The sequence below is a fragment of the Bufo gargarizans genome, chromosome 2, assembly GCF_014858855.1.
Source record: "Bufo gargarizans isolate SCDJY-AF-19 chromosome 2, ASM1485885v1, whole genome shotgun sequence".
Lineage (NCBI taxonomy): Eukaryota > Metazoa > Chordata > Amphibia > Anura > Bufonidae > Bufo > Bufo gargarizans.
The window spans coordinates 34,381,606-34,525,784 of NC_058081.1; the positions used below are offsets into that span (position 1 = coordinate 34,381,606).

The window sequence follows — 144,179 nt, forward strand, 5'->3', positions numbered from 1 at the left end:
CAGAAGGGGGATTAGCAGTGATGTTGGCAGCAGCTATACAGTATGTAACATTATGACAGGCAGAAAATGGCAGTGGCATGATTAGGCTACCGATATATATCCACCGTTAGCAATGGAAGATCTATTCATTTCTCTTCAACCGAATATGTCTGTGAAAATCCTAACTGATCCATGCAGGTTCATTATGACAAAAGTGATGTTTTGTATGCTTGTGGAGGACAATTTTGTATGTTTGGGTGTGATGAAGCCACCTTCTGAGCTGAATACCCTCTCTGAGATGACCCTGGAGGCTGGAAAAGACAGTAAAGCAAGAGCAAATTGGGCCAGTTCTGGCCACTGTTCCAATCTGCTGGCCCAGACGTCCATGGGGTCGGGGAACATGGTATGTGCCAGAGAGAGGCCAGAGTCCTGGTAGGACTGAACCTGGGTGTTCAGGCAGTATATCTCAATTTGCTGATTTGCATCAGCCTGGTGCGACACATGAAAAAATTGCTCTATTATATTAATGACCTGCAAGCATACAGTTTGCAATGCTCTCCAGCATGCCCAACGACAAAATTCTTTCCAGCTCTGCTCACCAGTGCGATGATTGATCATCACGGACAATGTCTTCATTAGCGGCCTCGTCCTTCTGTACCACCAACTCCTCCTCCTGCTCTTCTACCGCCTCTAGTGGTAGCTCCTCCTCCTCCTTCACTTCCTCCTCCATGAGAATTTGTCTGTGTGGGTACCCAACAGCTACAAGGCTGCCAATGAGATGCGGAAGCTGTTCTTCTGTCATCCTTTGTTGCATCAGCTTGAGTGTTTTCTGTAACATAAATATGTGGGTGATGACAGTGAATTCTGCAGTTGTCCTTACTGACAAATCTGGTGGCCTACTTGAAGGACCTGAGTATGCGATCTTGACGAGCTGGAGTTGGTGATGAGACAGCCAGTGGGATATTTGCTGCTTAATGCACTTTAGCAAAAGGAATGGCTATGGGGGTGCTCTTGTCCAGCTTTAACACAGCATGCAAATGCTTCACTTTACTGATATGTTAGAGTGATGGGGTGTAGAAGCAATGTCCTGCCCTGTTTCTGTTGGAGACAGGAAAATTTCCATTGAGGAGGAGTCAATAGTACATGGCCTCATTGCTCTGGTGCTGCGTCGCTGCTGTGAAAGACATGTATTGTGCCTGCCTCTAACAGCTGCTTCAGGTGTCCAGGGTGGCGTGCACCTTGCTCTGCAGCAGCAATTGCAAAAAGAAGCCCTCATTCTCTGACATGTGACAGTGCAAGGCAGGAATAACGGTCGCTAGGTATCTTCCATTGCTGCTGGGCGCACACCATCAAGTCCCTAAAGGCAGCGGAATAAACTTAGTGAAAAGGCAGCAACTGCGCTGCTAACAACTTGTCGAGGTTGGAGCTAAGCTTGCATACCATCAGATTGCTGGGCACAGCATACTTGTTTCCTGGCCAAACATTCCATTATGGCTACCTGCACATGACCGTATGCGTTTTGCAGTCTGCAAACTGCGGATCCGCAAAAAAATAAAATAAAAATGGATTACATCTGTATGCCATCCGATTTTTTGCGGATCCATTGTAACAATGCCTGAAAGGGACAAGAATCGGACATGTTCTATTTTTTTTTTGCAGGGCTATGGAATGGACATACTGATGCGGACAGCACACGGTTGAAATGAATAGGTCTGCATACTATCCACAAAAAAAAAAAGAAACGGAAACAAACCACATTTGTGTGCATGTAGCCAATCAGTGACTAATAATGGACTGAAGTAGGAGTCTTAGTGGTAGAAGCAGTAACTGTACTACATGTGGATGTGGCCTGGCTGACCCCAAGAACATCAGGAGGAGGAGGACATGTTCTGATGGCTGGTGGTCAGTTCTATTTTCCCACTGCAGCTGATAATGCCACTTCACATGCTGCAGTATAGCAGGAGTGCCTTTGTTGGTGTTCAAATGTTCCTAGCTTATTTTCATCCTGTAGACCTTGCACACAGCAGGGTTTTTGTCTGCTGACACTGTGAAGACAAAAACTGCCATACAGGAGATACTCCCATAGAGCTATCAGAAGCGGAGCTTGGTCTAGGTCTGCCACATTTGGAGCATGTGGCCACAGTATTAGTGGAGTCACTGGTTTCTGAGCAGACCACAATAGAAGCAGATATCTCCCTGGCAGTTTTTTGGAGATTACCTCTGTATATTAACTACCTTCCTCCTCTGATGTTGCAGTGTCCCAGGGGGTCAGTAGTGTAGTTTTCGGTATGCTGGGCTTTGTAGTGCAGGATAACCCACTAACCTGGGACTCACTGTCGTCTTCAAACGGGTCAGCACTGGAACAGGCAGGTGACGAATGTCGTGACGCCAGTGTCAATTGAACGGTGACACGCCGTGTAATGATATGTGGAATAATGGAGTAACCACGTGATAGCCAACCAAAACTGGAACTTTACTTGTAATTTCAAATTGTCATGCCTGGACATAGTTGGAAGCGCAGTTCCATTGAAGACAGTTGGTTTGCATAAGTTACAGACAGGCCGGTTGTAGCAAGGTGGATTTCAGAGGGTTAAAGACAGGAATTGCAGTACAGGCGGCTTGCACTCTATTCCTGACTGATCCTGAAAATATGGAAATTATTTCCCAAGGTCTGATGCCCTATCTCTGGCGTATCCTTGGGTATGTCCTTATCACGTACCTCCTCTGTTACTTTGAATACCTCTCGCTTTATCAAGTTGCCTCTGTTTCATTCCGTGTCCCGGCTGGTTAAATATGACTTTTCTGCTTGGGCAGCTAAAGACTCAGGAGGGGAACCTTTTCCTTGGATCCGGAACCCGGTTACAGGGCCTACACTACCCTCTCCTAGTCGGCAGGCTCCAGGCCTGCTTTACTCTCACAGGCCCATGGCCTGGCCTGGACTCAGACACAGTATCATCTCTTACTCCTTCTCCCACTGTCTGCCGCTTTCTACTCCCTGACTGGGCCTTATATACACTAGGGTTCCCTAGCTCCCTCTAGTGACTCAGAGCTGGAATAACACCCCTAGCCGGCCTGCACATGCACATTTCACAGTAACAGGGAAGTACATAGCATTACATTAGCAAGATGATTTGATACCAACCTCCCCATAAATAAGGGGGAACGACAGCACACAAGTGACCCTTCTGTAGTGACAGGCGTTACGCTCCAGTACACTACAATGTCACCTCCTCCTCATCAATAAATCTGGCTCCCAGATCCAGTTGAACATACAATCCTCATTATGGTCTTCCTGCTCCCTATACAAAGTACACATTGGCATGGTATTAAAAAGCAGGAAGAGCTCAATTCCATATGCAGTGGTGCAGCTATACCGGGGGCCACAAAGCACTGAGGGAAGGGGGGGCTAAGTTGAATTCTTGTACCAGGGCCCATGAGCCATTAGCTATGCCCCTGACTGTAGAGTGAGCATCTGACAACAGGAGGAAATGTTACCGGACATCATAGTTCTGAGCCAGACCCCCAGTCCTACAACCACATAGCTGAAAATGAGAGAATTTGTATTATGGCAAGAAAAAAGCAGCTAAGTAAAGAAAAACGAGTGGCCATCATTACTTTAAGAAATGATGGTCAGTCAGTCCGAAAAATTGGGAAAACTTTGAAAGTATCCCCAAGTGCAGTCACAAAAACCATCAAGCGCTACAAAGAAACTGGCTCACATGCAGACCGCCCCAGGAAAGAAAGACCAAGAGTCACCTCTGCTGTGGAGGATAAGTTCATCCGAGTCACCAGCCTCAGAAATCGCAGGTTAACAGCAGCTCAGATTAGAGACCAGGTCAATGCCACACAGAGTTCTAGCAGCAGACACATCTCTAGAACAACTGTTAAGAGGAGACTGTGTGAATCAGGTCTTCATGGTAGAATATCTGCTAGGAAACCACTGCTAAGGACAGGCAACAAGCAGAAGAGACTTGTTTGGGCTAAAGAACACAAGGAATGGACATTAGACCAGTGGAAATCTGTGCTTTGGTCAGATGAGTCCAAATTTTAGATCTTTGGTTCCAACCACCGTGTCTTTGTGTGACGCAGAAAAGGTGAACGGATGGACTCTACATGCCTGGTTCCCACCGTGAAGAATGGAGGAGGAGGTGTGATGGTGTGGGGGTGCTTTGCTGGTGACACTGTTGGGGATTTATTCAAAATTGAAGACATACTGAACCAGCATGGCTACCACAGCATCTTGCAGCGGCATGCTATTCCATCCGGTTTGCGTTTAGTTTGACCATCATTTATCTTTCAACAGGACAATGACCCCAAACGTACCTCCAGGCTGTGTAAGGGCTATTTGACCATGAAGGAGAGTGATGGGGTGCTGCGCCAGATGACCTGGCCTCCACAGTCACCAGACCTGAACCCAAACGATATGGTTTGGGGTGAGCTGGACCACAGAGTGAAGGCAAAAGGGCCAACAACTGCTAAGCATCTATGGGAACTCCTTCAAGACTGTTGGAAGACCATTTCAGGTGACTACCTCTTGAAGCTCATCAAGAGAATGCCAAGAGTGTGCAAAGCAGTAATCAAAGAAAAATGTGGCTACTTTGTTTCACACTTTTTTGTTATGTATATAATTCCACATGTGTTAATTCATAGTTTTGATGCCTTCAGTGTGAATCTACAATTTTCATAGTCATGAAAATAAAGAAAACTCTTTGAATGAGAAGGTGTGTCCAAACTTTTGGTCTGTACTGTATGAGAAGAGGTATACATACATAATACAGACAATTGCACTAATCATAAACAAAACGAGTTACAAACTGGTACAGAAGGAGAGAGAGCCCTGCCTGTGAGGGCTTACAATCTACATGGTTTGGGAGAAGGACACTGTAGGTGCGGGTAGATATATCTCAGGAGGCTTTATAGATATTTTCAGCCTGTTACTGACCACATTTTTTGAGTATCCAGGGAGGACAGGACAGGAGGCCGCTGTGTGCTCGTGTCTTCTGTGTAATCTATTGTGATTGTATCTTAATGTCATGTCCATTGCTTTGTCACCTCTATAAGTATTTTTAGAGAGAAGTATCTGCCAGGGTTGTAGGTTGCACCTGGGGTGTTCTTAGGACTGGAGGGAGTGTATATGACACACAACGTAAGTGAGTTCTATAGGAAACAAAGACGTCAGCCTAGGAACGAGATGGAACACGCAGATAGAAATCTTCCATTTCCAAGACACATTTCCTTTATCGATAGCGAGCCATGGCCGAACGGTCACATCAAAAGTACAAAAACCCTCTAAAAAATGTCACCTTTTTATTGTAGATATTGAATTATGTCAGAAGTTAATGTAGGAAGCGCAACGACTTGGATGAATGAAGAGCATGTGACATAACTGATTTTAGTCTTTAGGCTGGGTTCACACCTGAGCGTATTCGATAAGCGCTGTTTACAGGCGTTTTTAAGGCGTATTTTGGGGCGTTTTTGTATTTTGGAAATGCGCGTTGCATGCGCGTTCTTGCTATTGACCACAATGAAAAACAGAGGTGTTACGCGTGACAATACGCCCCAAAGAAGCTCCTGAACTTCTTGGGGAGTAGGGGGTCTTCTACAGCACGTTCGTACTCGCTGTAAAACGCTCAGGTGAGAACCATGCCCATAGGGAAACATTGGTTTTTGCCTGTTGAGCGTTTTACAGCGCGTAGGAACGCGCTGTATAACGCTCAGGTGTGAACCCAGCCTAAGTCTTCTTCAGCTTAGCTGTATGAGACCTTGGATTTTGCAGGACGAGTTATGTTTTTTTTCTAGGAACTATTTTATTTACCGTATTTTATATAAGACGCACCTGCCCATAAGACGCACTTAGGTTTTTTAAGAGGAAAATAAGAAAAAAAATATTTTGAACCAAAAGGTGTGCTTTTTGTGTTTTTTTTTAACTAATAGTGGGCACTGTTATGGGGGATCTGTGGATAGCACTGTTATGGGGAATCTGTGGATGGCACTGTTATGGGGGGGATCTGTGGGTGGCACTGTTATGGGGGGATCTGTGGGTGGCACTGTTATGGGGGGATCTGTGGGTGGCACTGTTATGGGGGGATCTGTGAGTGGCACTGTTATGGGGGGATCTGTGGGTGGCACTGTTATGGGGGGATCAGTGGGTGTCACTGTTATGAGGGGATCTGTGGGTGTCACTGTTATGGGGGGATCTGTGGGTGTCACTGTTATGGGGGGGGATCTGTGGGTGTCACTGTTATGGGGGGATCTGTGGATGGCACTGTTATGGGGGATCTGTGGATGGCACAGTTATGCGGGATCTGTGGATGGCACAGTTATGGGGATCTGTGGGTGTCACTGTTATGGGGGAGATCTGTGGATGGAACTGTTATGGGGGATCTATGGATGGCACTGTTATGGGGGATCTGTGGATGGCACTGTTATGGGGGGGATCTGTGGATGGCACTGTTATGCGGGATCTGTGGATGGCACTGTTATGCGGGATCTGTGGATGGCACTGTTATGCGGGATCTGTGGATGGCACTGTTATGCGGGATCTGTGGATGGCACTGTTATGCGGGATCTGTGGATGGCACTGTTATGCGGGATCTGTGGATGGCACTGTTATGCGGGATCTGTGGATAGCACTGTTATGGGGGGGGGGGTCTGTGAATGGCACTGTTATTGGGGGGGGATCTGTGGATGACACTTATGGGGGGATCTGTGGATGACACTGCTATGGGGGGATCTGTGGATGACACATATATAGCATTGTATGTGTCATCCACAGATTCCCCCCCCCCCACCATAACAGTGTCCCTGTGTAAATATTGACCCCCAATACAGGGGGTGGAGTTCGCGAACTGGTTTTAAAATCGCGGCGGGGCCCGGTGCAGTCACTGTACTATATTACACCGGGCCCAGCACACAGCAGTATACATATTTAAAGTGTAGGCAATCCATATGTAAAGTGTAAAGTGTAGCAATGCTCTGTGGTAGCGCAATCCATGTAGTACTCACTATGACACTCCAGTACTAGCAGGCAGGCCGGTCATTCACTTTGTCACGCACACGCTCCTCCCACTTTATTAATGAAGCAGGCTGAGCATGTGCGTGACGAAGTGAGTGACCGGCCAGCCTGCCTGCTAATATTGGAGTTTCATAGTGAGTACTACGTGGATTGCGCTACCGCAGAGGATTGCTATACTTTACATATGGATAGCCTACACTATACACATGAATACTGCTGTGTGCGGGGCCCGGTGTAATAGAGTACAGTTACTGCACCGGGCCCCACCGCGATTCCAACAGCAGTTGCCGGCCTCCAGCCTCCGGGGAGTACTGATACATCGCAGGCCACGCTGTGCATCATGCGTCCCGCAATGTATCAGTGTTAGCAGAGTAAAAATGGCAGCATTCGCCCCATGAGACTAAGGGTCCATTCACACGTCCGTTTTTTCTTTCCTGATCTGTTCCGTTTTTTGCGGAACAGATCAGGACCAGATCTGGACCCATTCATTTTCAATGGGTCCTGGAAAAATTCGGACAGCACAATGTGTGCTGTCCGTTTCCGTTGTTCCGTTCCGCATGTCCGTTTAAATATAAAACATGTCCTATTCTTTTCCGCAAAATTCGGATCCTGGTACAATACAAAGTCAATGGATCCGCAAAAAACTGAAGACATTCGGATGTCTTTCCGTATGTAATCCGTTTTATGCGGAATCCGTTCCTGGAAACACATAACAAATTTTTTTTTTCAATTTTTTTTCAAAGAAATCCAAACAACTTTATTTGATTATTGAAATTTATACATGTTTCCGTTTTTTGTGGATCCGCAAAAAACGGATGACATACGGATGACATACGGAAACATTTTCAGGAACAACGGATCCGCAAAAAACGGATCGAAAATCGGGATATAGGAAAATATTGACGTGTGAATGTAGCCTTACTGACACTTTCCCACACTTTTGGGGGGGGGGGGGGGGGGAATGCATCTTATGGGGAAAAAACTGTGGTGTAGATATAGTGTAGTAAATAAGTTTTACTATTTTATTTTAAGAGGTAAAGATGATTTATCTTTAAAGCATTCACTGTGTGGTATAATATTCAGATGTTGGCAAATGTATTTTATGCACTTATATAGCGCTACTATATTCCGCAGCGCTTTACAGACATTAGCATCAGGCTGTCCCCAATGCTCATAATCTAAGGTCCCTATCAGGATGTCTTTGGAGTGTGGGAGAACCCGGAAGAAACTAACACAAACACGGGGAGAACATATAAACTCCATGCAGATGTTGTCCTTGGTAAGATTCAAACGTAGGACCCCAGAGCTGCAACGCAACAGTGCTAACCCCTAAGGGTACTATCACACTTGCAGCAGGACGGATCCGACAGGCTGTTCACCCTGTTGGATCCGTCCTTCCGCTATTTCGCCATGCCGCCGCTCCATCCCCATTGACTATAATGGGGACGGGGGCGGAGCTCCGGCGCATAACGGCAGTTACCGGTGAGAGGCCGCCGGACTAAAAAGTCGGACATGCGGGACTTTTAGTCCGGTGGCCTTTCGCTGTGGACTGCCGTGCTGTGCCGGAGCTCCGCCTCCGTCCCCATTATAGTCAATGGGGACGGAGCGGCGGCACGGCAAAATAGCGGAAGGACGGATCCAACAGGGTGAACGGCCTGTCGGATCCCTTCTGCTGCAAGTGTGAAAGTACCCTAAGCCACCGTGCTATATTTTCTCTGCCAGACCCCATTATAGTAAACGGGGTCAGACGGGAAGGCGGTAGTATCTGGCAGTGCCGGATCTGCAGAACAACTTGCCGGAGTTCCCTGCCGCAGATGTGAAACTAGCCTTAGAAATCGGTTCGGAAGTGAAAGCAGCTGTATGCTGTCACACAGTTAATATTTACATTAATGTATGTGGGAATTTATATAGTTTATTCTTTGAACTATTTCCTATGGATATTTCAATGGTGAGTTATATGCTGCCATCTAGTGGCCTTATTTGGTATAGGATACGGTCATCAGTATCTGATTGGTGGAGCTGTTTGAGAAGGCACCGGTGATCCTGTGAGCGCTGAGGCCTTCTCCACACTCACCAAGCACTGCACAGTACATAGTATAGCGGCTGTGCTTGGTATCGCTCTCAGCCCCATTCACTTCAGATGAATGTGTCGTCACTGGAACAGGAAAAGATGAGAGAAAGCCACGGCACTACTGCCCCCCACGATCAGATATTGATATATCGGTGTGAGGTAAAGGCCGCTGTGAGGTAAATATAAATGTGAGGTAAACTTTTGTGGAAGTTAAAGGCCGGTGTGAGATAAAGGCCGGTGTGAGGTAAATAATGTGAGGCGCAGTAAATGTTGGTGTGAGGTAAATAATGTGAGGCGCAGTAAATGTTGGTGTGAGGTAAATAATGTGAGGCGCAGTAAATGTTGGTGTGAGGTAAAGGCCAGTGTGAGGTAAATGTCGGCGTCAGGTAAACGTCGGTGTGAGGTAAAGGCCGGTGTGAGATAAAGGCCGGTGTGAGGTAAATAATGTGAGGCGCAGTAAATGTCGGTGTGAGGTAAATGCCTGTGTGAGGTAAATGTCGGCGTCAGGTAAAGGCCGTTGTGAGGTGTTAATTTCAGTGGAATCCTGCTGTTTATTGAGAGGAACAAAGCAGGACATGGGACTTGTGGGACTTTAACCCTGTAGTACCCACCATGTATGAACCATTAGACCAGGACAATTCCTATGACAGATTACATATTACGTAGTGTGTAAAACCAAACCTCTAAACGGCTGCACACACTTGTTAGGCTGGTCTGCAGTTTTGAGGAGGACCTTTGTAAGTTGGAGAAGGTCAAGCAGCACGGAAAGCCAGAGGAAAATGGTTCAGAAACTTTACATTTCCAGTGTTGTGCAGAAAGGGTTAAACAGGTTTAAAGCTTAGAGACAAAACTGAAGAGTCAGTAGAGAAAGCTATGCAGATAAGCACCTGCCGTCTCCTTATGTGAGAAGGATGATGCAGATGTGGAGAAGGTGTTCATACTGCTGTATATTCTCTGCCAGAACAGACTGATGGATTTCCCACCAGAAGTGGGAAACTAGCCTTAAAAAGAAAAAGCAGTATCTGCCAAGGAGTTACTTGATGCCATGACTCCGGTGATAGAGCAGGTCAGGTGGGATGTGCTAAATAATCGAAAGACCATAATAATGAGGAAAAAATGTAGGGGTTATTAAAACCGGCCCGTCGGCAAAAACCTGTCTGCTCTAATGTACCTCATCTGGTGAAAAAGGGTATGTCTTCTGCCTCCACTGTCTACAGTATGGACAAAACAGTTCTGTCCACGGAGACTTCTCAAGTATGTAAGGTTGGGTGTCTCATACCCACCCATGCCATTACAGGAGCAGAGACATGATTCACTTCTGAGCACACACAGGGGTGTAACTAAAAAAGGCTGAGCCCCACTGCAATTTTTTAAAAATTTCCCCTCCCATGGCTAGTCAAGACACCCCAAACCTCCCCCCACTCATTAGTTATACCTTCTTAGGGCCATTACAGAGTACTGAGAGCATGGCCGGGGAATGAGGCCCAGGCCGTAATGGATGACGGACATCACCTGGGCCTCGCCTAGGTCCACAATGGTCATTATTACCATGTGTACTTGCAGTAGGGGGCCACTTTCATAACCCCAAAACAAGGACATCACACCCCTTAAGGAAGGGTATCACGCCCCTAAAAGAAGGACATCACACTCCTAAAAGAAGGACATCTCACCCGGGACAGTGGGGGACAATCCTCTATATCCCACACTCAGACACATTACACTAGAAATCTACAACAATCTTTGCTTTTCTCACTAGACTCGGCATCCTGTCTCCAAGAAATTACTGCTGGACATTATAGGGAGGAGGTATACGAGGAGAGGACTACAACTCCCAGCATGTCCAGGCTGATAATATGTGATATCATAGGATATTACAGGGAGGAAGTGTGAGAGCAGAGGACTACAACTCCCAGCATGTCCAGGTTGATAATATGTGATATCAGAGGACATTACAGGGAGGAGGCATAAGAGAAGGAAACTACAACTCCCAACATTCCCAGCCTGTTATGTGATATCAGAGGAGTTTACAGGAGGAGATCTGTGGAGACAGCTACCACTCCCAACCATATGTTTAATCTGTAGAGCACATACAGCCATCCACAAGGTGCTCCTCAAGCTTCTGCCATAAGCCATTTAGGAGATATATTGCAGACAAAGAACTTTTCCTTCCCCCACTCTACTTCCATCTTGTCTAAATCCCATGCACCATGACATCACAGGGTCATGTGACACTGGAAGCCTCAATTCCATAGTGATCATGCGCCTCACCATTAACACCATCATGAGGGTCAGTTATATTATATCACTAATCTGTATTACCAAAGCACATCAAACCCTGTTAAAAAAAAGTCTCAACATGCTGGACGTAGTTCTGTCCTCTTATAACCCTCCTCATGTAATGTCAACTGATGCCCCAAAATAACAGTCTGGATATGCTGGGAGCTGTAGTTCTATCCTCATATCCCTCTCCATGTCATGTCCACTGATGCCCCAACATAACAGTCTAGCTCAAAGTTGTAATACTCTCTTCTTGTATTCCTGTCCCTATAATGGTCACTAATGTCCCATAATAGTCTGGACCTGCTGGGAGTTGTAGTATTCTTTAATACCCCTCTCCCTATATGTCCACTGATGACCCATAATAGCCTTACGTGCTTGAGTAATGAGGTCTATCACCATGGCAGTATGTAGCATTGAGGAGGGTTTAGTATTCTGCAGACTCCATTACAGATCCATACGGAAGAAACCCAGCTTTCCTAGGAACCTAAAAGGCAAATCTGCTTTGCTATGGTAGTATTTAGGAATGAGGAGGGGGATTTATCTCAGTAGATTTAGCATTCTGCAGTCATTTACAGTCCTGCATGGTGGTAACCCAGCTTTTCCAGAAACCTGAAAGGTTTACAGAATGAAGGGGCCCCCCCAGAGCGTATAGCTTGGGGGACACATGGTGGCAGGGACAATGAGCTTTATTTTGAGGCAATAAAATGGCTTTTGGTGAATTAAGGTTGTGGTGGTATTTCTCTCCCCCTCTCTCCCCCTTGTTTTGTCTTATTTTAATTCTAGGTTTTTCTGACAGGAATCTGGTTTTGGCTGGTTCCCCTAGTGATCTGCCTAGTAACGGGACGCTCTGATCAGCTGTCAGGATTGGCCAGCTGTTTTCTAAAGCGGGAAATGCTGAACAGCTGATTGGCAGCTGTCAATTTCAGCGGGAATCCAGGTGAATAAAGGTGACAGCGCACAGGTATCCAGCTGTCAGTTCCAGTGGAGCACCCTTCAAGGAGCAGCGCCTGTCAAGACCAGGATGGAAGACTTACTGCGGAGCCTGATCCTGAGAGCGGAGTCATCGGGAGAAGAGTGGCTGAGGTGCTGCCTCGCTCAGCCTGTACCTGGCGGCGGAGAAGCGGCGGCGGATCAGGAGGAGGAAGAAGTGCTGGAGCCATGTGAAGAAGAGGAAGACGTCTTTCAAGTGGCCAGTGGGGAAGCGGAGGTGGCGGCGCCGCGCAGCAAAAGAGCTAAGAGACATGCGCACGCCGACACCCCGCCCCCTGAAGACGTCACCGCTGCCGCATCATCCCCATGCGCCGGGCCGCAAGCGGCGTCTGCCGCTGATGACGTCACGGCCCGGCGTCGTCATTAAAGAGCGCCTGCCGGCAAGGCTCCTAGGAATAGCCGGTGGCGCTCCAACGCAGTGCCAGAAAGTTATGGAGCCGAGTGCCCCACTCTAGCAGGGCATGAAGAAGGCGACAGGGGACAGGCTGGCACAGCACCCATGTTCGGTGTCCAGCCAATATCCAGGGAAGATCCGGATGAAGATCCCTCAGTCCGGTTCTGGGCAGGAGGTCCATTCCAGTGGTGAGCATGTAAACATTGATGTCATCTTTAATAATGAGAAGTTTCTTACAAGTCTTAACTCCTTGTTTGCTGAATTTTTAAAGAGTAAGGTTACATCTTCGGCTGCGGGTGTGTGGTCATCCATGCCAGCGCCGCAGTCGAAGAGCTTGCCAATTTTAGAAAAAGGTTCAGGGGTTCCAGAACTCTGTATAAAAGAGGTTCTCCCCTGTGAAGTATCTCCTCTTGGTTTCCATTTGTCTAATGAGATCAAAGAGAAGATATGGAGCTTTGAATTTGTGGATCTATTATCTTTGCTTCCTTCTAATAGGGAACAGAATGTGGAGAAAAAGGAGGATAAAAGTGAGGATGTAAGAAAGCACCTGCAGCCAAGATCTTTTAACAATTGGTTGCAGGCGTTTTGTATATACGCTGCGGTGCTGGGAGAAAGGCATCCTGGGAAATGCTCCGGCCTTTTCCAGCACCTTGATATCATACTGGAAGCATACAAGAACTTTGGTGGTATTGCATGGTTCCAGTATGATGAGACGTTTAGGCAAAAACTCTGCAATCCATCCGTCCCTAAATTTTGGGGTAAAAGACATAGGCTTGTGGATCAATTTGATGCTGCCACAGAGGTCTGTGCAGCAAAGGCAGACTCCTGCGAATCAATCTCTTAGGAAGGGAGTTTGTTTCGCTTTTAACTAATCCACTTGCAAGTGGCTTGCCAGTTGTCGCTATAAACATGAATGCTCCCTTTGCGGGGGCAATCATCCTTTATTACGTTGCTTTAAGAAGAACCAGTCTTTCTTTCTTGCCACTAAGGAGCAATTATCAAAAAGCATGGACGCCAGTGAGATTAATAGAGCTGGTACCGTGGCTAAGCAAGTACCCAGACAGGGAGAGAGCTAGTTTGCTTTTTAACGTTTTTTTATCTGGTTTTGATATTCCGCAGTTTAAAGGTTCTGGTTGTGTATTTGTTGATAATTTGAAGTCTGTTTATGTTTTTCCCGATGTAGTTAGAGATAAGATTAGTAAAGAATTAGATTATGGTAGGTTGGCGGGTCCATTTCAGCACCCACCTTTTAAAAATTTTAGATTATCCCCTCTCGGTGTAGTCCCAAAGAAGAATCCGGGGGAATTTAGGTTAATACACCACTTATCGTACCCCAAGGATTCTTCTTTGAATGACGAAATTGACAAAGAAGAGGCGGCTGTTTTGTATGCCTCTTTTGATGAAGCGGTTGACTTATTAAGGAGATACGGTAACAGAGCATTGTTAGCTAAGGCAGATATTAAAGCTGCTTTTAGATTACTCCCAGTAAAGCCGTCGGGTTTTAATTCGCTTGGTTTTAGCTTTGAAGGAGAATATTTCTTTGACAAATGCCTACCTATGGGATTTTCTAAGTCATGTGTCTATTTTGAAGCCTTTTCTTCCTTTCTACATTGGGTGATTCAAGAATCTTTTCCTGACGGTGGGGTTTTGCACTATTTAGATGACTTCTTGTTTCTAGGTTTTGCGGATTCAGTGGGTTGCGAGCAGCTATTGCAGGGTTTTTTAAGCATGTGTTTGAAATTTGGCATTCCAATAGCTCAAGAGAAGACTATATACCCGTGTTGTTGTTTAGAATTTCTGGGCATTGAATTGGACAGCGTTAGGATGGAATTTAGTTTGCCTGAAAGGAAGTTAATTGATCTCAAATTGTGTATTTCAAGGTTATTGGCAAAAGATAAGTGTACTTTGAGGGAGCTGCAGTCTCTTTTGGGGTCTTTAAACTTTGCTTGTAGGATCATTCCTATGGGGAGAGTATTTTCAAAGCGTTTATATTTTGCTACAAGAGGTTTGAAGTCCCCTAAGGCTCATTATAGACTATCTAGACCTTTAAAGGACAACTTGTTGTTGTGGTTAGAATTCTTGGAAAATTTTAATGGCATAATTTGTTTTCAGGAAGAGTTTGTTGATTCAGATGCATTACAATTGTTTACAGATGCAGCGGGTAGTGTAGGTTTTGGGGCCTTTTGGAATAATAAGTGGAGCGCTGGGGCATGGCCTGAGTCCTGGTTTGTAAATAAGTTCGTATCTAATCTAGTTTTATTGGAATTATTCCCAGTAGTTGTAGCTATTGTTATATGGGGCTCATATTTTAGTAACAGGAGGATGCGTTTGTTCACGGATAATCAAGGGGTTGTTTTTGCAGTGAATATGTTATCCTCGAAGTGTGAGAGAACGGTGCTTTTACTGAGACATTTGGTATTATGCTGTATGAAGTTTAATATTTGGTTGAAGGCTAGATACATTCCAGGTAAAAAGAATGACATTGCAGATGCATTATCTCGATTTCAGTGGAAAAGATTCCGGGAGCTCGCGCCAGAAGCAGACTTGGAAGGAGTTCCGTGCCCGGAGCATCTGTGGGATCTAGTTCTGATCTAATAATTAAAAGTCTCCAAAGGTCCCTGGCACCTAGAACATGGGATGCTTATTCATCCGCATGGCATAGGTGGCTTTCTTTTAATCAGAGGGAAGGTGGGGCTATGAATATCAACACTGAGAATGTAGGTTTAGCTTTCATCTCATCTATGTTAGAGGATGATTGCTCCTTTTCTCACATTTCAAAGACAGTTGCGGGAGTTTCTTTTTCCAAAAGTTGTACGGTCAGCCATGCTTAGCAAATTCTTTTATTATTAAGCAGGTCTTGAAGGGTGTAAAGAGGAGCAATCAAAAGAAGGATAAGCGATGTCCAGTATCTATAAGCCTTCTATTGAAACTAGTCAATGTGCTAAGTTCAGTTACAAAGAATCTGTTTGAAGCATCATTATTTAAAACTGCGTTCACTCTTGCCTTTTTTGGAGCTTTTAGGATAGGCGAGTTAGTGGCTGATTCAAGGAGAGCGGATCCGAGTCTGCTCTTTTCTGATGTATCCTTGGGTTAAGAAAATGTTAGAATTAGAATTAGTAAGTCAAAAACTAAATCAAATGGGCCGTGGTCAGATAATCACATTAAATAAATGGTTCAATTCTCCACTTTGTCCTGTCAGTGCAGTGTTTTCATGGTTGGAAGTACGGCCAAAAGTTAATGGGGCTTTCTTAATCCATGAAGACCACAGTCCATTGACAAAATTTCAGTTTAATTCAATTTTTAAGAAATGTGTGAAGGCAATCAAGATGGATCATTGCATTTATCCTCGCATTCATTCCGTATTGGGGCTGCCACTGAGGCTGCAAATTTTGGCCTTGAAGATGCAGTCATAAAAAGAATTGGCAGATGGGCTTCTAATAGATTTAAATTATATGTTAGACCACAGTTATTATCATTCTAAAAATATCTTGTTTTGCAGGTTCCCGTATGGTTATTTGGTTAGTGGGACATTCTTTTATTTATTGGGCTCGGAAGAGAGCTTTGAAGAGGCAATATACTGAAAATCTCTCTTTTGATATTAAAGAATGTTTAGTTTTATGGTTTGGTGTACGGGGCTTACAGTGGAATGAATTACTTACTGTAATGCAAAAGTTATGTTCAAAGTGGCCTTTGCCTAACATTATTGTCTTTCACTTAGGTGGCAATGATGTTGGGAGGGTCAAGACATTAGAGCTGTTATCAAGAATGAAGCAGGATTTAGCCTTAATAAAAGGCATATTTCCCGATACATTCTTGATTTTCTCCGAAATTGTTCAAAGGATGGTTTGGGCTGGTACTGAACAATGGAAATTAGAAAAAATAAGAATAAGAGTTAATAGAGCTTTAAGTAAATTCATGCCATCAATTGGGGGTCGGAGCTACCGTCACATTGATTTGGAAGGTTTCGTCCCAGGGCTGTTCAGATCTGATAATGTACACCTATCAGTTTCAATCTAGGGCTGCAAAGCAGTATAAAATTTGGTCTGTGTTGCTTGTTTGGGGGGGGGGGGGGGGGGGCATGCCTGTTAGGCATTGGCTTGTGGGGTGATCGGTCACCCAGCTCGTGCTGGGTGGACTTAATGGTCCATAAGTTTATGAGATTTAAGTATTTATTCAATTATTTATATTTTATGGTTGGATTATTTATTGATATTTATTAATTCAGTATTTTGGTTGATTGGTATGATAACTTGGTAAAACCCCAAATAAAGCAACACGGCCTATTTATTCCACACTGATTTGTCTCTTGTTTTAATTATATATATTAGTTAAGTTTATATGGTTTCAAGAAATGTGTCCTCTGCCACCCATGTATGGGTCCAAAGTGAAGGACTGGTGCAAAGAACTGCCAGTAAGTGCAATCACTCCTACGGCTGTTACACAGCCCGATGGGGCATATAGTTATTGGGAGGGTAGCATGTTTGCTAGTGGAGGAGACCGCTGCTATAACATACAATGATCTCCTCCATAGCATGGGGAGGAGCGATCGCTATGTAATTGCTCGTCCCGATGCCGTCTTGTGGTTTGCCGGCAGCAGTTCATTATTCGACACCACGATCTGCTGCCTTCAAACGAAGATTTTTTTAACATGTCAAAAGATTTGGATTGCCCAACGATAGAGCATTTGTTTTTCATCACGCAATCAGCGGCAGTATTACACTGCCAAATGATCGCTAATCATTGTTCATGCGAATGCTCGTGAGCTTATATATGCCGAAAAATCAGGCAGTGTAATACAGGCTTTATCAAACAACAAGCCTTAGGGATGTATTACACCAACAGATTATATGACCAGTGAGTGATTGGTCAGATGGCCGTTTACACACACAGATCTTTTGTTATACACACCAACTATTCGTCTGATTGGACAGATATCGGTCCAATAATGTGTGGAAAGGGTACACCGCCTCGGACGCCATCATATGTTTACCATGGACTAGCTACTTGTTGGAGTAGCTGCACCTCAGTATAGGGATTTTAGTACAATGTGTACGTCTGAGCCAGCCATCTCACTGCTGGTTACACAATGTTCGACTTTAGATGTATTGTGGGTTTATCCTGGGACGACTGAACTGAATACTATTATTGCCTGTGTTACGTACTTGCTGAACTACCTCAGGAAAGGGACTGTTGGCCTCATTATTGCCTTGCATCCATCACCTTCACTGCCCCACCATTGCATGGCCTGCTTCACGAGGGAGCAGAATCTAGCGCCCCAAAACCTCACATCAAGGGCACCTCACCTAACATCGGACAGATACCCCAATACCAAGGTTTGTCCAGAGGGAAGAAAAGATGTGCCCTGCATTCACTGCACGCCATCATAGCCACTACCACTCCTCCCATCCTCGTTTCCCTTCACTATCAGTACGCCCAGAGACCATCTTGTTGTTGTGTTAATTGTCAGCTGGTAGAAAATGCTGACAGATAACATTCTCTTAGTCTGTAAATTGTAAGTTATGTGTGTAGTCACAGGGTGGAGTCAATGGAGGGGGTTGAGACACGGGAACACACAGACAATGTAAAGCACGAGGGCTCTCAGTCTTCTTCTTGCCACCCCTTGACGAACAGCTCTTACTTCAGGTACAGGTTGTATTATATGTCTGATTTCCGTGTATGTGTATAGGTATAATATCTCAGGAGATTTTATATGTGTACATCTAGATATTTGTAGCCTGTAGTTATGTGTTTATGGATATGTACATTTATGTATGATATATATGCACACGTCTCTGTATGTACCAGTGGCGGATCCAGAGCCTGGTCTCGGGAGGGGCACTTTCAGATTATTTTCTGTCCGCCGCCACAAAGCAATGGTGCTTATAGAACAGACTACACAGTGTAGGCTATATGTGTATAACAAACATATTTCACATGAAAACTTACAATTACTTGACTTGGCCCTTGGGAATCTCGGACGCCACTTCGGCCGGGGGCTCGGCGGAGCTGATGTGTTCTATCCTATTGAAAAAGATTTCATAATAAGGATTTGGAGAAGGGGCAGAGGAATAGCAGAGCAGGGAGAGGATGGTGCTGCTACTAGGGGGTCATACCACGGGAGAGTAATAAAGCCCACCATAATGTCCCCCCCAGTAGAAATAAATCTCCTTATAATGTGACAGTGCAAAAAATACCCCCTTGTAATGCCCCCAGTTGAGCTAATGTCCCCATAGTGCCCCCATAATGTGCCAGTACAAAATACCGCTATATAGTGCCCCTAGTAAATGCCCCCATAGTGCTCCACACCCTCCTTCCTCCTAGTGCAACCCATAATGTACCAGTATAAAATGCTCCAGTAGAAGCCCTCAGTGTCCCCCATAATTTGCAAGTATAAAATACCCCTTCTTAATGACCCCATAGTACTCCTCTCCCCCCTTCCCCATAGTACCCACCATAATGTGTCCCAGTATAAAATTGTACTGTACAGAGCACCCATATAAAATACCCCTTCTTTTTGGCCTCAGTAGATGCCCCTATAGTGCCCCCAATCATGTGCCAGTATTAACAGCCCCCCCGTGCCAGTAATAGCAGCCCCTCCGTGCCAGTAATAGCAGCCCCCCTGTGCCAGTAATAACAGCCCCCCTGTGCCAGTAATAACAGCCCCCAGTAATAACAGCCCCTCTGTGCCAGTAATAACAGCCCCTTGTAATAACAGCCCTCCTTTGCCAGTAATAACAGCCCCCAGTAATAACAGCCCCCAGTAATAACAGTCCCCGTCAGTAAAAGTATTGTATATAATAAAAAACAAACAAAAAAAACACATACTTACCTCCATGTCAGCGATGCGATGCAGGCCTCTTCCGGCCTCTGTCCCACGCTGTATGGCTCAGGCGGCGCAATGACGTCATCGCGCCGCCTCCGCCGGCCTCTGATAGGCTGCCGGCCTAGTGCCTGCAGCCTATCAGAGGAAGGGAAAGGGACACACCTCTCCCTCCCCTGCCGCAGCATAGCCATCTTTATCGCTGTACTGAGGACGGAGATACATATGACTGGAGATGAGCGCTTATGACTGCCCCGTTGCCCCCCCCTGGATCCGTCACTGGTATGTACATGTACTAATGGTCAGATGCTGGAGGTGAGTTGGTTAGACGTGTATATCCAGTAGATAGTTAGATATTCTAAGGGATTGTTTACTTTTAGGGGGTCGACTCGCCATCACAGATTATTTCACCAGACAAGGGTAGAATGTCCAAACTCGTGTTTTATTCCGGACGTTTCAGCAAAACAGGTTATGAAGTCGCAGCTTCAACTTATCACGTGTGACATCCATACAAATCAACAAACCCTTGCCCGGCTATGCTCTAACTAAACACAAAGGCTTATCCTTGACTCACCTAGAGAGCCCTGTTCACACATGGAACATAAATGCAGCTTTCCTCAGCCATTCAGTCCAGCAACCTCCAGGCTGTGACACTTCAATACCATTTGGGGGATTGTGCCCCAGTAGTACTGCCGACTCTGGCCTCGTGATCCTTGTTTCACAGGCGTCACCGTGTCCGCCAAAGTTCAGGCTATCGCCTAGCCTCGTAGCCCCTCAGCCCACCCGGCTGAGACCACTCACACAGAGCCTCACCAGGACTCTGCTTCACAAGACACTCCAGAGTGAGACACACCCAAGATCCAGTAGCAGGATTAAATAGGATCCCTGGACATGAGCATGACTCAAGTTCTGGACTGGGACCTGGGGAAACAACACCTCAATGTTCACATTGCCACTATATATATATATATATATTAGGGTTGTTGCGGGTATCGAAATTTCGATACCCAATCGATACTTTTGTCCCGGTATCGATACGATACCGGGATTTCCGTTTTTTTCGATACTGGGCTGCGCTTCTGCGCAGTCTAGTATCTCTGAACATGAGCGCGCTGCTATCGGCGCGCTCATGTTCTCTCAGCAGCACGGGGAGAAGGAAGCTGTCCTCCCTCCCCCCTGTGCTGCTGCCGCTGCCACCAATGAGAAGAGAGGGGCGGAGGAGGGGCGGCAATGAGAAGAGAGGGGCGGCAATGAGAAGAGAGGGGCGGAGGAGGGGCGGCACCACGGAGGAGGGGCGGCAATGAGAAGAGAGGGGCGGAGGAGGGGCGGCAATGAGAAGAGAGGGGCGGCAATGAGAAGAGAGGGGCGGAGGAGGGGCGGCACCACGGAGGAAAGGCGGCAATGAGAAGAGAGGGGCGGAGGAGGGGCGGGCGCACTGCGCCACCAATGATAGGATTATTTACACACAGAGCGGCGCCCAGCGATGTCTCTGCACTCACCATTAGTCCTGGGCGCCGCTCCGTTCGCCCGCAGTGCCCCATTACTGTCTCCTCTCCTGCTCCACATGCTGCTGATTACTATCGGAGCGATGGGAGGAGACATCAGCTTCACTAGTGGGCGTTCCTTTTCCCTGCGCTGCGATTGGACAGCGCTACAGCCAGGGAGAAGGAACACCCACTAGTGAAGCTGATGTCTCCTCCCATCGCTCCGATAGTAATCAGCAGCATGTGGAGCAGGACAGGAGACAGTAATGGAGCACTGCAGGCGAACGGAGCGGCGCCCAGGACTAATGGTGAGTGCTGAGACATCGGTGGGCGCCGCTCTGTGTGGCCTGATAGTGAAAGTCTGGAGTCCCATATAGTAGTCAGTCTTTAACACATACAGGAGGCGGGTGCTGGCAGCAGAATCGCATTGCCGGCACCCTGCCCCTGACAGGGAGCTGCGATCAGCGGCAGTTAACTGCCGCTGATCTGCCAGTACCCGCCTCTTGTATAAAGGGGTAATTATCATTGGTGGTGCAGTGTGCCCCCCAACCCATTAAAATCATTGGTGGCACAGTGCGCCGGCCCATCTCAACCCCCCAGTATTAAAATCATTGGTGGCAGTGGCCACAGGGACCTCTCCCCTCCCCCTCATTGGTGGTGCAGTGGCAGCTTCTGATCGGAGCCCCAGCAGTGTAATGCTGGGGCTCCGATCGGTTACCATGGCAGCCAGGACGCTACAGAAGCCCTGGTTGCCATGGTAACATCCCTGATGCTGTGTGCACAAAGCACAGAGCAGCAGGGACAGTGTGAAGTCCTATTCACCCTGATAGAGATCTATCAGGCTGAATAGGAAAAGGGATGAAAGATCCCAGGTTCTAGCCCCTAAGGGGGGGAAATAGTTATTAAATAAAAAGTGTAAAAAAAAAATAAAAAAATATGAAGTATAAATCACCCCCTTTTCCCAATTTCACATATAAAATATATAAATAATAAACATATTACGTCGCCACGTCAGAAAAGTCCAAACTATTAAAATATAAAAAAAAATCTAGGTGGTGAATGCCGGAACAGAAAAAATAAAATAAAAACTGCACGATTCGCCATTTTTAAAAATGAGGAATGCACGTGGCTTTTTTTGTTTATTTTTTTTGCATGGTATCGAATGGTATCGAGTATCGCAATACTTTTTCATGGTATCGAAACCGAATCAAAAATTTGGTATCGCAACAACTCTAATATATATATATATATATATATATATTATTTATTTATTTATTAAGAAGGTACAAGGAATCATCGTGGATGATAGGTACATGTCACCAAGGTTCCTGGCCTCGGTGGAGTAAGAGCCGTTTTTTTATGTGTCGGCAGCAGTTGCTGTTTTACACCTTGTTACTTAGCATGGTTGTAATAGCTGATCCGGGACGGCTCTTACTGGGAGTAGTCAAAGTGCTGGGTCCCCGCGTTCCAGGCCAGGTTTTGCAAGGCATAAAAAACATCCAGCACTGCCAGGTGGAGAGGATTACCTTAGTCTGACAGTGGAGCTCAGGAGGTCTGTGTGCTGGGATCTGTGCTAATCTGGAGAGCAGATACCCGTGTGTCAAGGGAACAGGCAGCCTAAAGCATATATTTGAACTTTCTGAGGCAGAACTGCCACCAAGGTGACTTTTGTTTTATTAACTTGCCTTTGGGTATTAAGTAACAAAACAAAAAGTGATGTTTTGTTTTTGGCATCATGTGTGAATAAACACTGAAGTTTTAATTACAAACTTGTATTTTGCCTCTGTACTGCGCCAACTTATCCTAACCACCAGAGAGAATCCACATAATTGGTGGAGGATGCGTGCATGAGCAGTGAGGCTGGCGTGAACACCAAAATATTTTAGTCAGAATTTTTGGGCATGGTGGCATGTCATACAACAAACCAGCGGTATTACAACCCGTGGAGGTTGTTGTGAAGGCCCTCATGGAGGCTAATCTGCAGCAGCGAGAGACAAACCTGCAACAACGGGAGGCTAACAAGCAGCAGCAAGAGACTAACCACTTGCTGCTACAACACGTGATGGCTTTGCAGTGCAGGAGTAACCCAGAGCGTCCACGATGCCCGGAAGGCAGTCCGTACGGCGATTCCTAAGATGAAACCCACAGACGATATCGAAACCTATCTGGCGATGTACGAGAAAGTGGCCACAAGGTAGAAGCTAGCCCGAGACCAGTGGGCTGAGGTAGTTGCTCCTTTCCTGGCATCCGATTCCCAGTGGGTGCATTTCAACTTGCCGGATCAAGCGGCCGACTGCCAAAAAGTGAAGGGTGAGATTTTGGCAAGACTGGGGGTGAATGTATTGGTCCGAGCCCAGCGGGTACATCAGTGAAGGTTTAAGCTGGCTGAGCCTGCGAGACCCCAGTATTATGACTTACTCCACCTTTTGCAAAAGTGGCTACAGCCTGAGGTGCTGAGTCCCATGGCTATGCTGGATAGACTATTGGCTGATATGTTCTGGAGGGCTTTGCCACCTCCTCTCCAGCAATGGATCAACCAGGTCTCTCCAGGTAATGCCCTTGAGATGGTCGACCTGGTGGAACGCTATGAGGCTACCTGGACTCTACAGGTAGGTTCTTTTGGGAGGGGGAAGTCAAATCCTGTAAATCTCTAGGATCCGGCTCCGATAGTCTGCTGGCGGTGTCGGGAGCCTGGCCATGTACGAGCTGACTGTCCACATCAGGTGGAACCCATGGACACAAACTATGGCTTCCGTCAGTCGTTATATGCCAGGAAGCTGTGTGCAGCAGGTACCCCAGAAACTCTAAATCACGTGTTGCTGTTGGAAGTGGGAGACACTCCAGCAGAGGCCCTGCAGTACTCAGGGAGTTTGGTGTCCCTAGTAAGGGCTCCCCTGGTACGGTCCGCTGAGTATACTGGCCGGAAAGTCGGGGTCATGTGCATTCGTGGGACTTAAAAGACTATACCACCGCCTTAGTGTCTCTAAGCACGGGGCTGGCAGGTGGACTCACGAAGTGGCAGTTGCCACAAACTTACACACAAAAACTTATAATTTATAATAAAATAATTTGGCCTGCTACAAAAGTGACTAATACTCTTGAGACAGGAGTAACCTCAGCAGAGTGGCCCTGCTCGGGGGGAAGCCAGAACCCTGGGAACCCGAGGCCGAAGAGCCAGCTGTAGGGGTGACCGCCGCTTTAGTGGAAGAGGTGGAGACAACCCCACTGAGTGTAATGGTGGGAGACGTGGAGTACTTGCCGCCAGGGCCTGAGCTGGCAGACCTCAATGTCTCCGGGGATAAATTTGGTACTGCACAACACACTATCCCGAGCCTGGGAAAATGTATTAATAGTAGATGGTGAACCACAACAAGCTGGGGCAGAGTCGGTGTTGATCACGAATATTCGAATTGCAAATTTTTCTTGCGAATATAGCTACTTTGAAAATTCTCGAATATTTTGAATATATAAGTGATCTAGATTTGTAATTGCGAATATTCAAGATTTTTTTATTGCTAATTTTCTGAATGCAAATTTTTATTGCAAATTTTTCAATTGCCGAGTAAAAACATGCTTTCTCCCTGCTTCTTGCTTGAGGGCCAATGACTCATTGCTTGAGGGCCAATGACTTTAAATGGGAAAAATTATGAATATTCTAAAAAATGAATATATAGCACTATATCGAATATATTCGTTGCTGCTTGATTTTATGGCACACTTTCTGTAAATTCAGTCCAATAAAGGATTCACTAGAGATGCTGCCGCTACCTCTCTTCATTCACTAGGCAAGTAATTTCTGGGAATGGTAGGCTGTTACATGAGGTTTGTACCCCAATCGGCCCTGTGCGAGTCCCCAGTTTTGGTGACACCCGACTTCATAAGGGAGTTTATAGTACAGACCGATTCTTCCAAAGTGGGCCTCGGTGCTGTACTGTCTCAGGAGGTAAACGGGGAGGAACATCCCGTTGTCTTCCTCAGCCGTAAGCTCACCCCAGCCGATACCTGGTATAGTATAGTGGAGAGAGAGTGCCTGGTTATCAAGTCTCTCCATAATTATTTGTTGGGGAGAACATTCCGTCTGGTGACCGACCACTTCCCTCTCAAGTGGATGAGCCAGGCCAAAGAGAGAAATGCTTGAGTCACCAGGTAGTTCCTGTCCTTACAAAACTTTAAGTTCTCCGTGAGATGCAAACTTGTATTTTACCTCTGTACTGCGCCCGCTTATCCTAACCACCAGAGCGAATCCCCACTAGAGATATATACTGTGTGTATATATATATATATATATATATATATACACACACACACAAACATATACACACACACACACACACTATTGACTGTTTAGTATCCACTACAAGAGAATTTTACCTAGCACATTCATGGTCACAGGTGCATATCCATAAAGCAAGCATACAGAGAACTAATAAATGCATGGCTGCACAACATTTCACATGCAAACAATAGAACAAAAAAATTGGGGATCATTCTAAATTAAAGTAGTATTATACCTAGTGATGAGCGGCAGGGGCAATATTTGAATTCCCGATATTTCGAGAATATTTGGGCGAATGTTCGCCATATATTTGAAAATTTCTGAATTTGTGATCTCCAGGCATTATTTTCTTGATTGCAAAAATTCGCATAAACATTTTCGCATAAAAATTTAACTGGTATTTTAAAAAAATCAAATATTCGCTGTTGAGGAAGGGTTGAGACTAGGGATGAGCGAACTCGAACTGTATAGTTCGGGTTCGTACCGAATTTTGGGGTGTCCGTGACACGGACCCGAACCCGGACATTTTCGTAAAAGTCCGGGTTCGGGTTCGGTGTTCGTCGCTTTCTTGGCGCTTTTGTGACGCTTTCTTGGCGCTTTTTGAAAGGCTGCAAAGCAGCCAATCAACAAGCGTCATACTACTTGCCCCAAGAGGCCGTCACAGCCATGCCTACTATTGGCATGGCTGTGATTGGCCAGAGCACCATGTGACCCAGCCTCTATTTAAGCTGGAGTCACATAGCGCCGCCCGTCACTCTGCTCTGATTAGCGTAGGGAGAGGTTGCAGCTGCGACAGTAGGGCGAGATTAGGCAGATTAACTCCTCCAAAGGACTTGATTAACTGATCGATCTGCAGCTGTGGATCATTGAGCTGCTGATCCTCAATTGCTCACTGTTTTTAGGCTGCCCAGACCGTTTGTCAGTCACATTTTTATGGGGTGATCGGCGGCCATTTTGTGTCTTGTGCGGTGCTGCGACCAAGTGCATCCAAGCTGCGACCAAGTGCATTTAACCCTCAATGGTGTGGTTGTTTTTTGGCTAAAGCCTACATCAGGGTGAAGCTGTCACACCAAGTGCATTTAACCAGCAATAGTCTGTTCATTTTTTGGCCATATACTAAATCAGGGGCAAGCTGCGCCTGTCACCAAGTGCATTTAACCCTCAATGGTGTGGTTGTTTTTTGGCTAAAGCCTACATCAGGGTGAAGCTGTCACACCAAGTGCATTTAACCAGCAATAGTCTGTTCATTTTTTGGCCATATACTAAATCAGGGGCAAGCTGCGCCTGTCACCAAGTGCATTTAACCCTCAATGGTGTGGTTGTTTTTTGGCTAAAGCCTACATCAGGGTGAAGCTGTCACACCAAGTGCATTAAACCAGCAATAGTCTGTTCATTTTTTGGCCATATACTAAATCAGGGGCAAGCTGCGCCTGTCACCAAGTGCATTTAACCCTCAATGGTGTGGTTGTTTTTTGGCTAAAGCCTACATCAGGGTGAAGCTGTCACACCAAGTGCATTTAACCAGCAATAGTCTGTTCATTTTTTGGCCATATACTACATCAGGGGCAAGCTGCGCCTGTCACCAAGTGCATTTAACCCTCAATGGTGTGGTTGTTTTTTGGCTAAAGCCTACATCAGGGTGAAGCTGTCACACCAAGTGCATTTAACCAGCAATAGTCTGTTCATTTTTTGGCCATATACTACATCAGGGGCAAGCTGCGCCTGTCACCAAGTGCATTTAACCCTCAATGGTGTGGTTGTTTTTTGGCTAAAGCCTACATCAGGGTGAAGCTGTCACACCAAGTGCATTTAACCAGCAATAGTCTGTTCATTTTTTGGCCATATACTACATCAGGGGCAAGCTGCGCCTGTCACCAAGTGCATTTAACCCTCAATGGTGTGGTTGTTTTTTGGCTAAAGCCTACATCAGGGTGAAGCTGTCACACCAAGTGCATTTAACCAGCAATAGTCTGTTCATTTTTTGGCCATATACTACATCAGGGGCAAGCTGCGCCTGTCACCAAGTGCATTTAACCCTCAATGGTGTGGTTGTTTTTTGGCTAAAGCCTACATCAGGGTGAAGCTGTCACACCAAGTGCATTTAACCAGCAATAGTCTGTTTATTTTTTGGCCATATACTACATCAGGGGCAAGCTGCGCCCGTCACCAAGTGCATTTAACCCTCAGTAGTGTGGTTGGTCAAGCTGTGACACCAAGTGCATTTAACCAGCAATAGTCTGTTCATTTTTTGGCCATATACTACATCAGGGGCAAGCTGCGCCCGTCACCAAGTGCATTTAACCAGCAATAGTGTGGTTATTTTTTGGCCATATCCCAGTCTAATTCTGTCACTAAATCCATACCGGTCACCCAGCGCCTAAATACTAGGCCTCAAATTTATATCCCGCTAAATCTCTCGTTACCGCTGTCCTGTTGTGGCTGGGAAAGTTATTTAGTGTCCGTCAAAGCACATTTTTTGTTCTGGGTTGAAGTACAATTCCCAATTTAGCAATTTCATAATTTAGTGGTTCCTGCTATATCAGAGCTATTTGAAATCTATCCCTAAAAGGGTAGATCATATTGAAGGTGCACATAGGGTCATTCAGAATAACTTCACACACACCCGCTACTGTGCATTTCCAAGTCTAATTCTGTCACTAAACCCATACCTGTCACCCAGCGCCTAAATACTAGGCCTCAAATTTATATCCCGCTAAATCTCTCGTTACCGCTGTCCTGTTGTGGCTGGGAAAGTTATTTAGTGTCCGTCAAAGCACATTTTTTGTTCTGGGTTGAAATACAATTCCCAATTTAGCAATTTCATAATTTAGTGGTTTCTGCTATATCAGAGCTATTTGAAATCTATCCCTAAAAGGGTATATAATATTCAAGGTGCACATAGGGTCATTCAGAATAACTTCACACACACACGCTACTGTGCATATCCCAGTCTAATTCTGTCACTAAATCCATACCTGTCACCCAGCGCCTAAATACTAGGCCTCAAATTTATATCCCGCTAAATCTCTCGTTACCGCTGTACTGTTGTTGCTGGGCAAGATATTTAGTGTCCGTCAAAGCACATTTTTTGTTCTGGGTTGAAATACAATTCCCAATTTAGCAATTTCATAATTTAGTGGTTCCTGCTATATCAGAGCTATTTGAAATCTATCCCAAAAAGGGTATATAATATTCAAGGTGCACATAGGGTCATTCAGAATAACTTCACACACACGCTTCTGTGCATTTCCAAGTCTAATTCTGTCACTAAATCCATACCGGTCACCCAGCGCCTAAATACTAGGCCTCAAATTTATATCCCGCTAAATCTCTCGTTACCGCTGTCCTGTTGTAGCTGGGAAAGTTATTTAGTGTCCGTCAAAGCACATTTTTTGTTCTGGGTTGAAGTACAATTCCCAATTTAGCAATTTCATAATTTAGTGGTTCCTGCTATATCAGAGCTATTTGAAATCTATCCCAAAAGGGTATATAATATTCAAGGTGCACATAGGGTCATTCAGAATAACTTCACACACACGCTTCTGTGCATTTCCAAGTCTAATTCTGTAACTAAATCCATACCGGTCACCCAGCGCCTAAATACTAGGCCTCAAATTTATATCCCGCTAAATCTCTCGTTACCGCTGTCCTGTTGTAGCTGGGAAAGTTATTTAGTGTCCGTCAAAGCACATTTTTTGTTCTGGGTTGAAGTACAATTCCCAATTTAGCAATTTCATAATTTAGTGGTTCCTGCTATATCAGAGCTATTTGAAATCTATCCCAAAAAGGGTATATAATATTCAAGGTGCACATAGGGTCATTCAGAATAACTTCACACACACGCTTCTGTGCATTTCCAAGTCTAATTCTGTCACTAAATCCATACCGGTCACCCAGCGCCTAAATACTAGGCCTCAAATTTATATCCCGCTAAATCTCTCGTTACCGCTGTCCTGTTGTAGCTGGGAAAGTTATTTAGTGTCCGTCAAAGCACATTTTTTGTTCTGGGTTGAAGTACAATTCCCAATTTAGCAATTTCATAATTTAGTGGTTCCTGCTATATCAGAGCTATTTGAAATCTATCCCTAAAAGGGTATATAATATTCAAGGTGCACATAGGGTCATTCAGAATAACTTCACACACACGCTTCTGTGCATTTCCAAGTCTAATTCTGTCACTAAATCCATACCGGTCACCCAGCGCCTAAATACTAGGCCTCAAATTTATATCCCGCTAAATCTCTCGTTACCGCTGTCCTGTTGTAGCTGGGAAAGTTATTTAGTGTCCGTCAAAGCACATTTTTTGTTCTGGGTTGAAGTACAATTCCCAATTTAGCAATTTCATAATTTAGTGGTTCCTGCTATATCAGAGCTATTTGAAATCTATCCCAAAAAGGGTATATAATATTCAAGGTGCACATAGGGTCATTCAGAATAACTTCACACACACGCTTCTGTGCATTTCCAAGTCTAATTCTGTCACTAAACCCATACCGGTCACCCAGCGCCTAAATACTAGGCCTCAAATTTATATCCCGCTAAATCTCTCGTTACCGCTGTCCTGTTGTAGCTGGGAAAGTTATTTAGTGTCCGTCAAAGCACATTTTTTGTTCTGGGTTGAAGTACAATTCCCAATTTAGCAATTTCATAATTTAGTGGTTCCTGCTATATCAGAGCTATTTGAAATCTATCCCTAAAAGGGTATATAATATTCAAGGTGCACATAGGGTCATTCAGAATAACTTCACACACACGCTACTGTGCATTTCCAAGTCTAATTCTGTCACTAAATCCATACCGGTCACCCAGCGCCTAAATACTAGGCCTCAAATTTATATCCCGCTAAATCTCTCGTTACCGCTGTCCTGTTGTAGCTGGGAAAGTTATTTAGTGTCCGTCAAAGCACATTTTTTGTTCTGGGTTGAAGTACAATTCCCAATTTAGCAATTTCATAATTTAGTGGTTCCTGCTATATCAGAGCTATTTGAAATCTATCCCAAAAGGGTATATAATATTCAAGGTGCACATAGGGTCATTCAGAATAACTTCACACACACGCTTCTGTGCATTTCCAAGTCTAATTCTGTCACTAAATCCATACCGGTCACCCAGCGCCTAAATACTAGGCCTCAAATTTATATCCCGCTGAATTTGAATACAATACATTGGGCCAAATAATATATTTGTTGTTGTGGTGAACCATAACAATGAGAAAAACATCTAGTAAGGGACGCGGACGTGGACATGGTCGTGGTGGTGTTAGTGGACCCTCTGGTGCTGGGAGAGGACGTGGCCGTTCTGCCACATCCACACGTCCTAGTGTACCAACTACCTCAGGTCCCAGTAGCCGCCAGAATTTACAGCGATATATGGTGGGGCCCAATGCCGTTCTAAGGATGGTAAGGCCTGAGCAGGTACAGGCATTAGTCAATTGGGTGGCCGACAGTGGATCCAGCACGTTCACATTATCTCCCACCCAGTCTTCTGCAGAAAGCGCACAGATGGCGCCTGAAAAACCAACCCCATCAGTCTGTCACATCACCCCCATGCATACCAGGGAAACTGTCTCAGCCTCAAGTTATGCAGCAGTCTCTTATGCTGTTTGAAGACTCCGCTGGCAGGGTTTCCCAAGGGCATCCACCTAGCCCTTCCCCAGCGGTGAAAGACATAGAATGCACTGACGCACAACCACTTATGTTTCCTGATGATGAGGACATGGGAATACCACCTCAGCATGTCTCTGATGATGACGAAACACAGGTGCCAACTGCTGCGTCTTTCTGCAGTGTGCAGACTGAACAGGAGGTCAGGGATCAAGACTGGGTGGAAGACGATGCAGGGGACGATGAGGTCCTAGACCCCACATGGAATGAAGGTCGTGCCACTGACTTTCACAGTTCGGAGGAAGAGGCAGTGGTGAGACCGAGCCAACAGCGTAGCAAAAGAGGGAGCAGTGGGCAAAAGCAGAACACCCGCCGCCAAGAGACTCCGCCTGCTACTGACCGCCGCCATCTGGGACCGAGCACCCCAAAGGCAGCTTCAAGGAGTTCCCTGGCATGGCACTTCTTCAAACAATGTGCTGACGACAAGACCCGAGTGGTTTGCACGCTGTGCCATCAGAGCCTGAAGCGAGGCATTAACGTTCTGAACCTGAGCACAACCTGCATGACCAGGCACCTGCATGCAAAGCATGAACTGCAGTGGAGTAAACACCTTAAAACCAAGGAAGTCACTCAGGCTCCCCCTGCTACCTCTTCTGCTGCTGCCGCCTCGGCCTATTCTGCTGCTGCCGCCTCGGCCTCTTCCTCCGCCTCTGGAGGAACGTTGGCACCTGCCGCCCAGCAAACAGGGGATGTACCACCAACACCACCACCACCACCTCCGTCACCAAGCGTCTCAACCATGTCACACGCCAGCGTTCAGCTCTCCATCTCACAAACATTTGATAGAAAGCGTAAATTCCCACCTAGCCACCCTCGATCCCTGGCCCTGAATGCCAGCATTTCTAAACTACTGGCCTATGAAATGCTGTCATTTAGGCTGGTGGACACAGACAGCTTCAAACAGCTCATGTCGCTTGCTGTCCCACAGTATGTTGTTCCCAGCCGGCACTACTTCTCCAAGAGAGCCGTGCCTTCCCTGCACAACCAAGTATCCGATAAAATCAAGTGTGCACTGCGCAACGCCATCTGTAGCAAGGTCCACCTAACCACAGATACGTGGACCAGTAAGCACGGCCAGGGACGCTATATCTCCCTAACTGCACACTGGGTAAATGTAGTGGCAGCTGGGCCCCAGGCGGAGAGCTGTTTGGCGCACGTCCTTCCGCCGCCAAGGATCGCAGGGCAACATTCTTTGCCTCCTGTTGCCACCTCCTCCTTCTCGGCTTCCTCCTCCTCTTCTTCCACCTGCTCATCCAGTCAGCCACACACCTTCACCACCAACTTCAGCACAGCCCGGGGTAAACGTCAGCAGGCCATTCTGAAACTCATATGTTTGGGGGACAGGCCCCACACCGCACAGGAGTTGTGGCGGGGTATTGAACAACAGACCGACGAGTGGTTGCTGCCGGTGAGCCTCAAGCCCGGCCTGGTGGTGTGTGATAATGGGCGAAATCTCGTTGCAGCTCTGGGACTAGCCAATTTGACGCACATCCCTTGCTTGGCGCATGTGCTGAATTTGGTGGTGCAGAAGTTCATTCACAACTACCCCGACATGTCAGAGCTGCTGCATAAAGTGCGGGCCGTCTGTTCGCGCTTCCGGCGTTCACATCCTGCTGCTGCTCGCCTGTCTGCGCTACAGCGTAACTTCGGCCTTCCCGCTCACCGCCTCATATGCGACGTGCCCACCAGGTGGAACTCCACCTTGCACATGCTGGACAGACTGTGCGAGCAGCAGCAGGCCATAGTGGAGTTTCAGCTGCAGCACGCACGGGTCAGTCGCACTACAGAACAGCACCACTTCACCACCAATGACTGGGCCTCCATGCGAGACCTGTGTGCCCTGTTGCGCTGTTTCGAGTACTCCACCAACATGGCCAGTGGCGATGACACCGTTATCAGCGTTACAATACCACTTCTATGTCTCCTTGAGAAAACACTTAGGGCGATGATGGAAGAGGAGGTGGCCCAGGAGGAGGAGGAGGAGGAGGAGGAAGAGGGGTCATTTTTAGCACTTTCAGGCCAGTCTCTTCGAAGTGACTCAGAGGGAGGTTTTTGGCAACAGCAGAGGCCAGGTACAAATGTGGCCAGCCAGGGCCCACTACTGGAGGACGAGGAGGACGAGGATGAGGAGGAGGTGGAGGAGGATGAGGATGAAGCATGGTCACAGCGGGGTGGCACCCAACGCAGCTCGGGTCCATCACTGGTGCGTGGCTGGGGGGAAAGGCAGGACGATGACGATACGCCTCCCACAGAGGACAGCTTGTCCTTACCCCTGGGCAGCCTGGCACACATGAGCGACTACATGCTGCAGTGCCTGCGCAACGACAGCAGAGTTGCCCACATTTTAACCTGTGCGGACTACTGGGTTGCCACCCTGCTGGATCCACGCTACAAAGACAATGTGCCCACCTTACTTCCTGCACTGGAGCGTGATAGGAAGATGCGCGAGTACAAGCGCACGTTGGTAGACGCGCTACTGAGAGCATTCCCAAATGTCACAGGGGAACAAGTGGAAGCCCAAGGCCAAGGCAGAGGAGGAGCAAGAGGTCGCCAAGGCAGCTGTGTCACGGCCAGCTCCTCTGAGGGCAGGGTTAGCATGGCAGAGATGTGGAAAACTTTTGTCAACACGCCACAGCTAACTGCACCACCACCTGATACGCAACGTGTTAGCAGGAGGCAACATTTCACTAACATGGTGGAACAGTACGTGTGCACACCCCTCCACGTACTGACTGATGGTTCGGCCCCATTCAACTTCTGGGTCTCTAAATTGTCCACGTGGCCAGAGCTAGCCTTTTATGCCTTGGAGGTGCTGGCCTGCCCGGCAGCCAGCGTTTTGTCTGAACGTGTATTCAGCACGGCAGGGGGCGTCATTACAGACAAACGCAGCCGCCTGTCTACAGCCAATGTGGACAAGCTGACGTTCATAAAAATGAACCAGGCATGGATCCCACAGGACCTGTCCGTCCCTTGTCCAGATTAGACATTAACTACCTCCCCATAACCATATATTATTGGACTCCAGGGCACTTCCTCATTCAATCCTATTTTTATTTTCATTTTACCATTATATTGCGAGGCTACCCAAAGTTGAATGAACCTCTCCTCTGTCTGGGTGCCAGGGCCTAAATATATGCCAATGGACTGTTGCAGTGGTGGCTGACGTGAAGCCTCATTCTCTGCTATGACATGCAGACTGATTCTCTGCTGACATGAAGCCAGATTGTCTGTTACGGGACCTCTCTCCTCTGCCTGTGTGCTAGGCCTAAATATATGCCAATGGACTGTTGCAGTGGTGGCTGACGTGAAGCCTGATTCTCTGCTATGACATGCAGACTGATTCTCTGCTGACATGAAGCCAGATCCTCTGTTACGGGACCTCTCTCCTCTGCCTGGGTGCTGGGCCTAAATTTATGAAAATGGACTGTTGCAGTGGTGGGTGACGTGAAGCCTGATTCTCTGCTATGACATGCAGACTGATTCTCTGCTGACATGAAGCCAGATCCTCTGTTACGGGACCTCTCTCCTCTGCCTGGGTGCTGGGCCTAAATTTATGAAAATGGACTGTTGCAGTGGTGGGTGACGTGAAGCCTCATTCTCTGCTATGACATGCAGACTGATTCTCTGCTGACATGAAGCCAGATTGTCTGTTACGGGACCTCTCTCCTCTGCCTGGGTGCTGGGCCTGAATTTATGACAATGGACTGTTGCAGTGGTGGCTGACGTGAAGCCTGATTCTCTGCTATGACATGCAGACTAATTCTCTGCTGACATGAAGCCAGATTGTCTGTTACGGGACCTCTCTCCTCTGCCTGGGTGCTGGGCCTAAATTTATGACAATGGACTGTTGCAGTGGTGGCTGACGTGAAGCCTGATTCTCTGCTATGACATGCAGACTGATTCTCTGCTGACATGAAGCCAGATCCTCTGTTACGGGACCTCTCTCCTCTGCCTGGGTGCTGGGCCTAAATTTATGAAAATGGACTCTTACAGTGGTGGGTGACGTGAAGCCTGATTCTCTGCTATGACATGAAGACTGATTCTCTGCTGACATGAAGCCAGATCCTCTGTTACGGGACCTCTCTCCTCTGCCTGGGTGCTGGGCCTAAATATCTGACAATGGACTGTTGCATTGGTGGCTGACGTGAAGCCTGATTCTCTGCTATGATATGAAGACTGATTCTCTGCTGACATGAAGCCAGATTGTCTGTTACGGGACCTCTCTCCTCTGCCTGTGTGCTAGGCCTAAATATATGCCAATGGACTGTTGCAGTGGTGGCTGACGTGAAGCCTCATTCTCTGCTATGACATGCAGACTGATTCTCTGCTGACATGAAGCCAGATTGTCTGTTACGGGACCTCTCTCCTCTGCCTGTGTGCTAGGCCTAAATATATGCCAATGGACTGTTGCAGTGGTGGCTGACGTGAAGCCTGATTCTCTGCTATGACATGCAGACTGATTCTCTGCTGACATGAAGCCAGATCCTCTGTTACGGGACCTCTCTCCTCTGCCTGGGTGCTGGGCCTAAATTTATGAAAATGGACTGTTGCAGTGGTGGCTGACGTGAAGCCTGATTCTCTGCTATGACATGCAGACTGATTCTCTGCTGACATGAAGCCAGATCCTCTGTTACGGGACCTCTCTCCTCTGCCTGGGTGCTGGGCCTAAATTTATGAAAATGGACTCTTACAGTGGTGGGTGACGTGAAGCCTGATTCTCTGCTATGACATGAAGACTGATTCTCTGCTGACATGAAGCCAGATCCTCTGTTACGGGACCTCTCTCCTCTGCCTGGGTGCTGGGCCTAAATATATGACAATGGACTGTTGCAGTGGTGGCTGACGTGAAGCCTGATTCTCTGCTATGACATGCAGACTGATTCTCTGCTGACATGAAGCCAGATTGTCTGTTACGGGACCTCTCTCCTCTGCCTGTGTGCTAGGCCTAAATATATGCCAATGGACTTGTTGCAGTGGTGGCTGACGTGAAGCCTGATTCTCTGCTATGACATGCAGACTGATTCTCTGCTGACATGAAGCCAGATCCTCTGTTACGGGACCTCTCTCCTCTGCCTGTGTGCTAGGCCTAAATATATGCCAATGGACTGTTGCAGTGGTGGCTGACGTGAAGCCTGATTCTCTGCTATGACATGCAGACTGATTCTCTGCTGACATGAAGCCAGATCCTCTGTTACGGGACCTCTCTCCTCTGCCTGGGTGCTGGGCCTAAATTTATGAAAATGGACTGTTGCAGTGGTGGGTGACGTGAAGCCTGATTCTCTGCTATGACATGCAGACTGATTCTCTGCTGACATGAAGCCAGATCCTCTGTTACGGGACCTCTCTCCTCTGCCTGGGTGCTGGGCCTAAATTTATGAAAATGGACTGTTGCAGTGGTGGGTGACGTGAAGCCTCATTCTCTGCTATGACATGCAGACTGATTCTCTGCTGACATGAAGCCAGATTGTCTGTTACGGGACCTCTCTCCTCTGCCTGGGTGCTGGGCCTAAATTTATGACAATGGACTGTTGCAGTGGTGGCTGACGTGAAGCCTGATTCTCTGCTATGACATGCAGACTAATTCTCTGCTGACATGAAGCCAGATTGTCTGTTACGGGACCTCTCTCCTCTGCCTGGGTGCTGGGCCTAAATTTATGACAATGGACTCTTACAGTGGTGGGTGACGTGAAGCCTGATTCTCTGCTATGACATGCAGACTGATTCTCTGCTGACATGAAGCCAGATTGTCTGTTACGGGACCTCTCTCCTCTGCCTGGGTGCTGGGCCTGAATTTATGACAATGGACTGTTGCAGTGGTGGCTGACGTGAAGCCTGATTCTCTGCTATGACATGCAGACTAATTCTCTGCTGACATGAAGCCAGATTGTCTGTTACGGGACCTCTCTCCTCTGCCTGGGTGCTGGGCCTAAATTTATGACAATGGACTGTTGCAGTGGTGGCTGACGTGAAGCCTGATTCTCTGCTATGACATGCAGACTGATTCTCTGCTGACATGAAGCCAGATCCTCTGTTACGGGACCTCTCTCCTCTGCCTGGGTGCTGGGCCTAAATTTATGAAAATGGACTCTTACAGTGGTGGGTGACGTGAAGCCTGATTCTCTGCTATGACATGAAGACTGATTCTCTGCTGACATGAAGCCAGATCCTCTGTTACGGGACCTCTCTCCTCTGCCTGGGTGCTGGGCCTAAATATCTGACAATGGACTGTTGCATTGGTGGCTGACGTGAAGCCTGATTCTCTGCTATGATATGAAGACTGATTCTCTGCTGACATGAAGCCAGATTGTCTGTTACGGGACCTCTCTCCTCTGCCTGTGTGCTAGGCCTAAATATATGCCAATGGATTGTTGCAGTGGTGGCTGACGTGAAGCCTCATTCTCTGCTATGACATGCAGACTGATTCTCTGCTGACATGAAGCCAGATTGTCTGTTACGGGACCTCTCTCCTCTGCCTGTGTGCTAGGCCTAAATATATGCCAATGGATTGTTGCAGTGGTGGGTGACGTGAAGCCTGATTCTCTGCTATGACATGCAGACTGATTCTCTGGTGACATGAAGCCAGATCCTCTGTTACGGGACCTCTCTCCTCTGCCTGGGTGCTGGGCCTAAATTTATGAAAATGGACTGTTGCAGTGGTGGGTGACGTGAAGCCTGATTCTCTGCTATGACATGCAGACTGATTCTCTGCTGACATGAAGCCAGATCCTCTGTTACGGGACCTCTCTCCTCTGCCTGGGTGCTGGGCCTAAATTTATGAAAATGGACTCTTACAGTGGTGGGTGACGTGAAGCCTGATTCTCTGCTATGACATGAAGACTGATTCTCTGCTGACATGAAGCCAGATTGTCTGTTACGGGACCTCTCTCCTCTGCCTGGGTGCCGGGGCCTAAATATCTGAGAATGGACTGTTCCAGTGGTGGGTGACGGGAAGCCAGATTCTCTGCTATGGAACCTCTCTCCAATTGATTTTGGTTAATTTTTATTTATTTAATTTTTATTTTAATTCATTTCCCTATCCACATTTGTTTGCAGGGGATTTACCTACATGTTGCTGCCTTTTGCAGCCCTCTAGCCCTTTCCTGGGCTGTTTTACAGCCGTTTTAGTGCCGAAAAGTTCGGGTCCCCATTGACTTCAATGGGGTTCGGGTTCGGGACGAAGTTCGGATCGGGTTCGGATCCCGAACCCGAACATTTCCGGGATGTTCGGCCGAACTTCTCGAACCCGAACATCCAGGTGTTCGCTCAACTCTAGTTGAGACGTATGCATATATATCCATGCATGCCTGCAAACACATGCGGGCATGTATGGTATATATGCATACATTAACCAACTGGATTATGTGCGCAGATGTGCCCAGCATATGCGCACGTCTGCCCATGGTGATCCCCAGGGGCTCATGGTGGCCCCTGTGGGAAATATGTGACCCCTTATAATATATGTAGGGGCTTGTGCCCCCTTATCTGTGCCCCCTTATATATATGACTGCGTCCCCTTCTATAATTCCCCTTAGAAGATATGATTAATGTATACATGTGTATGGATGTGCCCCAAGCATCTATACACATGTATATTATATGCATATTCCCCCCTCCTACACCTGAAACCAGGTGCATCGGTGTGAATGTGCCCCAAGCATTCACACCAATGCAATCTGGCTAATTGCATCAGAATGACTGGACAAGGGTCCGGTCATCCTGATGGATACAAGAGCCCAGATTCAACAGAATCTGAGCCCTTTGTTGTAATTATCTCCAGCGTTGCTGGAGATAATTACGCATGATAGAAGAAGGGGAGAAGCCTCCCCTCCTCCTATTATGTGCATTCCGACAGTGCGATTACTATCGCACTGTCCGGAATGCTAGGTGCAGCAGGCAGGATATCACTGCGCCGGCCCACGTGGATGATGGGGGCGCGGGAGTGCGGGCGGCCGGGTTTAAATATCAGGCAGAAAAATATGGAAAATTTCAGCCCGCACAACCCTTAGCAGGTGCAGATTGCTGTGGCGAAATAAAGATATAAATGTAAAAACACAAAATGCAATCGCACACTGCAACCAGCTGTCTGCCCTACCTTTATGCTGGATGTTGAATAAGGCATTGGTGTACATTTTGGCCAAAGCGTAATAAGCCACTCACCGCGTCAAGGTCGCCTTCATGAGTGGTCCCTAACACTAGTTCCTACCCTTTATGGGCCATGACAGCCACATAAAGTCCAGGGAGCGCATGTGCAGCATGCACGCTAAGTACACTCTGCTTTTAACCCTGTCCGGTGCCATTACAGCTTTCATCGGATCCAGGGATGCAAGTACTCACATGCATGCTGAGCCCACTTTATACTTCTCCTGGAGCCTAATAGCTACTGGTAGGTGCTGTATAAGCAGACTCAGTTTTATACTGACTTTAAAACCAGCCTCCAGGGGGAAGATTAACTGGACAGGTGTGCTTGACTGCTTGGAGATCGCCACGCCTCCAATACGTACTACAAGGAGAAAAATATGGAAAATTTCAGCCCGCACAACCCTTAGCAGGTGCAGATTGCTGTGGCGAAATAAAGATATAAATGTAAAAACACAAAATGCAATCGCACACTGCAACCAGCTGTCTGCCCTACCTTTATGCTGGATGTTGAATAAGGCATTGGTGTACATTTTGGCCAAAGCGTAATAAGCCACTCACCGCGTCAAGGTCGCCTTCATGAGTGGTCCCTAACACTAGTTCCTACCCTTTATGGGCCATGACAGCCACATAAAGTCCAGGGAGCGCAGGTGCAGCATGCACGCTAAGTACACTCTGCTTTTAACCCTGTCCGGTGCCATTACAGCTTTCATCGGATCCAGGGATGCAAGTACTCACATGCATGCTGAGCCCACTTTATACTTCTCCTGGAGCCTAATAGCTACTGGTAGGTGCTGTATAAGCAGACTCAGTTTTATACTGACTTTAAAACCAGCCTCCAGGGGGAAGATTAACTGGACAGGTGTGCTTGACTGCTTGGAGATCGCCACGCCTCCAATACGTACTACAAGGAGAAAAATATGGAAAATTTCAGCCCGCACAACCCTTAGCAGGTGCAGATTGCTGTGGCGAAATAAAGATATAAATGTAAAAACACAAAATGCAATCGCACACTGCAACCAGCTGTCTGCCCTACCTTTATGCTGGATGTTGAATAAGGCATTGGTGTACATTTTGGCCAAAGCGTAATAAGCCACTCACCGCGTCAAGGTCGCCTTCATGAGTGGTCCCTAACACTAGTTCCTACCCTTTATGGGCCATGACAGCCACATAAAGTCCAGGGAGCGCAGGTGCAGCATGCACGCTAAGTACACTCTGCTTTTAACCCTGTCCGGTGCCATTACAGCTTTCATCGGATCCAGGGATGCAAGTACTCACATGCATGCTGAGCCCACTTTATACTTCTCCTGGAGCCTAATAGCTACTGGTAGGTGCTGTATAAGCAGACTCAGTTTTATACTGACTTTAAAACCAGCCTCCAGGGGCAAGATTAACTGGACAGGTGTGCTTGACTGCTTGGAGATCGCCACGCCTCCAATACGTACTACAAGGAGAAAAATATGGAAAATTTCAGCCCGCACAACCCTTAGCAGGTGCAGATTGCTGTGGCGAAATAAAGATATAAATGTAAAAACACAAAATGCAATCGCACACTGCAACCAGCTGTCTGCCCTACCGATGAAAGCTGTAATGGCACCGGACAGGGTTAAAAGCAGAGTGTACTTAGCGTGCATGCTGCACCTGCGCTCCCTGGACTTTATGTGGCTGTCATGGCCCATAAAGGGTAGGAACTAGTGTTAGGGACCACTCATGAAGGCGACCTTGACGCGGTGAGTGGCTTATTACGCTTTGGCCAAAATGTACACCAATGCCTTATTCAACATCCAGCATAAAGGTAGGGCAGACAGCTGGTTGCAGTGTGCGATTGCATTTTGTGTTTTTACATTTATATCTTTATTTCGCCACAGCAATCTGCACCTGCTAAGGGTTGTGCGGGCTGAAATTTTCCATATTTTTCTCCTTGTAGTACGTATTGGAGGCGTGGCGATCTCCAAGCAGTCAAGCACACCTGTCCAGTTAATCTTCCCCCTGGAGGCTGGTTTTAAAGTCAGTATAAAACTGAGTCTGCTTATACAGCACCTACCAGTAGCTATTAGGCTCCAGGAGAAGTATAAAGTGGGCTCAGCATGCATGTGAGTACTTGCATCCCTGGATCCGATGAAAGCTGTAATGGCACCGGACAGGGTTAAAAGCAGAGTGTACTTAGCGTGCATGCTGCACCTGCGCTCCCTGGACTTTATGTGGCTGTCATGGCCCATAAAGGGTAGGAACTAGTGTTAGGGACCACTCATGAAGGCGACCTTGACGCGGTGAGTGGCTTATTACGCTTTGGCCAAAATGTACACCAATGCCTTATTCAACATCCAGCATAAAGGTAGGGCAGACAGCTGGTTGCAGTGTGCGATTGCATTTTGTGTTTTTAAATATCAGGCAGCCTGGCACTCAAGTTGCAGCACGCCACACCTGCAGGGTATAGCGACAGTGAGGTCACGGTATGGGCAATCGAGGGTTACTCACTTTTTGGAGGACCCTGGGCAGGCATGCGACAGTGAATGAGAGGCAGACACTAGTTCCTCTGGGGCACACTCTGGGTGTAGAGACCTGGCCTGATGTTGGGCGAGGTGCCCTGGTTGTTGCAGGTGTTTAGAGTGCCTGAGGCAAGGTCCCTTTAAGGATTCGTGACGCCAGTGCCTTTGACGGTGGCACACCGGTTGGTAGTTGGAATGATGGAGGTACACAGGTAGAATAGTGAACCAAACGTTACTTTTACTGAACAGTCCAACTTTGTACAGCAGGTAGTCGTACAGTCTTTCATACACACTTCCACAAGGAGGCTTATTCACAGAATGGCAGGCAATATTTATGCAAGATACGCAGAGGGTAAACTTCACAAGCACTCAGCAGCAGGTTGTACCTTTCCTCAGAATCAATGTACACTGTCCTTTCTAGAACTCCTGCTCTGGCTTTATCTCCCAAGGCCCGGATGCCTAAAGGGTGGCTTAAATCCTTGGTGACTATTTTCCTCAGGTATTAGATTCTTACTTTCCTTTCTATTTGCATCTGCCCATCAGGGTTACTTATCTTTCCCTGGATCTTTCTCACTTGCCTGTGGATTGACTGTGGGTTTCTCCCAGGAGGTTCTGTCCTGCAACTGGGGTGTCTCTACTGAGCTAATCCTAGCCTCAGGAGCTTCAGGTGGACGAAGTAACTCCTCTAGTCCCCTAGAATGAACTAACTCTTCCCTGTCTGGGCCGTCCTATATATAACTAGGGCTCTCCAGCTCCCTCTAACGTCTGGGAGGCTAAACTACACCCTGACAGGCCTGACACCCAGCTGATACAGGGAAAAACATGCACATGACATTCAATGCAATGAAACACATTAACCTGTGCAGTGCCCACCTTTACCTAGTAGGACACTACAAAGTTAGTTAGGGTCTGGGCCCCCACATGGAGGAGAGCGCGTCCTGCGCTCAGAGCAGAGAGGACCGGACCCCCCCACCTAGAAGGAGCGCATCCTGCGCTCAAGGAGGATCGGGACCCCCCCAGGCAGGAATAGGAGCCCCGACACCTACTCCTCTCAGAAGTGGCACCTCCAGGAAGGAAGAGGACGCAGGCAGAAAGGAGCTGAACTGCGCTCTGACACACAGGCTGTACGGAGCAATCGCCCCCCCCCCCCCCTCTGGAATGCAGGCTGGCTAAGTATCACTTCCTGGTTAACCCCTGTCCTGCTGCCCTCTGCACAGAACCCCTAAGTCCCCTGGTTAACCCCTGAATCGCCCCCTTCCTGCATCCCCTGATTAACCCTCTGATAACCCCTGGTTCCCCTGCTGTGTCCCTGATACCCCTGGTTTACCAACCCCTGGTTCCCCTGCTGGGTCACTGATACCCCTGGTTTACCCCTGAATCGCCCCCTTCCTGCATCCCCTGGTTAACCCCTGCTCTGCTGCTCTGCAACCAATCTGTATTTCATGGCCTGCAGGTATTAACCCCTGCAGAGCCATTGTTGTGTTTAACCCTCTTGTAACCCCGTAGGGACAGTGAGTAGACAGACGGGTGGGTTATTGTTAATATACTTGTATGTGTGTATTGTATAGTTAGTTTGTGGGTGGAATTTGGGAACGTGTAGTGTAGTTATTGTATATGTGTAGTGCTGTGTATTGTTAGTGTATTGCGTGCTTAGTGTGTTAAATAAATACCGTTATATTTGTACCCTTTGTGTAGCGTGTACTTGTTAGCGGTAGCGAGTTAGTAAGGCTCATGTAGCTAGCATTAGTGATTAGTGTAAAGCATAGCGAAAGTATTGTGTAATTGTTATATAAAGGCATAAATAGGCGAAGTCATCACTAGACGGCTCCTCCTATTTATGAATATTAATTATCGATATTCGCATAATATTGGTAATTAATATTCCCCCTTTACATTCGCGATTACGAATATATTTTGTGATATTCTAAATATTTGCGAATTCTCGAAGTGCCGATATTCGCGATTAAAATTCGCAATTCGAATATTCGTGATCAACACTAATTATACCTACTATAAATGAAAAAATAGAAGCTCTTTGTGCACATTTCTGATCAAAGGTGTGTCGGGCCCATCTACCAGGCATCAAGGTGGCTTCCGCAGATTGGTACCTAACACTAACAGAACTGCCTCTCTTGGACTTGCCTACATTATTCAGGGCAGTGTAGGAACTAGCAACATTTATACTCTGCTCAAATGTGCGCGAAGAGCTTATATTTTTTCATTTATAGTAGGCATAAAACCACTTTAATTTTGAATGATCCCCATTTCTCACTTCTATTGTTTGCATGTGAAATTTTGTGCAGCCATGCTTTTATTAGTTCTCTGTTAAGTATCCAGAGAGGGCAGTAAAGTATACCGTATTTTTCACCCTATAAGACGCACCTGCACATAAGACGCACCTAGGTTTTAGAAGAGGACAATAAAAAAATATATATATGTGACGAAACCAACCTCGCCACGGTGTTTTGGAGGGGGCTGGTTGCCAGCCTCCTGCCTCAGGATTATGGCCCATACTAACTTTAAAGAAGACAGACCGGCCGCACAGCTTAAATCTGTCTGTAGAATTGTATTTTATGTTATTATGCGTTCGGTTAAATTGTATGTTATGTGAGGGCACCCAGATAGCTAATAGTATTGTATTCGTGTATTCTGAGTGCCATTCACCTAATGATATGCACTCAGACTTGAGCTATCTGGGGATATGTTAAATGTCTGTGTTTGCTGTGGGGGTGTGACATTGTGTGTTTGGGTGGTGATTCCTGTCCTGTTGTCTCCACGTGTGTATTGGTGTTTTCCCTTTGTCCTGAGACATAATTGGATTGCTCCTCGGGTGTCGCCAGGCAGAGAGGAGGAAACCATGATGCATTGTGGGGATGTGTTGTGTCTGTGTATCCTGAATTTCTGCATATCTGTTCGGTGTGTCGCAGTCTCCATTCTGGTCCCCTGGGGGCGTGTCCACCAGATGGGGACCTGCATAAATACGGGCGAGTAGCCCTCAATAAAGTGTTCCTGTTTTATCCTTCATCATGTTGAGACTGGTGTTTGGATAACTGATCAAACTGGGGGATTGCTATACGCTGAAGATTTGCTATACTCCCCTGGCATAACTACTAGCTCTTGTAAGAGCTGTTCCTGCTCTCTGGCTGTAGGAGAGGTTCACCCACTGGAGCCTGGAGCCTTGTCGTAGGTCCAGCGTGGGTGGAGGACGGTGAGACCCCAACCAAGCTGCGGCGGTTCGTGGGGTCTGCAGGGCGTACGGTGTCAAGTGGAGTGCTTGGAGTCCTCGGAAAGCACTAGGAGCATCTATCGACGGAGGTACCCGGTCGGGGTGCTAGGAGATCCGTTACAATATATATTTTTTTTTATTAGAGCACAGCCCCAATCAGACCCCCAATTAAGACCTCAATAAGACTTCAGATCAGACACCCAATAAGACCTCAGCTCAGACCCCAATGTGAATGACCCCCAATCAGACCTCAGATAAGAGCCCCAATATAAATAAGACCCCCCCATTAAGACCTCAGATAAGACCTCCAGACCTCAGATGAGACTACTATGCCTCAGATCAGCACCCATGTCTAAGATCAGCCCCATGCATTAGATTAAAGGGTAGAGCCGGTCACCACTTACTCAGTGCACGCTGCACGGAAGAAGGATAAATCTCCACAATCAATGGATTAATGAATCCCAGCAGTTGTGTCTTTGCCATATAAATTTATTCCAGATATGTCCTACAACCAGGACGCGTTTTGGCAAACATGCCTTCATCAACATGCCTCAGATCAACCCGCATGCCATAGAGCAAAAAAAATAAATATAAAATCGACTTACATCTCCTGCTCCTGTCGGCTCCCAGGATCCAGCTCTCTTCTTCTTCCTGCCACGGCTGGTCACAGAGCGTCCTCACGCTGTTCAAAGTCACAGCACAGCCGACGGCAGAGGACCAGGAAGCGGTGAGTACAGAGCCTGGGAAGTGCTGCATTCACCACTTCCCATTCCTCTGGTACCAATGAGAGCTTCCATAATGGAATCACTCATTAGTATTCACTCCATAAGATGAAGGGACATTTTGTAGTGTCCCACTAGGTAAAGGTGGGCACTACACAAGGGTTAATATGTCTATTGCATTAATGTGATGTTTAATGTGCATTTCCCTGTATTATCTGGGTGTCAGGCCTGTCAGGGTGTAGTTTAGCCTCCCAGACGTTAGAGGGAGCTAGAGAACCCTAGGTGTCTATATAGGTAGGCCCAGACAGGGGAGAGTTAGTTTTATGCCAGGGGACTAGAAGTGCAACCTAGTCAGCCTGAAGCTCCTGAGGCTAAGCTTAGCTCAGTAGAGTCACCCCACAAGAAGAATCTACCTCCTGGGAGAAACCTGCAGCCACCTTCAAACCCAGCAGAGACAGGACACTCAGCTCAGAGAGGTAAGCTGAGAGGCAGATGTACTTTAATATAAAGCAAGGGTCAATACTGGAGGAAGATTTATATACCAAGGATTCAAGACAGCAATTAGGCATCCGGGCCTTGGGATCCAGCCAGCTAGAATAGCTGAGGGGATAGTGCAGCATAGTACTGCAAAGCATTAACTGTTTAGCCTCCAAGTATCTTGCAAGACTTATGCCTGCCATATTGTGAAGTGACCCTGCTGTGCATTTGTGCTATAAGGGATTGCATTATCATCTACTGTAACTGTCTGTACAAAGTTGGACTGTTCTTCCAAAGTAAAGCAACGTTTGGTTTGCCATCTGTGTACTCTATTACTACTCCTACAAATCGGTGTGCCACCGTTACAGGCACTGGCGTCACGATCCTTAAAGGGACCTTGCCTCAGGCACTCAAAATACCTGCAACATCCAGGGCACCTCACACACCATCAGGCCTGGTCCCTATTTACAGAGTGTGCCCCAGAGGAACTTGTGTCTACCTCTCCTTCACTGCTGCATGGCTGCCCAGGGTTCTCCTCCAAAAAGTGAATAACTCTCGATTGCCCATAACCGTGACCTCACTATCGCAATACCGTGCGGGTCTGGTGTGCTGCATAAATTGGCTTCACGAACAGGATACGATCATTCCTGCACCATTGCGAATATAAAAACTGTGTGCCATTATTTGCCTAAAAAGTGACTAAGCCCTATTGTTTTATTGAAAATTGCTGGGCCAAAGAGAACTGTAATAATTTGGGGTGTGAAGATTATATTGCATGGAATGTTTGCCATTTAGTGAATAGACAGTGCTTTGCTCAAAGATGGCCGCTTAACCTGACTGGATTACAAGTGCGCCTCGTTGTACCCGTTTGACGCGAAAAAGGACAAGGTGAAGTTACCGCCCAGCCGGCAAGGAGGAAAAACACCGCCCTGTCTGGAAAAAGGTACCACCTACCTGAATCCCGAAGCTGCAAGAGGCCGCGCCTACCTGCTGATGCTGTGCGTAGGACTCCCAGCGGATGTAGCCACGCATCTCGCGAGACTTGGAGTGAGCACCGCCGGAGTAAGTACTAACCTTACCCTTTACTGGCCCTTCCGATTGCTATACCGGAACTGTTCCCGACCCCTGCCAGGGTACCGGAGAGGGTCCCCCACTAGCAGCAAGAGACTCGACCGAAAAAATACCTGACATTTTAGCTCAAGTCCGCTCCGCTTTCATTTAAAGGGATATACCCATCTAATAGCGCTATGTCCGCACCCGAAGAAACAGGGCAGGTGGCCCCAGTCGTGCCTTCTGAAGTGCTCGCAACCGACAATAGGGCACCTGCCGCCGTGGCAGCATTGAGCCTGCTGCCACTAACCATGCCGTATTATTTTGGGGCCCCCTGGTTCCCACGATATTCAGGGGAAGCCCATAAGTTAAAGGACTTCAGAGACCAGATACTGGCCTTGTTCCGACTCTACCCTATATCTGCTGAACAACAAATTGAGATCCTCCTAGCTCAGTTAGAAGGGGCCGCCCGCAGGGAAGTCATGTCATGGCCCCGTTCTGAAAAGAGTAGCCTGGAGCAGATTTTTGATCGCCTCAGCACCACATTTGAGGCCAGAACGGTGTCCGAAGTTAAAATGCGATTCTTAAGCAGAAAGCAGCAGCCTGGGGAGTCGCTCCGCGATTTTGCTCTGTCCTTGCAAGAGACCCTGAGGGCTGTGGTCCAGGTGGATCCCAAAGAGTCTGAGGACCAGGACAGGACTCTTAGAGAACAGTTCATTGCGGGTATAAGTACTGAGCATTTAAAGGGCCAGCTGCGGATGTTGTCAGCTCAGCACCCCATTGTACATTTTTGGACTTTAAATAATTTGCCATCATTATACTAGGCCAGAACCCTGCTGCAGGGCCAGCAGCCTCCCCTGAACCTCAGGCTTGTCAGCCAAAGACCGTCAATGTGGGGCCCGCTGGAGTCAGTCAGGCCACTCAGGCTCCAGTCACAGATGTAGTGGCAGCACTCATGGAGCAAGTGAACCATCTCACTCTAAGCTTAGAGAAAGTATGCAAGAAAATAGAGGAATGGGAGAGACCATTGTTACTGGAAGATGAAGGCCCTTTTCCTCCAAGACTCCCACCTGCATATAGGGATGTACATCCAAAATAACCTGATGGGCGACCGAGTTACTGGTCTAGAAGTAGAAAGCAGCCTGTCTGCCACTATTGTAAGAAATATGGACATACTGAATCAATGTGCTGGCAGAGGACCGCCCCTCGGGAGGTAGAACAGTAGGTCCAAAGGATCCAAGCTGGATGCCCAAATATGTAGGATCCCGTCCAAAAATTAAAATATGTATCAACGGGATACCCTTTGAAGCCCTGCTGGATACTGGGTCACAGGTCACCACCATTCAACGACCTGCCTTTGACAAGTTCTGGGATCCAAGTCTCCTCACCCAGCCACCAGAGTCCTGGCTAGATATCATTACCGGCAACGGTAAGCCAGTGAAAGTCCATGGGTATTGGGAACCTACTCTTCAGGTGGGAGAAGCCACCTTACCACAGCAAGGCGTGATTGTGGTACAAGCAGGAGATAAAGGAGGACACCCTGTGATCCTAGAGGACTAATGCATTGAATCAAACTATATCTTCAGCCTCGCCTGCTTCCAGAAGGGTCATTCAAAAGACTATCAGTGTGCTGTGTGCTCAACAAAGGTTCGCCAACAAAAGAGGAGAAATCGGTACTGTCCGGATCCGGGATAACCGGACGGTAATTCTGCCTCCAAATTCCCAGATCATTCTGTGGTGCTGTGCTGTGTTAGGGGTTCAGGGCCAGGACTATCAAGCCCTAGTGGAACCTATTCAAATTGAGAATCATCTCTTCGTACGGACAGCCAAGAGTCTGGTGACCGTGTCTCAAGGTAAAGTGCCTGTCCGTTTAATTAACTTTGGTGATCACCCCGTTACTCTTTTTAAACACTGCCCCATTGCTCAGCTTTTGCAGGTATCCTTCCAGGATGTGATCCGTCTGCCTGCCACGGAGGCGTTCCAGACCACACAAAGCAGCACCACCGCTAGGACCCCCACAACATCCTGGTGGGAAGAACTTCATGTGGGGAACGAATCTACCCCAAAGGAGCAAATAGAGGGAGTTCTAAATCTAGTGAAAGAGCATCACAAGGCCTTCAGCAAACACTCCACGGACTATGGAGAGGTCAGTGTAATCCAACACACCATCCTTACTGGCTCTCATCCTCCTATTAAGGAGAGACACAGACCCATAGCACCTACTACCTATCAGTCTGTGAAAGAGATGATACAAGAGATGAAAGACTCTAATATAATCCGGGACAGTCATAGCCCCTGGGCTGCGCCCCTAGTTCTTGTCCGGAAAAAGATGGCATCATAAGGTTCTGTGTGGATTACAGAAAAATCAATCAAATCACCCACAAAGATGCATATCCATTGCCACGCATTGAGGAGTCCTTGACTGCCCTGGGGTCATCAGCCTATTTCTCTACCTTGGACTTAACTAGTGGGTACTGGCAAGTACCCATGGCCCCAGAAGATCGAGAAAAGACTGCTTTCACTACACCTATGGGCCTGTTTGAATTCAATTATATGCCGTTTGGACTGTGTAACGCTCCAGGGACGTTCCAGTGGCTGATGGAGCGTTGTTTAGGCCATAGAAATTTTGAGACTGTACTACTATACCTGGATGACGTCATTATTTACTCCAAGACGTATATGGACCATTTAAAATACCTGGCTGAAGTGTTTCAAGTTCTTACTAAATATGGCCTCAAAATCAAGCCATCCAAGTGCCACCTGCTGAAACCAGCGGTGAAATACCTAGGGAACGTTGTTAGTGCCAAAGGAGTACAGCCTGATCCTGATAAACTTGCTGCTGTCCGTAATTGGCCGACTCCCACCACCGTGAAAGAGGTGAGAAGCTTTCTCAGTTTTGCAGGGTATTACAGGCGTTTAATCCCGCATTTCGCACAAATTGCGGATCTAATCCAGGAACTCCTGAGAGGGCATCCAAAGAGGAGCCTAAAAACTCCTATTCCTGTTGAATAGAACGAAGAACAGGAAATTGCCTTTTAGCTCCTAAAGAAGAAGTTGACTGAACCCCCTGTTCTGGATTACCCAGATTATCAGAAGCCGTTCCACCTCTACACAGATGCCAGTAAAAGAGGCCTGGGGGCTGTGTTGGCTCAAGTGCAAGATAACAAAGAGAGGGTAATTGCCTACGCCAGCAGATCCCTGAAGGGAGCTTAGAAGAACGACCAGAACTACAGTTCCTTCAAGCTGGATTTCCTTGCCTTAGTGTGGGCTGTGACCAAAAAGTTTAAAGACTATCTCGCTGCCACACCATTTGTTGCCTTCACGGACAATAACCCCCTGGTGCATCTGAATACAGCAAAATTAGGAGCTCTGGAGCAAAGATGGGCCTCCCACCTTGCCAACTATGACTTCACTGTGAAATACCGGGCAGGCCGCTCCAACGATAACGCTGATGCCCTATCGCGGCTTCCCACTACAGAAGCCCCAGATGAACCAAAGGATGCCTGGGAAGAAGTGGAAATGCCAGCGTTCTACAATAAATTTGCCCAGCAGGATAACATCCGCACTGAAAATCTCTCTGCTGCTGATCCTCCCTCATCAGATATTCCTGAGTCCAGAGGCGATCAAGAAAGGCGGATTAAGCTCCAGTCCGAAAGTAGAGTCCTCGGTGAACTGCTCGACTTCCTTACCAGTGGGAAAACCCCTGAGAGAATCCGCAGGAAGAGTGCAGACCCAGAACTAGACTGTGGAGACATCGCCACCAACTATTCCTTCAAAGAGGCCTGTTGCTCAGAAGGAGTCTGGATCCAGTGTCCTGTGATAGGATATATCAAATCCTCATACCCTGTCGAGATGCCAGTCTGGTGTTAGAAATGTATCACAACCAGTCCGGACACTTCGGCGTGCAGAAGACTGAGGCCACTATTCGCTGAAGATTCTATTGGATTGGGATGAGAGAAGATATTGAAAAATGGTGCCGAGAATGCACTGCCTGTGCTGTGGGGCGAACTGAACGCCATGACCAGAGGGCAGCTCTCCACCCTATCGTAAGTAAAACTCCTTTAGAACTTGTTGCTATTGATCATGTGAAGTTGGAGCCGAGTCGCTCAGGGTATACTTATGCCATGAATATTATTGATCACTTCACTAAGTTTGTCATAGCAGTGCCTGTGAAAGACCTGACAGCTAAGACTACAGCAGAGGCGTTCTGGAAGCATTTCCTTCTGCCCTACGGCTGCCCAGAGAGAATCCTCACTGACCAAGCGTCTGCGTTTGAGTCACAGCTGTTCCAAGAGATGTGCCTGCTGCATAATTGCCAGAAAGTCCGGACCACTGCCTACCATCCGCAAGGTAACGGACTCTGTGAAAATATGAATCAAACTCTCATTGAAATGCTGAGAGCAGTACCCCCTGAGACAAGGGGTGATTGGCCTACTCTGTTGCCACAACTCATGTATACCTATAACAACACCATTCATTGTTCCACCGGTTATACACCTTTCTATTTGATGTTTGGCAGACAAGGGATGTTGCCTGCGGATCACTCCCTAGATGTGCATGTGCCGGATGTCATTAACCCACTACCAAAGACTGATTGGGTAGTGGAACACCAAAGACGTCTCCTCAATGCCAAAGAGATCATTCAGGAACGCATGGAGAATGCTCGGGAACGACAACAAAGAGACTGTGACCAGGCTGCCCATGCGGAACCCCTAGCTCTAGGAGACAAGGTGTGGTTGAAGAGCAACCACCGAACCAGCAAATTGGACAGTAAATGGGAAAGGATTCCCTATGTCATTTCTGCCATTCCTAATGCTGAAGCTCATATTTACCAAATCTCCAGAGAAGGTAAAGGCTCTCAAGTTGTACATAGAAGTCGTTTAAAGCCTTGTATAGAAGGAGAACCTGCAGCAGAGGACATTGTGCCGGAGCTTCCTGAGCCTGAACTGCCAGCTTCACCTGTTGATCCTATGCAGGCTGTTGAGAACTTAATCCATGATAAAGATCCGCTTCATTGGTTCCTCACGCCCTGGTTAAACTTGGTGGTACCAGCTCCAGTTCCTGCTAGTTCTCAACTCCGGGACAACCTGTCCCAAAGAGCATCTGAATCAGCTCTAGAGTCTGTGAGCTCCTCTGACTCTCCTGAGCCAAGGCAGGAAGAATCTCTGCCAGTAAGGAGGTCCACACGGTCTACAAAGGGGCATCCACCTGTGAGATTCGGAGACTACATTATGGGCCCAGGTAGCCCCTCACGGGAAACCCCTGTTTAACCCTTTACAAGCCTGGGTACGGACCCATATTTGTTCTTTGAGCCTCCAAGGACTTATACTTGTTTTGCATTTTCCTATGGACTACTACTGTTTTATTATGGACAATTTGCACTTAAAATATTATTATGGACTATCCTGGTATTATTGATACGCTGCACCAGGTCAGCACCCCAGTTCCCTTACCTTATCCTGAGAGAAGAGAACGACGCCCCTTTTCACTGCACTTTTCAGTGAAACTGTTTGTTATATTTATATTGCTAATGTGGTGATTGCTGTGTATGCCTGATCTCCATTTTGTCTTTCAGGCTGCAGTTTCCAGCTAGGCGGACCCCTTTATGTTGTGCCGAGGATGAGCAACGTCATAGCGTGGGGTATGTAGTGTCCCACTAGTTAAAGGTGGGCACTACACAAGGGTTAATATGTCTATTGCATTCATGTGATGTTTAATATGCATTTCCCTGTATTATCTGGGTGTCAGGCATGTCAGGGTGTAGTTTAGCCTCCCAGATGTTAGAGGGAGCTAGAGAACCCTAGGTATATATAGGTAGGCCCAGACAGGGGAGAGTTAGTTTTATGCCAGGGGACTAGAAGTGCAACCTACTCAGCCTGAGGCTCCTGAGGCTAAGCTTAGCTCAGTAGAGTCACCCCAGAAGAAGAATCTACCTCCTGGGAGAAACCTGCAGCCACCTTCAAACCCAGCAGAGACAGGACACCCAGCTCAGAGAAGTAAGCTAAGAGGCAGAGGTACTTTAATATAAAGCAAGGATCAATACTGGAGGAAGGTTTATATACCAAGGATTCAAGCCAGCAATTAGGCATCCGGGCCTTGGGATCCAGCCAGCTAGAATAGCTGAGGGGATAGTGCAGCATAGTACTGCGAAGCATTAACTGTTTACCCTCCAAGTATCTTGCAAGATTTATGCCTGCCATATTGTCAAGTGAACCTGCTGTGCATTTGTGCTATAAGGGATTGCATCATATCAACTGTAACTGTCTGTACAAAGTTGGACTGTTCTTCCAAAGTAAAGCAACGTTTGGTTTGCCATCTGTGTACTCTATTACTACTCCTACAAATCGGTGTGCCACCGTTACAGGCACTGGCGTCACGATCCTTAAAGGGACCTTGCCTCAGGCACTCAAAATACCTGCAACATCCAGGGCACCTCACACACCATCAGGCCTGGTCCCTATTTACAGAGTGTGCCCCAGAGGAACTTGTGTCTACCTCTCCTTCACTGCCGCATGCCTGCCCAGGGTTCTCCTCCAAAAAGTGAATAACCCTCGATAACCGTGACCTCACTATCGCAATACCCTGCGGGTCTGGCGTGCTGCAATTTCCCCTCCACTTTGGAGGGGAAGGGGGAGTTCGGTAAAAAATACAGTATATAAGTATCTGTGAGGGTTGTCCCCTGGGGTTTATGAAGAACTGGAGGGGTTATGTTATACAAACAATAAGGGGGTTATATAGGAAACAAACAGCCTAGGAACGGAACAACGAGACGGAACACCTAGATTGAAATCTCCCATTTTCCAAGACAAATTTCCTTTATTAGCAGAAAAACTGCAACTGTTTCTAAAAAGAAAAAGGTGGAAGGTGACGTGATGATGTAGGGAGGAGCTACTTCACGCCTCCCCCCTCTCCTCCTACCTCGCTATGGTGGATTACGGCCTCCGCATGAAAACGGTACTGCTCTGGATAATGGTGGTGCTGCCGTGCTGCTTGTTAAGTTGGTGCTCTCTGGACCTAGGAGGCTGCGGACCCCCACTGGCTCCCATAGGCTCTCTTTGTCCTCTTCACTTACCATAGACAGGACTGGAAGGCTGGCGGTCTGACTCTTTCGTCTATATCTGCCTCCTCCTTACTCAACGCTTCCTCCTGCTTTTCCGGTTTTATGAATAAGCTATCTCACACATCCACTTCACTCCTAATAGCATCGGAAGGTTTCACTGCCTGAGTTTGTATCTGTTTGCATCTCCCTTAATGCCATCTCCTGGTTTTTGGCTTTATGAAAAGTCATCAATGTGTCTCCTTGACCCCTCGGCCGTTTATTGGACATATCTATGTGAATAAGTGCTCACAGCCTGTGCCGTTTGTGATACTCTTTATTCTGACATCGAATAAGCATTGGAACTAATTTGGATGAACTGTTGCTGAATCTTCTTAACCTACTTGGAAATAATTGGAAACTATTGGAACGGTTTATAATGAGGCAATTTTATTTTATTTTTTTGCTTTCTTTGGCTTGTTTTTTGTTTTTTTCTTCCTCCCCCCTTGCTCCTCACTTCATTTTGGAGTATTGCAATATAACTGAACCAGAAAAAAAGAAGGGAGAGGAGGAGGGGAGAGAGAGGGAAGGTGGAATGGAAAGAAAAAGGGAAAAGGGAAAGGGTTAGTTAAAAAAAAAAAAAAATATGAAAAAAAGAGAGGAGTAGAAAAAAAGAAATATACACATAAAGAGAGAAAGGGAAAAGGAGGAAGGAGATGGCCCCTAACAAAAATAGATGTTCAGAGGAACATGAGTCTTAAAAAATTGACACTAGAAGTGCCAAAAATAGATCAGTTTTTAAAGTCCCAAAATGTAATTACAAGAGAAGGACAAAAAGCGATGACTGATATAAATGGTAGAAAAATGCTGGATCCAGAGTGGGTGAACTAATTGAGGAGGATATTCAGAATGACAAGGTGAGGAGGGAAGAGTTAAATGACTCATCTATTGTGGAGCCTGCCCCACTAAAATAAATCCTGGCCGCGGTAAAAAAATAAAATAAAAGAAAGGGGGATTTAATACAGAACATCTCAACGCAGCTTGGGGTAATCCAGACAGATGTGGTCCTGATAAGGGATGACCACTGGCGTACCACCCATAGCGGCAGACCACGCAGTTGCTATGGGGCCTGGGAGTTTGAGGGGCCCGGGCAGGCTGATTGACACCACCCCCTTTCCAATCGAAGTAAGTCTCCCTTCCTCCTTGGCCCTGCAGCCAGCCACCAAATCCTCTCCTGTGCTGTGCTCCGCTGCTTCCCCTGCCTAGTATCGCTACAGCAGCAGAGCGCTGTGTGAGAGAGAGGGCCCAGCATGGTGCTTCACTGCTCTGACCTCCTGACCACTGACCTGGAGAGCCCAGGCCTGCAAGGTAGAGCAAACTCCATGAGCTGTTGGGATTCTCAAATCCCACAGGGACACAAGCAGCAGACTGCACACTCTATATGACCGTTTTCTAATCACTGATACGCAGAGTTGCAGAGGGGGAGGGGGATACACTAGGGTGCTGACGGCTGATTAAAGAGGAACTTTCACCAGGATACAAGTATTGAAATAGTTATATTCGGCCAGAGATGATGATGGCGAGTGAGCATGGGAGCGCCTGACGTGTGATGCTAGGCTCCGCCCCCTGACCCCCCTGCACGCCGGCCGCCCGGATCGATCGTTCGCTGTGCTGTTTGGGATGCCGCTTGAGTTGCCGATGCTCGGGTCCTGACCTCTGCCTGCCACCGCCGGGAGCTGCCTGATGGAAACGCTGCTGTTTGGGTGGTGAGTCGCCGACGGAGTTGGTGGTGAGGATCAGAGAGGACTTACATTAGAGGAGGCGGTGAGCCAACAGAGCTGGAGCGGCTGGGACTGTAACTGTGAACAGGGGTTGAAAGATGGAGATTGCAGCACTTGTTTAAGATTTGCAGGGCTGTTTGCCTCCTCTCCCCTTGGAGTGAGCCCACTGCTTTTTTTAATGTTTGCAATGATGCCCCCCACTGTATAACAGACAGTGTCAGAGATATCCTAAAAAGGGGTGAAGAAAGAAAGAAAGAAGGACGGAGAAGAGAGAGAGTGGGGGGATAAAGACAGGTGGAAGGGGAGAAAAAAAAAAGGAAAGAAAGGAGCGAATATAGAGGGTTGGAAGCTGGAGTGTGGAGAGTGGAGGATGGAGGTTGTTATGTAAAATTGTGGGTTGAGTGCCCTTATTATTGTTGGAAGAAAGAAAGTAACAAGCGAGGGAAGAGGGAGATAAAGTCGGAAGTAAAAACAAAAAAAAAAAAAGGGGGGAGTGAAGATATTTAGTCGGTTGTCGACCAAAGTGTACAGCAGCCGTTTTACTTATACTACCACTGCTACTTCTATCGGGACTTCGAACCTAAGCCTCTGAAGAAGTTCTTCTTTAGAACTAACCTCTTTTCTAACACCTCCAAACTCTCCCGGACTAACCAGGGACTAATACACTCCTATGCAGCTCACCCCCGTATTTAAAGCATAAAGCGGACATTTGTTTCGCCGAATATCCGTGACTAGAGTTGAGCGAACACCTGGATGTTCGGGTTCGAGAAGTTCGGCCGAACTTCCCGGAAATGTTCGGGTTCGGGATCCGAACCCGAACCGAACTTCGTCCCGAACCCGAACCCCATTGAAGTCAATGGGGACCCGAACTTTTCGGTACTAAAAAGGCTGTAAAACAGCCCAGGAAAGGGCTAGAGGGCTGCAAAAGGCAGCAACATGTAGGTAAATCCCCTGCAAACAAATGTGGATAGGGAAATGAATTAAAATAAAAATTAAATAAATAAAAATTAACCAAAATCAATTGGAGAGAGGTCCCATAGCAGAGAATCTGGCTTCACGTCACCCACCACTGGAACAGTCCATTCTCAGATATTTAGGCCCCGGCACCCAGGCAGAGGAGAGAGGTCCCGTAACAGAGAATCTGTCTTCATGTCAGCAGAGAATCAGTCTTCATGTCATAGCAGAGAATCAGGCTTCATGTCAGCCACCAATGCAACAGTCCATTGTCAGATATTTAGGCCCAGCACCCAGGCAGAGGAGAGAGGTCCCGTAACAGACAATCAGGCTTCACGTCAGCCACCAGTGCAACAGTCCATTGGCATATATTTAGGCCCAGCACCCAGGCAGAGGAGAGAGGTCCCGTAACAGAGAATCTGGCTTCATGTCAGCAGAGAATCAGTCTTCATGTCATAGCAGAGAATCAGGCTTCACGTCAGCCACCACTGCAACAGTCCATTTTCATAAATTTAGGCCCAGCACCCAGGCAGAGGAGAGAGGTCCCGTAACAGACAATCTGGCTTCATGTCAGCAGAGAATCAGTCTTCATGTCATAGCAGAGAATCAGGCTTCATGTCAGCCACCAATGCAACAGTCCATTGTCAGATATTTAGGCCCAGCACCCAGGCAGAGGAGAGAGGTCCCGTAACAGACAATCAGGCTTCACGTCAGCCACCAGTGCAACAGTCCATTGGCATATATTTAGGCCCAGCACCCAGGCAGAGGAGAGAGGTCCCGTAACAGAGAATCTGGCTTCATGTCAGCAGAGAATCAGTCTGCATGTCATAGCAGAGAATCAGGCTTCACGTCAGCCACCACTGCAACAGTCCATTTTCATAAATTTAGGCCCAGCACCCAGGCAGAGGAGAGAGGTCCCGTAACAGACAATCTGGCTTCATGTCAGCAGAGAATCAGTCTGCATGTCATAGCAGAGAATCAGGCTTCACGTCAGCCACCAATGCAACAGTCCATTGTCAGATATTTAGGCCCAGCACCCAGGCAGAGGAGAGAGGTCCCGTAACAGACAATCAGGCTTCACGTCAGCCACCAGTGCAACAGTCCATTGGCATATATTTAGGCCCAGCACCCAGGCAGAGGAGAGAGGTCCCGTAACAGAGAATCTGGCTTCATGTCAGCAGAGAATCAGTCTGCATGTCATAGCAGAGAATCAGGCTTCACGTCAGCCACCAATGCAACAGTCCATTGTCAGATATTTAGGCCCAACACCCAGGTAGAGGAGATAGGTCCCGTAACAGACAATCTGGCTTCATGTCAGCAGAGAATCCGTCTTCATGTCATAGCAGAGAATCAGGCTTCACGTCAGCCACCACTGCAACAGTCCATTGTCATAAATTTAGGCCCAGCACCCAGGCAGAGCAGAGAGGTCCCGTAACAGACAATCTGGCTTAATGTCAGCAGAGAATCAATCTGCATGTCATAGCAGAGAATCAGGCTTCACGTCAGCCACCAATGCAACAGTCCATTGTCAGATATTTAGGCCCAGCACCCAGGCAGAGGAGAGAGGTCCCGTAACAGACAATCTGGCTTCATGTCAGCAGAGAATCAGTCTTCATGTCATAGCAGAGAATCAGGCTTCACGTCAGCCACCAATGCAACAGTCCATTGTCAGATATTTAGGCCCAGCACCCAGGCAGAGGAGAGAGGTCCCGTAACAGACAATCTGGCTTCATGTCAGCAGAGAATCAGTCTTCATGTCATAGCAGAGAATCAGGCTTCACGTCAGCCACCACTGCAACAGTCCATTGTCATAAATTTAGGCCCAGCACCCAGGCAGAGGAGAGAGGTCCCGTAACAGACAATCTGGCTTCATGTCAGCAGAGAATCAGTCTTCATATCATAGCAGAGAATCAGGCTTCACGTCAGCCACCAATGCAACAGTCCATTGTCAGATATTTAGGCCCAGCACCCAGGCAGAGGAGAGAGGTCCCGTAACAGACAATCAGGCTTCACGTCAGCCACCAGTGCAACAGTCCATTGGCATATATTTAGGCCCAGCACCCAGGCAGAGGAGAGAGGTCCCGTAACAGAGAATCTGGCTTCATGTCAGCAGAGAATTAGTCTGCATGTCATAGCAGAGAATCAGGCTTCACGTCACCCAACATTGGAACAGTCCATTGGCATATATTTAGGCCCCAACACCCAGACAGAGGAGAGGTTCATTCAAATTTGGGTAGCCTCGCAATATAATGGTAAAATGAAAATAAAAATAGGATTGAATGAGGAAGTGCCCTGAAGTACAATAATATATGGTTAAGGAGAGGTAGTTAATGTCTAATCTGGACAAGGGACGGACAGGTCCTGTGGGATCCATGCCTGGTTCATTTTTATGAACGTCAGCTTGTCCACATTGGCTATAGACAGGCGGCTGCGTTTGTCTGTAATGACACCCCCTGCCGTGCTGAATACACGTTCAGACAAAACGCTGGCCGCCGGGCAGGCCAGCACCTCCAAGGCATAAAAGGCTAGCTCTGGCCACGTGGACAATTTAGAGACCCAGTAGTTGAATGGGGCCGAACCATCAGTCAGTACGTGGAGGGGTGTGCACACGTACTGTTCCACCATGTTAGTGAAATGTTGCCTCCTGCTAACACGTTGCGTATCAGGTGGTGCTGCAGTTAGCTGTGGCGTGTTGACAAAACTTTTCCACATCTCTGCCATGCTAACCCTGCCCTCAGAGGAGCTGGCCGTGACACAGCTGCCTTGGCGACCTCTTGCTCCTCCTCTGCCTTGGCCTTGGGCTTCCACTTGTTCCCCTGTGACATTTGGGAATTCTCTCAGTAGCGCGTCTACCAACGTGCGCTTGTACTCGCGCATCTTCCTATCACGCTCCAGTGCAGGAAGTAAGGTGGGCACATTGTCTTTGTAGCGTGGATCCAGCAGGGTGGCAACCCAGTAGTCCGCACACGTTAAACTGTGGGCAACTCTGCTGTCGTTGCGCAGGCACTGCAGCATGTAGTCGCTTATGTGTGCCAGGCTGCCCAGGGGTAAGGACAAGCTGTCCTCTGTGGGAGGCGTATCATCATCATCCTGCCTTTCCCCCCAGCCACGCACCAGTGATGGACCCGAGCTGCGTTGGGTGCCACCCCGCTGTGACCATGCTTCATCCTCATCCTCCTCCACCTCCTCCTCATCCTCGTCCTCCTCGTCCTCCAGTAGTGGGCCCTGGCTGGCCACATTTGTACCTGGCCTCTGCTGTTGCCAAAAACCTCCCTCTGAGTCACTTCGAAGAGACTGGCCTGAAAGTGCTAAAAATGACCCCTCTTCCTCCTCCTCCTCCTCCTGGGCCACCTCCTCTTCCATCATCGCCCTAAGTGTTTTCTCAAGGAGACATAGAAGTGGTATTGTAACGCTGATAACGGTGTCATCGCCACTGGCCATGTTGGTGGAGTACTCGAAACAGCGCAACAGGGCACACAGGTCTCGCATGGAGGCCCAGTCATTGGTGGTGAAGTGGTGCTGTTCTGTAGTGCGACTGACCCGTGCGTGCTGCAGCTGAAACTCCACTATGGCCTGCTGCTGCTCGCACAGTCTGTCCAGCATGTGCAAGGTGGAGTTCCACCTGGTGGGCATGTCGCATATGAGGCGGTGAGCGGGAAGGCCGAAGTTACGCTGTAGCGCAGACAGGCGAGCGGCAGCAGGATGTGAACGCCGAAAGCGCGAACAGACGGCCCGCACTTTATGCAGCAGCTCTGACATGTCGGGGTAGTTGTGAATGAACTTCTGCACCACCAAATTCAGCACATGCGCCAAGCAAGGGATGTGCGTCAAACTGGCTAGTCCCAGAGCTGCAACGAGATTTCGCCCATTATCACACACCACCAGGCCGGGCTTGAGGCTCACCGGCAGCAACCACTCGTCGGTCTGTTGTTCTATACCCCGCCACAACTCCTGTGCGGTGTGGGGCCTGTCCCCCAAACATATGAGTTTCAGAATGGCCTGCTGACGTTTACCCCGGGCTGTGCTGAAGTTGGTGGTGAAGGTGTGTGGCTGACTAGATGAGCAGGTGGAAGAAGAGGAGGAGGAAGTCGAGTAGGAGGAGGTGGCAACAGGAGGAAAAGAATGTTGCCCTGTGATCCTTGGCGGCGAAAGGACGTGCGCCAAACAGCTCTCCGCCTGGGGCCCAGCTGCCACTACATTTACCCAGTGTGCAGTTAGGGAGATATAGCGTCCCTGGCCGTGCTTACTGGTCCACGTATCTGTGGTTAGGTAGACCTTGCCACATATGGCGTTGCGCAGTGCACACTTGATTTTATCGGATACTTGGTTGTGCAGGGAAGGCATGGCTCTCTTGGAGAAGTAGTGCCGGCTGGGAACAACATACTGTGGGACAGCAAGCGACATGAGCTGTTTGAAGCTGTCTGTGTCCACCAGCCTAAATGACAGCATTTCATAGGCCAGTAGTTTAGAAATGCTGGCATTCAGGGCCAGGGATCGAGGGTGGCTAGGTGGGAATTTACGCTTTCTCTCAAATGTTTGTGAGATGGAGAGCTGAACGCTGCCGTGTGACATGGTTGAGATGCTTGGTGACGGAGGTGGTGGTGGTGTTGGTGGTACATCCCCTGTTTGCTGGGCGGCAGGTTCCAACGTTCCTCCAGAGGCGGAGGAAGAGGCCGAGGCGGCAGCAGCAGAAGAGGCCGAGGCGGCAGCAGCAGAAGAGGTAGCAGGGGGAGCCTGAGTGACTTCCTTGGTTTTAATTGTTTACTCCACTGCAGTTCATGCTTTGCATGCAGGTGCCTGGTCATGCAGGTTGTGCTAAGGTTCAGAACGTTAATGCCTCGCTTCAGGCTCTGATGGCACAGCGTGCAAACCACTCGGGTCTTGTCGTCAGCACATTGTTTGAAGAAGTGCCATGCCAGGGAACTCCTTGAAGCTGCCTTTGGGGTGCTCGGTTCAAGATGGCGGCGGTCAGTAGCAGGCGGAGTCTCTTGGCGGCGGGTGTTCTGCTTTTGCCCACTGCTTCCTCTTTTGCTACGCTGTTGGCTCGGTCTCACCACTGCCTCTTCCTCCGAACTGTGAAAGTCAGTGGCACGACCTTCATTCCATGTGGGGTCTAGGACCTCATCGTCCCCTGCATCGTCTTCCACCCAGTCTTGATCCCTGACCTCCTGTTCAGTCTGCACACTGCAGAAAGACGCAGCAGTTGGCACCTGTGTTTCGTCATCATCAGAGACATGCTGAGGTGGTATTCCCATGTCCTCATCATCAGGAAACATAAGTGGTTGTGCGTCAGTGCATTCTATGTCTTTCACCACTGGGGAAGGGCTAGGTGGATGCCCTTGGGAAACCCTGCCAGCGGAGTCTTCAAACAGCATAAGAGACTGCTGCATAACTTGAGGCTGAGACAGTTTCCCTGGTATGCATGGGGGTGATGTGACAGACTGATGGGGTTGGTTTTCAGGCGCCATCTGTGCGCTTTCTGCAGAAGACTGGGTGGGAGATAATGTGAACGTGCTGGATCCACTGTCGGCCACCCAATTGACTAATGCCTGTACCTGCTCAGGCCTTACCATCCTTAGAACGGCATTGGGCCCCACCATATATCGCTGTAAATTCTGGCGGCTACTGGGACCTGAGGTAGTTGGTACACTAGGACGTGTGGATGTGGCAGAACGGCCACGTCCTCTCCCAGCACCAGAGGGTCCACTAACACCACCACGACCATGTCCACGTCCGCGTCCCTTAATAGATGTTTTCCTCATTGTTATCGTTCACCACAACAACAAAAATATTATTTGGCCCAATGTATTGTATTCAAATTCAGCGGGATATAAATTTGAGGCCTAGTATTTAGGCGCTGGGTGACCGGTATAGATTTACTGACAGAATTAGACTTGGAAATGCACAGTAGCGTGTGTGTGTGAAGTTATTCTGAATGACCCTATGTGCACCTTGAATATTATATACCCTTTTAGGGATAGATTTCAAATAGCTCTGATATAGCAGAAACCACTAAATTATGAAATTGCTAAATTGGGAATTGTATTTCAACCCAGAACAAAAAATGTGCTTTGACGGACACTAAATATCTTGCCCAGCCAGAACAGTACAGCGGTAATGACAGATTTAGCGGGATATAAATTTGAGGCCTAGTATTTAGGCGCTGGGTGACCGGTATGGATTTACTGACAGAATTAGACTGGGATATGGCCAAAAAATAACCACACTATTGCTGGTTAAATGCACTTGGTGTGACAGCTTGACCAACCACACTACTGAGGGTTAAATGCACTTGGTGACAGGCGCAGCTTGCCCCTGATGTAGTATATGGCCAAAAAATGAACAGACTATTGCTGGTTAAATGCACTTGGTGTGACAGCTTGACCAACCACACTACTGAGGGTTAAATGCACTTGGTGACGGGCGCAGCTTGCCCCTGATGTAGTATATGGCCAAAAAATGAACAGACTATTGCTGGTTAAATGCACTTGGTGTGACAGCTTGACCAACCACACTACTGAGGGTTAAATGCACTTGGTGACAGGCGCAGCTTGCCCCTGATGTAGTATATGGCCAAAAAATGAACAGACTATTGCTGGTTAAATGCACTTGGTGTGACAGCTTGACCAACCACACTACTGAGGGTTAAATGCACTTGGTGACGGGCGCAGCTTGCCCCTGATGTAGTATATGGCCAAAAAATGAACAGACTATTGCTGGTTAAATGCACTTGGTGTGACAGCTTGACCAACCACACTACTGAGGGTTAAATGCACTTGGTGACGGGTGCAGCTTGCCCCTGATGTAGTGTATGGCCAAAAAATGAACAGACTATTGCTGGTTAAATGCACTTGGTGTGACAGCTTGACCAACCACACTACTGAGGGTTAAATGCACTTGGTGACGGGCGCAGCTTGCCCCTGATGTAGTATATGGCCAAAAAATAAACAGACTATTGCTGGTTAAATGCACTTGGTGTGACAGCTTCACCCTGATGTAGGCTTTAGCCAAAAAACAACCACACCATTGAGGGTTAAATGCACTTGGTGACAGGCGCAGCTTGCCCCTGATGTAGTATATGGCCAAAAAATAAACAGACTATTGCTGGTTAAATGCACTTGGTGTGACAGCTTCACCCTGGTGTAGGCTTTAGCCAAAAAACAACCACATCATTGAGGGTTAAATGCACTTGGTCGCAGCTTGTGCTGGCGCACCACAAGACACAAAATGGCCGCCGATCACCCCAGAAAAAAGTGACTGACAAACGGTCTGGGCAGCCTAAAAACAGTGAGCAATTGAGGATCAGCAGCTCAATGATCCACAGCTGCAGATCGATCAATAATCAAGTCCTTTGGAGGAGTTAATCTGCCTAATCTTGCCCTACTGTCGCAGCCGCAACCTCTCCCTACGCTAATCAGAGCAGAGCAGAGTGACGGGCGGCGCTATGTGACTCCAGCTTAAATAGAGGCTGGGTCACATGGTGCTCTGGCCAATCACAGCCATGCCAATAGTAGGCATGGCTGTGACGGCCTCTTGGGGCAAGTAGTATGACGCTTGTTGATTGGCTGCTTTGCAGCCTTTCAAAAAGCGCCAAGAAAGCGTCACAAAAGCGCCAAGAAAGCGACGAACACCGAACCCGGACTTTTACGAAAATGTCCGGGTTCGGGTCCGTGTCACGGACACCCCAAAATTCGGTACGAACCCGAACTATACAGTTCGAGTTCGCTCATCCCTATCTGTGACGTTTTTATTCCCTTTTCTTTTGTGGAATGGTGGACACTGTCTTTTCTGATTTACTTTGTGTGATATCTCTGGATACTAGGAAAACATCTATAACCTGGTCACTGGATTATTATTTTTTTTCTTCTTCTGTTTTTTTCTTCCCTTGTAATATTAACAGTTTTTGTCACTAACAAATCTTCTCCTTTTTTCGATTAAGCTGAAACGTACGGCTATGTCTAACTGATCGATTGTTATAATATTTCAGTGTATTGTAAATTTTAGTGGTACTATATTTTTACAGACTTAATGTTTTATATGATAATCATATTTTTGTAACGCGGAAGGAGAGAGCGGGAAAGCGAAAAAGGGAAAAACTGAGAAGAGTGAGCTTAAAGGGAACCTGTCACCAGTTTTATGGTGTCCTAACTAAGGGCAACATAAATAAGTGACTGATTTGCTTTGCAAAATGCTGGGTCACTTTCTTTTATTGACCCAATCAATCTGCCAACATCTTGTATTGAAAAGCTCCAGCTGATAATGATGAGTCATGAATATTCATGAGCTCCTGACTCTCCCTGCCCACCTGCTGCTGAATGACAGTTTGTTTCCAAATGAATCAGCAGCAGGTGGGCAGGGGAGTAGTGGCTATAGCTCTGAATTAAATATACGCTGGACTCAATGACATCACGCTGGACTCAAATCAGCTCATTAGCTTTGTTTGCATATTATGAGGTAACCATCTGTCACACCAGTAAGTGAATACATCTAAGGCACTTTTTAGTAGTTAATGATTGTATATAATTAGTTAGATTATAATCAAATATCCACATGACAGGTTCCCTTTAAAATGCCACCTAAGAAAAAGGAGGAACAGCAGGGCCCTACTGGTGGCAGTGGTAGGAGATAAGTAACAGGGTAAGAGAGTGGGTCCAAACAACAGGGATTAAATAAATTTTTGGTTCCGAACTCGCCAGGTTCCAGTTCTTCACAGAAAGAAAAAATTATAGATGTAGAGCCCCAGGGTTTGACAAATGAGAACGGGTCTACGGGTTGAGTGTGAGTGCGGGGACCCCTGGCGTTATCTACAGAGATAGATACAGGAATGGTAAAGGACATATTTTGCACTGTCTCGAGGATGGAAAATGTAATGGGTAATATAGTGACACAGATCGGGGCAGTGCAAACTGATGTCAGTGTAATACGGGATGAGATGGAGAAAATAAGGCAACGATTGCATGAGATGGAAAAAAGGATTCCCGCTTTGGAACACTCTGTCCAGAATTTAGAGAAGGAGGTTGTACTTCTAAAACAGATGAATGGCAAGATGGAACAAAAATTAATAAATCAAGAAGATAGATCAAGAAGAGCCAATATAAGATGTGTAGGGATCCCTGAACGGGCAGAGGGGGATAATTGTATTGAATTTATGGAGGGATGGATAAAAAAGAATTGTAAGCAGGGCATTCTCTCCCCATTGTTCGCTACTGAAAGAGCACACAGGGTCCCCACAAAAAAGCGGGTCCCAGGGGATTATCCCAGACAGATAGTGGTGAAATGTTTACTTGCTAATGGCCGTGATATAATACTATCTGATGCTAGAACCTGCAAAATATACCAGATACATGGGGAAAAGATAAGACTTTTCCAGATTATTAAGCGAATACCAATGCCCGTAGAAAAGAGGTTATAACTGTTAAAAAGAGACTAAGGGAGGCAGGCTTAAAGTATAGTTTACTTTTTCCGACAAAATTAAGGGTGGAATATAAAGGAAGGACTGTTTTTTTCAAACGCCGGCAGAGGTTAGCAAGTGGGCGGACGGGATGAGCCTTTGAGGTGGGGAGTGGTGGAGGGGATAGGGAGCCAATATGCCAAATTATGGAGTCGCCACGGCTGCTGGCTAGCAGAGGGGGGGGGGGGGGGTTATTTAGGGTGGGGGGATACTTTTGGGAAGAGGGAGAGGGGACGTGGTTTTGTGCTTGTTTTTTTTTGTTTGTCTTCCCTTTCTGCTAGATGGTTAGGATTCTTTCGTTGAACGTGAGAGGTTTACGAGAGAGGGTAAAGAGATATGCTATCCTTGAGTGGATGAAGAGGTTCTTGCCAGCCATCGTCTGCCTCCAAGAGATACATCTAGATAAGGAATCTTTAAGGTGGTTGGAGAAGAGATGGATAGTGGAAATAAAAATCTAATGGCCCAAAATAGGATTAAGATAATGTATTTGCCCATGGCTCTATCAGATCATAGTGCTGTGGTAGTGGAACTGGATTTGAATAGAAATAATATTTTGCCACTGTTTAAGTTTAACTCTCACTGGCTATCGTTGATTCCAGATAAAGAGAGTATAATGGAGGAATTAAAAATCTTTTCCAGGAGAATAATAATTCTGCTAGCAGATTGATTGTTTGGGATACCGCCAAGGCATACTTAAGAGGACTACTGGTTAAATGGGTGAACTACTGGAAGAAAAGTACTAAAGAAAGAGGTAACGCACTGGAAAAAAAAAATTAGAAGAAGCAAGAATAGTATGTATAATGTACCCTACTGAATATAATAGGAAAGTATGGGAGGAAGAACAGGAAAAGTTAAAAATACATCAGCTAGATAGAAGTAGGAAAGAACTGCTCTTTCAAGGAATCCAGTTGGCCTCAGAGGGAGAAAAGGTCGGTAAAATTTTAGCAAATATAGTAAAAAATCAAAGAGGGAAATCCTGGATAGGGGCGATCAGAGATAAAATGGATGAAACAATTAGTTCCCCTGAAGGAATTAAAAAAGTCTTTGTGGAATATTTCCAGGAACTTTATAAGTCTAGGTTACAATACTCGAAACAAGATTTGGATCTATACTTAGACCAGATTGCTTTCAGAGAGATATCTCAGGCCCAAAATGAATATTTAGAAAAACAAATATCGACGGTAGAAATAAACAAGGTTTTGGGTAAGGTGAAACCTGAAAAAACACCAGGGTGCGATGGCCCTTTGAAATATACAAAACTTTCTCCCAGGTGCTAATACCAGAATTAAAAATAACATTGTGTGAGGCTAAAAAAATAGGGGATTTACCAGATTCTATGAAAGAGGCAATTATCACATTAATTCCAAAAAAGGGTAAAGAACAACTAGACCCCGGGTCATATAGACCAAAATCCTTGTTAAATACGGACGTTAAAATTTTGGCAAAGGTCTTGGCAGATAGACTTTCTAAGGTGATCAAAGTTATAATCCACGAAGATCAGACTGGTTTTATACCTGGTAGAACGATATATTCAAATATAAGAAGGTTGTTCCTTAATATTGAGGCTAACAGAATAGAAACAGGTGAGAAAGCTATACTTTCATTGGATGCTCAAAAGGCATTTAATTGTATTGAATGGGAGTATTTGTGGGCAGTTCTGAAAAGGGTCGGTATAGGGGGAGGGATTTATAAGATGGGTTCAACTTATATATTCCAACCCGAGGGCTAGAGTGATGGTGGATGGGAGCTTGTCCCTGCCTCTTGCCCTTTATCGGGGCACTAGGCAGGGATGCCCTCTCTCCCCATTACTATTTGCTATTGTGATTGAGCCCTTGGCAAGTATAATAAGTAATGTTCTGTCCCCACATGAAGGCGAATAAAGGTGTAACTGATAATGACTTTGTGACTGTCCTACCTTTGTATCCAAGCAGTGGGGCAGACCGGACCGGCAGATGCTCAGGTTAGATGGATCCAGATGTAGACATGAGGATGCAATCCAACGTAGGTTTATTTGATCCAGAGCAGCGACATACGGTGATGCAATACAGTGATGCAGTAACAGAGTAGATGCTGTCATGTGGCTGTCTTTCCTGAGGCTAACTGCTGGTCAAAAAGTGATGCCTTCACAAGCCATCGTGTGTGTCACCAGTCACAAAGGAATGCAGCACTGAAAAATGGCTACAGGAAGTGACAAGGACCAAGGCTGCTAAAACCACGCCCAGCAGAGAAAAACTTTATAGACAAGAACAAGGCGTGCAGCATACAAATTCCGGGCAGCAGATGGCAGCAGAGAACAATACATAGAAACAACAAAGGTAAAGAAGATATAATAATACAGTGCATTAATTAAATTTGAAAGAAACAGCACACTCCCCGTCTGAAATTCACTTTGGGGATTTCATTATGACGAATATCCATAAAATATAAACAACCTGTAAAAAAAAACATGTTAGAATGCAAAACATAGATTAATCCTGTTTTCCAACTTCGAATGGAGAAGATCTGCGAAGCTAGATACAGTCCTGTTCACCCAGCAGGGACATTCTCGATGGGTAATATTAAGATGAGTTCATTGATTGGTCTTGAAAACATTTTAAGCTCGCCTTTCCTGAAGATCTTCAACTCCACCTTCCGGACCTTGCCATCCTTGCTAGGGAAAACCTTTGAAATTAGTCCGATAGGCCAGTCAATCCTTTCAGTTTGTTGTTCTTTCATCAATACAAGGTCTCCTTCCTTCAAGTCTGGTTTGTGGTGTTGCCATTTTCTTCTTCCTTAAAGAACACTGAGGTACTCCTTTCGCCACCTGTTCCAGAAGTAATCTGCTAGGTATTGTACACGTTTCCAGTGTTTTTGATAGATGTTAGCATGAGTGAATTCTCCACTAGGTGTTAGCGTACTCTCAGTTTTTTAGGTAAGTAGAATAGCCGGAGTCAGTATGGCTGGTGTTTCAGGATCCATAGACACTGGCACAAGGGGTCTTGAATTGATAATGGCCGAAACTTCAGCGAGAAGGGTGTCTAGAGTCTCGTGTGTGAGTCTAGACGAGTTTACTTCCATCAACATAGAATTTAAGATGTTGCGTGAGATGCCGATCATTCTCTCCCAGTAGCCCCCCATGTGGGAACTATGAGGAGGGTTGAAAATCCAGGTGCAACCTTTTTCTGCCAACTGATCTTCAATGGACTTGGTGTCGATGTTAAGTTCTCTACAGGCTCCGATGAAGTTGATTCCCTGGTCAGACCTCAATTGTTTTACTGATCCTCTGATTGCGAAGAACCGTCTTAAGGCATTAATAAGGCTGGATGTGTCCATAGATTCAATCACCTCTATGTGAACTGCTCGCACGCTCATGCAAGTAAATAGTACAGCACAACGCTTACTGTTTGCGTGACCGCCGCGGGTCCTGCGTGCGGACACCATCCATGGCCCAAAGACATCTAGGCCAACAAAGGTGAAAGGCGGCTCTGTACATAGTCTATCCGCAGGCAAGTCGGCCATTTGTTGGTGTAGTTGTTTTCCTCTTGCTTTGCAGCAGTGCACACATTGATGCAATACTTGGGCCGCACGTTTTTTCCTACCTATGATCCAAAGGCCTGCAGACCGTAATTTGCCCTCAGTAATTTGTCTGCCTTGGTGTTCGGCCCTTTCGTGGTAATGGCGGATTAGCAAGACGGTGATATGATGTTTGCTTGGAATGATGAGAGGATTTTGTTCTGAAATTCCCAGGTGGGCTTGATTCAAACAACCACCAACTCTAAGCAAGCCAAAACTGTTGATAAGTTGGTAAGGCTGATTAGTCAGCCTGCATTTGTGGGAGGGGTGGAGGCTCTTCATATACAAGCCACACCCTCACTCACAGGTGTGTGTTTTCAGGTGCCATTAGCACACTAGCTTCTCTGGTGGTAGGATTCTTTCTTTGCAGCATGGAGCTTGTTATTTTGCTCTCTGCTACCATAGCATGCACGCGCCATACTACGTAAGTAGGTTGGGCCGGGCCGTCTCTCCAGGCCGGTCGAATCCGACTTTGCTAGCGAACGGGAGGCTTCGCCTCAGAATCTGCTACCTCAGGTTTGCTCGTTTGGGCCTAAATACTCCCATTTGCTTTTCATTTTTGTTTGTTGGTAATAAGAGTTGGTTCCTATAAATCTTACAAGTTTCACTTTGCTTCGTTCGTCTCGTATGAAAAGTTTCTTTACAGCAATCCGGCTGAAGTAAGAGTTACCCGGGCTGCACGTGACGTCATGTTTTGAGATCGGATGCAGTGTTTATTGTTTAGGCCTCTTGCTGTAGCTGTTCCTTGCCATGTGTCTCCCCGCCCGCTACCACCATCTTTAGACTTCATGTATTTCACTTTTGTAAGCCGTGTATCGGGGTGGGCTCCCCAGGATACAGCAAAGTCACAGACATGGAAGCGACACTGACACCAGCTTTATATGCAAGAATATAAACTTTACTTTGGAAACAGTATTAACACAAGTACGAACAGTATAAATAATACCCCAGGCCCACAGTCGCTGTCCCTGTCCGAGGGACAGGCCTAGCCTGCTGGCGTACACAGCAGAGCCTACAAGTCGTACTGTGCCGCTATAGAAGACACACCTAACCGGTGGCAGACGCAGCAGAGCCTGCAAGTCAAGTACTGCGCTGCAGTCCAGTACAGTAAGGCCTAACAAAGCTATAACCCTATCTAACTAGCGCATACAAGGCCTAGGCTAGTCTCTCGTTACTTTAGGCACCAAACAGTGAAGTACAATTGGTAATCAGGTGTACTGACCTGCGTCCGTTCTGGGCCCTAGGATGCCGCTTACCCGGGATGGCCACCAAGCCCTCAGCAACCGTGCGGCCTTGCTTGATGCTAAGGTTTTCTGTCCATACACTGGAACTGGTCTTCCTGGGACAACCTCTCTTTCAAAGCGCTGGATCCTGACAGGGGACAGCAAATGCTCTCCTTTCTTTGAGTGTCCATTCCCTGCCGGACATCTGCAAGCCAGGATGGAATCAGATCCAGTCCCTCACAGCACAATCCTTCAACCATGTCAGATCAACACTTACTGGTTCACCCAGAGGCATGCTGACTGTGCTGCAAAACAGCGGCCTCTAGTGCCCGGAATGCCAAATGACAGCTCCAGTACAATTTAAACATAAATATACAGGCAGAGCTTCTCCACAATCTCATACTTTCATGCTCCGCTGTTATCCTGAGCAGCATTTACACTTTCGGCTTTTATTTAATGTCTTATGCTGCATCCGCACGTCTTCACTGTACTGCACTTTTCTACTCTTGGTTCGTATTCACTCAGATTGGTCTCACATTCAAGCTGCGCTCACCTGTTGGCTGTTACATCTCATTCCGTCCCCAGCCGACAGCCGGATCCGTATTACATGCCTGTTATTACATGTTGTATACTCGGCTTACAGCCATAGCTGCTACTGTTACTCTGTTTTCATGCTCTGGACGCACCACCCTGGTGATCCCACCTTGCTCCACTCGCAACTAGAGCTGCGTTTATACCAATTTTTATGCTCTGCTTATACCCAAAGTTGTGTTCACACTTCTACTGCTACACCAGGTTGTATACCCCACTCACCAAAGCCGCTTTCCATGTCTGCGGTCACATCAAGTTAATATTCCGTTCACATCCAAAGCTGCGTCCGCATGTCTGCTTTTCACATCTTGTCCTATACTCCTTTCACTACTACAGCTGCGTCCACATGTCTGCTTTTGCATCACGTCAATACTCTGCTCACTTTCAGGTTGCATTTATACGTCTGCTTTATACCATGCTTTTCATGCGCTACCCATACTCAGAGCTTCGCCTATACCAAGTTTTTCGGTACCACTCACATCCAAAGCTGCATTCACCCATTTGTTGTTACATCATGTGTTGTACTCTGCTCCCACTCAAAGCTGCAATCTCTCCTGTTTATTGCTACATCATGGTTTTGCTCAATCTCACCGGGGCAGTCTGCACCCACCGCTCTGGTACCTCTCTCCTGACAAACATAACTGCGTTCTTTTCAGGCTTACGTTCCTTTCCTCGGTGGTCTGTCACATTCCATAGGCCTAGTTTCTGTTTAATCCTGGTTCATAATCACTCAGACTGATCTCCTTTTACTTCTGGTTTGTATTCACTCAGATTGGTCTCCTGCCCCAGTTCACCAAACAGCTCCTCAGCGGAGGTCAGTGGGTCGATAGGAGTACGTTTCCTGCTATGTTTCACAAGCTGTTCATTTGTTTGTCACGATATGAGACTTCTCTTACCGAACTTGAAATTCCTCAGGCATTTCATGTTTACGTTTATGGTTCGCGGTGGTTAGTGTTTTTTGTACGCACGTGCTTCGGATTACTAATGTCTATATTTTTAACGCCTGTCGGCAGTCATGTTCCTTAGGCCACCTTCTAGCCAATCCAATCATTCAAGTCGCTTCATATGCCATCAGGTCCGGCTTACGTTTTAATTACTTATCGTCACCGCAACGTCATCCCTCTGGCTTCGGGGGCCCTATGACCTATCCGGTCTCATGGCTCCAGGGGCCCCTTGACCGCTTTTCATGTTTTGTTTGTTAAGGGTACGACATGGTTGTAGGCTGGTTAGTGTCCCAGGTTTCTGTTGGAGGTTATGCGAGTCCATGTCTTTGTCTTTCTAGGTTATCGAGTCCTGGTTGCTTACTAAACCCGTTGGGTTAAGGCCCAATCTTTTCCCCAGCCATCCTTAATTCTAAGGTTCGCATCCCGGCGGCTGCCCGGCCCCATGGGCCCCTGGTGGTTGCTTCAGCCCCATGGCTTCAGGGGTCTGACCAATGGTTGTCTGTCCACCTGTGCAGCTATGCTTTTGAATGACTCATATCTTTACCTGCTTGCCAGCTTATGTTATTAATTTTAGTTAATGTCCGTTATTATCTCCATTTTCTGTCACGTTTCCATTCCTCTTTTCAGGTCATGCAGTTGAACTATTGGGGTCACCTTCCACGTCGGTCAGGTCTCGTTCCTAACGATATTTCGCCTTGCATGTTATTCAGGCCACGTCGTTTATCTTGGGTATCGCCTGCCACATCGGTCAGGCTCATGGTTTAATTCACGTGCACCTTATTCATGTCACTTTTCATAGTTATAATTCTAGAAGAAAAAAAAACTCGGCCCCATGGCTTCGGGGGCCCGATGACTGCTTCGGCCCCATGGCTTCGGGGGCCCGACGACTGCTTCGGCCCCATGTCTTCGGGGGCCCGACGACTGCTTCGGCCCCATGGCTTCGGGGGCCCGACGACTGCTTCGGCCCCATGGCTTCGGGGGCCCGACGACTGTTTTCAAACCTGCTGGGTTGATTGCCTGGTTGGTTGTCCATCTGTGCATCTAGGCTGATTTGGCCCCTATGTATCGCACACATACCTGCTTCCCTAGTTTCCTAATAATCCATGTTGATCGCTCCATGTTGATCCATGGCTTCGGGGGCCCGACGATCTGCTTCGGCCCCATGGCTTCGGGGGCCGACGACCTGCTTCGGCCCCATGGCTTCGGGGGCCCGACGACTGTTTTCAAACCTGCTGGGCTGATTGCCTGGTTGGTTGTCCATCTGTGCATCTAGGCTGATTTGGCCCCTATGTATCGCACACATACCTGCTTCCCTAGTTTCCTAATAATCCATGTTGATCGCTCCATGTTGATCCATGGCCTCGGGGGCCCGACGATCTGCTTCGGCCCCATGGCTTCGGGGGCCCGACGACCTGCTTCGGCCCCATGGCTTCGGGGGGCCGACGACCTGCTTCGGCCCCATGGCTTCGGGGGCCCGACGACCTGCTTCGGCCCCATGGCTTCGGGGGCCCGATGACCTGCTTCGGCCCCATGGCTTCGGGGGCCCGACGACCTGCTTCGGCCCCATGGCTTCGGGGGCCCGACGACCTGCTTCGGCCCCATGGCTTCGGGGGCCCGACGACCTGCTTCGGCCCCATGGCTTCGGGGGCCCGACGACCTGCTTCGGCCCCATGGCTTCGGGGGCCCGACGACCTGCTTCGGCCCCATGGCTTCGGGGGCCCGACGACCTGCTTCGGCCCCATGGCTTCGGGGGCCCGACGACCTGCTTCGGCCCCATGGCTTCGGGGGCCCGACGACCTGCTTCGGCCCCATGGCTTCGGGGGCCCGACGACTGTTCTCAGTCCTGCTGGGCAGATTGCCTGGTTGGTTGTCCATCTGTGCATCTAGGCTGGCCCCTATGTATCGCATACATACCCGCTTCCCTAATTTCCTAATAATCCATGTTGATCGCTCCATGTTGATCCATGGCTTCGGGGGCCCGACGACTGCTTCGGCCCCATGTCTTCGGGGGCCCGACGACTGCTTCGGCCCCATGGCTTCGGGGGCCCGACGACTGCTTCGGCCCCATGGCTTCGGGGGCCCGACGACTGTTTTCAAACCTGCTGGGTTGATTGCCTGGTTGGTTGTCCATCTGTGCATCTAGGCTGATTTGGCCCCTATGTATCGCACACATACCTGCTTCCCTAGTTTCCTAATAATCCATGTTGATCGCTCCATGTTGATCCATGGCTTCGGGGGCCCGACGATCTGCTTCGGCCCCATGGCTTCGGGGGCCGACGACCTGCTTCGGCCCCATGGCTTCGGGGGCCCGACGACTGTTTTCAAACCTGCTGGGCTGATTGCCTGGTTGGTTGTCCATCTGTGCATCTAGGCTGATTTGGCCCCTATGTATCGCACACATACCTGCTTCCCTAGTTTCCTAATAATCCATGTTGATCGCTCCATGTTGATCCATGGCCTCGGGGGCCCGACGATCTGCTTCGGCCCCATGGCTTCGGGGGCCGACGACCTGCTTCGGCCCCATGGCTTCGGGGGCCCGACGACCTGCTTCGGCCCCATGGCTTCGGGGGCCCGACGACCTGCTTCGGCCCCATGGCTTCGGGGGCCCGACGACCTGCTTCGGCCCCATGGCTTCGGGGGCCCAACGACCTGCTTCGGCCCCATGGCTTCGGGGGCCCGACGACCTGCTTCGGCCCCATGGCTTCGGGGGCCCGACGACCTGCTTCGGCCCCATGGCTTCGGGGGCCCGACGACCTGCTTCGGCCCCATGGCTTCGGGGGCCCGACGACCTGCTTCGGCCCCATGGCTTCGGGGGCCCGACGACCTGCTTCGGCCCCATGGCTTCGTGGGCCCGACGACCTGCTTCGGCCCCATGGCTTCGGGGGCCCGACGACTGTTCTCAGTCCTGCTGGCAGATTGCCTGGTTGGTTGTCCATCTGTGCATCTAGGCTGGCCCCTATGTATCGCATACATACCCGCTTCCCTAATTTCCTAATAATCCATGTTGATCGCTCCATGTTGATCCATGGCTTCGGGGGCCCGACGACTGCTTCGGCCCCATGGCTTCGGGGCCCGACGACTGCTTCGGCCCCATGGCTTCGGGGGCCCGACGACTGCTTCGGCCCCATGGCTTCGAGGGCCCGACAACTGCTTCGGCCCCATGGCTTCGGGGGCCCGACGACTGCTTCGGCCCCATGGCTTCAGGGGCGACGACTGCTTCGGCCCCATGGCTTCGGAAGCCCGACGACTGTTTTCAAACCTGCTGGGCTGATTGCCTGGTTGGTTGTCCATCTGTGCATCTAGGCTGATTTGGCCCCTATGTATCGCATACATACCTGCTTCCCTAATTTCCTAATAATCCATGTTGATCGCTCATTTTATGTTTTGACCGCAAACGTGTCCGGTTCGCCCTACAACATTATTGTCATGTCTTACGCAGATATTTAGTCTTTCTTTAATTGTTCATGCTTTCGTTCAGGTCCTGCCAGAGGAAGAACAAGTAGGGCAATTCTCTCTAGCATTTCAGTCTCTGATTGTAGTCGATCATATCTTGTCAACCAGGTCCCCGCACAAAGTCTTTGCCTTTTTACCACGGCCTACCCACGATCATGGCTTAGGGCACACAACAAGCCATTTAGTCAGGTCAGCTAAGACACGCCTAGCTGGGTTAGGTTGTTCCCGTTGTTTTCTCCCTAGGGTTCTTCGGATACCTCTTGGCCGTAGCCATGACCACAACTGGATTTAAGTTGGCAAGAGGACTTTTTAAAGGAATCTGCTGTTTGTTGTACAAGCACTTCCATTCTATGTTGAAATTTTCCTGCTGGACGTGACGTATTATGAGGTACTCACTATGAGAGATGTTCTCAGCAGAGAAGGGTTTATGACAGGCGTGACAACCATGACAATCTTTATCTTGGTGAGTATTATGATAACATCTTGCAATGTGCACTAACCTTGCAATAGTTCTGACGAGTCTCATCCAGCTGGAGAAACGTTCAAAGCGCTGACAACCGAAGCTGGCGGTTTGCTTTGTTCCAGTGACTAACGCACTAACTTCAGCGTGGATTTCTGGATCATTACCCGGATCCTGGATGCTGAAAACTTCCTGTACACATTCGTCCGCTTCTCCAAGCAGAAACTCTGGACCTGTAAGCCAAGTAGAGTTAGTAAAGGAACCTATAGACATAGGCCTAGTGGCGTGATCTGCTGGATTAAGTTCGGATGGTACGTAGTGCCATTGTTCAGGTTTGGAGGACCTCCTGATTCTCTCTTACTAACGTACACATAAAATCGCTTGGTCCGATTGTGGATGTAACCTAAAACAACCTTACTGTCGGTGTAATACTGGACTTCAGCTATGTCGACACCCAGTTCTTGTTGTATAAAATCCACAATCTCCACTGCCAACACAGCCCCACAAAGTTCCAGTCTGGGAATAGTATGATTGGGCTTGGGGGCTAATTTAGCCTTACCAAAGACAAATTCAAAGTGATTTTGGTTGTTGGGTTCTCCTTCACCTTCAGATAGGCAACCGGTGCGATGGCCTCTGTGGAGGCGTCCGAGAACACGTGGAGTTCTTTCTTTATGCTAGAGGAAAGTGAGGTTTTAACATAGCATCTCAGGATGTGGATCTCATCCGAAGCACACAAGGATCGCTTCCAGGCTTCCCATTTTTGCTCTTTCTCGGAGGGAAGTGGGGTATCCCAATCCTTGACTGTTTCAGAAAACTGTCTCAGTAGAGATTTACCTTGTATGGTGATGGGCGCTACAAATCCCAGCGGATAAAATAGGCTGTTTACCACTGATAGGACGCCTCATTTTGTAAATGGCTTGTCTGCACAACTTATCTGAAAACCGAAGGAGTCAGCCGAGAGATCTCATCTGAGGCCCAAGCTCCTCTGCACAGGTGGACTGTCCAGTCCCAAGTTAATGTCCTTGAATCCTGGTGCATGAGCGCCTGATTTGAAGGCCCTTATAACGGCCAGGCTGTTTGAAGCAATTTTGTGTAGTCTAAGTGTAGCTTGGTACAACATACTTTGAGTCCTTTTGAGCAGATCAATAGCCGCTTCTTCAGTCGGTAGTGATTTGAGTCCATCGTCTACGTAGAAGTCCTTTTCTACAAAGTCTCTGGCGTCTTTACCGTACTCGGATTCTCCCTCTAATGCAGTGCCCCGAAGGCCGTAAGTTGCCACGGCAGGTGAAAGGCTGTTTCCAAATACGTGTACCCTCATTCGATATTCTGCCATCTCTGCGTTGGTGTCATTATTCTTGTACCACAGAAACCTGAGGAAATTCCGGTGGTCCTCTCTGACTACAAAACAGTGGAACATCTGTTCAATGTCGGCGATGATGGCAACTAGCTCTTTTCTGAACCTCATCAGCACTCCAACTAGGTTATTCGTCAGATTAGGACCTGTGAGAAGGACATCATTAAGAGATACACCTCGATGTTTGGCGCTTGAGTCGAAAACAACCCTAATTTGATTAGGTTTCCGTGGGTGATACACTCCAAATGAAGGCAAGTACCAGCACTCGTCGTTCTTCCCTAAGGATGGAGCTGGTTCTGCATGGTTGTTGCAGAATATTTTGTCGATAAAGGATACAATGTGTTCTCTCATCTCAGGCTTACTGTTCATGGTATGCTGAAGAGAGTTAAATCTAGACAGAGCGTGTTCCCTATTGTTCGGGAGTCTCACCCTGGTAGCTCGGAAGGGTAATGGAGAAACCCAGTGATTGGCTTCGTCTTTAAGGAACTAATTGTCCATTATCTTGATAAATTCTCTGTCCTCTACTGACAAAGCTACTTTATCATTGTCCTTGCTTGTGCGAAAGACTAATCTTCCCAAGTTGTCAGCAAAGAAGGGAGGAATGTCGTCAGGTGGTTGTATGAGGTCTGGAGGTTTCTCTTTCACCTCATAGTGATGAGGGCAAGGCTTAATGCAAGTTGTGCGTCCAGCTCCACTCACGTACTTTTGAAAGAGCGGATTCTTGGTTGATCCAAGCATACATTTCCTATGACTACCCATCCCAAGTCCAGTCTCTGGGCGTATGGTGCATAGTCGGGACCATTACACTGTTGACGCACCTTGTGTACCCTTAGATTGTCTCTGCCAAGCAGGATTAGAATCTCGGCGTTGTTGTCCATAGGTGGGATAGCGTTGGCTAGGTGCCTTTAGGTGTGGTTGGTGAAATGCAGCTTCCGGGGTAGGAATTTTATCCCTATGGTTGGGTATTTGATCGCATTCGATCAGCGTCGGTAGAGGTATCTCAGTATTCCCACTGACGGAACAAGCAATGAATCCTTGTGCCCTCCTGCCGCTAGTCTCTATGCGACCCGAGCAGGTGTTTAAGATGTAGGGTTCTGAGGGTCCCTTTATTCCAAAGGCTTCAAAGAATTTAGGTCCTGCTAGGGAGCGGTTGCTTTGGTCGTCAATGATGGCATACATTTTTACTGCCTTTTCTGGTAGCCCCTCCGGGTAGACCTCGATTAGGCATATGCGGGCACAACATTTCTCATTTTGGCCCTCCCCACATACATCCAAGCATGAGCAGGAAACAGCAGTGGCTGTGTTAGCGTGGTTCTGGGGCTCCCCGCCATGACTTTGAGCAGGACTGGTAGTGACAGCAGCCGGTGAATCCCTTGTGAGTGGAGTTGGGTGCATAGCTGAGGCGTGTCTTTCACTATGACACTCCTCACACTTGATAATGGATTTATAGTCCTTAGCCATGTGCTCCAATGAAGCGCAGCACCTGAAACATACCCCAAGTTTGGTGAGGACTTTCTTGCGCTCCTGTATGGTTTTGGATCTAAATCCTCTGCATTTGTTCAGTGAGTGTGTTTTTTTATGAATGGGACATTCACGATTGAAGGCCTTGTCTCCTGATGAGGTAGTATACTGTATACCAGTGGGTACTGCAGATGATGGTAGGTTAGTCTTCCTAACATTCACGCTGCTCTTAAAGTCTCTGTGTTTATGCACAATACTTTCATACCTTGATGATGGTGTCACTGAAGCTGTAGTATTGAACTCCAGGAAGTCGAGGCTGGGGTCGTTCCTCATCTGGGACTGTTCGTCGATGAACCTACAGAAATGAATAAATGGGGGAAAAGTTACGTAATGCACTCTTTTGAACCTTGAGACTGATGCCGCCCACTTCTCTTGCAGTATGGTAACTTCACGACAATTGGGTTCACCCCATGGGCTGTATCCAGGTAGCACAGCCCGGACAGACGAGGGTCACTTTTGGCGAGCTCCAGCTCCATGAGCAAATCACTTAAATCCTGAAGCTTATGGACATCCTTGAGACTAATCTTGGGGACATTCTGCAGTCTCCTGAATAGTGCCTTCTCTATTGCTTCTGCACTGCCAAAGGTGCGTTCGAGTCTCTGCCAGGCTGCAGCTAGACCCGCTTCTGCTTGTCCCACATAGACAGTTCTAAGGCTCTTGATGCGATTTGTGGAGCCTGGGCCCAGCCAGTTGATCAAGAGGTCGAGCTTCTGCTCTGCGGTTAGGTTAAGGTTGGCGATGGCAGCTTTGAAGGTTGCCTTCCAGGCTCTGTAGCTCTCCGCACGGTCATTAAATTTTGAGAGACTGGTGTTAATTAGCTCTCTGCTCACCATAAACCTGGCAAACTCAGACATATCTGATTTCTCACTGTTTGTTGCCATGACAACTTGTGATGCCCCTGGGGCGTGTAAGGGTGAGATGCTTCTGGGTAGAATGATGTTGTTGCAGGGTTGAGCTGTGGTCTAGCCTCTGTAGATTTTGATGACTGCTGCTTGAGCTGTGGAGGTAGGCCAGGAAACACCTGGTAGCCATCTTGCTGTAATAACTGCCCTTGAGAGGGCGCGTCTGGGCGACTGTTATTGGATCGCTCGGGTGCTGTGGGTGGCACTGCGGGTAGAGCTGACTTGGAGGTTTCAGTGTTGTTGGCTTGGACAGTACTGCACACTGGGGGTGGTGCAGATAACTGTTTCAGTACATAGTCGCTGGTGCGATCAACTGGATCGTCTATCTCCTCTGGTGGTAAACAGACTGAATCAAGGCCTTGGCTCAATGCTTGCTCAAGTAGTCTAACTTTTGCTAATGCGATTTCCTCTTCCCTCTCTGATTCAAGGATCTTTATTCGAGCCTCTGCTTCTGCCCTCTTGGCTTCTGCCTCCGCTTCTGCCCTCTTGGCTTCTGCCTCAGTTTCTGCCCTCTTGGCCGCCGCAATCTGTGCTTATGCCTTCGCAAGGACTTCTTTTTCGGTGAAGGAACGCCTTACTTTGGATTGCTCTGCATTTATACGGGGCTCTAGTAATCTGTTGCTCAGGGCAGAGGTTCTAGAGCATGATGATCTGTAGGACCACGAGGAATGTTTTGATGAATGCGATCTGTGTGATCTAGTTTCTTGCAAATGAGAGATGCGGAGTTCCACTTTATCTTTAGCATCCAGCACCTTGGCGTCTCTTTGTCTGTCTATTGATTCTGCCTTGCATAATTCTGACGGGGCTTCTTCAATATTAGTGTCTTTTAGAAAGGTTATATACCTTGTGGACAGTCTCTTGTATCTTTCATGGGCTGCGTTCAGCCGCCCAACGGCAACTTGTAAACTGGTGGCATCGCTTGAGGAGGACTTAAGTCCTGATATGAGTGAGGAAACTCGTTACCATAGCTCTTCCAGGTTGTCACATAGCTCATCTTTCCTGGTGTGATAGTTTTCTGTGATCTTTATAGTTAGTTTGAAAGAGCGCCTTGGTTGCGCGACTTAGTACACTGGAAGTGTGGGTTCTACCTCCTGCTCTTCGTAAGGATCAGTATCAGGTTGCATTTGCTTTATTTCATCACTGGGGAACTGTACAAGGTCCTTTTCGGCCATTTTGATTTAAGATGCGCTGTCTCTTTAAGAAAATGAACTTTTGAATTGGGGGCTGAAAATTGCAGTGCGAATCAGATGAGGCACCCTGATGAGGTTCCCAAAGTGTTTTGAATGAATTGCGGGGTTTTAGTTTGAGGGAGGCCCCGCGTGCGTGAACAGTTATTATATCATGCGAGCAACGGTTAATATAGGATGTAGAAAATGGCTTTGCAAGTAGTGGAGGACTTCCAGGCAAGAGTATATCTACTGCGGACACGCCGTGCTTCCCCTTAGGCTTATGGGACGTGCACTGTTGCCGGGCAGATTTGCTGCGAGTGGGCTTGTTGCAAGGGAGGTTCCTGAGTGTGGCACTGGGCTCTGAGGGAATCTGTAGCCGGGCATTGGACTTTGAGACGGGTATTGACTGGGGTAAAATGCTTTAAAGCAGTTTATGACTGTTCTGTCCCCACATGAAGGCGAATAAAGGTGTAACTGATAATGACTTTGTGACTGTCCTACCTTTGTATGCAAGCAGTGGGGCAGACCGGACCGGCAGATGCTCAGGTTAGATGGATCCAGATGTAGACATGAGGATGCAATCAAACGTAGGTTTATTTGATCCAGTGCAGCGACATACGGTGATGCAATACAGGGATGCAGTAACAGAGTAGATGCTGTCATGTGGATATCTTTCCTGAGGCTAACTGCTGGTCAAAAACTGATGCCTTCACAAGCCAAGGTGTGTGTTACCAGTCACAAAGGAATGCAGCACTGAAAAATGGCTACAGGAAGTGACAAGGACCAAGGCTGCTAAAACCACGCCCAGCAGAGAAAAACTTTATAGACAAGAACAAGGCGTGCAGCATACAAATTCCGGCCAGCAGATGGCAGCAGAGAACAATACATAGGAACAACATAGTGAAAGAAGATATAATAATACAGTGCATTACCGTATTTTTCGCCGTATAAGACGCACTTTTTCCCCCCCAAAAGTGGGGGGGAAATAGCAGTGCGTCTTATACGGCGAATGTAGCCGATTTTGCCTAGTTTTCAATGATACACCCGCCGCGATGCCGTGTGGCGGGTGTATCAGCTGTGAGGGAGGAGGGGCTGGGGGGGGCATCTGCATTTATAATGACAGCGGGGCCCGTGCAGTGACTGTATTCTACTACACGGGCCCCGCTCACTGTATAATCATATCCCTAATAGTTAATTGTTGTGTGCATGTAAAAGCATAATGAGCGATAATGATGAGCGCTATTACTTACAATTAGAAGCGCTCGCCGTTCGGAGCAGAGAGGAGGGAGGAGGCAGGAGGCAGGCCGGGAGGACGGGCGCTGGCAGTGTGAGTCATACGGCGCCTGCGCCGCCTGCTTTATGAATGAAGCAGGCGGCGCAGGCGCATGACGGATGACTCACACTGCCAGCGCCCGTCCTCCCGGCCTGCCTCCTGCCTCCTCCCTCCTCTCTGCTCCGAACGGCGAGCGCTTCTAATTGTAAGTAATAGCGCTCATCATTATCGCTCATTATGCTTTTACATGCACACAACAATTAACTATTAGGGATATGATTATACAGTGAGCGGGGCCCGTGTAGTAGAATACAGTCACTGCACGGGCCCCGCTGTCATTATAAATGCAGATGCGACCCCCACCCCCATTATAAAAGCAAATGCGACCCCCACACTTATGGAGGGGATCTGTGGATGACACATAGCATAAGATGCTATATATGTGTCATCCACAGATCCCCCCATAACTGTCATACACAGATCCTCATAACAGTGCCATCCAGAGAGGATCCCCCATAAGTGTCACCCACAGATCCCCCATAACAGTGCGTCATCCACAGATCCCCCATAACAGTCCGTCACCCACAGATCCCCCATAACAGTGCGTCACCCACAGATCCCCCAGAACAGTGCGTCACCCACAGATCCCCCAGAACAGTGCGTCACCCACAGATCCCCCAGAACAGTGCGTCACCCACAGATCCCCCAGAACAGTGCGTCACCCACAGATCCCCCATAACAACAGATCCCCCATAACAGTGTGTCATCCACAGATCCTCCATAACAGTGCATCACCCACAGACCACAATTAGTTCAAAATATTTTTTTTCTTATTTTCCTCCCCAAAAACCTAGGTGCGTCTTATACGCCGGTGCGTCTTATACGGCGAAAAATACGGTAATTAAATTTAAAAAGAAACAGCACAAGTAAGGATAAGGAGTTTAAAGGCTTTCAATATGCTGAAGGAGACAAAAAATTATTAATGTACGCAGACGATATTTTATTTTTTATGCACAATACTGGGGATCAGTTTAATAGAGTAATAGATATAATAGACAATATATTTTTTTCTGGTTTAAATATTAATTGGGGGAAATCCCATATGATGATATTAGGAGATGTTCAACCACAGGGAGATTTAAGGGTGCATGTGCTTGAAAAACACGAAAGTTTCAAATTTTTAGGTATTCAAATCTCCGGAAGCATAGAAGATTATGAAAAGCTGAATGTACTCCCTGTAATAAAAGAACTTAGAACTAAAATGCATATTTGGAAAAGACTACCGTTATCAATTCAGGGTTGGGTAAATCTAACAAAAATGGTTTTCCTCCCAAAAATACTCTATGTTCTACAAAATGCCCCACTGAGACAGTTTATTAAGGTAGACGGAGCCTCTAGATGCTGAAAAGACGCCCAAATAGCACCTAGAGGCTCATTTGCATAAATATAAAAGTGCTTTTTTAAACAAAACGGCGGAATATAATACTTAGCTTGTATGGTACATCAGACACTAGCGGATCGCTAGTGTCTGAAAATGAAATGTGTGCAAAGCAAGTGGTAGAAACCCTTTAAAGAGAATGGGCGTGAGAGCTACAGATAAGTGTCCAAAATGCAGGGGAGAGAAAGCAGACCTAATAGACTGTTTTTGGAGATGCCCTAGATTGTTTAGATGTTGGAAAGAAATAGCAGAGATAGTATTAGTACTTTTGGAGGTTCAAGTGTTTGAAGATCCAGTGGTTTGTATATTAGGGGTAACTGGACATCTGAAGTTAAATAAAGAGACACGATTGGTTTTGGATCAAGTACTTTTCCAAGCTAGACTCCATATATTAAGGATATGGGTAAAGGAAGACAGTGGGACAGTGACGAGAAGAAGTTGTCAATTTGATTAAAATAGAACAGGTTACTGAGTGTTATATAAAAAAATCGGAAAAACTTGATGAAATACAGAAAAAATGTCTATATTAGGACTGGAAGTTACTCTTGTTTTGTTTTTTTCTCTTCCCGTCCCTCTCCCTTATCATGGTGGGTGGGTATTGGGGGTAAAGGGAGAAGGAGAAAAAAAAGTTACTATAGTATTTATTAATTTGTAATATGGATTTTCCTATTGTTGAATTGTTGTGATCCGCGTATAAATGTATATGTTTTTATAAAATTGAAATAAAAAGAATTAAACACACAAAAAATAAATAGTTATATTACCTTACAGTGCGGCCCCCAGTGATGTCTTTCCGCTTTTTTTATTTTTGAAAGGTCCCCAGTGATGTTGTCTGCTGTGGTCCCCGTTTGTTTTGGCGCCTCATATGCTAATGAGGTGATTCGGTTCAACTAGACGGGGACTTGAATTTGTCCTGGGCGCGGTTCTCTTCTCTCTGGCTGCAACACCCCAGAGTTGTGTTACTACACGCCTCTACCCCGCTACTGCCCTGCTTTTACATTGTCATCAGATATAATTTGTATTATGTCTTCACAAATATGTATCTAAAACTGTGTGAAATGTAATTTTTCCCTTGTAATTTTACAGGTCCACCAGCAGGTGGCAGCATCATTGGTAGAGATAGTTCTCATGTTATTGCTATTCAGAGTGGAACGATCCTGTTCTATTCTGCCCCCCTGCTAAATCGAAGTGGAGGATTCCATATCTTCCTGCAGCAAGGGAGGAAAAAAACATGTTAGATCCAGTTTCTAGTTTCCCCTGCAGAGGGAAGACAGCAAGGACCAAGTCTCGTTCTGAGACTTGATCAAATTCCCAGTCTGAGCCCTGCAGCTCAACTGGATAAAAAGAAGCAGAAAGTTGCAGACAACCTCCAGTTCCAGGAAGAAAGCATCCCCTGAGAATATAACTGTGAGTCAAGTCCAGAGACCTAGGAAAAGCCATTCCTCCTCAGCTAGTCTGTCCCCACAAAGCAGAAGGTACAGTTCAAAGCAGAAGAATTTATTCCTGCCAATGATTTCCAAAACCTGCTCGGACCAAAGACCAAAGCTGCATACTATTTGGATACAAGTAATCTTCAGTAAAGAAAAGTTTGAACTTCATCTAAAGGTCTGGACATAATTTCTGCTGTAAAATTCCTCTATTACTCCTACTATCACTACACTCAAATTTGTTGCAAGTGATCCAGGAGCTAGGAGTCCAGCCGTACCCAGGTAGGAGACACAATTACCACCACCTACAGAGACATTATAAGCCATTACACCACTGTGGCATTCCTAACCTGGGACGTGCATCCCAGGTTAGGAATGCCCTGTGATAGTACCCTGCGCACGTTGCAATTAGCATCACAAACAAAATACAGACTTTTATCCACCTGACCCAGCCACTGCATTAAAGTGGCGTCAGCGTACCCATTTCCTGGTCACTGCATAAAGTGGCGTCACTAGAACAGGATCGAACTGTGTGCCAACAGGATCGGATTGTGTGCCTATCTCTGCTAGAACAGGATTTACCTTTTGTGCCTATATTTCTGGCTATAGTAATCACCAATCCCCTAAAAAATTGAATTTTATTGCATGTACTTATTGCTTAAGAGGAGTTAATCGGCCAGATATCTTCACCCAGCAGAGGGGAAGGGACCAGACAGCCCGCCTCCACAGAGAAAGCATTCCTACAGCAGCAGGAACAAAAGTGCTGAATACAAGTTCCCAGGAGGACAAGAAGTGAAGCAGCAGCCATCTTGAAAAAGGTAAAATAGTATTTTCTGCATTGGATGTTAAAGAAGCACCTGCCCGTGGATCTGAGCGAGTACAACTATGCAAATAACCTTGCTAAAGACTGTTAAGAGTTATAATCTGTCTGCCAGAGCACCATACTTCTCAAAATTGAGCAGTTGCAGCGACTCTTAACCCCTTAACACTTTCAGGACCTTGGACGAGTATACTCGTCCTGGAGCAAGGGTACTTAGCGCACCAGGACGAGTATACTCGTCTTGGCATTAAACTGTCACCATGTCTGCAGACATGGTGACAGTGCTGAGTGCCGGCTGTTACACACAGCCAGGCACTCAGGCTCAATGCCGAGGGGGGTCCTGTGACCCCCCATATCGGCAATCGCTGCAAACCGCAGGTCAATTCAGACCTGCGGTTTGCAGCACTTTATGTAGTTTCTGATCCCTGCACCCCTGAATTCATTTATGTGGCGGGGTGCAGGGGGGCGGTTTGTGGTCGGTGCGGCAGTTGCGGTGCGGTAGTTGCGGGAGGCGGGCGGTGCGGCAGGCAGGATCACGATCCCCCGCCCGCCTCCCGCTAAATTTTCATTGGTGTCCAGTGGTATACCAGAGTGTCAGCACATTGCTGACACTCTAGTATAAACGGCTGACATCGCTGCGATGTCAGCCGTAAAGCCGTTTCACCATTTCCATACCGTGGTATGGAAAGGGTTAAGTCAGGGAGCTCCCCCCCTCTGCCATCGGGGGGCTGCTGTGCCTTTACAGCCCCCAGATGGATGGGGGGACAGAGGGAGGGAGCTCCCCTCCTTCCCCTTCCCCGTCTGCTTAGTTGTGGCAGACGGGGAAGGCTCCCATGGCAACAGGACACCTTCTCACTCAGGCGTCCTGCTGTCCATGGTGCTGAACAGATCTATGCTAAAAGCATAGATCTGTTCAGTGTAAGTAAAATACAGTACAGTACAATATATATTGTACTGTACTGTATTATACAGAGATCAGACCCACTGGATCTTCAAGAACCAAGTGGGTCTGGGTCCCAAAGATGTAAAAAAAAAAGTGAAAAAAAGTAAAGATAATAAAATCACATTTATCACTGAATAAAAATTAAAAAAATACACTACACATATTAGGTATCGCCGCAGGGTTATTCCACATCCCGGATACGACAGTGTCACACTGTCTTGGAGTTGACTTGCCTGAAAGCAGAGAGCCACACCGGAACAGCACTCCTGTCCGCCCGGAATGCACAGGTGGATCAGTGACTGACCCCGCACCAACTGGAGATCGGCAAAGTGGTGTGTGACAATGCAAGCAATTTGTTGGTGGAATTGAATTTGGGCAAGTTGTCACATGTGCCGTGCACGGCACATGTGTTGAATCTTATTGTACAACGCTTTGTGTCTAAGTACCCAGGCTTACAGGACGTCCTCCAGCAGGCCAGGAAGGTGTGTGGCCATTTCAGGCGTTCCTACACGGCCATGGCACACTTTTCAGACATTCAGCGCCGAAACAACATGCCAGTGAGGCGCTTGATTTGCGACAGCCCGACACGTTGGAATTCAACACTCCTAATGTTCGACCGCCTGCTCCAACAAGAAAAATCTGTCAACGAGTATTTGTATGACCGGGGTGCTAGGACAGACTCTGCGGAGCTGGGAATTTTTTTGCCACGTTACTGGACGCTCATGCGCAATGCCTGTAGGCTCATGCGTTCTTTTGAGAAGGTGACAAACCTAGTCAGTCGCACCGAAGGCACCATCAGCGACCTCATCCCATTTGTTTTCTTCCTGGAGCGTGCCCTGCGAAGAGTGCTAGATCAAGCTGTAGATGAGCGTGAAGAGGAAGAGTTGTGGTCACCATCACCACCAGAAACAGCCTTGTCATCATCGCTTGCCGGACCTGTGGCACTGCTGCAAGAGGAGTATGAGGAAGAGGAGTCAGAGGAGGAATGTGGTTTTGAGGAGGAGGAAGACCAACCACAGCAGGCATCCCAGGGTGCTCGTTGTTGTCACCTATCTGGGACCCGTGGTGTTGTACGTGGCTGGGGAAAAGAACAGAGCGCCAATGACATCAGTGAGGGCGAGGAATGGGAAATGAGTAGCTCGGCATCCAACCTTGTGCAAATGGGGTCTTTCATGCTGTCATGTCTGTTGAGGGACTCTCGTATAAAAAGGATGAAGGAGAACGACCTGTACTGGATGGCCACGCTACTAGACCCCCGGTATAAGCAGAAAGTGGCAGAAATGTTACCAAATTACCAAAAGTCAGAAAGAATGCAGCAGTTCAAAACCAAACTAAAAAATAAGCTTTACACAGCTTATACGGGGGATGTCACAGCACAACGGGAATCTAACTGGGGAAGAGGTGAAAGTAATCCTCCTCCTCCTACCACGACCATGGCGGCAAGGATAGGACGCTTTACAGAATAAAATAAAATAACATATACGAGGGCTAATAATTTAGCAGGCAAAATAGACCCGACTGTGAAAGTAGAGAAGGACAACCCTCAACAACTAAAAAGTAATTGGTTGACAGTAAATGGTTTCTTTAGGTGTGGCAGATGCGCTAACTGTAGGATCACTAGTTTCCCCCAAAAAACGACAAGAGTAGGATCCACAGTAAACTCCTTCAGCTTGGAAATACAAGAATGCCTGACCTGCGATTCCACCGATGTCATATATTTGCTACAATGTGGGTGCAGGAAGCAATATATTGGCAGAACAAAAAGAACGCTCAAAAAGAGGGTAGCGGAACATGTGGCAAATATTAAGAAAGGCTTAGAAACACACTCCCTATCCAAACACTTCAAAATCCAACATAACTGTGACCCAACTGGCCTTACATATACAGCCATTGAAAGAGTCAAGAAAGCATGGAGAGGGGGAAACCATATTGCACACATGTCAAGACAGGAATCTCGCAGAATTTTGGCCTTAACGCCAAGAGGGAGGTGTTCGGGTTTCTGTGATTACTGGGGGGGTTGTCCGGTGGGGATGGGACATCGCAGTCTGGCCGATTATCGACACTGTGATCTCCCCTCCCTGCTGGACGGCCCCGCTTAGCTACTACAATAACCACAGTTACAACATACAATCCACTAGTGGGTTCTGATGAATATGGTCCCAAGTAGCAAGAAAAACGACCATCAAAGGAAAACCGCACAGTAAACGCAATTCACATTGATGCGTTTTTGATACGGTTTCCTTCTGAACAATGATCTGACCGTGCAGTCTTCTCTATAAACTGTTTTTATTAAGTATACATGGGGTGTAGTATTATGATTTTAATTGTTATTAAAGTATTTTTAAATGTGAAGTGTGATACAAATAAATAGCAACCCAATCCATCCCACAGATTAGGAGGAGCATAGAAAAGTGGGATTGTGGGTAACAAATTCCGTTTATAAGGAGTGAGAATCCACTCACTCGGTTGGCCACTGAGGAAGGGGTGTAAGACCCTGAAACGCGTCTGGCAAAAATAGAGTGAGCGTGGATTCACAGTACAAACAAGAAAGCCTGATATCTAAAGGATTTGAATGCCCGAGATTCCTTTTCGGCATAGAACCGAAGTACAAGTCGCACAACAGTGACGTCAGTCCAGCGTCCAGCTAACATCCCAGACAACCAGGTCACGTGGGACGCCACGCTCGGCCGGATACACCACGCGAGACGCTGCGAGTGTACGGCCGCCTGGAGAGCCAGCGCTGCGGACAAGCAGCCAAGAAGTGGAAGACTGGGCTCACACTGGGATACTACAAGCTGCAAGAGACTGTAAGTAACCGGACTGTCAGTCCCACCATGAAGTCAGCACTAACGACTCACTTTGAACGTTCAGACTACCGGATATAGGTATTGGGTAATTTGATACCATTACTACTCCATCAGGATTTGGCCACAGTGCCATTGCTATATCATTATCATATCAGAACTGGCATAATATCATCACTGCTCTATCAGAATTGGCCATAGTGCCATTACTTTATTAAGACTCTGATTGGGACATTTGGCCATAGTGCCACTACTATTCTACCATTGAATTCTGATTGGGACATTGTTTGCACCATTTACAATAGTACATTGAATTGGGACATCGCTGTGACATTGACCTACGATTAGAGACCATTGTATAGGAGTGTCACACGCGACGTTCCATATATGTGTGATGTATGGTTTTATGTATGTTTTATATTAATTTTAGGGGTATGTTCTTAAAGTATTAAATATGGTTATATCATCCATCTAGTGGTCCCATTTGAGTGTGCCCCCTCACATATACATATACTATAGTCTCTCATTCCAGGTCCTGAGGGTAGGACGGAGGGTGAGCACCTATCCATACGAAGTAGGGGTGAGCTGCTGTATCCTTTTTACTTTCGCTTTACAGATGTGTTGTTGATGGAGGACATGCAGAGCTTTTTCAGTCCTACACATCGCCACAGCCCTTCGGAATCCAGCCTTAGAGAACGACTCGACCGACAGGTAGCAGACTACCTCGCCTTAACTGCAGATATCGACACTCTGAGGAGCGATGAACCCCTTGACTACTGGATGTGCAGGCTTGACCTGTGGCCTGAACTATCCCAGTTTGCGATAGAACTTCTGGCCTGCCCCGCTTCAAGTGTCCTGTCAGAAAGGACCTTCAGTGCAGCAGGAGGCATTGTCACTGTCAAAAAAGTGTTGATTACCTCACCTTCATTAAGATGAATGAGGCACGGATCCCGAAGGGACTGACAGTGGGGGATACGTTTGACTAACAAAAGGCCTGAGTACATGCCTTGGCCTCAAAATGGTCCCCACGCTGCTGTATTTAATGTCTGCATACCGGATGACTTTCGTGAATTCTCCGCCACCAACTAGGGTTCAAGCCGCAATGTTTTAGTTACCTTTCTGCCTTGAAAACATCAATTTATCCGGCCGCTGCTACAACAGCGGCTGCAACAATAACATTATTTTTCAGGTATGTGTACATGCCTAATTTTTCTGGCCTCTAGTGCTGCACTGTGGCTGCAAAAAAAAAAAAAAAAGGCACATACAAGTGTCAATTCCCCTTAGTGATCGTTACCTTGTTGTGGTGAAGGGGCTTGTGTATAACAATGAAGCGATCATTACCTCTATGAGTGTGTTGGCAATGTTGCCACACCCCAGATGATAAGGCCGTTGCTTCATTATGATCAGACTAAAAGCGATCGGCTGGATAATTTTTCATAGAAAAAACATAAATTTTCTTTTCTTTTTTTTTATTTGTATGGGTTTTTATTACATAAAATAAAAAAAATCATAATAAAGTCTCTTAATAGTTTATTAGAAATAATGCAGACAATTAAAAAAATCCCCATCAATTCCAATACAAAGCAAGTACAGAGCTCAGAACTAAATTATTTCATGATGTCGTAATGGTTTGTTAATTCAACAATGGTTATTCAATTCGGCACACGTCCCCGGATAGAGGACGTAACAGGGATTAAACTGATAGGAATAGTACTAGTTAAGACACCACTCATATAGGGTGTCACAGCACATTGCTCCGTGCACGCGCAGTGCCCCAACTTGGGAGTAAGAGGACCGACCAAGCTGCTTTTTCCATCTCCCGGTTCCTAAAATCAATTCAGTTTGGTGTATCAGAGTTTGGTCTGTCACTGTGAAGGCAGTCGAAGGTACCCGGCCGCAAAAGGCAATCCCTGATATGGGACGTAACAGCGATTAAACTGATGAGAAGAGAACTACAGAAAATAGCACTCATATCGGGTGTGACAGTAAATTGCACGACACAGACGCAGTGACCGTGGCGTGGATTCAAACAAAGGGGAGGGAGCCAGCGTTTTTTTTAACCATCTCCCCGTTCGAAAAATCAATTTAATAAATGGATCCCAGATTGGGGACCATACAGGGATTAAACTGATGAGAATAGTACTACAGAAAATACCACTCATATCGGGTGTGACAGTAAATTGCACGGCGCAGACGCAGTGACCAAGGCATGGATTCAAATAAAGGGGAGGGAGTCAGAATTTTTTTAACCATCTCCCCGTTCGAAAAATCAATTCAATTCACCTTTCAGGGAACCTTGGTGTTGTACATGGCTGGGTGGTGGAAGAAACCTTCAATGACATCAACGGGACATGGCTAGCTTGGTATCCAACCTTGTGCAAATGGGGAGTTTGTGGTTGTGCAAATGGACTGTTTGTGGTGCGTTAAAAAGGGAGTTTGGTCTGTCACTGTGAAGTGGGCGTAACCGTTACACTACCTGATCGATACAACATCATACCTTTTAAAGCACGGTATTCCAAACAATTTAGGATTGTTAGGTGATTTATGCCCTTTATGGATTAAAATCCAACTCTGCGTCAACTATGTAATTTTCCATGAGAGTTTTGCCATGGATCCCCCTCCGGCATGCCACAGTCCAGGTGTTAGTCCCCTTGAAACAACTTTTCCATCACTACTGTGGCTAGAAAGAGTCCCTGTCGGTTTTAAAATTCGCCTGCCTATTGAAGTTAATGGCGGTTCGCCCGTTCGCGAACATTTGCAGAAATTTGAGTTCGCCATTCGCGAACGGAAAATTTTATGTTCGTGACATCTCTATTTTCGCGTTGGGCAAGCTATGTAATGGTATAAAGTGAGCCATCTTACTGAAGTGGTCCACTACCACCAAAATCACAGTTTTCCCAGAGGAACTCAGCAAATTGGTAATAAAGTCCATGGACAAATGCATCCAAGGACAAGACGGGATGGACAAAGGAAGAAGGGATCCTGAAGGCCTAGTGTGAGCCACCTTCGCCCGTGCACAGGTCTCACAAGCTTCCTCATAACCCTCCACACCCTTGCGCAACCCTGGTCACCAGAATCTCCGGAAAAAAAGATCTATGGTGGATTTGCTTCCAGGATGTCCCGCAAGGACCGTATCATGATGTTTCTTGAACACCTTGTATCACAGTTCAGCAGGAACAAACAACATGCCTGGAGGACAGGAATCAGGAGCCTCCTGGGCCCCCAACACCTTCATCTTTAACTCGGTGTACAGAGCAGAAACCACCACCCCATCAGCCAAAATCAGAGCGGGATCCTCCGAATCACTCCCCCCAGGAAAACTTTGTGACAACGCATCTGCCTTGACGTTTTTAACCCCAGGGCGATAGGTGATCACAAAATTGAACCGAGTAAAAAACAGTGACCACCTAGCCTGTCTAGGATTCAGGCGCTTAGCAGACTGCAGGTAAGCCAAATTCTTGTGGTCATTATATACCGTAATAGGATGAGTAGCCCCTTCCAACCAGTGACGCCATTCTTCAAAGGCCAATTTAATGGCCAGTAATTCTCCATCTCCTACATCATAATTTCTTTCAGCGGCGGAGAGATTTTGGAGAAAAAAGCACACGGATGCCATTTGCTAGGGGAGGGACCCTGCGACAAAATTTCTCCGACCCCCACTTCTGATGCATCAACCACAACGATGAATGGTTAAGACACATCAGGTTGCATCAGAATGGGAGCAGACGCAAAACATTTCTTAATAGCAGAAAAGGCCTGTAATGCCTCATCCGACCAGACAGAGAGGTTGGCGCCTTTTTTAGTCATATCTGTCAAAGGTTTTACAATGGTGGAATAATTCAAGATGAATTTTCTGTAGTAATTGGTAAAACCCAAAAACTGCATCAGAGCTTTCTGATTCTCAGGCCGTTCCCATTCCAGTACCGCCCGGACCTTTTCAGGGTCCATATGAAAACCAGAGTCAGAAAGCAGGTATCCCCAATACGGTAGCTCCTGGACAGCAAATATACATTTTTCCAATTTTGCATACAATTTATTCTCCCGAAGGATCAACAACACCTGTCTCACATGATCCTGATGGGTCTCCAAATCGGGTGAGTAAAATAGTATGTCATCAAAATAAATAACAACAAACCTTCCCACTAAATGATGGAAAATATAATTGACAAATCACTGAAAGACCGCTGGCACATTAGTTAAACAAAAGGGCAAGACAAGATTCTCTAAATGACCTTCGGGTGTATTAAAGGCCATTTTCCACTCATCTCCTTCCTTTATTCTGATCAAATTATAGGCTCCTCTTAAATCCAACTTGGAGAACACCTTGGCTCTGACAATTTGATCAAATAGATCAGAAATCAAAGGAAGGGGATATGGATCACAGACCGTAATAAGATTCAATTCCCGGAAATCCAAACACGGTCTAAGTGATTCGTCTTTCTTTTTACGAAAAAGAAGCCGGCGGCCACAGGGGATTTAGATGGCCTAATATGTCCCTTTGCCAAACTCTAGGCAATATACTTCCGCATAGCCTCTCTTTTGGGTGGGTAAAGTTTGTATAGCTGAGATTTTGGCAGTTTATCTCCAGGGATGAGATTGACCGGACAATCATATTCTTGATTGGGGGGCAGCTCCTGAGCTCCAACCTCCAAGAATACGTCCGCAAAATCTGAGAGAAACTGAGATAGGACTGTAGTTGACACCTCTGAGATAGAAGCACAGAGACAGTTGTCCATACAAAATTCACTCCAGCTACTGATTTTTTTTGTTTGCCAGTCAATAGTAGGGTTATGCTTTACCAACCATGGAAAACCTAGAACCATCGGAGCAGGCAAGCCCCTCATAACAAAACAAGAAATGGACTCAACATGTGAATCACCCATCCTTAACTGAATGTCATGAACAATATGAGTAAAACTCTTTTGTGAGAGGGAGGAGGAATAAATTGCAAACATTGGTATTACCTTTTCTAATGTTCTCGTTCTAAAACCAAACTTTTGGAGAAAATGAAAGTCAATAAGGTTTACCCCCGCACCACTGTCAACAAATACCTCAAAATAAAAATGTCCTGAGTCTAGTGCCACCATGGCAGGCAGGAGAAAACGGGTATTGTAGGGAGAATGCATATTAGCTTGCTCAGGCTCCCCATTTACACTACCAAGAGTCAGGGAGGTTTTTTCTTTCTCTTTATGTGAATACCTCAGTAGTTTTTCATTACCGTTTTGAGGTTTAACAAAAGGACACTCATAAACAAAATTACCTTTTTTTACCACAGTAGTAACATTGCTTATTCAGCTTCCTAAAGTTCCTATCACCTGAGCGAAAGGAAACCTGGCCCAACTGCATAGGCTCCTCTCCTGCCCCAGATTCAAAAGTCATATCACCCCGGGGACTAGGTGGGACGGATCCACTTACAGACAGGACCCCAATGAATCAGGATTCTCATGAAAAGCAAGGGCATCTTTCAACCTCTCAGATAGCCCCTGACAAAACTGACTCCGGAGTGTAGGATCATTCCACCTCGAGTCAGTTGCCCATCTTCTAAATTCTGCACAATAAGACTCTGCAGTATGTTCTCCCTGTAACAAACTGCGTAGCTTAGATTCAGCCATAGAGACGCGGTCTGGGTCATCATAATTCAAGCCCAAGGCACTAAAAAATTAATCCACTGACCGGAGGGATGGTGAACCGGTCGGCAGAGAAAAAGCCCAGGACTGTGCGTCCCCTTTGAGCAGAGATATAATGATCCCCACTCTTTGATTCTCGTCACCAGATAAAGGATCAGATTTCGGCTGCAGACGAAACTACAACCTGCAGGACTCCCTGAACCGAATAAAGTCATCACCACCCCCTGAGAACCTATCAGGGAGAGCAACTTTAGGCTCTAAGCAGACCTGTTTTCCTCCAACGGCGCCAGACGCCAGAGCATTCTGACACCGTGCAACAGAACTGCGGAGGTCAGCAACAGAACTGCAGAGTAATCGATCAGCCAAAGCATCCATAGCCTCCATTAAATAACAAACAGCAGGGATATGACAGTTTTATTGGGGGGTATAATGTCTCAGAAGGCACTGTTAAAGGGGCGGGCACTGTGGAGGTCAATGTTAAAGGGGCGGGCACTGTGGAGGTCATTGTTAAACGGGCAAGCACTGTGGAGGTCATTGTTAAAAGGGCAGGTACTGTAGAGGTCACTGTTATGGGGGAAACTGTCAATATCTTTTTACGACACACGGAAACATAAAATGAAATAGATTAAATATACCCGTGCGAAGCCGGGTCCTTCTGCTGGTATATATTTTATATATATATATATATATATATGTATACACACACAGACCTGTTCACCTCACAGCAGCTTACCATAGACTTTAAACCCCCCATAGACATATGCTTGAAATTCTGAAGGGGGGTTCAGTCCCTGCCCCTCATTACCTTATTACTATTTCTAATAGGGCAATGAGGGTCAGGGACTGGATTTGAAGTATATGTCTATGTATTATTATTAGTGTTCAGCGAACTTGTGTTTTGAAGTTCGGCTTACAAGGTTCGGGTTATCTAAAAATTCCGTTATGGATTCCGCTACCAGAGACCATAAGTTATGGTCTCTGGTAGCAGAATCCATAACAGAATTCTTAGATAACCCGAATCTTGTACACCGAACTTGAAAACACAAGTTCGCTCATCCCTAATTATTATGTGTGTGTATTAAATATATATATATATATATTTATTTTTATATATTTTTTTATATACATGCAGAGGCCCTGACAACCTCTGCATGTATTTTGTATGGGGGGAGGGGCCCAATTCTGAGTTTTGCTATGGGACCCCATGATTTCTATGTACGCCCCCGGGGATGACGTTACAAAGATTCGGGACAGAGTTATAACTATAGGAAAAACAGTAGCGGCCTTGGAGAACGAAGTCAAAGCAACCGAATCTGAAATTTCCACATGAAGAATGGAGGTTAACACTCTTAAAAAGAAGGCGGTGGATCTGGAGGACAGATCTACGAGATATAATTTGAGAATTTTGGGTCTACCTAAAGGCTCTGAAGAAAAAAATCCTGCCGAAATGGATCCGCTTCCGTTCCGCAAATTGCGGAACGGGTGCGGACCCATTCTTTCTCTATGGGGCAGGAATGGATGCGGACAGCACACAGTGTGCATTCCGCATCCGCATTTCCGGAGCACGCCCCCGATCTTCTGGTCCGCGTCTCCGAAAAAAATAGAACATGAATAGGCAGTTCTATGGGGGTGCCGGCTGGGTGTATTCCGAATCTGCAATTTTCGGATCCGTAATACACAACGGACGTGTGAATAGACCCTAAGGCCTCCTGCACACAACGTTTTTTTTTTTTTACCGTTTCCGTTCCTTTTTTTGCATTCCGCATATGGACCGTATACGGAACCATTCATTTCAATGGAACCGCAAAAAAAATTGAAGGTACTTCGAAGGTATGCCTTTCGTTTCCGTATTTCCATTCCAACATGGAACATGTCCTATTTTTGCCCGCAAATCACGTTCCGTGGCTCCATTCAAGTCAATGGGGCTGTAAAAAAATGGAACGGTTACGGAATGCATCCATATGTCTTCCGTATCTGTTCCGTTTTTGCGGACAGAGGGGATAGGAGATGCATCTCAAGGAAGGGGGGATGGGGGGAGTTTGGGGTAAAAATGAGAAATGTTATAATGTTGAAGATAAAAAGTTCAGAAAATAATTTAGTAATTTTCTCTGTGAATAAAATTTATAAAAATAAATAAAAATTGCATAGTCCACGGGCAGAAATAAAAAGTGCAATTGCACAGTTCTGCACCCTGCTACTTCTGCACTCTGCTACTATCTCTAATGGGCTAATAAAATGTAATCTCATGTATTTTGTTCAGGTCCTATACACTGTGCATTTCTAATGTTTCTAACTGTTTTGTTCAAATGTAATGTACCTGGTTCACCAGCAGGTGGCAGCAAACACGGCAGAGCTACAGTTAGGTAGAATGGAGCTTTCCATTCCATTCTAACCCCCACCCCGGGGAGAAGTGGGCAAGTCCTACTTCCTGCAGGAAGGATGAGTCCCAGTATCTAGTCACTTTTAGTTTACCCCTTGCTTGGGGAAGGTTTGCAGGGCACATCTCTGCTGGATATGCCCAAGCCAACCAGAGTACACTTAGCTTTGCTGGCCATGGAGGCCAAAGCGAGAAGCCTCAAGAGCCAGGAGGAAAGTTCCCTGGCCTAATCTAGAGACAGACCATACAAAGAGAAGTGCAGCATACAAGAAGAAGCAAAGTCATACAGTCAGCCTGTCAGTACAGTAGAGCCAGAGAGAAACCGATGTAGTGCTGACGAGTTTGCCTGCCAGTTTCATGCTAAAGCCTGCTGGGAACAAGACAAGGTTTGAGGACTGTTTCTGAGGAACGTTTATTCAAGTAAAGCTGCTACTCAACTACATACAAGGTCTGGACTCAATGTTTCTTTAAAATCCCTCAATTATTCCCCCTATTTATTGCTTTTGAACCAAAGCCTGGTGCCCAGCCGTATCCAAGTAGGAGTACCGTGACACACATTAAGAGACATTTTAGGCGGCACTATATCACTCAGCAATTCCTACACCTGGGACGTTATATAGAGGGCCCTAGGGAGAGGCACCTGTTGCATAGGCAGCAGAATATATGCTTCTGGAAATATATTTGGTATGCAGCGATCCCTGGCAAGAGGATAGGTGTTGTAGTAGTCCTCATGGTGGCTATGTTCCTCCCCTGCCCTCCATGGGGCCGATGCACAGTGAACCAAGGGCACACCCTTTGTTCCCCTTGAAGCACACCCTGGTGAGAGGTCCGCTGCCTGTTGGTGGTTGGGTTTCCTATATATCAGTACTTTCTTTCGGCCAGAGGGATGTAAATTCTCTCTCTCTTTCTCTCTTAAAACTTGTGGCACTACAATGCCCAGCTGTTTTGACATACAAGCAACTTGCCTCTAGGTTATACATGGGAACCATTGTCTTCTAATCCAGACAAGGTTTTTGGGTTAGGGTTAAGGGCTACAAAGCGATTTTGGCCCACCACACACTGATCAAAAGGTAGCAGCAACTACATCGCAACTCGTAAAAATGAACAAGGTAGTGACATGTGGGAAACTTTCTGGTAAAAATTAGAACCCATTTGCTTTCACTGGGTTGAAAGTAGCATTGTTTTCCTGCGATCTGTGGTTGAACTACGTGTCATAGGCGAAAGCCACTGTATAGTCTTAATGCATGCTTGTGTGCGTAAATGCCTGCATGTGTATAAATAGGCATGTAAAAGCGTGCCTGCACATCTATAAATGCAGCGACCGGGCTGCAGGGGCAATATGTGAGCGTTGGTGGGCTGATGGGGGTAGTAGTGACTTTACTAATGTCTAGCGGCGCTCAGTGGGCCGGCATGCAGTGAATAGAAGGACAGCACCAGTTCCTTCGGGGCACGCTCTGTTGTCCAGGGACTCCTGCCAGATGGTGGTTGAGGTGCCGTTAATAGAATGGGTTTTTAGGTGCCTGGGAGGCAGGGTCCCTAGTGTTTGTGACGTCAGCATCCTAAGGTGCAAAGGAAGGTGGTAGAAAAGATGAGGAGTCAATGGTTGTAAACAACTGAACTGTAACTTGATCAATTGTCTCAGGGTACTCAGTACAGTTCATTTGTAATTAGCAAAACTAATAATTCAAATATCAGCTGAGCTGTAATCCTTGTAACAGGCTTGGCAGAAATAGCTTGCAGAGTTTCCTTTCTAACAGGTGGGAGAGATTCCTTCTTATATCGGCCTACACTATGTCCACACTCTAGCAGCCAGGTACTGGATATAATAAATTCTTACTTGTAATTAGCAATCCACAGGGCGCTCTCCCTAACGGCAGGAAATATCCTCTGCTCCATTACTTGTACTGGATGCTTTCATAAACTCTGGTCCACAATGTCCATAGAGGCCTGTGGTAATAGATAGTGTTGAGCGCAAATATTCGAATAGCGAATATTAATCGCGAATATCGCTACTTCGTGAATATTTTGAATATAGTGCTATATATTCGCTATATCGAATATTCATAATTTTTTTACATCTGAATACATGATTCCTCCCTGCTTCTTTATTGTGGGTCAATGAGTCATTGGCCCACAAGCAACTTAAGCAGGAAGGAATAATGTTTTAACCGCCTCCGGACCGCCTAACGCAGGATCGCGGTCTGGAGGCGGCAGCGCTGCGCAGAGTCACGCATTGGCGCATCATCTCGCGAGACGCGAGATGACGTGCTTAGCCGGCCCGCGCTTGCGCAATGCAGGCCGGCATTTCTTCAAGGGGGGTCGCGTCATCAGCTTGGCAGCCAATGATCGTGGCTGGCAAGCTGATGATTTTTAAAAAATCCAATCAAAGGCCAGATAACAGATCATATTAGTAAATATGATCTGTTATATGGCTGCCCTGCTCCTCTGCTGGTCCTTTAGGTCGGTTGGATCCAGCAGAGGAGCAGGCTTCACAGTGAGTACACCAAACACCACACACTAGCCCCAGATCACGCCCTGCACACCAATTAACCATTTGATCACCCCTTTGATCGCCCCTGTCAATCACTAGTGAAAGGAAAAAAGTGATCAGTGCAAACTGTCACTTTTTTTTTCACTGGTATTGACCGTTAGGTTTTAGGATAGTTTAGGCCCCTTGGTTAGGTAGTTTAGGGACCGGTTAGCGCCCAGCCCACCGCACCGCAGTCCCTTATTCGCTAATTAGCGTATCGCTAATCAGCATTTGTACTTTTATAGTATCTGTAAGTGATCAAAACTGATCACAGTCAGATCTATAATAGTATTAGTGTCACTTTAGTTCGCCCTCCACCCAAAATGCAGTGTTTGCCCGATCAGGCCTGATCGGTCGCCCACACGTGGGTTCACCCACACCCGCCCCACCGCAGTGACAAAAAATATTTTTTTTTTGATCACTGCACATTCACTTTACACGCGCTGCAGCGATAAAAAATCATGTTTTTATATTTTTTATCAACCGCAGCGGCCTCCGGTACTCCGCTAGCCTCCCCTTTGTAAGACAGGCTTGCTTTTTTTCTTGGGTAGTCTCAGGGAATACCCCTAAATTTAGTTGCCCAAATGTCAAACAGGGGGTATTCTTCTGAAGAGGCCTACAGGCTTCTGACCCAGTCGGATGAGGAATGGGAACCCTCATCTGATGAATCTAGCGGGTCAGAATATGAACCTGTAGAAAGCAGTGGCACTCTGACCCAAAGTTCGGACAAGGAGGTTGAGGTCCCTGATAGCACCAGGCGTACCCGGCCCCATGTCGCTAGATCACAGGTTGCGCAGGATCCGCTTCAAGGGCAGCAGAGTGGGGATGGCGCTGTCGGATTACGTGGTGAGGCATACACCAGCAGCGCAGCCCTCCCTGGACCTAGTACCAGCACTGCCGTACAACCTGGTGAAGTGGCGAGCACCAGAAGGGCAGTTGAAGCTGGTACGGTGGCACGTGCATTAGTTACCCCGTCGCAGCCACCGCAAAGATGGGCCCGTAGACCCCCTAGAATCCCTGAGGTGCTGGCAAACCCTGATTGGCAGTCCCCAACTTCAGCCGCACCTGTAGTTCCCCCTTTCACCGCCCAGTCTGGAGTTCGGGTTGAGACAGCTCAGATCGGTTCGGCCCTGGGATTTTTTGAGCTGTTCTTGACTGCGGAGCTCTTGGACATAGTCGTGGCCGAAACAAACCGGTATGCCACACAATTTATAACCGCCAACCCGGGAAGCTATTATGCCCAGGCTTTCCGGTGGAAACCAGTCCAAGTTTCCGAAATTAAAACTTTTCTGGGCCTTCTCCTCAACATGGGTCTAACCAAAAAGCATGAATTGCGGTCATATTGGTCCACGAACCCAATTCATCACATGCCCATGTTCTCTGCTGCTAGGTCCAGGGCACGTTTTGAGGTCATCCTGCGTTTCCTGCACTTTAGCGACAACACCACCTCCCGTCCCAGAGGCCACCCAGCTTTTGACCGGCTCCACAAAATTCGGCCCCTCATAGACCATTTCAACCAGAAATTTGCAGATTTGTATACCCCAGAGCAAAACATCTGCGTAGACTAGTCCCTAATACATTTTACCGGGCGCCTTGGCTTCAAACAATACATCCCAAGCAAGCGCGCCCGGTATGGGGTCAAATTGTATAAGCTCTGTGAAAGGGCCACAGGCTATACCCACAAATTTCGTGTCTATGAGGGAAAAGATCAGACCCTGGAGCCGGTCGGTTGCCCTGACTACCTGGGGAGCAGTGGGAAGACAGTCTGGGACTTGGTATCACCCTTATTCGGCAAGGGGTACCATCTTTATGTGGACAATTTCTACACAAGTGTGCCCCTATTCAGGCATTTGTTTCTAGAACAGATTGGCTGCTGTGGCACTGCGCGAACTAGTCGCGCGGGCTTCCCCCAGCGGCTCATTACCACCCGTCTTGCAAGGGGGGAGAGGGCTGCCTTGTGTAACGAAGAACTGCTCGCAGTGAAATGGAGAGACAAGCGTGACGTTTACATGCTCTCCTCCATTCACGCAGACACGACAATACAAATTGAGCGAGCAACCCATGTCATTGAAAAGCCCCTCTCAGTCCACGACTATAACCTTCACATGGGAGGGGTGGACTTCAATGACCAGATGTTGTCTCCGTATTTAGTTTCCCGCAGAACCAGACGCTGGTATAAGAAGGTGTCTGTATATTTGATTCAATTGGCTCTGTATAATAGTTTTGTTCTCTACAGTAAGGCTGGGAGAACAGGATCCTTCCTCAAATTTCAGGAAGAGATCATCGAGAACCTCCTGTACCCAGGAGGTTCCGTGGCCCCATCCACCAGTGTAGTTAGCCGTCTACACGAGCGACATTTCCCCAGTGTTGTTGCCGGTACCTCAACCCAACCGTCACCCCGAAAAAGATGTTGTGTCTGTAGCAGGAGTGGAATAAGGCGTGACACCCGCTATTTCTGTCCTGACTGCCCTGACCACCCTGCCCTATTCTTTGGAGAGTGTTTCCTGGAAGTACCACACACAGGTACACCTAGCATAGGGATCACATCTGACCAGGACAGGCACACAGGGCTATTAGGGCCCATTCACACAGAGCTGCTGCAAACGTCTCTTTTCACCTGGGACAAAGTGCATAACGCACTTCGCCACATCTTTGGGCGATTTGCGCTTTGCACATTGTCCCATGGGGAAGGAGAGGTTTGTCCTATAAAGGTAAAAAAAATATATAAAATCACCAGTAAGCAAAAAGGTTAATGTTCAGTTCAAAAAGTTAAAGTTTATATGTTCTGTTCCAAAGTTAATCAAATTATTGCGTTGCGGCCTGGTTATTTCTTTCTTTTTTTTTTACCTTCCAGGTGGACCAACCGATCGACTAGCTGCAGCACTGATGTGCATTCTGACTGAAGCATTGCGCTGCTGTCAGATTACACACAAGTCGGCGTATGCGGCGCTGCAAGACGAGATTTCTCCTCTGCAGTAAAAGATACGTTTGCCGAGGCATATGAGCTGAGGAGGAGGCAGTGTTCCTATGCTTTGGCAAACACTTTGTAAATAAAAAATAAATAAAATCCCGGCAATGATTTATTCATCCACATCGATTGATGTGAATGGAGAAATCTGGTTTGCCAGGGCATACGAGCTAAGTGGGTATGGATGTTGGGCGGAGCTCCTATTTCCTGGCAGACGCCTTTCCCCTCCTTTTTTTTGGGGGGGGGGCAGAGATTTTTTCATCCACATTGATCGATGCGAATGAAGAAATCTGTGCCGTTCATTTTTTTCTTTCAGCCCAGAGGCTGAACGGAAAAATAAAATCTCATTACCTGTATGCTCAATATAAGGAGAATAGCAGAAACTCCTAATGCTGGCCATACATGTAATGATTGCGGAGACCCTCAAATGCCAGGGCAGTACAAACACCCCACAACTGACCCCATTTTGGAAAGAAGACACCCCAAGGTATTCGCTGAGGGGCATATTGAGTCCATAAAAGAATTAAATTTTTGTCCCAAGTTAGCGGAAAATGAGACTTTGTGAGAAAAAAAATAAAAAAATCAATTTCCGCTAACTTATGCCCCAAATTTTTTTTCTATGAACTCGCCAGGCCCCTCATTGAATACCTTGGCGTGTCTTCTTTCCAAAGTGGGGTCACATGTGGGGTATTTATACTGCCCTGGCTTTTTAGGGGCCCTAAAGCGTGGGAAGAAGTCTGGGATCCAAATGTCAAAAAATGCCCTCCTAAAAGGAATTTGGGCACCTTTGCGCATCTAGGCTGCAAAAAAGTGTCACACATGTGGTATCGCCGTACTCAGGAGAAGTTGGGGAATGTGTTTTGGGGTGTCATTTTACATATACCCATGCTGGGTGATATAAATATCTTGGTCAAATGCCAACTTTGTATAAAAAAATGGGAAAAGTTGTCTTTTGCCAAGATATTTCTCTCACCCAGCATGGGTATATGTAAAATGACACCCCAAAACACATTCCCCAACTTATCCTGAGTACGGCGATACCAGATGTGTGACACTTTATTGCAGCCCAGGTGGGAAAAGGGGCACACACTCCAAAGAGCACCTTTCGGATTTCACCGGTCATTTTCTACAGATTTTGATTGCAAACTACTTCTCACGCATATGGGCCCCTAAAATGCCAGGGCAGCATAACTACCCCACAAGTGACCCCATTTTAGAAAGAAGACACCCCAAGGTATTCCGTGAGGGGCATGGCGAGTTCCTAGAATTTTTTATTTTTTGTCACAAGTTAGCGGAAAATGATGATTTTTTTTTTTCTTACAAAGTCTCATATTCCACTAACTTGAGACAAAAAATAAAAAATTCTAGGAACTCGCCATGCCCCTCACGGAATACCTTGGGGTGTCTTCTTTCCAAAATGGGGTCACTTGTGGGGTAGTTATACTGCCCTGGCATTTTAGGGGTCCATATGTGTGAGAAGTAGTTTGGAATCAAAATGTGTAAAAAATGGCCTGCGAAATCCGATAGGTGCTCTTTGGAATGTGTGCCCCTTTGCCCACCTTGGCTGCAAAAAAGTGTCACACATGTGGTATCGCCATACTCAGGAGAAGTTGGGGAATGTGTTTTGGGGTGTCATTTTACATATACCCATGCTGGGTGAGATAAATATCTTGGTCAAATGCCAACTTTGTATAAAAAAATGGGAAAAGTTGTCTTTTGCCAAGATATTTCTCTTACCCAGCATGGGTATATGTAAAATGACACCCCAAAACACATTCCCCAACTTCTCCTGAGTACGGTGATACCAGATGTGTGACACTTTTTTGCAGCCTAGGTGGGCAAAGGGACCCACATTCCAAAGTGCACCTTTCGGATTTCACCGGTCATTTTTTACAGATTTCGATTTCAAACTACTTCTCACGCATATGGGCCCCTAAAATGCCAACGCAGTATAACTACCCCACAAGTGACCCCATTTTGGAAAGAAGACACCCCATGGTATTTTGTGATGGGCATAGTGAGTTCATGGAAGTTTTTATTTTTTGTCACAAGTTAGTGGAATATGAGACTTTGTAAGAAAAAAATAAAAATAAATCATAATTTTCCGCTAACTTGTGACAAAAAATAAAAAGTTCTATGAACTCACTATGCCCATCAGCGAATACCTTAGGGTGTTATTTTGAATATTTGCCTTTTTTCCCCCAATTTCCCCCCAATAGCATTCTGAATACAGAATGCTTAGTACAATAGCGCTGGAGCGGTTAAAAAAAATAATAATAATAATTAAACTCACCTTAATCCACTTGATCGCGCAGCCAGCTTCTCTTTTGTCTCCTTTTTTGCTGTGTTTAGAAAAAATACCTGTGGTGACGTCACTCCGGTCATCACATGGTCCGTCACATGATCTTTTACCATGGTGATGAATCATGTGATGACCGGAGTGACGTCACCACAGGTCCTTTTCCTGCACATAGCAAAAAAGAAGACAGAAGAGAAGCCGGGCTGCGTGATCAAGTGGATTAAGGTGAATTTAATTATTTTTTATTTTTTTAACCCCTCCAGCGCTATTGTACTATGAATTCTGTATTCAGAATGCTATTATTTTCCCTTATAACCATGTTATAAGGGAAAATAATATAATCTACAGAATCCCAAGCCCGAACTTCTGTGAAGAAGTTCGGGTTGGGTACCAAACATGCAGATTTATCTCACGCGTGTGCAAAACGCATTACAATGTTTTGCACTCGTGCTGAAAAATCGCACATGTTCCTGCAACACACCCGCACCTTTTCCCGTCTGAAAGAGGCCTAAGAGATGTAGTTTGTAAACCTTCATTTATTTTATGAAAAACGCATCAAAGCGCATGCGATTCATGCCAAAAAAACTGAACGCAATCGCAGACAAAACTGACTGAACTTCCTTGCAAAATGGTGCAAGTTTCACTGAACGCAGCCTGAACGCACCTGGAGCCAATCTGTATCGTTCATGTGAAAGAGGCCTAAGCCCCATGGCACTGCTCAGCGCCAACGCACAGCACCACAGCCACACCCTGTACTCACCTTTCCATATGGTCTCAGGAACTACAAACCGGGACCTAGAAGGAGTTTATTAACCCTTTTGTAGTCTCCTGCTAATTAAAAGCAACTGGGGCAAATAGAATGAGCGCTGATACCATAGGAAAGAGACAGGGGCACATTTACTAAAGTGCCGCCGCCGCCGCCTGTTTTCAGGAGTAAAAAGCCTGTCTTATTTTTTAAGTCTCATTTACTGTTTTTGCGCCTATTGCGCCTATTTATGTAGGTGCGCCTTATTTTTCTACACCACCCCAGGGCTGGCTTGCGTGTACTATGTAGACTAGTTTAGCTAATGTGAATCTGTCTTACAAGGAAACGACCACTAGAGGTCAGACTTAAACCAAAAAAGACAAACCAGGTTTATGAAAGGATAATAAATGAGCCGCAAATTGAAGACAGACTTTGCCAATACTCGAAAAACTAAGATAAAATTGTAAAAAAAGAGAAAAAAGCATGGATCGCACATCCCCCATGCTGTGCTTTGATCTAAAATTGCTTCCCAGGATAAGGGCTTGGTCACACGGCGCATACGGCGGTTCCGCAATACACAGGGCACCAGCTGCGTGCATTCCGCATCACAGATGCGGACCCATTCACTTGGAAAAAATACATTCCTATGGGGAAAAAAATGCTGGATCCGGCATTCAGGCAAGTCTTCCTTTTTTTTTTTTTTTTAAAGCTGTGGTTTTATCTTTTGCCTGATCAGTCAAAACGACTAAACTGAAGACATCCTGATGCATCCTGAACGGATTACTCTCCATTCAGAATGCATGGGGATAAAACTGATGGTTGCAGACCTGGTGGGTTGTAAGGGCCCAGGCTTCATTCTAGGATCATGTTACACAAGACCTGCTGGAGTCTCTGCTACCTCACATGGATCGGCTCAGCTCAGTCATTTTTTATTTATTTTTTTACTCTCCAACCTGCAAAATAAAAATCTCGTTGTGATTGGTGAAAGGATTTGTACCAAGATTAAAACGTATCCCCAGTATAAGGGATAAATATCGGATTATGGATCTGACTGCTGGGAACCCTATCAATCTCAAGAATGATGGTAGACTTTGCCTGATTCAACTTCTTCTCTTCTCCTTTCAGCTGAGACTCTGGTCTATATCGCGCAGTGACACCATGTCGGTTCCGACTTCAATTCCAAAAATTGATATTTCGCCTGCAACGGCAGAAGACTATGAAGAACTGATGTCTATCTCTAGTGGGTTATTCAACGGTACGGACTATGTGCCTCTGAAGTACCATACATGGCTGAAGGAACCCCAGAGAAGAATGTTCGTGGCCAGGTGTGAAGGGAAAGTGGTGAGTAGAAAAGAGTAAATTATTGATGACTGATGGTCACATTTATGAAGAATAATAATAGGGAGAGGGAAATAAGTCACTGCTAGACACCTCTGGTAGAGTCTTATCTCCTGCAGGACCATAGGATCAGACATGTTCAAATCCAGCATGTCCAATCATTTTTTTAGCCCCTGTGGGTGGGGTCGCTCCATTTCATGCATTATCACTTGGCCAGTGATGCGGACAGGCTCCTCCCCCTCTTGTTTGATGGACAGTCCCTGAGATTTTATAGCTGGTAGCGGTGACACAGGAGACGCCAGGTCTACTGCACAGAGTGGCCCCACCCACAGTGCACCAAAAACCTAATTTGCTTAAAATTAAATTATTTTTCAGACTTAGGGGACCAGATTTAAACAAGAAAAGGATGGCTATACTTTGGGGAACCTACCCTATATAGCAGTATGCCTTCTTTGAAACTGAGTTTGGAGTTGCCTGAATTTCTTAAGGCCAATTATGCTAAAAGTGATTTTCTGTGAAAAGTACGTTTAAATGAGTTTTCAACATTTTCTTACTTTTGATCGGTGGGGGTTCTACCCCAGGGACCCCCGCCGATCGGCTGTTTGAGAAGGCAGAGGCTCTCCTGTGGCTTTCTCTGTTTTTCCTAGGCCAGTGACGACACATTCATTGCAGCTCAGTCTCATGGAAGTAAATGGGGTTGAGCGCAATACCAAGCTCAGCCACTATACAATGTGCGGCGCTGTGACTGTTTTAACCCTTGGGACACCTGAGATTTTTGTGTTTTCATTTTTCTTGCCTATCTTTCTGGATCCAGAACTTTTATTTGTGTTCACATCCATATAAGGGCAGAGGTGGTGATGCCCATGATTAGTGTTGAGCAAACTTGCGTTTTGCAAGTTCCAGTTATCTAAGCATTGTGTTACCACGGACTATGATGAAATTCTATGACTGCATGCACTACGGAAGTTTATAAGAGGCATTCTGTGTTGCATTCTGTCATAATGGAAGTCTAGGCCGGCCATAGACTTCTATTATGACTGAATGACTCTTATAGGCTTCCGTGGTGCATGCCGTCATAGAATTCCATTATGGTCAGTGGTAACGGAATCCATTACGGAATTCTTGGATAACCCGAACTTGCAAGTCTGCCCAACACTTAAAAAAATTAAAAAACAAATATATATATATATATATATATATATTAGATTTCTATACACCAATATGGTGTATAGTATTACATAAATTACTGATTTCCTATATTTGACTGCTGGACTGTAAAGGATCTCCTGACACCCCAACCGCGTACCTCCGTCGATGGATGCTCCCAGTGCCTCCCGAGGACTCCAAGCACTCCACTCGACACCGATACCACCACAGGAACCAGGAACAGCTCTAAAAAGAGCTAGAAGTAATAGCCAGGGGAGTATACACGTATAGCAATCCCCACACACATGAGATGAGGCTCTGTTTTGAATGTAAAACAGCAACACTTTATTGAACACACAGCATTGACCTATATACATGACATACTGAGGACATGACATAGCAGCTAATCCTGCACAGTTTAAACACAAAACTAACCCTATTCAACAAACACACTGGCATTGTCTGAGACGCAATTAACTAACACACTGGCATTGTCTTTAACGCAATCAACAAAATACAATTACCAAAACACATTGGGCTCTGCCTGTAATACAATTACCAAGCATAATGGGCTAACTTAATCACTCACAGACAGAAACCACACATTTTTTCCCAAAACACAGAAAACACCTCAAAACCCAACATATCCCCATAATGTATACATCCATGGATAGCTCTGATCTGGGTGAACAGCATATCCAAAAATCACCCACATCCGAGCAGGGGTTTCCGAATTCCATGGAAGTTACATTTGGCCGGCCTGCAAGCATGGATTTCCTGCCTAAAACAGTTCTACAGATTTAAGCTGTCTTCTCCTTCAAAGTTAGTATGGGCCATAATCCTGAGGCAAGAGGCTAGCAAACAGGCCCCTACAAAACCCAGTGGTGAGGTTGGTTTCGCCACATGGACGATATAGGAACTGCACTTCTAATATGCTGGGTCTCAGAGAGACCCAACGTATTACAATTAATTACCAGCATCACCAATCATCGCACTGGCATCCAGGTTTAACCCAGAAGTGTGCTTCTGGGTTATTCAGCCTTCAGATGCCATGATCTTGGCATCTAAAGGCTGTAATGACTACGATTGGCATTGACTGTCGCGGTCATTAGCAGCGGGCACTGGCATAGCTATAGGGGTCACTGCGGTCACCTTGCCAGTGGTGCAGTACTTTTTAAGATGCAGTGCATCTTATAAAGTGAATATTAGTGAGCGCTTCCATAATGGAAGCGCTCAGTAGTCTGCAGGAGGAGGAGGGGGAGAGAAGCGCTGTACAGTACTTACCCCTCCTCCTGCTTGCTCTTCTCAGGGCCCGTGCTGCTGTGCCCTGGCTGCCTGCAACGTCAGGACGTACAGAGCACTCTGCAGGAGGTCAGGTGACTGCAGTGCCATCCCTGAGAAGAGAAGACAACCAGGACAAGGAGAGTGGTGGCAGGAGAGGTAAGTTACTTTATTATTTTACAGTCTGATCTGAGGTCTTACTGGGGGGATCTGGAGGTCTAATGGGGGTCTGGGGGCATCTGAAGTGGTCTGTCTGATTGGGGGTCTGGAGAGGTCTAAGGGGGGGGGTCTGATTGGGGGTCTTACATGGATGTCTAATGGGGGTCTGATCTGAAGTTGGGGTCCACAGCACACTCAGCTGTGCGACCCTAGACCCCCCAGGCGTGCTGCAGCTTGGGCTCGTTTTTGGCTAGGTCCGGTGGCTGGACTCCGGTCAGTGCAGCTGAGATGAGGACGTTTTGGGGCATAATGCAGCATGTCCCCCGCCCCCCCCCCCAAGGTGATCCTGCCTTTGACCGCCTGTACAAAATCAAGCCGGTCATCAATCACTACCTGGAAGGGAGGTCGCTGTTGATGAGTCTCTCATTGCTTTCAAGGGGAGACTAATTTTCTGCAATTATGTTCCCTCTAAGCGGGCAAGGTATAGCGTGAAGCTGTAAAAACTTTGTGAGAGTACCTCAGGATACACTTACAAGTTTTGTGTGTACAAGGGGCGAGATTCCCGTATTGAACCCCCAGAATGTCCCCCCACTCTAGGTGTTAGCGGGAAACTTGTGTGGAACCATATGCACCCACTGCTAGATAAGGGTTACCACCTGTATGTGGATAACTTTTATACTAGTATCCCCTTCTTCCAGTCCCTCGCCGCCAGAACCACATCCGCTTGTGGGACTGTGCGAAAAAATCAACGCAGCCTCCCTACCCACCCCCTCCAGGTACCTATCCCCAGGGGTGAGACCTGAGCCCTTACCAGTGGAAACCTGTTGCTGGTCAGATGTAAGTACAAGAGGGATGTACTTGTACTGTCCACAATTCACGGTAACTGCATCACTCCTGTCCCTGTGCACGGTACGCGGCAACGGTCCTCAAGCCCGATTGTATAGTGGACTACAATCGGTATAAGGGAGGAGTTGATCTCTCTGATCAAGTCCTCAAGCCACATAACGCCATGCACAAAACCCGGCCATGGTACAAAAAAGTTACCGTCTACTTGGTACAGATTGCCTTGTACAACTCTTTTGTGCTGTCCCGAAACGCTGGCAACACAGGGACATTCCTCCAATTCTATGAGGCAGTCCTCAAGGACCCGATCTTTTCTAACCAGGAAAGAGCAAGCCGAAGTACCTTGGGAACTGGAGGTGCCCGGATCGTCCCTGGCCAACACTTTCCAGGTGTGGTCCCCCATACTAGAAAGAAGGGACGGTCCCCAAAAAAGTGCAGAGTGTCACAGGAGGGGGATATGGAAGGACACCACCACTCAGTGTGACACGTGCCCCGATTATCCGGGCCTCTGCATTGATGGTTGCTTCACTCACACTTCCATAGAGTACTAAATTTATAATCCCCTTCCCCAATTTTAATTCTATTTGGCCACAGACAATCGCCCAGAAAAAAAAATAAAAAAAAACAATTATGGCTCTCACGACCTAACTCAGATTAGCACAGTCAAAAAAAAATAATAATTGGTGTAAAAAATTGTTTTTTTTTTACACATTTTTTTTTTCTGTGTTCATCTGAGGGGTTAGGTCATGTGTTATTTGTATACAGCAGATTCTTACGGACGCGGCAATACCTAATGTCTACTTTTTTTAAATGTATTTAGGTTTTACACTATAATATCTTTTTTTTTTTTTTTTTTTTGCCAATTGTCTTAGGTAGGAGGCTCATTTTATTTTTTTCCTGCGGGATGAGGACTGTTTTATTGGCACTATTTTGGGGTTCATGTGACTTTTTGATCGCTATTACACTTTTTGTTATGTAAAGTGACAAAAAACAGGGAAGGGGTTAGGTTGAGAATTTGGCATGGGAGGGGGGGTGTTTCAATATTTGCCTTGGGCAACGGAAAAGCTAGGTGCACCAACACAGTGAAGGGGGGGCACAAGCTGAGCTCTTATACCAGGGCCCGTGAGCCTTTAGCTACGCCCGCTTTGAAACAGCAAAGAAAAGCTGACTATGGCACGCACAAGCTGGCACCATGTTTAAACTTTGCTTTACATCACTCCATCGTACATGTAGGGAGTTGGTAGCGAAAGGGTTTATGAAACAATATTTAAAGTCTTCTGTAAGGAGTGAACTCGTCTTTAGGTTGATGTCCTATATCTATTACTTTTGGGTTATGATATTTTAGCATGTTCCAATTAGGCCTCATGCACACGACCGTTGTGTGCATCCGTGGCCGTTGTGCCGTTTTCCGTTTTTTTTTCCGCGGACCCATTGACTTTCAAATTGGAAAATGCAGCGTTTGGCAGCCGCATCCGTGATCCGTGTTTCCTGGCCGTGAAAAAAATATGTGCAGGGAGAGAGAGCAAGCAGGAGGCTTTCACAGCATGTTACAGAGGGAGAGCTGGAGACGTCACAGAAGATTATGAGGCGGCGCTGGGCACGAACGGCAGCAGGTGAGGGCGGCAGCTTGGAGCCATTTACATCCCCTTGGGCACCTTATTTTTATGACTGACAGATTAGTAATAGTGTATTTTTAGCAAAATGAGCCTACAGATTACATTTATAAGACCACATCAGGAATGTTTAAAGCTCCCTGAACATAACCATATTTTTATCTGGAGGGGGTGAAACCTGGTGACAGAATCCCTTTAACGTTCCCCACCTCTAAAATGGTCAGATGACAGCAGAGAAGTTGCTTGTGTTTTTGAAATGCATGACTTGACGTTGCCCCACCAAGGTCTCCATGTAGCCTTAGCCTTACATTGAAATTATGTTTTGAGGACCAGAAGGGTGGGCCAGATGGGTTTTGGACTGAAAATATAAAAATGTTTCCATTCACTGTCAAAAGGAATTCAAACATAAATTATACTAGAAAATTGAAGATGTGTTCATAAAATATGACAAAGTACTGCTTGTATGTCCTCCTGCATGGTCAGATCTTAGAGCAGAAACTCCATGACCTACTCTATGCTCATCTTGTTCTCCTCATGGATCGTCAGGTTGCCTTTGAATCTTTCATACTGGTTGATGATGGAACTACTGCTGTGATCGAAGGTCTTCGTGTAGCCGCCGAGATGAGAAGACGTGGAGTGGGTGGAGTGATTGATAGGTTTTGCTGGAATGTTATACGTTCTGACCACCCGGAGGTTAAAATAGTTAGATTTGTGCTATCTCAGAATCCACCAGCTATTATGTTGGAAACAAGCAAAATGATCACCTGTAAGGTAGGTTCAACCTTTCTTTTCTTTTTCTTATTTTTTATTTTTTTTTGCTCCTTTATTTATTGGCATTACAGCAATAAGAAAAATGCAGAACCCACAATGTAAGTCTTCCTCCCCATGAGCAGAGAGAAAAAAATAACTTCTCTAGATCATAAACTTGTTTTTGATTCAACCACGGCATCCAAGAGTCAAAAAAATGTCTCATAATTAGTTAACTTTATAAATGGGTTTAAATTATTTTCCAGCTATCTTAGTGTATCGGTGTTTCTGGAAAGCCAGAACCGTGCAGTTGCCTTGTATGCAATAAATGAAATGGATTTCAGCAAGTCACATTTATCCTGTAAGTTAATACAAGGCACTTACTAATGTATTTTGATTGTCGATATTGCTTCCTTTTGGATTCCTTTTCCCATCACATTATACACTGATCATTTCCATCATTACCACCACCCTGCAATCCAGCAGCAGTGGCCGTGCTTGCACACTGTAGAAAAAAAAGCACCAGCCTATGTGCGCTCCCCATGGTCCTGGCCACCAGAGAGGCCGGCACCTTTTCCTATAGTGTGTAAGCACGACCACCGCTCATGGATTTCAGGGTGGTCGTAACTAGAGATGAGCGAATCTAATCCCACGTAGTGGAAATCAATCCGAATTTCAGGAATTATTCTATTCGCCTAGAAGCAAAACTTCCTCATGCTTCGCGCCAGCGAAATGGCTTAATCCTGAAATTCAAACGTGATGTAATCTCGCACTGCACGGGATTTCGGCCGAGATCTTCAAACGAATGGCGGCGGCCAGCCAGTCGTGAGCAAATGGACGTGGTAAGTTTAATGTAATGTTTTTTGTTTTTTTATGTTAATTTCACACTGTTTGTACCCCTCAGATGCCGCGTTCATACATGATCGTAGCATCTGAGTGTACAATGATGGGGGCGGCGCTATCGCAGCTCCGGGTCATTGCACCCGCTAATAAAAAAATATATATATGCTCTTCGTGGCGAAGTAATCCGTCTTGAAGCAAATTTTTTATTTTTTTGTGTGAAGTTCGGCAAATCAGCTGAATTGAATTTTCATAAATTTGCTCATCTCTGTTCGTAACCATGGAAATAATCAGTGTACAATATGGTTAGAGGGGAATCCAGCCAGCAATGAAGGCTATATGGACAATAGCAATACATTAGTAAGTGCCTTGTATTTAACTTTCTTTACATGATAACTGCCACTTGCTGAAGTGAGACAACCCCTTTAAGCACTGCAGATCGCAAGATTGTGAACTGAATAAAAATGATCCATCTCCAAGGGGACTAATTCTCCAGTCGAGTGGGATAGTCTCTAGAAAAATAAATTCTAGATGAGATATGGCCTCTTTCCAGGACCTAATTAATTTAGGACGTTTCCAAGTAATGTGGTGGCCCCAGACATCTCGGTACATCAGTTTTTTTGTGATTAAGTTTTCTGAAGAAAATTGGCAGAGTAATGTGTGAAGTATGAAAGTACAGTATTGTGCAAAAGTTTCAGGCAGGTGCTGTATAAAATTCTGCAAAGTAAAAATATGTGCAAACATAGTGTTAATAGTACTGTACTGGCATCTGTGATGAATAGTAAGGTCCTACAGGGATTGATCAGCTAAAAAATAAAAAAATGTACTTGCCTTATCCATCTGAGCATAGAGAGGCCATCCTGGCCATCTTGTTTGAAGATCCAGCACAAAATCTCTTACGGCGGTGGATGTCATGCGTCACCGCACACAAGATTTTGCACTGGAACTTCAAGCAAGATGGCGGCAGCAGCCTCTTCACTCTCAAATGGATGAGTTAAGTATGATTTTTTTTTTTAATGCCATTTCAGAGAAAATGTATTTGTTACCATGAAGCACAAGGAATTTTGGCTTTGCAGCTAATTGAATTTTCCCTGAAATTTGGATTGAAGTCCACTTTGATTACTTCGATTCGCTCAGAACTAGTCTTGTTTTCTATTTGTTCCTCTTCTACTTGTATAATAATTCATTATGTATTGCATTGAATCTTTTGAATCCGAACCTCTCTCCTATGTTCATTGTGTTTCCCATTAGGCAGTGATACCTGTACTTGTTACTGCTGACCAGTTGGAAGCAAAACTCAGGTTACTGGAGTCTCGAGTGAATAATGAAGACAGATCCAAAAAGCTATCTTTTCTGGGACCAGAGGAAATTCTCAGATTCTTTGAGTCCAAGACAAAAGAACAATTGCTTCCTGGTGGATTGCTAGTTCAAGGTTGGTTTGCTATTGCCACTCAGAAGTCCAACCTAGATCTTCTACTAAAACGAGAGCTTGTCTGGATTTATTCACATCCTGGGGATTCTAGTGATTCTGCATCTTCTTCCAAGGTCACACCTGGCAGTGATGGCCCCCATGCCTCTCCAGAAGGGTTTCTTAGCCTTGGTTCTCAACCATTTCTAGTGCCTATTGCAGACAAAGTATACTATATAGATATTGACCTGTTTGGAAACGATCCATCTTGTGCTAAGGTCCATGTTCTAGAGCAGTTGAAAATCGGAGTAAAAGGATTGCCGGCAGGGAGTGGTATACTATTTATCATATATGCAGAGGAGAGTCTTACATTTTTTGAGGGAGCAGATTATTTTTGAAAGCGAGACCAGGCTTGATTGAATTCCACTTCCCAGTCTCGGCAGCTCTAATTTTGCATTTACGAATCTGTTCAAAGACCCCACGCATTGCACCTTGTGCAGAAAAAAACTACACAATCGCAGACAAAACTAACTGAATTGCTTGCAAAATTGTGCGAATTTCACTGATTGCATCCTGAGCCAATCTGTTTTGTTCGTGTGAAAGGCGCCTATAGGTTTGATGTTAAAGTGCAGTGCTAAAAGCTTTTCAAAACATTGATTCCTATGAATCTGTCTTCCATTCCTTCAACCAAAAAGAATCCTACAGATTAGGAGAACCGGTGTTTAACCTCCATTGTGCTGTTGGCCATAACATGAGAAGTGGGTGACAACTGGTGGCACATAAGTTCAGATCTTTCCTTCTATGGAGGTTACAGGGTAGTAATCCCAGATCTAGTGCCTGGGCGCCCAAAAGTGCATCTACCAAAAAACACACCAATTTTACAAATAGTACAAACTATTTGTGACACAGTAACAGATCTAGTTGAGTGAAGCCTCCTCATGACCATGCAACGTAAATACACCTTAGGAGTCGGGTATTTTTAGATGGCACCACTTGCGATCACTGTTGGCACCATAGCTGCCAGGAGCCTGATGTTTTAAACAGATACCTGATGCTAATGTATTAAACAGCTACCCATAGTGGGGATCAAGGAAGCCGGATGGTGGGTGCGGCAGCCTCGGTCCTCCTGAATGATCCGAGGGTTCCACAGCTATGTTCCTATGAAGACCTTGGAAAAAGAAAATATATATATACATATATCAATCTTATTTATTTATTTTTTAGTCTTAAATCACAAGAAAAACTATGTAAATGTGGTATTGTTGTAATTGTGCTGACCCAGAGAATGAAAATGGGTCTGTTTTTCCGCATGCAGAACTCTGTAAATGGTGCCATTAGAAAGTACAACGTGCTCCGTAAAAGATGAACCCTCATACATTTCCCCAAAATGAAAAAATAAGTTATGGCTTCAGGAAGGCAAGGCGTAAAAAAAAAGCAAACAAATGTGGCATGGTCTTGAAGGGGTTAGAGGAAGTGATAAGGTTTCTAAACTTCAAATTGGTATAGTTCAATCTTAGAAGACAATAGGCCACCAATACAAAAACTATGGTTTGACACAACCCCGAATGTGTAAGGCTACGATTGTAGGATTGTTGTCTTATTGCTATATTTGTTGTGCTGGCTGTACAATTTATGGTATCCTGATTAAAACCTAATAAAAACTGTTTAAAAAAAGTTATATATATTTTGGAAAGATGATTGGTAAGTAGAGATGAGCGAATTTCTTGAAATTCTTTGAGTCCAATTTGACTGAATTGGTCCAAAAGTTCAATTCATGTCTGAATTCTACCCAAATCTATAGTGCTCCGACTGGCCTGATTGGTATGACACTCTGAGGTCTCCTAAGACTCATTTATTTATTTATTTTCCCCTAAATGATGCTTTCTCACTCCTCCTTTTTAAGCTCTTTAATTCAATGTCGGTAATAGTAAATGTCAGTGTGACACTGACCTATATAGCTATGGGTAAATGTATGGCTGATATTATCAAACACACTGCACCGTCGCATCTGTTATGCTTTTTAAACTAAAGGGGTTTTCCAGGATTTTAATATGAATGACCTATCCTCAGGATAGGTCATGAATATCAGATCGGCGGGGGTCCAACACCTGGGACCCCCATCAATCAGCTGGTTGAAGGAAAGGTTGGTACCTCTGACTTTGGATTCCTGCTTTAAAATGATTTTAAAGTCGTAGAATCGAAGGCTGGTGTTATTCACCAAAGTCGTGCAAAACTTCAGATAGTCAGCATTAAAACAAAGTTTTGGAACGAATTGACTTGCTCGATCTGATGACCTATACTCGGGATAGGTCATTAATATTAAATTCCTGGAAAACTCCTTCAAACAAACATTCCAAAAATGTTCCCATATTGGGAGCAGATGCTGCTTAAATACACACGGGGTCTTTTACTAGCCAGAAATATGTCTATTAGGTGTATTTCTGGCACAGATTGCAGTGCAAAGGTTATTTGTGCCGCAATTTGTGACTTTTTCTCACACCAGGTCAAAAAAAGGGGACAGGCCAGCAGGTCCATCTCATTATTTTCTCCACCTGTTTTAGGTCTAGAAAATGGTCTAAATTTACACCAGCAAAAGACCTGGCGTAGATTTAGATGCTTGTTCTAAATGAGCCTAAAAATGTCTCCTTTTAAAAAAAATTGGGAACAGCAGCAGTACAGCATGGATGAAGTAAGACTAGGGTGTTTACAAGTAATAGCAGCAATAGCGGCACAGCATGGAACCGACGAGGAAGTAGTTGTGAGTGTAGCTGTATAGGAGTAGTAGTAGTAGTAGCGGTGGGTGTGTAGGGGTAATGGTAGTGGCAGAAGGGGGATTAGCAGTGATGTTGGCAGCAGCCATACAGTATGTAACATTATGACAGGCAGACAATGGCAGTGGCATGATTAGGCTGACGATAAATAGCTACCGTCAGCAATGGCAGATCTATTCATTGGCTTCAACCGAGTGTGTGTGTGTGTGTGTCAAAATCTTAACTGATCCATGCAGGTTCATTATGACAAAAGTGATGTTTTGTACGCTTTCTGAGGCCAATGTTGTCTGTTTGGGTTTGATGATGCCACCTTCTGTGCTGAATACCCTCTCTGAGATGACCCTGGAGGCTGAACAAGACAGTAAAACAAGAGAAAATTGAGCAAGTTCTGGCCACTGTTTCAATCTGCTGGCCCAGACATCCATGGGGTTGGGGAACATGGTGCCAGAGAGAGGCCAGAGTCCTGGTAGGACTGAACCTGGATGTTCAGGCAGTGTATCTCAATTTGCTGATTTGCATCAGCCTGGTGCGACACATGAAAAAACTGCTCTATCATATTAATGACATGCAAGCATACAGTTTGCAATGCTCTCCAGCATGCCCAACGACCAAGTTCTTTCCAGCTCTGCTCACCAGTGCGATGATTGGTCATCATGGACAATGTCTTCATTAGCGGCCTCGTCCTTCTGCACCACCAACTCCTTCTCCTGCTCTTCTACCTCCTCTAGTGGTAGCTCCTCCTCCTCCTCCTTCGCTTCCTCCTCCATGAGAATTTGTCTGTGTGGGTACCCAACAGCTACAAGGCTGCCAATGAGATGTGGAAGCTGTTCTTTTCCATCCTGTTTTCTGTAACATAAATATGCGGGTGATGACAGTGTATTCTGCAGTTGTCCTTACTGACAAATCTGGTGGCCTACTTGAAGGACCTGAGTATGCAATCTTGACGAGCTGGAGTTGGTGATGAGACAGCCAGTGGGATATTTGTTGCTTAATGCACTTTAGCAAAAGGAATGGCTATGGGGGTCCTCTTGTCCAGCTTTAACACAGCATGCAAATGCTTCACTTTACTGATATGTTAGAGTGATGGGGTGTAGAAGCAATGTCCTGTCCTGTTTCTGTTGGAGACAGGAAGATTTCATTGAGGAGGAGTCAATAGTACATGGCCTCATTGCTCTGGTGCTGCGTCGCTGCTGTTGTATTGTGCCTGCCTCTAACAGCTGCTTCAGGTGTCCAGGGTGGCGTGCACTTTGCTCTGCAGTAGCAATTGCAAAAAGCAGCTCCCATTCTCTGTCATGTGAGAGTACAAGGCAGGAATGGCCTTTTTGGAGAAATAATGGTCGCAAGGTATCTTCTATTGCGGCTGGGCGCACACCATCAAGTCCCTAAAGGCCGTGGAAAAAACGTTGTGAAAAGGCAGCAACTGCGCTGCTAACAACTTGTCGAGGTTGGAGCTAAGCTTGCATACCATCAGATTGCTGGGCACATCATACTTGTTTCCTGGCCGAACATTCCATTATGGCTACCTGCACATGACCGTATGTGTTTTGCAGTCTGCAAATAAAATAAAAATTAAAAAAGATAAAAAAAAAAATGGATTACATCCGTATGCCATCCGATTTTTTTTGCGGATCTATTGTAACAATGCCTAAAAGGGACAAGAATCGGACATGTTCTATTTTTTTTGCGGGGCTATGGAACGGACATACTGATGCGGACAGCACGCGGTTGAAATGAATAGGTCCGCATACTATCCACAAAAAAAAACTAAACGGACACGGAAACAAACAATGTTCGTGTGCATGTAGCCGATCAGTGACTAATGATGGACTGAAGTAGGAGTCTTAGGCCTCATGCACACGACCGCCAGTTTTCCGTTTTTTTCCACAGACCCATTGACTTTCAATGGGTCAGTGGAAAAATCGGAAAATGCACCATTTGGCATCCGCGTCCGTGATCCGTGTTTCCAGTCCGTGAAAAAAATATGACCTGTCCTTTTTTTTTCACGGACAACGGTTCACGGACCCTTAAATGGGTCAATGGGTCCGTGAAAAATCACGGATGCACACAAGATTGTCATCTGCGTCCGTGTCAGGGATCCGTGTCAGTTTTTTCCTATCATTTCAAAGGCAAACTTAACTTACATTTTTTTTTTCATTTTTCATGTCCGTGGATCCTTCAAAAATCAAGGAAGACCCACGGAAGAAAAAACGGACACAGATCACGGAACAACGGAAACCGTTTTTGCGGCCCACAAGTAAAAACGTCCGTGTGCATGAGGCCTTAGTGGTAGAAGCAGTAACTGTACTACATGTGGATGTGGCCTGGCTGACCCCAAGAACATCAGGAGGAGGAGGACATGTTGTGATTGCTGGTGGTCAGTTCTATTTTCCCACTGCCGCTGATAATGCCACTTCATATGCTGCAGTATAGCAGGAGTGCCTTTGTTGGTGTTCAAATATTCCTAGCTTATTTTCATCCTGTAGATCTTGCACACAGCAGGGTTTTTGTCTGCTGACACTGTGGAGAAAAAACTGCCATACAGGAGATACTCCCATACAGCTATTAGAAGCGGAGATTGGTCTAGGTCTGCCACGTTTGGAGCATGTGGCCACAGTATTAATGGAGTCACTGGTTTCTGAGCAGACCACAATAGATATCTCCCTGGCAGTTTTTTGGAGGTTACCTCCGTATAATAACTACCTTCCTTCTCTGATGTCACCTCCTCCTCCTCATCACCCAATCTGGCTCCCAGGTTTTGTTGAACATACAATCCTCATTATGGTCTTCCTGCTCCCTATACAAACTACAGATTGGCGTGGTATTAAAAAGCAGGAAGAGCTCAACCCCATATGCAGTGGTGCATCTATACCGGGGGGGGGGGGCAAATGCTGCACTTGTGGTCCACTGCTAATGGCAATCCCCAGCAAAAATGCATACAATGGAGGATGCCTGCAGCGGACCACAAGTACCACAATAGACATCCTACACAGGATAGCAAATGTGTGGATGTGATAAACAGTAAAAATAATATAACAAAAACAAAGACAGGTGCGCTCTGTGGTCGTAATAATCCTCACACTGGTGTAAAATTGAGAGATTAGCGAACATATCCTGCTTGGAGGACATGGCTGAGCCCGAGCACCACGCCAAGGTTTCTCAAGTAGCTCGGGACCTAACGCTAAACCTACCTGGGCTGTATGGGCAGAAACCTTGGCGCGGTGCTCGGGCTCAGACATGTCCTCCAAGCAGGATATGATAGCATTTGCTATCCTGTGTAGGATATCCATTTTGGTACTTGTGGTCCGCTGCAGGCATCCTCTATTGTATGCATTTTTGCTGGGGATTGCCATTAGCAGCGGACCACAAGTGCAGGATCTCCCCCCCCCCCCCCCACCCGTATTAATGCACCACTGCATATGGGGTTGAGCACTTCCTGCTTTTTATTCCACGCCAATCTGTAGTTTGTATATTACATTTTTGGGATGTCTAGAAACTCCTAGTCTGAATGTTCCTTTATTTCCATCCACAGGCAGCATTCTGGTGTGCATATGAGGCCCAGGCTATATCAGCCAGTCTTGGGTGGAGCTCAGAGCTCTCTCCCTCCTTCCATTGTATGCATAGTCACATGCTGGAGGTTACTGGGAGATTGCTGTGAGTCGGACCTTGCGCCCCTGTAATTTGACCACTGGCTCCTGGCATTGCCCATACGGCTCAGGTAGGTTTAGCGTTAGGTTCCCGAGCTACTTGAGAAACCTTGGCACGGTGCTCGGGCTCAGACATGTCCTCCAAGGAGGATATGTTGGCTAATCTCTGAGTTTTACACCAGTGTGAGGATTAGTAAGAACGCAGAGTGCACCTGTCTTTGTTATATTATTCTTCCTGCTCCCTGCCATAGTCGAGCATGTGATATGTTATCATGAGCTCCTTTGCCCTATTCACAATTCTCTCCTCTGTACTACCCAAGTGCCAGTGTCAACACAGCTACCACTGCTCCAACCAACACCACAGTGGCCACAGATACACCGGGCCCCTCGCCCTCACCTTAACCTCCTCCTCTTAGCAGTCCAAACTCTGACTGTTCTCACAAGTCCTCAACAGAGAGACTATTTTGAGTATCTTCCATAGCACATGTGTAGTTGGTTCTTTTTAATGAAAAAGAAACAACCCTACTATGAGGGGGAAGTAAAGTCAGAGATGATGCAAGTGATAGGCTTATTCGCAAGGAGGAAGAGCAAGAGGAATGCACTGAGCCCTGACTCAAAGTCATGGTGTCAGACTTATGCATGCGCTGCAGGTTGTAATGCCAAACTAGGATCACATGCCCAATGTATGTACAGCATGTGATCGCGACGCAACTGGATAATCCTTTGAACAAACAGGGATCTATCAAAGTCTTATCTTCATACCACAGGTTTGTGGAAGTGTGTCATGGTGCGAACAAAGGCGATTTCTGAGGATCTCAGAAAAACAGTTGTTGATGCTCATAAGGCTGGTAAAGGTTACAAAACAATCTTTAAAAAGGTTTGACTAGTGCATTTCAGCATGAAAGCCTCATTATATCTATAAATCGTAATGGTAGTTTCATGTTTTGGACCTGTTTTGCTGCATCTGGGCCAGGAAGATGCCCTAAGAGATGAGTGAATCGAAGCTGACAAAGTGGAATTTGTTCTGAATTTCAGGAAAAATTTGATTTGCAACGAATGCTAATTTCATTGCGCTTCGTGGTAACAAATCTCATTTTTCCTAAAATGGCTACACGTGTGAGGACTGAGGACGTGTAGCCTGGAAAGGTAGGATCACACAGTTTTACATGCAGCCAATCAGCCGCCAGCCAGCACTGTTCATGTCACAGCACTATAAATGCCTCGGCCGAATTGGCCGTAAAGGACATGTATTGTCCCTGACTGTAGTTACAGCTCCACACATCAGTGCTGCTGTGCACTTTGACAGGCTCAAGGACTGGCCCACCTTCTGTTCTACATGTTTGTGCAGGGCTGGTACTGCCTTTTTGGCAAAGAAATGACAGCTTGGGACTCTCCACCTTGGCATGGCACAAGCCATCAGTTCTCTGAAAGGTGCAGAGTCCACCACTTAGAACGGGAGGCACTGCAGCACGAGCAACCTGGACAGGAGCATGTTCAGCTTCTGCGTCGTTGGATGCGTGCACGCATACTGTTGTCTCTTGGCAATCACTTCGGTGATCGTTTGCTGATGGAATAACTGACGAGGAGTAGGAGGAGCAGGATCACTAGGAACAGCAGACGATGGGAACGACAGACAGCTTCCTTCGGCTGAGGTGGTGGAGCCTTTACCACCTGAAATTGGGTGTGGCATGTCACTGGGTGATGCAGCGTTGCTGTGGCAGGCTAAACCACCACATTGGAGCCACGGTTTTCCCAGGTCACTTTATGGTGATGCTGCATATGTTGACGAAGGACCGTGGTGTCAACATTGGCACCCTGGCCACATTTCACTTTCTGCCCACATATTCTACATATGGCTATGTTGACCTCCTCTGGCGGCTTCACAAAAAACTGCCACACTGCCGAGTAGCTGATTTTACCCCCAACACTCCACACTGGCTGACACCATGTCCGTTTGGCTCCCGACCACACACTGCTGCCACTCTGCTGACTCCCGGCCACTCAAGCGACTTGCTGGCTCAGCCGCTGCCTCACAGGCAATCTGCCACCTGATGATGATGAAGCCCCTTCTTCACCTGGCTCCCAAGTGCGATCGGCATCATCATCATCAAGTACTGTCTGCATGCCACTTATGTCCTCCTCAACATTCTCTGGGGCAGGAGCCTGACCGGTCACAACACCAGCTCTTACTCCACTTTCCTCATCACTACTTGCCCGCCTAGCAACAGATATCTCCTCCAGATCTTGGCTGGGCAGTAGCTGCTGACTGTCCTCTAGTAGTTCGCCCTTGCTGTATAGTGGAGCTGAGCCCTCAGCATACATAACTTCTCTGGCTGAGTGAACAGAAAAGTACAGAGGCAGGTTGAGGACAGGTGAGGGCACATGGCCTGCTCTCGGGCCATGCCAACTAAGGGTTGTGTCTGACGAACCCACCGACTGTTGGCTGGGGGTGTCTGATGTCACTTGGGATGAAGTGGATGACCGAATTGACCAATCAAGAACCGCTGGGTTGCTGGTCAAGAGACGACTGCTAGATAACACTGGGAGCTCAGGCCTCTCGCTGCGACTCCTGCTGCCATGCCCCCTTACTCTGCGGCGACCTCTGCCTGCGCCAGAAACATTTAGGCATCTGCCACTCCTCTGTGCATGACCTGGTACTTCTCTGTCTGACATACTTTTAGCTGAAAAAAATAAATTAAAAGCAAATTAAAACAACCCTAATAGCGAAAAATCCATTTTTCTTTTTGTACTGAAATATGTCACTAAATGCTTTCACCACATATAACTGCAGAAGTGAACTGAGAATATATTTTTCTTCTTGTACTGAAATATGCCACTAAACTCTTTTACCACATATACAGTTGCAAGAAAAAGTATGTGAACCCTTTTGAATGATATGGATTTTTGCACAAATTGGTCATAAAATGTGATCTGATCTTCATCTAAGTCACAACAATAGACAATCACAATATGCTTAACACCTTGACGCCCCAGGACGAGAATGCTCATCCTCAAACGCCGGCACTTAGCACTCGAAGGACGAGCGCTCTCGTCCTGGAGTCATTCCTCCCCCCGCGTGCGGTCCCCCCGGTCAGCAGCAGAGATCCGGCGGTTACTGACCGCCGGATCCCTGCTGCATCCACCAGCATCAGCAATAACGCCGATGCTGGTGGATTAACCCCTCATATGCCGCGGTCAGCGCTGACGGCGGCATATAGGAGGTTTGCGCTCCCTCACCTGATGGATCGGGCCCCCGCTGTGCTGTGGCAGGGACTCGATCGTTGCCATGGCAGCCCCAAGCCATTCTGAGGCTTGGGGCCTGTTAACTACGGAAGCCTAAGAGGCCCAGTCCCCAGGCTGGGTCTCCTAGGCAACTGTTAGCGTATTACGGTGTAAGACACTAACAGTTCATTACAGCACAATACAGATGTATTGTGCTGTATTGAAACAAGGATCAGACCCTGTAATATTGAAGTCCCATAGTGGGACAAAAAAAAAGTGAAAAAAAAGTTCATAAAATTAAAGTTTTTTACAAAAAAAATTAAAGTTTCAAGTAAAAAAAAAAAGTGTAATTTTCCCCAAATAATGTAAAAAAAATTGTAAAAAAAAATTGGGAAAAGACATATAGACATATTAGGTTTAGTTGCGTCCGTATCGACCGGCTCTATAAACATATCACATGACCTAACCCCTCAGATGAACACTGTAAAAAATAAATTAAAAAAACCTGTGCTAAATAAACAATTTTTTTGTCACCTTACATCACAAAAAGTACAACAGCAAGCAATCAAAAAGGCGTATGCCCATCAAAATAGTACCAATCTAACCATCACCTCATCCCGCAGAAAATGAGCCTCTACTTGAGACAATCGCCCCAAAAATTTGTTAAAGCTGTTATTGTGTAAAACTTACATAAATAAAAAAAAGTATACATATTAGGCATCGCCGTGTCTGTATCGACCAGCTCTATAAAAATATCACATGACCTTACCCCTCCGATGAACACCGTAAAAAATAAAAAATAAAAACTGTGCTAAATAAACCATTTTTTGTCACCTTACATCACAAAAAGTGTAATAGCAAGTGATCAAAAAGTCATACGCACCCCAAAATAGTGCCAATCAAACAATGTCAATCGTCATCTCATCCCGCAAAAAATTAGACCCTACCTAAGATAATCGCCCAAAAACTGAAAAAACTATGGCTCTCTGAATATGGAAACACTAAAACATGATTTTTTTTGTTTCAAAAATGATATTATTGTGTAAAACTTGCCTAAATAAAAAAAAAGTATACATATTAGGTATGGCCGCGTCCCTATCGACCAACTCTATAAAAATATCACATGACCTAACCCCTCAGATGAACACCGTACAAAATAAAAACTGTGTAAAAAAAGCAATTTTTTGCCATCTTACATCACAAAAAGTTTAATAGCAAGCGATCAAAAAGTCATATGCGGGGGGGGGGGGGGGGGGGGCGTGGTTTGCCGGCCGAGCAAGATGGCTGCGTGGGTTGAAAGCTCCAGCACTACTTCAGTGGGATTATACACCCCATAACCAAGCTCTCTATTACGGCTGAGAGAACACGGTCAGCCCGGATGATGACTAGAGGCAAGCGGTCCATGAAAAAAACGGGGAAGCTGGACTTTTACCTGGGGAAAGGCAGCCCTCTTGGGGATACTTCACCACCTCCGCCACCCCGCCAGCAAGGCCTCGATAATACAGAGGCCCGGACCAACCCCCTGGGTGACATGGCTGTAGACTCACCGGACGCCACGACTGGCACGCTCCCACCCGCATCTTCAAGATCCCCGACCAGTGCACACGAGGCCCGGAGAAGCCCGCGGATCTCAGGCGGGGAGTCCACAGAAGCGTGCCAATCCTCCAGCGCCATCTTAAAGCTCGCCTACAGCAGGACAGGAGCGGTTGCGACTGCAGCAGGGTGAGGAGACTCCGACAAGTGAGGTGAGCGACCACACTACTCTAGCTATTCAGGCGATCCCGACTAATGATCAGCCTGCATCAAGCAATCTTCTGAAGGTCCTCTTTTGCAAGTCCATTCATAAGGACTTAACTTCCTTGGTCCGTCCACTCCAAACAGCGGTGGCGGCTGTGGAGAACAGGGTGGATCATATTGAATCTAAGATGGGGGACTTTGCTACCTCACATAACAAGCTCATAGATGCCCACAACGATTTGTCAGAGGAAATAGACCGGCTTAAAACAAAGGTGGTTGACCTAGAGGACAGATCACGCTGGAACAATCTCAAATTCCGGGGGGTCCCTGAGGAAATTGCACCCAATGATCTGACCCCTTATCTACAGAACCTCATGACAGCCCTAATTCCAGAACTCTCTCCCCATAATCTAACCCTGGATAGAGCACACAGGGTGATGAGGCCAAAGCATCTTCCTAGTTCGTCACCCAGAGACGTCCTGGTGCGCGTCCATTTTTTACACATTAAAGAAGCGCTTTTGGCGGCGTCCAGGAAGCTAGGCACTCTGCCCTCCCCGTACTGCCAGATTAAGGTCTTTGCGGACCTGTCAGCTATTACCCTTCAACAGCGCCGTTCACTCGGTGCATTTACTATCGCTTTGCGACGCAATAGTATCCCTTACAGATGGGGTGCCGTCCATGTTATAACCTCTCTAGAATCCGGAAAGAAGCTTCTGGACTCTTGGAACATCACGATGGAGGTCCCGGATCAAGGCCCAGGCTCACCTACTCTCCTGGACTCTGGTTGGCAACTAGTGTCCCAGAAGAGGAAAACGCATCGTTAACAAGGGATTATGGGATTCACAGGTGTAATGTTTGTTATAGTAGCGCTGTGCATTCCTTCCTGGCCAAGAGCCATGGTATATGCCCTACCGAATGATCATCGGCATTACATGCCGATTTATTGTTTGTCCTATGTTAGTTTTTTCATCTGATTTATGCAGATTTGTTTTCTTTGTATGTTCTGTTATTCAGTACACTTACAAGATAGGTCGTCAGCAGGCTTTACTGTTAAGGAGAACCTTTACCAGGAATGCTTTAGGCCTTAATGGTGAGTTAGGCCTCCACAGCATGGATCTTTCTTCCTATGGTCCTTAAAGTTGTTGCTGTAAACACTAAGGGCCTAAACAGCCCATTCAAGAGGTCCATGCTGTGAAGGGAGGCAAGGGCTCTGGGAGGAAATATCATCTGCGCAACTGAGACACATCTGCTGAAAGAGGATGCCCATAGACTTAAAAATGCTCATTTCCCCTATATTTTCCACTCCCAATATACGAAAAAAACAGAGGGGTGTGATGGTTGCAATGAAAGACTCGGTTGTGTTTCAGTTGTCCAGATCTATAGTAGATCAAAATGGCCAATATATTATCCTGATAGCGTCCATTAACAATGTGACTTACACTATGGTCTTTGTATATGTCCCAAATAAGCACCAACTACACTTTTTACGTAAGTTAATGAACAAGGTGAACACAGTTAAAAAAGGCTTGGTTTTCTTGGGGGGAGATTTTAACTCTATACCAGATCCTACTATGGATTCGTCATCCAAAGCTAGAGTTCACCCCCAGAGTCTCAACTCCCTTTTACTGAGAAAAGACCTCTATGATGTCTGGAGGCTTCATCATGACAGAGAAAAAGACTACTCGTTCTTTTCAAACGCCCATCAAACCTATTCTAGGATTGATATTTTTCTGGTTGACCGACATCTTTTACGTAATGCCACACACTCCTCCATAGAATTAATCACATGGTCTGACCATGCGCCTATCACTATGACAATTAGCGAAACTATCAATAGACCCCCCTATTCCCCATGGAGCAATAACACATTCCTGCTGGAACACCCCAAACACAAATTAACACTGCAAGAGGGTTTAATGGAATTCTTCCGTATGAATGATGGATCTGTGTCTAACCCCTTCTCCCTTTGGAATGCTCACAAACCATTTATGCAAGGTCTGTTTATTAAATCTGGATATAGAGCAAAGAAGGATAGAGAGGAGCGCATAACTGCTCTGACTACACAGATCAGGTCCTTAGAATCTAGCAACAAAACTAACCCCTCCGCTACCTTGGGAACCCAATTGCAAAACCTGCGCCTCCAATTAAAAGAGTGTCTCCTCTATAAGTATAAGAAACATCTAAAAACAGTTTGTGAGTCCTATTATGCGCAAGATAATAAGTCAGGGAAGTTACTAGCCCGTAGACTGAAGGAGAGAACCGCCAAGGCTAAGATCCCCTTCATTACGTCGAAACCGTCAGATAAAAAGATTATGGACCCACAAGGAATTGCAAATTCCTTTCAAAGCTTCTATGGAGCCCTCTATAACCTGAAGCCGCAGTCAGATCAATCTTCTCTAAGGGCTCTTTCGCACTTGCGTTGTCCGGATCCGGCGTGTACTCCACTTGCCGGAATTACACGCCGATCCGGAAAAACGCAAGTGAACTGAAAGCATTTGAAGACGGATCCGTCTTCAAAATGCGTTCAGTGTTACTATGGCAGCCAGGACGCTATTAAAGTCCTGGTTGCCATAGTAGTAGTGGGGAGCGGGGGAGCAGTATACTTACAGTCCGTGCGGCTCCCGGGGCGCTCCAGAATGACGTCAGAGCGCCCCATGCGCATGGATGACATGCCATGTGATCACGTCATCCATGCTCCTGGGGCGTCACTCTGGAACGCCCCAGGAGCCGCACGGACGGTAAGTATACTGCTCCCCCGCTCCCCACTACACTTTACCATGGCTGCCAGGACTTTAGTGTCCCGGCAGCCATGGTAACCATTCAGAAAAAGCTAAACGTCGGATCAGGCAATGCGCCGAAACGATGTTTAGCTTAAGGCCGGATCCGGATTAATGCCTTTCAATGGGCATTAATTCCGGATCCGGCCTTGCGGCAAGTCTTCAGGATTTTTGGCCGGAGCAAAAAGCGCAGCATGCTGCGGTATTTTCTCCGGCCAGAAAAAAAAAAGTTCTGGTCCGGAACTGAGGACATCTTGATGCATCCTGAACTGATTTCTCTCCATTCAGAATGCATTAGGATAAAACTGATCAGGATTCTTCCGGCATAGAGCCCCGACGACGGAACTCTATGCCGGAAGAAAAGAAGGCAAGTGTGAAAGAGCCCTAACAACGACAGCCATAGATCAGTTCTTAGCCTCCTTTGATCTCCCGAATCTCACTGAGGCCCAATTGGGGAAATTAAACTCCCCTGTGACGGAGCAAGAAATCCTTGGGGTCATTATGAAACTACCTAGCAACAAGGCACCCGGCCCTGATGGGTTTCCAAATGCATACTACAAGGTATTCCAAAAGGAACTTTCCCCATATTTATGCCAAATTTTCCAACAAATGGTGAGCACCAGCTGCCCCCCGAAAGAGATGTTAGAGGCGACAATAGTCACCATACCTAAAACGGACCCCCCTTTGGACGACGTAAAGAAGTACCGCCCGATCTCGCTTCTAAATACTGATACAAAAATATATGGCGAACCGTCTAGCCCCCTACATCTCAACCCTCACCCATGCAGACCAAGTGGGATTTGTAAGAGGCAGACAACTGCAGGACAACTCTAGGTGTACACTAAATATATTAGACTATGTACAGAGATTGAAAATCCCTGTTCTGGTCACCTTGGATGCTGAGAAGGCATTTGACCGCATTAATTGGTCGTTTGCCTTTGCGGTCCTATCAAGGATGGGATTCTCTGGGGCCATCCTGGTGGCTATCAAAGCATTATATACTCAGCCCAGTGTGAGAGTGTGGGTTAACAGGGCGCTCTCAGACCCCTTTGATATTTCTAATGGTACCCGCCAGGGTTGCCCTTTGTCTCCCCTGATATTTACTCTGACAATTGAGCCGCTAGCCCAGGCATTACGACAGTGCTCGGAGATAAAAGGAATCAGTATAGGGGATAAAGAACACACGGTTAGCTTATATGCGGACGACATCATTCTGACGTTGACAAACCCCCAAACATCTCTCACAGCTGCTATCGACATTATATCTTGATTTGGAGATCTCTCCTTCTATAAACTTAATGCCGCTAAATCCCAGGCCCTCCCAATAAATATCCCTGCTGCCCGGGTGAGAACGCTTAAAGATACCTTTGACCTGAACTGGCAAGATAGCCAGATTGATTACCTAGGGATAAAGCTGACAGCATCATTCACAAACTTATACGCTGCAAACTATGTCCCATTTTTAGGGATATTGGAGAAGGACCTCTCTAACTTGGCCAAATATGAGACGTCTTGGGTGGGTCGTATTGCATCATTTCAGATGTTTACACTCCCGGAGCTCTTATATTTATTCAAGACATTGCCTATCATCCCACCAACCAGTTTCTTTAAGAAATGTACTAAGCTGATTAATGCGTTGGTCTGGAAACAACACAGATCCAGAATAGCAACTACAATAATGCAGAGAGCCAGGCGACGGCGACGGGGGGCCTGGGTCTCCCACATATTTATGAGTACTTCCTGGCCTCGGAGATATCCCAGCTAAGGGAATGGTGGATGGACAACCACTCTAAACAGTGGGTCCACATGGAAACGACACTATCCTCTGTAAGCAGCCTCAAATCCCTTTTATTGGCGGCTCTCCATCCAGCAATCAACCGATCACCCGCCCCGACGCTAGTATCCATGGCATTAGAGAATTGGTCTCATTTTCACAAATTGTGCCCTCAGGTGTCCAGACTCTTTCCGCCCTCTACCCCTATAACGGTGCTTAATCATCTTATCCCCAATATCTCAGTCTCGCCCTGGGTGGCGAGCGGATTAGACCTCCTCTCAAAGCTGTTCTCTTCAGACATCCTCTGCTCCTTTGAGTACCTGCATAAGCAATTTCTGATACCAAACACAGATTTTTTAAAGTATTTGTGCATTAGACAGTTCCTTACTGCTAAATCCCCGCTTAGGCTTGTGTGCAACCAAGAAGTGTTCAAATTCTGGTCACTTGCCCCGCCATATTGCACACGACTGCGTACTTTGTACATGATGCTCAGGGTCAAAGGATCCTTTAATAAAACGACCCCACTGCTCACCTGGGAAAAGGACCTTGGATTAACGGTCCTCAGCTTTCGCCTTCATCTCAAAAAACCCTAGATGTTCTTTGCATTATGAGTCCCTGATGAAAACTAAATTAAGGTAGTACTACACTCCTGACCGTTTAAGCCACATTTTCCCAGGTTCCTCACATCTATGCTGGAGGGGCTGCGGTCAGAGAGGCACACTATATCACATTCTATGGTCCTTTCCTCTGCTACAAGACATATGGAACACCACATTTTCTCTTGCCTCGGACATATTGGGTGTCCAGCTCTTGCTTCTCCCTCATTGGCCCTTCTTTACATTGATCTAGATAAGATACCTCACGATGTAACGGTGTTGCTGGGGCATCTTTTCCTCTCAACCAAATTGGCTATCACTCAAAATTGGAAATCCCAGAATGTCCCCAGCTTCACGGATATTACCCGTAAGCTCACCCGTACATACATGAGAAAACTGTAGCAAGAGCTGGACACTCATCTGCAACGTTTGAGAGGAAGTGGAGTTGCTGGAGGTCTTCCTGTCACCACTAGACATCTGAGAATCTCTATCAGACGTTCTTCAGAACCTCCTGCTTGAGGTTCCTTTTGTTTTGCTTTCGTTTTCTCATCTCGTTAGCCTCTCTCAGCTGTCATGTAGTTACACTGATTGCATCCCTTTAAATCCCTTCCCATACTGCATCACTTTGCGGTTTATACAACTTCCTGGAGTGTGTGCATGCTGGATGCTACTACTGAGTCTTCTACAGATAAGTTTTGTTCATTCATTTGTGTTTTCCTGTTTGCTGGATCCCAGGTGACCCTGACTCCCTCCGTATCAAGTATAGGGAGCCGGTGGTCATGTCCCCTCACTATTATAGGGTGTTCAGGTGTTATACAGTCGAGGAACGAGGATATGCGATCATCTACCATTGAGATTTTTGCATAGGCTGAGTAGTTTGGGAGAGAGCCAGGTCTGTTGCAGGGCTTTCCCTTTGGTTCCTTAGTTTTGGATCCAGTCAGTCGGATCTTCATTTTGTGTCTTCTAGTTTTCTGTACACCTTCCGTGACACTTCCCCGCTTGCATTACCATCTCCTGATTAATCTGGTCCTAAATGCATAATGAATGCCTGCCATACAGAATGATATCTGAATATGTACCTATCCCATGAATGTACTGTCTGTTCTTTGGTTTACTATACTGTCTGTTGATTATTTACTGCTGTACTTGTATGCGGTTCAGTTGGTGCTGCCAATGTGGCTATGTAAAGCGCTGACTGCGTTGCCGCTTATTGATGATTATCACGTATGTCTAAAATCAATAAAAACATATTGATTTAAAAAAGTCATATGCACCCCAAAATAGTGCCAATCAAACCGTCATCTCATCCCGCAAAAAATGAGACCTTACCTTAAATAATCGCCCAAAAACTGAAAAAACTATGGCTCTCAGACTATGGAGACACTAAAACATGATTTTTTTGTTTAAAAAATGAAATCATTGTGTAAGACGTACATAAATAAAAAAATTGTATACATATTAGGTATTGCCGCGTCCGTGACAACCTGCTCTATAAAAATACCACATGATCTAACCTGTCAGATGAATGTTGTAAATAACAAAAAATAAAAGGTGCCAAAAAGCTATTTCTTGTTACCTTGCCTCACAAAAAGTGTAATATAGAGCAACCAAAAATCATATGTACCCTAAACTAGTACCGACAAAACTTCCACCCTATCCCATAGTTTCTAAAATGGGGTCACTTTTTTGGAGTTTCTACTCTAGGGGTGCATCAGGGGGGCTTTAAATGTGACATGGTGTCAAAATAATATCATGATCGGCGTAACTGTCACATACGTGACACGGAGGGAGGAAAAGAGGGAGGCCCTGCCCTAGTGAGAGGGAAGGTGGTGACCCCTGACTCACCTTGCGGCTGGCGCCTGGCTGCCCTGTCGTCCCTAGACGGGTTCCTCACCCGTACGCCGATCACGTGCCTAAAACCCTGGCTTTCCCTAGGATGAGCCCTAGATAGTGAACAGGGCGGTGGGAACACTAGTCCGCACCACTAGCTCTAAAGGAAAACACCAAGGGGAGGACAGACAATACAAACTAAACATATAATCCCAGGTGGGCAACAACAGGAGACAACAAAAGCCCAACAGGGATCCGGAGGGTAGCACTCTGGAACAACAACCAGATTCTCAGCTCCAGTGGGTCAGCATAGATGTCCAGGCAGGAAGCTCTATAACTGGCAACAAGAGAAGTGTGAGAGGAGAATATAAGGGGTTTGGGAGTGGCAGACAAGAAACAGCTGAGGAGGAGAAGCTACGGATCCCTGAGTGAGACAAAAAGGATAGCAAGGCAAACACAGAAAACAAACACTAAGAAACACCGTGATCTTTAGACATAGAGCGCGCAGCCACCCGCTGCGACTTCCTGACCCGGGTATAACGGAGTCAGACGTGGCTCTTGACACCCTCGTGACAGTACCCCCCCTTTCACGAGGGGCCTCCGGACACTCAGGACCAGGTCTCTCCGGATGAGAGACATGGAAAGCCTGAATCAACCTGTTGGCGTTTACCTCTGACGCTGGAACCCACATTCTTTCCTCGGGACCGTAACCCCTCCAATGCACCAGATACTGAAGAGAGCGGCGGACCCGACGAGAATCAACAATTCTGGATATTTGAAACTCCAGATTACCATCCACAACAACAGGAGGAGGTGGCAGCGGTGATGGTTCTAGAGGTGGAACATACTTCTTGAGCAACGACTTATGGAAGACGTTATGGATCTTAAAAGTCTGAGGTAGCTCCAGGCGAAAAGCCACAGGGTTAATGACGGCTACAATTTTATAAGGACCAATGAACCTAGGACCCAGTTTCCAAGAGGGAACCTTCAACTTAATATTCCTAGTAGACAACCACACATAGTCATTCACTCCTAGGTCCGGACCTGGCGACCGTTTCTTATCGGCCATGCATTTGTATTTACCACTCATATTTTTCAAGTTAGCTTGCACCTTCTGCCATACCGATGAAAGAGATGAAGAAAACCGTTCCTCTTCGGGAACCCCAGAAGACCCCCCCTCTTTGAAAGTACAAAATTGGGGATGAAAACCGTATGCACCAAGAAATGGTGACTTGCCAGTGGATTCCTGACGGCGATTATTTATGGCAAACTCGGCTAACGGTAAATATGATGACCACACCTCTTGGTTTTCAGACGCAAAACACCTTAAATATGTTTCTAGGTTTTGGTTGGTACGCTCAGTCTGTCCATTCGACTGAGGATGGAAAGCTGAGGAAAAGGATAAGTGTACCCCTAAACGGGTACAAAAAGCTTTCCAAAACTTAGAAATAAACTGGGTTCCCCGATCCGAAACCACATTGGAAGGGACCCCGTGAAGCTTCACGATTTCACTGATAAACACCTGAGCAAGAGTCTTAGCATTAGGAAGTGCGGGTAGCGCAATAAAGTGTACCATTTTGCTAAACCTGTCTACTACTACCAAGATAACTGTTTTACCCGCAGACAAAGGTAAGTCAGTGATGAAATCCATTGATAGATGTGTCCATGGTCTATTGGGGATGAAAAGTGGCAATAAAGACCCTGCTGGACGTGTATGAGAGACTTTCGCGCGTGCACAAGTAGAACAAGTAGACACGAAATCTATTACATCCTGACGCAACCTTGGCCACCAAAAACGACGAGACAATAGCTCCAAGGTTGCTTTACTACCCGGGTGCCCAGCAAGTGCCGAATTATGATGTTCCTTCAATAACTCAAGACGCAGGTTTAACGGTACAAACAATTTCTCTGAGGGGCAAGAGGCCGGGGCGTCCCCCTGGGCCTCTAACACCTTTCCCTCTAGAACAGAGTGTACAGCAGAGACAACCACTCCTCTTTGTAAAATAGGTACCGGGTCACTATCATTACCCCCTCCAGGGAAACTACGAGACAATGCGTCTGCCTTGGTATTTTTTGCCCCAGGACGATAGGTGATTACAAAGTTAAATCTGGTAAAGAATAGCGACCACCTAGCTTGTCTAGGGGTGAGACGCTTAGCCGATTCTAGGTACAGAAGGTTTTTGTGATCCGTAATTACCGTGACGGGGTGGATTGCTCCCTCTAAGAAGTGACGCCACTCTTCAAACGCCAGTTTAATCGCCAACAGTTCCCTATTTCCAATATCATAGTTCTTTTCTGCTGCAGATAATTTTTTGGAAAAGAAAGCGCAAGGACGCCATTTGCCAGGAGACGGACCCTGAGACAATACAGCCCCCACTCCCACCTCCGACGCATCAACTTCAACAATAAAAGGCTGGGAGACATCAGGTTGAATTAGGACAGGTGCCGAGGTAAATCTCTCTTTAAGAGAGGAAAATGCAATTTTAGCGGCGTCAGACCATTTAGAAAAATCAGTCCCCTTCCTAGTCATGTCAGTAAGGGGTTTAACGATCACTGAATAATTTTTAATAAACTTTCTGTAGAAATTTGCGAAACCCAAAAACCGTTGTAGAGCTTTAAGGTTCTCAGGAAGATCCCAATCTAAAATTGCCTGGACCTTCCCAGGATCCATACGGAAACCTGAAGCAGATAATAGATATCCCAGGAATTGTATTTCCTGAACGGCGAAGACACATTTTTCAATTTTCGCATATAATTTATTCGTCCGTAGGACCTGCAGTACTTGCCTGACATGTACTTCATGTGTTTTCAGATCAGCCGAATAAATTAAGATATCATCTAGGTATATGACTACAAACCTGCCGATGAGATGACTAAAAATATCATTAACGAAATGTTGGAAGACAGCAGGGGCATTGGTCAGACCGAAAGGCATGACTAAATTTTCGTAATGCCCCTCAGGGGTGTTAAAAGCTGTCTTCCACTCATCCCCTTCCTTGATACGAATCAGATTGTAGGCCCCCCTAAGATCAAGTTTGGAGAACCACCTAGCACCCGCAATCTGATTAAAAAGGTCAGGAATGAGAGGAAGAGGGTATGGGTCTCGGACGGTTATCCGGTTTAGCTCACGGAAATCTAGGCAAGGACGCAGGCCCCCATCTTTCTTTTTAACAAAGAAAAACCCTGCAGCCACGGGTGAAGAAGAGGGTCTGATGTGTCCCTTGGCCAGACTCTCGGAGATATAATCTTTCATGGCTTGTCTCTCGGGACCCGAAAGATTATACAACCTGGACTTGGGTAATTTTGCACCGGGAATCAGGTTAACCGGGCAATCATAAGGACGATGAGGTGGTAGCTTCTGACAACCCTTTTCAGAAAAAACGTCCTCAAAGTCCGAAATAAATGTAGGTAGGGAAGCTATGGAGGCGATTAAGCAATTGTTATTTAAGCAATTCTCTCTGCAATGCTCACTCCACTCCAATATCTCCCTGGCCTGCCAATCCACCACTGGATTGTGCGCTACCAACCAGGGAAGACCCAATACCACAGGAGAGGGAAGGCCCTCCAGAACGTAACATGAAAGACGCTCCTTATGGTGGTCCCCTACCCGAAGATGTAAGTTATGGACAACGTGAGTGAGGTTTCTCTGAGACAGAGGAGCAGAGTCAATAGCGAATATGGGAATGGGTCTCTGCAGCGTACAGAGAGACAAACCCATAGTGCGGGCAAAATGGGCATCTATCAAATTTACCCCTGCACCACTGTCTAGAAAAAAAGAAATAGACTCCGTCTTAACACCAAAAACAATAACCGCTGGCAACACAAATTGAGATGTTCGTATGGAGGAAACGTATACCCCCCGGCTGACATCCTCCGCACAGCCTGGGGTTAGTAGTTTTCCGACGGTCTTTTGTTTTTGGGAAAGGAGGGACAGACATTAATGAAATGACCCTTCCCCCCACAGAAAAAACAAGCCCCCCACCTACGGCGAACCTCAGGAGGACGGACCTGACGAGAAGTTCCTCCTAGCTGCATAGGCTCATCCAAGTCAGTACAGACTAACTGCTGCTTGGGAGAGGTTACCGATTGCTCAGGAATTTTCGATCTCTCCCTAAGACGTCTATCTATCCTGATAGAGAGGGACATAACAGCATCAAGGGAAAGGGGGGTCTCATACAGCGCCAGCGCATCCTTAACCCTTTCAGATAACCCAGAGCAGAACTGACTCCTGAGAGCCGGGTCGTTCCACTGAGTATCCGTAGCCCACCTACGGAAGTCAGAGCAATATTCCTCTGCTGGCCGATCTCCCTGTAGGAGTCTCCGTAACTTCGACTCAGCCAGGGCGACACGGTCAGGGTCATCATATATGAGACCCAAAGCCCCAAAAAATCCCTCCACTGACCGGAGAGCCTGGGAACCAGGGGGTAACGAGAACACCCAGGATTGCGGGTCCCCCTGAAGCAGGGAAATAACAATCCCCACCCGCTGTTCTTCATTACCTGAGGAGTAAGGGCGCAGCTTAAAATATAATTTGCAGGCCTCACGGAACTACACAAATTTGTCCCTTCCCCCAGAGAATCTGTCAGGAAGAACAACCTTGGGTTCTGTAACAACCTGGTTACCCATAGCAACCGCTGGGCTTACGGTCTGCTGCATTTGCTGCTGCTGTTGGAGGACAGACGCCTTCAATCCTGCCACCTCCAAAGACAGGCCTTGAAGCTGTTTTGCCAAAGCAGCAATAGGATCCATATTGGATTCTAAGTAGAGAAAAATTTTTTTTATATATTTTATTTTTTTTTCTCAAAAAAAAAATAAGGGCCAGTTATAATATCACGATCGGCGTAACTGTCACATACGTGACACGGAGGGAGGAAAAGAGGGAGGCCCTGCCCTAGTGAGAGGGAAGGTGGTGACCCCTGACTCACCTTGCGGCTGGCGCCTGGCTGCCCTGTCGTCCCTAGACGGGTTCCTCACCCGTACGCCGATCACGTGCCTAAAACCCTGGCTTTCCCTAGGATGAGCCCTAGATAGTGAACAGGGCGGTGGGAACACTAGTCCGCACCACTAGCTCTAAAGGAAAACACCAAGGGGAGGACAGACAATACAAACTAAACATATAATCCCAGGTGGGCAACAACAGGAGACAACAAAAGCCCAACAGGGATCCGGAGGGTAGCACTCTGGAACAACAACCAGATTCTCAGCTCCAGTGGGTCAGCATAGATGTCCAGGCAGGAAGCTCTATAACTGGCAACAAGAGAAGTGTGAGAGGAGAATATAAGGGGTTTGGGAGTGGCAGACAAGAAACAGCTGAGGAGGAGAAGCTACGGATCCCTGAGTGAGACAAAAAGGATAGCAAGGCAAACACAGAAAACAAACACTAAGAAACACCGTGATCTTTAGACATAGAGCGCGCAGCCACCCGCTGCGACTTCCTGACCCCGGGTATAACGGAGTCAGACGTGGCTCTTGACACCCTCGTGACAAATAACCAGTCTAGCAAAATCTGCCTTCCAAAAACCATATGGCATTCTTTTCCTTCTGCACCCCGCCGTGTGCCCATACACATATGGGGTGTTTCTGTAAACTACAGAATCAGGGCCATAAACTTTAAGTTTCGTTTGAATGTTAACCCTTGCTTTGTTACTGGAAAAAATGGATTAAAATGGAAATTTGCCCAAAAATTGAAATTCTGAAATTTCATCTCTATTTGCCAATAACTCTTGTGGAACAGCTAAAGGGTTAACTATGTTTGTAAAATCAGTTTTGAATACCTTGAGGGGTGTAGTTTCTTAGATGGCGTCACTTTTATGGAGTTTCTACTCTAGGGGTGCATCAGGGGGGCTTCAAATGGGACATGGTGTTAAAAAAAAACAGTCTAGCAAAATCTGCCTTCCAAAAACCGTATGGCATTCCTTTCCTTCTGTGCCCTGCAGTGTGCCCATACAGCAGTTTACAACCCCATATGGGGTGTTTCTGTAAACTACAGAATCAGGGCCATAAATATAGAGTTTTGTTTGGCTGTTAACCCTTGCTTTGTTACTGGAAAAAATTGATTAAAATGGAAAATTTGCCCAAAAATTTTAATTCTGAAATTTAATCTCTATTTGCCAATAACTCTTGTGGAATATTTAAAGGGTTAACAAAGTTTGTAAAATCAGTTTTGAATACCCTAACAAGTATAGTTTCTTAGATGGGGTCACTTTTATGGAGTTTCTACTCTAGGGGTGCATCAGGGAGGCTTCAAATGGGACATGGTGTCCAAAAAACCAGTCTAGCAAAATCTGCCTTCCAAAAACCGTATGGCATTCCTTTCCTTCTGCGCCCTGCCGTGTGCCAGTACAGCAGTTTACGACCACATATGGGGTGTTTCTGTAAACTACAGAATCAGGGCCATAAATAATGAGTTTTGTTTGGCTGTTAACCCTTGCTTTGTAACTTGAAAAAAAATATTTAAATGGAAAATCTGCCAAAAAAGTGAAATTTTGAAATTGTATCTCTATTTTCCATTAATTCTTGTGGAACACCTAAAGGGTTAAAGACGTTTGTAAAATCAGTTTTGGATACCTTGAGGGGTGTAGTTTCTAGAATGGGGTCATTTTTGGGTGGTTTCTATCATGTAAGCTTCACAAAGTGACTTCAGACTTCTAAACTTCTAAGCCTTGTAACATCCGCAAAAAATAAAATTTCATTCCCAAAATGATCCAAACATGAAGTAGACATATGGGGAATGTAAAGTAATAACTATTTCTGGAGGTATTACTATCTATTATAGAAGTAGAGAAATTGAAACTTAAAAATTGCTAATTTTTACAAAATTTTGGTACATTTTGTATTTTTTTATAAATAAAAATGATTTTTTTTACTCCATTTTACCAGTGTCATGAAGTAAAATATGTGACGAAAAAACAGTCTCAGAATGGCCTGGATAAGTCAAAGCGTTTTAAAGTTATCACCACATAAAGTGACACTGGTCAGATTTGCAAAAAATGGCTTGGTCCTTAAGGTGAAAATGAGCCCGGTCGTTAAGGGGTTAAACTAATAACACACAAAGAATTAAATATTACCATGTTTTTATTGAACACTCCATGTAAACATTCACAGTGCAGGTGGAAAAAGTATGTGAACCCTTGAATTTAATAACTGTTTGAACCTCCTTTGGCACCAATAACTTCAACCAAATGTTTTTCTGTAGTTGCAGATCAGACGTGCACAACGGTCAGAGTAATTCTTGACCATTCCTCTTTACATAACTGTTTCAGTTCAGCAATATTCTTGGGATGTCTGGTGTGAATCGCTTTCTTGAGGTCATGCCACAGCATTTCAATCGGGTTGAGGTCAGGACTCTGACTGGGCCACTCCAGAAGATGTATTTTCTTCTGTTTAAGCCATTCTGTTGTTGATTTACTTCTATGCTTTGGGTCATTGTCCTGTTGCAACACCCATCTTCTGTTGCGCTTCAGCTGGTGGACAGATGGCCTTAAGTTGTCCGGCAAAATATCTTGATAAACTTGGGAATTCATTTTTCCTTCGATGATAGCAATCCGTGCAGGCCCTGATGCAGCAAAGTAGCCACAAACCATGATGCCCCCACCACCATACTTCACAGTTGGGATGAAGTTTTGATGTTGGTGTGCTGTGCCTCTTTTTATCCACACATAGTGTTGTGTGTTTCTTCCAAACAACTCAACTTTGGTTTCATCTATCCACAGAATATTTTATCAGTACTGTTGTGGAACATCCAGGTGCTCTTGTGCAAACTGTAAACGTGCAGCAATGTTTTTTTTTGAACAGCAGTGGCTTCCTCTGTGGAATCCTCCTATGAAATCCATTCTTGTTTAGTGTTTTACGTATCGTAGATTCGCTAACAGGGATGTTAGCATATGCCAGAGACTTTTGTAAATCTTTAGCTGACACTCTAGGATTCTTCTTCACCTCACTGAGCAGTCTGCGCTGTGCTCTTGCAGTCATCTTTACAGGACCGCCACTCCTAGGGAGAGTAGCAGCAGTGCTGAACTTTCTCCTTTATGGACAATTTGTTTTACCAAGGACTGATGAACAGCATGGCTTTTGGAGATACTTTTATAACCTTTTCCAGCTTTATGCAAGTCAACAATTCTTAATCATAGGTCTTCTGAGAGCTCTTTTGTGCAAGGCATTATTCACATCAGGCAATGCTTCTTGTGAAAAGCAAACCCAGAATTAGTGTGTGTTTTTTATAGGGCAGGGCAGCTGTAACCAACACCTCCAATCTCATCTCATTGATTGAACTCCAGTTGGCTGACACCTCACTCCAATTAGCTCTTGGAGATGTCATTAGTCTAGGGTTGCACATACTTTTTCCACCTGCACTGTGAATGTTTACATGGTGTGTTCAATAAAAACATGGTAACATTATATTCTTTGTGTGTTATTAGGTTAAGCAGACTGTGATTGTCTATTGTTGTGACCTTAGATGAAGATCAGATCACATTTTATAACCAATTTGTGCAGAAATCCTTATCATTCCAAAGGGTTCACATACTTTTTCTTGCAACTGTAGCTGCTGAAGTGAACTGCGTATATATTTTTCTTTTAGTACTTAAATACGCCACTAAACGCTTTACCGCAAATAACTGCCACAGTGAACTGTGTATATATTTTTCTTTTTGCGCTGAAATACGTCACTAAACGCTTTCACCATATATAACTGCAGAAGTGAACTTAGAATATATTTTTCTTCTTGTACTGAAATACACCACTAAACGCTTTCACCACATATAGCTGCTGAAGTGAACTGCGTATATATTTTTATTTTTGTACTGAAATACATCACTAAACGCTTTCACCACATATAACTGCAGCAGTGAACTGAGAATATAGTTTTCTTATAGTACTGAAATAGGTCACTAAATGCTTTTACCTCAAATAACTGCAACAGTGAACTACGTATATACACTGAGCAAAAATATAAACGCAACACTTTTGGTTTTGCTCAAATTCTGCATGAGCTGAACTGAAAGATCTGAAACATTTTCTACATACACAAAAGACCCATTACTCTCAAATATTGTTCACAAATCTGTCTAAATCTGTGTTAGTGGGCACTTCTCCTTTGCCGAGATAATCCATCCCACCTCACAAGTGTGGCATATCAAGGTTCTGATTAGACAGCATGAATATTGCACAGGTGTGCCTTAGACTGCTCACAATAAAAGTCCACTCTGAAATCAGGAGTTTGATCACACATCACAATGCCACAGATGTCGCAGTGTTTGAGGGAACGTGCAATTGGCATGCTGACTGCAGGAATGTCTACCAGAGCTGTTGCTCGTGCAATGAATGTTCATTTCTCTACCATAAGCCGTCTCCAAAGGCGTTTCAGAGAATTTGGCAGTACATCCAACCGACCTAACCGCAGACCACGTGTAACAACACCAGCCCAGGACCTCCACATCCAGCATGTTCACCTCCATGATTTGTCTAAAAACCAGCCACCCGGACAGCTGCAGCTACAATTGGCTTGCATAACCAAACAATTTCTGCACAAACTGTTAGAAACTGTCTCAGGGAAGCTCATCTGCATGCTCGTCGTCCTCATCGGGGTCTGGACCTGACTGCAGTTCGTCGTCGTAACCGACTTTAGTGGGCAAATGCTCACATTTGACGGCGTCTGGCATGTTGAAGAGGCGTTCTGTTCATGGATGAGTCCCGGTGTTCACTGTTCAGGGCAGATGGCAGACAGCGTGTGTGGCGTTGT

The 144,179-nt window shown here is 46.5% G+C and overlaps 1 protein-coding gene across 1 annotated transcript; it reads left to right on the plus strand.

Moving 5' to 3' along the window:
* The first annotated feature begins 18,352 nt into the window (after positions 1-18,352).
* On the plus strand, positions 18,353-117,648 carry LOC122929277 (histidine N-acetyltransferase-like). The gene is made up of 4 exons (XM_044282796.1): positions 18,353-18,372; positions 107,840-108,055; positions 113,641-113,865; positions 115,933-117,648. The coding sequence occupies exons 2-4, from the start codon at positions 107,873-107,875 to the stop codon at positions 116,485-116,487; spliced, it is 963 nt and encodes a 320-aa protein (XP_044138731.1). The 5' UTR covers positions 18,353-18,372; positions 107,840-107,872; the 3' UTR covers positions 116,488-117,648.
* Positions 117,649-144,179: the final 26,531 nt, after the last annotated feature.

Coding starts and splice junctions, on each gene's coding strand:
- LOC122929277 (XM_044282796.1), top strand. CDS start 107,873: ATGTCGGTTCCGACTTCAATTCCAAAAATTGATATTTCGCCTGCAACG. Junction 108,056..113,640: donor CCAGGTGTGAAGGGAAAGTG/GTGAGTAGAAAA, acceptor ATGGATCGTCAG/GTTGCCTTTGAATCTTTCAT. Junction 113,866..115,932: donor GCAAAATGATCACCTGTAAG/GTAGGTTCAACC, acceptor GTTTCCCATTAG/GCAGTGATACCTGTACTTGT.